This window comes from Peromyscus eremicus, chromosome 4 (genome assembly GCF_949786415.1).
Source record: "Peromyscus eremicus chromosome 4, PerEre_H2_v1, whole genome shotgun sequence".
In the NCBI taxonomy this organism is placed as follows: domain Eukaryota; kingdom Metazoa; phylum Chordata; class Mammalia; order Rodentia; family Cricetidae; genus Peromyscus; species Peromyscus eremicus.
This window is the reverse complement of record NC_081419.1, coordinates 13,660,931-13,803,496: the sequence shown is the minus strand read 5'-3', so window position 1 is coordinate 13,803,496 and position 142,566 is coordinate 13,660,931. Positions and strand designations below refer to the sequence as shown.

The window sequence follows — 142,566 nt, the reverse complement described above, 5'->3', positions numbered from 1 at the left end:
TCCATACAAGAGAGCCTAAAGTGCTAGCAGGGAACAGTGCATTTGTAGACAGAATACTTTCGAGTTGAAGGCATAAGTTTTTCTGCTTGTGAACTTCTATGTCTGTTGGTGGGGACCCAGGATCCAGGATCTGATTCAGCAGTGCCGTCAAGCTTGTGGCTTCAAGATGTTTGTTGTAGAACAATCTGACAGCCCTGACTTAATCCATGTCAGAATAGCTGGCATTGGTGTGAAGGGGAACTTGTCTGATATCCACACAGAGATTATGCCTCTCCAGTTACATGAAATAATGAGATCCACATGCCTCTCTCTGTCAGAGAGCATCTTTGGGACTCGCTCTGATTTTTCCTAACAATGCCTCTCCTTTCTAGGTACATGATATAGTTCACACATGTTGGTCACTTAAGGAACCCAGGTGCTTTGAAACAGAGTAAGGTGGCTACTGGAGCAGGGCCTCCCATTACTCAACTTCCCAGGCATGCACCCACTCACCCGTTACATCTGTGCAAGCTGCCATGGTCTCATTCTCTCAGCTCCCCTGGTAAACACCTACTTTCGTTTCCTGTTGCTGTGATAAAATATCCTGGCAAAAGCAACTTAAAGGAGAAGGGGTTTGTTTGGCTCAGAATTCCATTGCAGGGAAATTAAGGCAGCAGGTCCCTGAAGCTGTCAGTTATGCTATACCCACAGTCTGGAGCAAAGAGCAATGAATTAATGCACACGTGCACATTCACCCTACAGTCTCCACTCACACAATCCAGAATCCAGGGAATGATGCCAATCATGTTGGGTGGGTGTTCTCACCTCAATTAATGTAATCAAGACACCTGAACACCCTTTCACAAAGACAAATCCACAGGCCAAACTAACCTAGACAATCCCTTGTGGACTCTCTCTTTAGATTGTGTCAAGTTGACAACTGAAACTAATTGTCACAACACCTGAGGCCACATGCTTCTCCTTGAAATTTCCTCTGAAGGTCTTGTCATCTTCAAAGAGCCGTCCCAGAAACCCATAGATATCATGATTTCTTTTGTCTCCCTCTGGAGTGCACACGTATCTTGGTCCACTCTCTGGGAAGGCTCCTAGTCCCAGCCCTCCATTCTCCCACGGGAGCCTCTTACAGGTCCATTTCTCTGCCTGGTAGGCGCTCAGTCTGCACCCTGTGTCTCAGGAAGCATCTACATACCTCTTCGCTCTCTGACTCTGATACCTTATTCCCTCTGCATTGCACACACTGCCTTATTCCCTCGGCTTCCCTGAGCACACTCTGCAAACCCATCGGCATGGCCCATTGGTATTTGATTCCATTGCCCAAATCTTCTCCGTGTGCTCTTACCTGATTATATATTCCCAGGCCACACAAGCCCCAGGGTTTAATTCTAAATTATTTTAAGCAGGATTAGCATTAAACCATTAAGTTAAATAAGTAAATCCCTACTAAATCCTTCAGTATAGTAGGCAGGGACAAAGTGGCTCTTGCTGGGCCAGGACAAAGTGACCAAAGGGGACAGCAGCAATGGCAGCAGGACTCATCCTTTCCAGAATCCAGCCTCTTGGTCCTCGAAGATGAAGCCCCGAGGACCGAGAGTCTGAGGGCTGCCACAGGCAGACTTCTCAAGCCTGGATACCTTCGCCATCACACTGATATTCCAGAGACAGAAAAGCAAAGTGGACTTTCATCTACAGCCAAAGAAAGGAAAAGCTTCAGTCCACACAGACACAAAATGCTGAGCAAGAGGGAGAAGGAGACAGGCTAAACTGTGACTTGTGGGTGTAGCTGAGGGAGGGCCAGAGATGAAGTTGCACAAGGTAGGCCAAGCAGAGGTGGGGAATTCTACGTTGTGTGTCCTTGTGAAGGAGCTAACGATGGGAAGATGGATGGGGTGCAGAGCAGCCCTGGAGGATTTAACAAAGCCAGGCCGGGATATTCGTTCTATTCTGCCTTCAGAAAGTCTGCTTACAGAGCATTTGGCCCACCTCTTCATAAAACTTCCATCCTTGCCTGGCTGACTCCACATTTCTGTGTTTGGCACTTCTCATGGACTTTTTTTCTCTCTCTTGCCAGAGTCTGTTAGACTTTGTGATGTTTTTATTAAGGGAACAGCTGTGGCAGTACGTTTTGATAGCTAGATTATTCACATTATCAAAATGTTTTGATTTCTCTCCTCTCCTGGCGCCATTCCAGAAAACCTTAGCCTGGTGATTTTCCAAAATTATCTTGGATCCTTGCTTGTACTTCCTTTTAATCCAATTATTAACAGGTTTCTTTTGGTCAACTGCTAGTATAGGATCTGAGATGATTCCCTGCCTCCTTGCCCACCTTATTTCCCAGTATTTCTCTATGGAAACCCATGTCTCAGCAAACTTGTCATTGTTTACACACACACACACACACACACACACCACACACACACACACACACACACCACACACGTACATTCCCACTTTTGCATCTTTGCCCCTTCAGTGCCAGCCCCTGGTCACCCTCCCTCTTCCCACAACTTTGACAAAACTTTAGTGACTGTCCTGTGTGACTTCCCACACCATCAGCCCTATTCCTTCTCCAGCACTCAGCTCCCATTACCAGCAAACATTCTTTAGCTTTTTGATTGTGGTGTCCTGTCTCTGAAAAGTAGAAGAAAGTAAAAACCCTTTCAAACCTTTCAATTGCCCAGCATGTTGTACAGGATCCAATGTGGAGTGAGGACCCCGTGAGTGTCTGTGTGGGTAACCTCCACTTAATTCTTCAATAACATGTTGTATTGTTTTCCTAACTGACTGAAGGTTTTCCAACATGAAGCACACCTGATTCTCTCCATGCAATATGGTGTAATTACTTTTCAATTCTTCAATTTCTTTATAATAAACGACAACCAGGAGACTCAGGAAATGCAGCCCTGGAGAACCTGCTGCAGCTACCAAGGATGGAGCTGCCCCACTGGCATGCCTCTCCAGCCCCGGTGAGGTCAAATGCAAGGTAGCCAGGCTGGACTACAAAGACCACTAGAAGTTGCAAACATGGGCAAACATTGGCAGTTCTAACCCAAGGGCCTGCCTGGTGGACATGGGCTGCTTGGCAGGTGGCTGGTTAGATTAAAGTCAAGCACTCCTGTAAAGACAGAGGATTTCTTGACTCTTGTAGGCTAAGACTCAAACTATAGTCAATGCCTGGCATGTAGATGTGTAGTCAAGTGCTTAGCAAGAATTGGCCAGTTCAAAGAAGCTGCCTCCTCTTCCTCCTCCCCCTCCCCTCCTCTCACTCCTCCCCCTCCCCTCCTCTCCCTCCTCCCCCTCCCCTCCTCTCCCTCCTCCCCCTCCCCTCCTCTTCCTCCTCCCCCTCCCCTCCTCTCACTCCTCCTACTCACTTTTTCTTTTCTCTTCTCCCATTCTTTTCCTCTTTTTTCCTTCCTCCCTTTTCTCAACCTCTTTTCTTCCACCCCCGCACACACCCAGCTATATTCTTCACACTAACAGGGATTATTTCAATAGATCACTGCTACAGTGTGCATGTTGATTTGACCACAAAGATTCATGTATTAGAGACTTAGGCTCTGTAATGGTTCGTTTTCATTGTTAACTCAACTGACTTTAGAATCACCATGAAAACTACCCCTCTGAGACTATGTGGGTATTTCCAGAAAGATTTAACTGAAGAAGGCAGAGCCACCTTAACTGTGGGTGGCACCATCCCCTAGGTTGGGGTTCAGGACCAAACAAAAAGAAGAAAGCAAGTTGAGCACAAGTACTCACCTGTTTTCTGACTGTGGACTCAGTATGACCAGACACCTCATATTCCTGCCGTCTCCACCATGATGGACTGTATCTTCTAACTGTGAGCCAAAAATAAACCCCTCTTGTTTTTTTTTTTTTTTCACAAAATGGAAAAATAACTAATTCAATTCCAATTGTAATGGTATTGAGCTTTGATGGGACCCTTGGAGACGAAGGGTGTTCCCTAAGAACAGTGTTTAGCTCATGGGTACACTTCCATGCTCGTCTCAGGGGAGTGGGTTAGTGTTTCAGGATGGGTTGGTTATATAACAGCTGGTACAATGTGAGGCTACTCTGTGAGTTTGGCGTCTTCTACATGTACCCTAGCAGACCTTGTCTAACACAGAGCAAGGGAAGAGATGTATGTTGGGACTTGGCTGTGTCAATTCACTGATGCTCTTCTGTGGGGGAAAAAAAAAATCCCACCACAAGCTGGAAGAATCAAGAATAAAAAAGACCAGAGTGGTGGCTTGGGGTGGAGACAGTGATGCCAGGAGATGTGGGTGTGATGTTTAAAGGGGTTTTCCCCAGAGTCTTGCTTGAACTTGTACTAGAGGACCCTTTAGAGGGACGCTAGACAACAGCCAAGTGCCTCAGACAAGTATCTCACAGGGGCCTTTCCATCTGCCGTGTTCATTTCAGAGTTAAAACCCCATTGAGGAGGCCGGACAGATGACTCAGCAGTGAAAGGAACTAGCTCCCAGAGGATACAGGTTCAATTCCCAGCACCTGCATGGTGGCTCACAACCTTCTGTAACTCCAGTTCCAAGGGATATGACACCCTCTTCTGGCCTCTGCAGTCACCAAACACACCACAAGATGCACAGACATACATTTAGGCAAAATACATCTATAATCCCAGCACTCAGGATGCTGAGATAAGAGGATTGACAATTCAAGGCCAGTCTGGGTCACATAGCAAGACGCACATACATCTACACATACACAGACAAAACAAAAATGAAAACAAAACATAACAAAACAAAACAAAAGCCTACTAGTTTATGTATTGGTTTGTTAGGGCTGTGGTGACAAAATACACAAGCAAGATGGCATAAACATCATAAATTTCTCATCGCACAATTCTGGAGGCTAGAAGCTTCAGGTCAGGATGTCACCAAAATTACTTCCTTCTTACTTTCTAGCTTCCAGTGTGCTGACAGTCTCTGGTGTCCCTTGGCTCATGGCAGCATAACTTCAGCTTTCACATGGTCCCCCTCCCCCATCTGCCTATTCCTGTGTCCTAATTTCTACTATTGTCTATGGCATGTTCATAACAGATTAGTGCCCATCCTAATGGCCTCATTTTAACCTCATTATCTGCAAAGATTCTGTTTCCAAATAAATTTATATTCTGAAACATTGAGGGTTAGGACCTCAACATAGGAATTTAATGAGTAGGACACAGTTCCGCTCATACTGATGTAAGTACTATGTGTCAGGGTCTTGCTCAGCACCCTTCCCCTAACCTTGACTACCTGAAGCTAATTTGAGTCCTCGTGACACCAAGTGCAGAAATCCAGGTTTGAGACTGACAGAGTAGGGGATGTCAACACTTGTCATCCAAAATCTTTTCTGTTGCTCTATAGTGGAGGGGACTTTACCCCTTTTGCCCAGCACAGAACCCCATATGAGAGCCTCAAGTATGGATTTAAACTTAGAAAGATAAAAATGACAAGCATACAAGCTGATAAGAGAACACACAATCTTTCCGGGTACTCCTTGGTTCGGAATATACTCAACCCAACCTATGCCTTCTCTTCTGCTACGACAGCACCAACATCCCAAAAGGGCCTCTGTGGACAGAAAATGAACAAGTCAGAAAGCAAATTCTGTCCTGGCTCTGCAAGGAAGTAAGTCTGGACACCAGGTCATCTCTTCTTTGCTGTCTGTCAGGCACACTCTCAGAGTAGCCTGCGTATGCATGGGTACATGTCACCTTTCTCAGACTGTTGGTCACAGCAGCCTGCTCCATCATAGGAGCCCTTGTGATCCTCTGTAAACTGTTCTCATCTTATTACATCAGCCTCAGGGCCACCCTGCTGGTGTGCTATCTAGGGGGCTCAACCTTATTACTTTCTTCCTCTTGGGAGATTTCCACCTTAGCCCCTGAACCCAAGGACAGCCCTGGAGTATTAGGCCTCTGGGACCATATGCTCTGCAGAAATCTAGGCTCAGATTCATGTAGCCACAAGTCCTGCAGTCAACTCCACGCCTTTTTATTCCTGACACTCTGTGTGTAGCCTTAGAGCAAACAATTCCTTTGCTATGGTGCCAGGTTCTGGGTTAGTGGCTATCATAGTTATTGTGGTGGTTTGAAAGAAAAATGGCCCCCAAAGGGAGTGGCACTACTAGGAGGTGTGGCCTTATTGAAGGAAGTGTATCTCTGTGGGGGTGGGCTTTGAGGTCTCTTTTGCTCAAGCTTCCCTCAGTGTGACAGTCAGTCAACTTCCTGTTGCCTCTGAGTCAAGATATAGCACTCTCAGCTCCAGCACCACATCTGCCTGCACACTGCCATGCTCCCCTCCATGATGATAATGGACTGAACCTATGAAACTGTAAGCTGCCACCTCAGTTAAATGTTTTCATTTATAAGAGTTGCTGTCTCTTTATGGTGTCTCTTTATGGCAACAGAAAACCCTAACTAAGACAGTTATGGAAACCACAGATGGGGAATTTTGTGTGTTGTACTCAGAAAGACAGATCTTCACGTGTTCCCACCTGTGTAACTCAGGGTGGCCAGACCTCCTACTGTCTTGCCTTGAGGGATCCAACTCCAATCTTTCTTCCTCTCTCGCCCCTCTCCACGCCACCCCTCCCCACATATACACAGTCTTTCTAATTGTGTCTGATTCTAATTCTAGCCAAAGCCTACTCTTTCCTCCTCTCTAAGCTTGTTAATCACGTCTTAGTTAAGATCTCAAAGGCGAAGAAACCCAGAGCTGGAGAGAAAATGAGAAAAGGTTTAGTTCACAAGGGGAAAGTGTATCTTTTTCTCCTTTGTGATGGCGTTGTATTTAAGACTCCTCATTTATCTGGCCTCTTAGTCACTGTAGTTATTCTAACTACAGCTGTGTTTCTTTCTTGTCCTCCCTCTCCTTCTCTACTGCCCGCCCCCCATCCTGTTTCCTCTTTCTCTCCATTCTCATGTATTTTTTTCTGTCCCCACTAGGGGTTCTTTTAGCCACCTCTCTATTTTCCTCCTTACCCATCTCAAAGTGAGTTTTAAATATGTTCATTAAACTCAAGCATATAACCTTGTAGCAGAACTACAGAACCTCGTGTCCTAGCAGTACATGATAACATAGCTTGAATTGTTCACCGCCCACCAGCCCCAGACATAGATGCACACACTGATTGCACACACTGACCTCCTCTCTAGTGTACACACATCACCTGTGAGTATTCTGCAGGACTGCTTGGTGGAAGGAAGGTGATAATACATGTGGTCCATAGTTAATGGGTCAAAAAGCCTCAAGGTTTGGTAACATAGTAAAGGTTATTAATGTGTATGTTTCCCAAGGGCAAGCCTGCCATCTATTCAGAAGCCATCTCAACATATGTTACAGGTCTCCTAGAATACTATCAGAGAGTGAACACTCGTTGAATTAAAATCTAATTGAAAATTGTTTTAATATCACCCACTTTCTTAAAACAGCAACAACAACATGATAGCCACTAGCCCCTGAACACGGGGGGAGTCTGGGGTGACCTGGGGGGAAGCTGAAACTCAAAGTGTATACTCAGCTCTGAATTGTAGAGCTCTGGCTCCTCTGTGTAGCTCAGAGATGTCTAGCACTACCCAGGCCTTTGGTACCAGGAATCCACAGGCCTCAGGAAGCTCTGGGGGAGGAGCCAGAAGAAAGACCTCTAACACACCTTCCAGGACTCTGGGAGGCTCCTGGTTGTAAGTTCATGTTTAATCAACTAACTAATCATTTTTGGTTCATAGTTATTTATATTCTAAAGAGTGGATATGAACTCTGAGCAATCACCAGAAGATCTTTTGAAAGACCCAGGATCAGGGACAGAATGCCAAAATCTCCTCTTTGAATTGTACAAGGTGGAAAGTACCTGGCTTCCCAGGGGAGGCTAGTGAGTAGTCAGTGGGGGAAGGAGGATTCTGCTCCCCAGAAAGGAGCCTATACAATCAGAGGAGGTGCTGCAGCTGCCCCTGAGGCTCTCAGGATCCAGACAGAAAGCCTGAAGAGTGAGATTCGCAGGCAAGGCCACCAAGGAGAGAGCATTAGTGACCCCTGCTCCTGGTAGGCCTCTCTCCTTGGGTATATGGAAGCCAGAGGGCAGGGTACAGATCGGTCACACCCAGAGTCACAGTCAAGGGCCTTCATGTCTTTACAAAGGTGAAGTACTGTGCCTGTTGTTCAAGAAACTACCAAATCTCAGCCATAGGGACAAAGATGCCCATCTTCGGCTTAGTCTACTAATAAAATATATAGGACATGAGCAAGCTGGAAGCAGCCTTCAGAAATCTTCGGGAGAGCCCCAAAGTTCATCCTACCAAGGAAAATCTAGAGCATGGCAACTTTCAGGCTCAACATGCCCATGACCCAGCACTGGCCCCTGTCCTCTGGAAACCACACATTGTCCTCAGGAAAAGACCCGATCTCAACATCAGCGGTCCTTTCCCCAGGAAGCTTAGGGGATTATTGGCATTTATAGCAGCTTCATCCTTGAAAATACAAACACTGGGGGCCCTTTTGGGGAGGGAGGTGACAGGGTTAATCTAAGGGCTAAGGGAGGCAGAGAGAAAAAGGCCTTGAAACCACAGTGAAGCCAACCAGATTAATAGAGAAAGAGGGGGGTGGTAGACCATTAGGAAGACAAAGAGAAAATCATGCTGGAGCAATAGAAAGGGAAATCTAATATCAACTAGGGAAAAATAAATGGAGATTAGGGCAAACAAATTAGCTTTAATGGGTTCAATGCTAATACAAGAATAACAGCAGACTGTGAATGCCTTTGAGGGGAAGATGGGATAAGGAACCTGGGCAGTCAAGCAGGCAGTGGAGATTATGCAGGGAAAGGGGATGGCCGAAGGAGTCAGGGGAGGGAGAGAGGGGAGACAGAGGTGAAGGAGCACAGGGAAGGTGTAGGAGTGGCCTGCTGTCTCTGCCGGGAAGGGGCTGGTGACAGTAGGTCAGAGGGGCGGTTAACACCGGCACAAATGAAGTAAAGCGACTGAAAGAGACTGAGGACGGGGGGAAGGCTGGAAAGGCAGAAGAGAAGAGGTGGAAACAGACTCGAACAGAGCAGAGGAAAATAATCCAATGTGGAAGAGTAGGGAACGGCAAAGAGCTGGGTTTTTTTTTTTTTTTTTTTTTTCTCTTACTGGGAAAAATCCAATAGTGATGATATGAACACCAAACCTCTGCCATATGAAAACCTGGAAAGAATTTTAAAGTGGGTTTGGAAAGCACGCACACTTGGTAGGTGGTGTTGGAGGTCTGTTCACTCTTAGGGAGGGTCTGACTACACACAGAACGACCACCTTGCTGCCAAGGGTAGCTGGAGCTGCGAAGTGCAGAGTATTTGCTTAGGCATCACATGGGAAGCCTCCAGCTCGAGGGTCAGCGCTGGCCCTGTAGTAATGTGCAGACTTGGGCAAATTATGTACCATCTCTGCTGCTTACCCTGTCGTATGTAAAATGGAGGCAATGTGCTTTCTACCTCAAGGGCTATTGTGTGAACTCAATGGAAAGATGCGCTTACACTGTTCTGCTTGGCTCAGGAAGGAGTGTGTTTCTCAATGCTGCCTGCAGCGGTTACTCCTAGGCATTAACTAACCCAGGAAAGGGGCTGAATACAGAACACAACCCGCCCCCTTCTTCCTTCTCCTTTCTCCTTTTTTTTTTTTTTTTAGGAACGATACTGGTAAAATACAAGTCAAGTTTGGTTCTTTTTCAACGATAGCCTAATCCAAAGGAAAGCTCTTTACCCACCCTTAGTGTCCCTCCTTCTGTACCCATACAACCTGCTCTCCATACCTGAGTACTGGAGATAAAATAATAGTACTAAGCCTTCTCAGCGACCCCACCCTTTGGGCTGGTCCAAGCAAGGGCATCTTTCCCATCTTCTAGGGGAATCCTGCTGGGAGACACTCTTTGATTTGGCTGAGCTTCAGACACAAGAGACCCAGGGTCGCTGTTGCTTCTCTCAACTGCCTTAAAGCTTGTGGGGGAGCAGAGCGGGGCAGATCAGAGGAAGGCATCCACAAGAATGCCCAGGAGTCAATGAGTAACCACCTAGTCATGCACTTCGGGAGGAAAAGGAGCGGTGGCATCATTCTTGACCCCCAAGGCATCCAGAACCAAGCTTTTCTCATTACAAAGGATTCTGAAACGATGAGAACAGAAACAACCCAGCCAAGAGGGGCAACTGTGGCCGGGGAATTTGCTACTTGCTGAGATGTGAAAAAGTAAATTGAAACCATTAGAGAAAGAACCATCCATGAAACCATACCCCCAAAAACATGGATAGCAAAACAGACACAGGAATGGCAAACCTTTATGGATGGTTTGCTGAGTCTAGGTCCAAACAATACACTTAAGCAGAAGGAAATGAAGTTCATGCCAAGGTCATAACTTAGAGGTGAAGTACAGGTTTTCTGGTCTGTGTCCTATACAGCTTCAGAGAGTGAAAATCAGTGGATGTATGAACCCCATCCAGGAATCATTGCCACAACACATGCTGGGAAGCTGCTCCTCAGTTGGCGTGTCTATGATGGACAGCTAAATGGGCCAACCGGTAGGTAGCAGAGGACTGGAGGACTTCCTTCTTGTTCCAAGTGGTTGTTGGCAGCAGTAGTTGATCTAGATTCCAGCAACATCTGAGCAAAACTGTCAATCACATTGCTGCTCCAAGCCCTAGATCTCGCGGAACATCTTTCAAACATCTAGATCAGCGTTTTCCTTTGCCTCCTCCAGCCCAGGGACAGTGGCTGCTTCCTATGATTGTGCATCTGTTACTCAAGACACTTGGACCAGAAGTGTTTCAAATTTCAGACCTTTCTAGATTTGGGGATATTTACACACACACACACACACACACACACACACACACACACACACACACACACCCTCACAGTCTTGAGGATGAAACCTGAGTTTCATTATGTCATCATGGCATTCATTCATGTATTCCTTAGGCCTATAACCCGAAAGCCATTTTGTGTGAGATTTCCATGCCCCTGTGTTTTCATTCACACCCTTCAGAGAAGTCAGGTCGGGAACATTTAGCTTGTTGATACTAAAGAAGTTTATGATTTTTGAAAACATTTCGTATTTAGGGAATTTGGATTAGGGATGATCAACCTGGGTCTCAGAGATACTTCATTTCTTCCTTTGTGCTTTTATATCCCTTGACACCCAGGGAATTTTGTTAAAACCTTTCTGCTGAAATTCCTAGGAACAGGTTTCTGTCTTCTGACCACACTCTGAATGATGCTACCAGAAGAAATTGGAGGAAACCAGGTTCTGGGATTGGATTGTCCTTGTCATTGTCCTTGAAGGTAGTGTTCAGCTCCTAGGCAATGTGAAGCAGGAATGTTTCTTTTCTTTTTTACTGACTGGAGGACAACACAGACACAAAGTAGCACTTCCCACACAGTCACGAGTCAAAACTTTCTCCATAGCAGGTATCTGAGTTCACAGAAAGGTAACTTCTGCTACTAATCTACTGTCTCCTTGGCTTGAGCTGTGACGCGTGGGTCTCGCTTCTCCCCAACAGAACCGTAAGCCTCACAAGACCAGGAGAATGATAGTCGTCCCATCATTCTCCACCGAGCCTTTGTAACCAGAGTTAAAAACAAAAAGCTTCTTAAGGAGGCATTTTAAGACCCACACTGGGGATAGCTTCCACATTGGTGCAAAGCTGTAACAATAGCACTTATTTCTCCGCGAGCTCCTTCAGAACCTGCAGCCACATTCACCCATAAATCTGGCTCCTCAGAAAAGTAGGCATCAGAGGCTCGATGTCAGAGCCAGTAGAAAGGCCACTGCAGTCATTCCCTGGGTTCTCCAGAAGCATCGAAAACCTTGCTTTCCCCAGGCTGTGAAAAGGGGAGCTCCTTCTTCAAATACTTACATCTAACGGTCTGTGGAAAACAGAGTTCTGTTGAAGGCAAAGAATATGTAGTCTTCTCTAAACTTGGCTCCTTTAACAGAAAGGACCAGAGGGAGCAGGCAAGAGAAGACATGGAGGACTTCCTGAAGGAGGCGAACTCTTAAGATATAATGAAATCAATCAGGAGAAAATAAGGTAATGCACTCCAGGCACGGGGGATGGCATGAGTGAGGATTCTGGGCAGGACTCGGGTGCTGTGACAGAAATGGTAAGCAATTATGTGCACTAGGGCATGAATTTTAAGGCTTAGATAGGTGGGGGATGAGTCAAGAGAGGAAAGAAAGCCCATGGTGGGTCTTGTCTGCCGAATTTAGAAGCTTGGACTGACCACGAGGGAAAGGATGCTGTGCGTTTTCTTTAAACATTCTTAAAAATGGGAGGGGTACACCCAGACATGGGTTTGGATGTGCTGATTTCCAACTACGTAACAAAGAGCCACATGGGGAAGGTTGGAGGGAGATCAATGAGTCCAGCTAACCTCTCCCACCGTCTGGTTTATGTCACCATGGGGGTTTTTCCTTGGTCTCCTTGAAATGATTCCATCTCTTGTTCCCCCTGCATTATTCTTTAATTCTACATCCATCGTGTCCTCGCATTCATCTTAAGTATTTATTAAACATTTATTTGTGTATTTGTCAAATGTATCACTCTTCATAGACTCTCTATCACTGGACTAAAAGCTCCATGAGGGTAGAGATCAATTTTATGTACCCACTTCTGCCAAAGTGTTTGGTATGTCATAGTGCAGAAGACAATGTTGAATATGTGGGACTTTGAATGCTGAAGAAACCTAGACAATATTGGTGTAAATATTTAGAGATAGAAATGAGATGGTCTGGTGAGTATTCCATATGAGAGAATGAAAGATGCTAGAAGCAGTTGGCTAATTCATATGGGATATGTTTATTTAGCATGTTACATAACAACAATAAACAAAACAAATACTTTTGACCTCATGTGGCTTTTAGTCTGGTAACAGATGGACATTTTTCATTTATATAATTATGCAAAGATATTTGGATCATCCTACACAAGCTTCTCCTCATTCAAATTTCCCCTGACTGTAAAAATTCCCCTACTTATTTTCAAACGAGTTTCTCCAAAAAAAAAAAAAAAAAAATTATACTTGATGCTGTGCTTTTGATGAACACTATGTAATAAATGTAAGGAATGCTGGGAAAACATCTACACAGAGGCTCAACCTAGTCTGTAAACAAAAGCAAAGCTCCTAAAGGCTGGTGAGTCCACACTCAACTACAGGGTAAACAGGAGTCAATTAGATCAAAGGGGAAGACAGAAGTTCTTCTGAGAAAACAGCATGTGCAAAGGCCCAAAGGCATCATGCGTGTTGACATCAGCTGGGGACCAGTGATGGAGAGTACGGTGGCAAACATCATGTGATGAACCTGGAGAGGTAGTCTCTCTGTATTCACGGGGCTGTTGTCATCAGCCGAGATGGCTGGGTGTGTGTGTGTGTGTGTGTGTGTGTGTGTGTGTGTGTGGTGATTATTTACTACTTGAGAGATTTCTTATAGGAAGTCGAATGTAAAGGGGGGGCACTCTTCTGTACTTACAATGCTATGAAAAGATAGGCAGTGTGTAAAACCATAAGAATGGAGTGCCCAGTGAAGGTGTGCAGAGTGAGACCAGCGCTGGGATTTGAGAGACATGTGGAAACAGAAAATGGGGATATACCCCATTAGAGAGAACTGAAAAGCCTAGGCTGGTCACGTAAGGAGCCAGGAGATAGTCATGGAAGCCTCTACCCACACATCTCTAAGTGTTTGAGCACATGCCAAGCATGAGGCTTAAGAGAGAGCTGACCCCTGAAAGGGAAGGGAGAAAATGGGAGGAACAGGAAAGGGAAGTGGGATTACTTTTTAAGGCATTTGGGTTGAAAAGAATTGGAAGAAAGAGTTTCACAGCCAAGGAAAGAATTTTCAGGTAGGGGCTAGAGAGAGTACATAGATTAATTTCATTTTATTTGTAGATTCAGAGTGTGAACCTAGTAGACAGTAAGTGGTAAATTTTTTTTTAAGTAGCACAATAAATTAGAGAGCCAGTCTGAAGAGCGTTTGGAACATAAGAGGTCTATGGGAAATGAGTGAGGAAGGTAAACAGTAGCCTTACTTAGCCACTCTATCTCCTCTCTAGCTTCCCATAGAAGGACAAGTGCCAGGCACAGAGACACCAAAGGTCAGGCAGAGAGATGGGGGCAGAGTGGATGCACAATACTGCTTTCCAGCAGGACAGGACAGCTCATCTTCTCTAAACCAAGGATCTAACGTGTACACAACCTCCTGGGTTGAAGTGATCTGGTGGATCAACTTGGGACAGTGGTATCCGTGGTTCTAGAACACTTTCCTTAGGTACAGTTTGAGACAAAGTCCTTGGATTTTTTATTCCATAAAGGTGTAAAGCCAAGAGGGAGAAGAAGCTGGGAGGTTGTGGCCATTGCAGACCTGCAAGCCAGTGTCCTGGGGAAGGGCAACACCAGACTGAGACCATCAGAGACTCATTAGCATCAGCAAGGCTTATTCTCCATGGGAGGGAAGTAGCATGGTTTGAAGGGAACCCCAAGGCAGCCACTGCATCTCTTACAATAGCCTTGCCAAGGGTCAAACATGACCCTTGACTCTCTTTGGAGCTAAAGTAAAAAAATCCCCAGATAGTAAAATCAGTTTTTACAATGCAGTACATTGAGCACATTGTTATTTTGGGGCTGAGCTTCAAGGAATCAAGATGGAAAAAAAAAAAAAAAAAGAAAAGAAAAAGAAAAAAAAGGAAAAAGAAAAAAGTACTGTGGAATGCGATTTGAGGGTCCCACTATAGGGACTCTGAGTCAGGTGCTATGTAAACAAAGACTTGGATTCTACCCTTGAGGAATTCATAAAGAAATCTGATAGAAAAAGTTGTTGGCCAGAAGTCAGTGATGTGATGGGTAATGATGCAAAGGACTGTGGAGGGCCAGGCAAGGTGTGCTCCCTCTCGAGTGTTTGACATCAGTCCACGCAACGGGAGTTTTCAGTGACGTCTCTGGTTCACTCTTCCATCCTTACTTCTTAAAGCCTTCTAGTAGAGAAGAAATTGCCAGTGTCCTTGAACTTCCTGAAATGGTCATTTTCCCCCAAACCATGCTTTTAGACAGCAAGCTTCAACTAAAGCTTTCCAGCCCTGCCAATCCTCTAAGTCAAGCTAACTCCTCTCTGATCATGGAAGCTTGCATTTCCCTATCTGAAGACCTCCATACTCAAGAGCTTTCTTACATCCAGCCAGGCTTCCTCCTACACATCCACCTGTCCCCACCCACAGTCCTCTAGACATACAAAAGGCCTTTGCTTATGAAGCTTCAAACCTCCTCCCGGTTTACACTTTTCCCAGCCCTACCTCTGGACCAACCAGGGAGCTCCTACTTAACCACTGGCTTCCGGCCTTAAGGCCCACCTGCCCATAAAGTACAAAGCAGCATGGGAAGGAGGTTAGTACAGTGGGCATCAGCTCCTCACTGAGGGCAGGAAGGAAGCCTGCACCCACCTCTGGGCATTTGGTGGTGAATCACCTAGAGAGGTCCACTCCCCCACACCGGACACAGAAAATACAAAGGCCCTTCCACTACAGAACTCAGTTCAAAACCTCAGCCCATAGAGGCTACCTTCATAGGCAGCCAGTTGGCCCTTCCCAATCTTTCTTTCATACATGATGTATAGAGATGGTAAACGGCATTCAACTTGATCAAAGCACCAGGACTTTATGCAAGGGCCTTTTCTTACTTCCTACGCTTCCTACGTTTTTTTTTTTTCCCCCCTAGTTATTCCGTTGACTCCTCTCTGACTGCCTGTGTGCTCCTCCAAGGAAATTCTACCTTAACTCGGAGATTCCCAGTTAATCTGGTTGTGTCTCCTGAAAAGAGTTAAGCATTCATGTCTCATTCAAGGTTACACACACAGGGCTCTGTACTCAAGTCACCATTAACATTTCGTTAATATGTGTTGAATCAAAATGAAAGTCATTAAATACACATAATGATTACATTTCTTGGCAAAAGATGGAAGAGAGAATATGATCTTGTTTGTTTGTTTTGTCAGCCTGTGCCCAATGCCCAGCAGAAACCAGTGAGTGGTCCCACAGTATCAGCCTTCACATAGTCTGGAAGCTTCTTAGGAACATACTTTTAAAAATGTGTTTATGAATTCTTTGAGAATTTCCTACAACGTATCTTGATCACATTCATCTGATTCCCCCAATTCTTCCTAGATCACCCCTCACCTCCCTATCTACCCAATGCCCATCTCGGGGGTGTGTGTGTGTGTGTGTGTGTGTGTGTGTGTGTGTGTGTTGCGTGTGTGCACCAATCCATTGAGTCCCGTTTGTCTAGGCTGACTAATCCTGGGAGTAGAACCAGATGTCATACCACTAAAGAACTGGCCTTCCCTTTCCTATCAGCAATGGAATCCCAACAGATCCTGAGCAGGGTTGGGGCTTCTGTTCCTTCCATGCTGGGATTTTGTCTGGCTTGAGCGTGTGCAGGTCTGGTGCATGCTGTCAGAACTCCTGTGAGTTCATAAGTGTACCTGCTCTGTTGTGTCCAGAAAACACTGTTTCCTTGAAGCCATGCACCACCTCTGGCTCTTACAATCTTTCCACCCCCTGTTCTGCATAGATCTTTGAGCCTTGAGGGGAGGATGTGATGTATATGTTCCATTTAGGGCTGAGCGCTCCAAAGTAACATATTCTCTTCACAATGAAGAGTTATGGGTCTCTGACAAACACAAACTCTTGGTTCTACCCTAGACCAACTGATTTAAAAACTTAAGGTGTTATACTCAATAGGTTTTTATTCAACAAACCCTACAAGTGACTCTGGTGTGTGTTTCAGTTTGAGAACTACTACCCAAGTGTTAGGGCCCAGTCAGGGTGGTACCATTCAACCATGGTAATGTGATAATGAAAACCTTTATATTTATATCAAGACTTGGAGCTAAAGAAGAGCTTCTCCACCATCATCCCATCTTCCCATTGCACTTGTTATTATCACGAGCAGATACAGTGAGAAACGCTGCCAAGCTCCATGTCATGCCTACGGTTCCAAACAACCAAATCTACTCAAATGATACGACTAAAACACTTAGAGTCGAGGCAGAAATCTGACCCAAGCTCTTCCACGGTAAAATAATGCCTAGAGAAGTCAGTTCAGGGCCAGAGATGTGGCTGGCTGTTGTTTCGTAAGCAGCGGTAAGGTCCCGGGGATCTGGGTTTCTAAGGATTCTGTGTCAGCCCTTCGATAATTTAGGACCATAATTTGTACTCTGACTATTGGAGAATCACATGAGTAGATTGTATTTTTGTTTTGTTTTTAGGTAAAATGCTCAATTTGTGACACTCCTGTATGACGCCCATGTATGTGTGTGTGTGTGTGTGTGTGTGTGTGTATATATATATATATATATATATATATATATATATATATATATATATGAAATCTGATTTGCAGATAAAGAGATTCTAGCATAAAGATCTGTGCCTCATGCCTTAAAAATTCTGGAAAACCGGGACAAATTTGGTTAGCTGTCTGATGTGCCCTGGTGGTCAGTGTCTATATCCCAAAGAGTCAAAAGGCACCAGTGAGGGAGTGAGGGGCAATCTTTCCACAAGGGGCATTATGGCCAGTGAGGGGTCAGAGGAATAAGTTCAAGAGCAGGTAAGAGCCACATTGCCCATCACCTGGGCTGGACTGAAGGTCCCTGAGACATTATCCAACTCATGGAAAAGTATTCACTGGGACAGGTGGCCTAGGACAGGACAGGCAGAGGCTGTGCCTGGAAGATGGACCACCATGTCCCTCATGCTTGGTGTGAAGCCAGCGCATTTTTCCTCCTGACTTAATGCCCAGGACAGAGGCTTTTTGACTTTGTTTGTTTGTTGTAAGGGAAATTATCTGTTCTGTTGAAGACAGCTTGGGCCCCTGGGAAGAAATTGGGAGGCGGTTCCGAATGTGCTAAGTTAGTGGGTGATTATGGGCACAATGTGCCCAGCAAAGGCACTTCCCACCCTTGACCATACATATTGTTAACTGGTCACACTGACCTAGTATTAACTTTCCCTTCTTACTGGCTGACTCTCCGTGACTCCCTGTACAATACTGGCTGCTATGCAGTAAGCTTCCTGGGATCCTGAGCATTTGGGCTCAATCCTTTCTGCTCCACACCAACCTCTAGAGTTCTTATGCATCCCCACCCTAAGCTAGATCGCCAGATCCAGTCCTTGGTGTGCAAAGATGCTAGTCATGCCTAGGCAATGACACTGTCATCATAAGGTTGCAGAGACAGGGTCAGGACAGCCATCAATCAAGGGCCCACACAGAAGCAGCAATGACGGAGCCCTGGGCTTTGTTTGGATCCTGGCTGCTCTTCACATAAGCTGAGTCATTCTCGTTAAGTCACTGAAATGTTCTTTATGATCATCTTTTGGGAAATTGGACATCTCAGTTCTGAAATTAATCCAACATGGATCATAGAGTTGAAAGTATTGCAAATCTAACAGACACCCTACGCTTTTCACCTCAAAACCTTTGCATGTACTATTCCCATGGCTCAAACAGGATCTCCTTTCTCTCATCTAGCACTTCTTTGCCCTGAGCCTTAGCTTGAATTTTTCTAAGAACCCTTCTGTGCTTCTTTGGCCAGGGCCAGGTCTACTGATTCAATAATTACCTCTCTAAGCACGAGATTCCAGAGAAGATCATGAGGGATGTTAATTAGCTGGTCTAGGCTCCTGGGGCAATAAGCCCTGTGAGGCGGGTGCAAGTATGCAGATGGTTTTATTCACCTTGGGGCTTCAGAACCTGCTAAAGCACCTGTCACATACTAGGCACTCAGTAGATAAGGGTCTGACTAGATATGTGTGGTCAGAATGAAGCATAGAATCAGCCCAGAGGGTAGAGGTCAAGTCAGAGAAGCAGCTAAGGCTTGGCTTGCCATGTACTGTACTACCCCTACCCCAGCCTGACACAGGGGTACTAGACTCATGGGATGTGTTCTAGTGAGTTCTCAGCTTGCTATGTTTAGTTCTCTGAACTGTCAAAGAGAAGAAAACTTGGGGTTGCTTAGGTGAGTGACAGACCACAGACAGGGCCTAGTCCATTCTGACCTACCTCAACCAGAGACTCTCTCCTTCACTTCTTTGTGTTTGTGTTCTACAATATGATTCTGTAGCTGGACGGGGTGGTGCACGCCTTTAATCCCAGCATGCAGGAGGCAGAGGCAGGCAGATCTCTGTCAGTTCGAGGCCAGCCTGGTTGTAGAGTGAGTTCCAGGACAGTTAGGGCTGTTACACAGAGAAACCTTGTCTTGAAAAACCAAGAAAAAAAAAAGTTCTGTAGTTTAAGAGGAGCAAGACAAAGAGAAAGAAAAGGAAATTTAGGGGGAAGGAAGATATTTCCCCCAGTGTCATTCAGTGAGCTGAGTGTATCGGCTTAAGAAAAGCCTGAATCCTCTGCTCCTTTCACATCTGCAAATGGGAAAGTGGGGGGAAAGGACATTGACGATGCTTGGCAAGAGGGGGCTCCTGAAAGAGACGGAGCAGGTCTAAAAGGTCACCTGATAGTGATGTGCTCCTTTTGAACCCTCACATGACAGATGGGGTGAGCCGCTCATGCCACATGTGCCAGCCTTTCCAGGAGCTGTGTTTCTGAGCAAGATGGAGTTCACATAGAGGGAGAGCTGAAGGAACTGACCATGGAGGGCCCAGACACGGTCACACACAATACTCATACTAATTCTCACCCAACATTTACCACCTGGTTCTGACAATTGCCCCTGACAATGCTGTCTTTTTAGGCCATGGAGGGCTGAATCAGCTAGGAGGGGCCTTTGTGAATGGCAGGCCTCTGCCGGAAGTTGTCCGTCAACGCATCGTAGACCTGGCCCACCAGGGTGTAAGGCCCTGTGACATCTCTCGCCAGCTCCGTGTCAGCCATGGCTGTGTCAGCAAGATCCTTGGCAGGTAAGCACGAAATTCACCGTGTGCCATGTACCTCAGGATGTTGTGGGTTTTTTTTTTTTTTTTTTTTTTTTTTGAGTTGAGGATTGAACCCAGGGCCTTGCGCTTGCTAGGCAAGCGCTCTACCACTGAGCTAAATCTCCAACCCAGGATGTTGTGTTTTTCAAGCCACAACTTTCAGAGTATCTGTTAGAAAAACAATGGGGAGTGTTTGATGCAATTCACAACCCAGCACTACTGAATCAGCCTCTCTGCTAGGCTCGTGGCTTTTGTAAGATAGCCAGGAAGCACAAAACTCAGAAATACAGAAGACTGAGAAGCATTGATTTGTAAGGCTCAGTGTGGTGGTTCATCAGGAAACTCTAAACTCTCAGAACAAATAAGAAGGTCAGAGTCTAGGCTCCAGCACAGGTAATAGGAGGAAATGGACTCAAATTTATGTATACCAGTAGCCTCTGCCTCACTCAAGTAATTCTAATTCTTTCAGTCAGGGCTGAGAACCACAGGGCACAGGTTCAGAAGGACAAAGAACACTTCCACTGGAAATATCCTTTAAGTAGAGAATTTGGGAATTCCAAAGTTCCATGCCCTGTCCACCTTACTTGCCAACCGGCCACACACAGACTCTATGTAGGTTGAAGGGAAGCTCTGCTTCATGGAAGTAAAGGGGCTGAGGTAACGGACCACAGAGAGCCCTGGCTCTCCACTTGATACTGTTAGAGGGAAAGAGGCCTTTTCTTAGGGCCAAGGAGAGAGTATTAGGAAGATGACTGAGGAGGACACAGAGGGGAGACGAGCTCTGATCGGCGATGACGACGGCGTTTTTAAAGACCATGTTACTCATTGGCAGCAGAGACCGGAGAAGACCAAAAGAGGCCAGAGGGCATCTTGATCAAGGCTCGAATCTGTCAGCCAGGTAGTTGTGAGGTGGATAGGTTCTGGAGGAGGAGGAGGCTCATCTTCAGGGGGCCGAATCAGGCCAGGGATCCCAAGTGAGGCTGGACTTCAGAGTCTGGGAGAAACGGCTTCAACCTGAACCGTGGAACCTGGTAGAAAACCAGAGAGCAAAGGGTGAGGGCGATGGCTCAGACTTGGACGAGGCAAAGGTGACCCGGCAAGAGGGGTCAGTGACTCCAGCTGGCTTCCCTGAGTGAGTCCAGGAGAACAAAGGAGCAGAGTCAATCACGCTAAGAGAAGGTGACTAAGAGAAAGGAACCACTGCAAGCCTGTGACTCCAGTGTCCTTTCTTACAAGGGAGATCCTTGTGTGCTTTCTGGTGCTGGCCAGAGGCAGAAGACAGAGAACCCAGGACGAAGTCTTTGCAGAGGGGTCTTGCTTTGGTAGCAGCATAAATCTACCCAAACAAGACAAGTGGATTGTTGGAGAGAAATCGACTGTTAGCCTGAGCAGGAGTCGGGGGAGAGGCATGTCTCACTCCCACACCTCTCCTCGGGAGACTCAGAGGGGTTCAAAGGCCCCACCTGCTTATCGGGTAATTTGGGGGGGTTCTCTATTGGAGTAGGTACTACGAGACTGGCAGCATCCGGCCTGGAGTGATAGGGGGCTCCAAGCCCAAGGTGGCCACTCCCAAGGTGGTGGAGAAGATAGGGGACTACAAGCGGCAGAATCCTACCATGTTCGCTTGGGAGATCCGGGACCGGCTCTTGGCAGAAGGCGTTTGTGACAATGACACTGTACCCAGTGTCAGCTCCATCAACAGGTGAGAGCCAGCGGCTTCCGGCCCCCTCCTAGGTTCTGGAAGATTCTTGTAAGAAACATGAAGGGACTGGTCTGGGTAGAGTAGGGGTTTTGGAAGAGGCTTTGCTTTGAAGAATCGAGCAGGAGCTCCCAGGCCTGGCACATGTCACCTCCTCTCAGCCTTCTCCTGCTCATGTTATGGAGTCCCCCTCTGTCCCCACACTCCATTGTGCCGTATCGTGTCCCCTTCCTTAAACACACTGTCCTCTTTCATTCCATGGAAGAAACTTCTTGAGCAGATCCTTTCCTGGGCCTCACTGGCGTACTTAGTTACTTGTTCACTTTTTCAATCATTTGCTCACTGCCTCCATCATTCATTTACTCACTCATTCATTCACACATAACTCATACATTTCTTCTGTGTTAGCTCCCAGAACTAATCGATGTCCTTGTGGAGCTTAGGATCTAACGAGAACACAGACACAAACAGAGTACCCATAAAGACATGGCAAAAACGCAGCTACTTGTCCTGCTGAGGCTAGGAGCCTGATGGCATGTGGGCTAGCCTGTGGTAACCTGTTTTAGGGAAATCATGAAGGCTTTTCCCTAAGTAAGAAGCAGTGAGTAGGAATTAACTAGGTGGAAAGTGTTACCAGACGAACTCTGCAGCACACACAGAAGCCTGTGGCTAGTGAGAGCTTGCACAGGAGATGAAAGTCAGTTAAGAGACAAGAACATGAAGTATACTGAGCATAAGATGCCAGAAGAAACTGTCCTCAAGAAGCCTGTGGTCCCCTTAACAGATTCCTGCCTTTAACGCATGTGCGGAGGGCATCCAGTAGTGTGTCTTAAGCAGGAAGCTGATTTGTATTTGAAAAAGCTCACTCTGGCTGAAAAGGAGAGAAGCAATTGGATAGAGCATGTGGGGTGGGTCACTTCGATTCTGTAGAGGAACAGAGCAGATGGTGGCACACACTCAGATGTTCACAACGAGATACAGAACAAGACCAACTCTGGGGAGGCTATCGAGGTCAAATTGGCAGAACCCTGTTAAGCTGCATCTGTATCTCTGCCTTGAGAGACCCACATTTCTTTTTCTTTTTTTTTTTTTTTTCTGGAGCTGAGGATCGAACCCAGAGCCTTGTGCTTGCTAGACAAGTGCTCTACCACTGAGCTAAATCCTAGCCCCCCCCCCTTTTTTTTTTTTTTTGGTTTTTTGAGACAGGGTTTCTCTGTGTAGTTTCGGTGCCTGTCCTGGATCTCACTCTGTAGACCAGGCTGGCCTCAAACTCACAGAGATCCGCCTGTCTCTGCCTCCCAGTGCTGGGATTATCATGACACAGGACATGGAGAAACAGGTGAATGAGGTGAGGTCACAGTTTGATGGTTGACTCCTTGGGTTGGAGACACATATAAGATATCTAAGTGGCTGCTGGGCAGTGGTGGTGCACATCTTTAATCCCAGAGCTCGGGAGTCAGAGGCAGGCAGATCTCTGTGAGTTCGAGGCCAGCCTGGGCTATAGAGTGAGTTCCAGGAAAGGCTCCAAAGCTACACAGAGAAAAAAACTAACACACACACACACACACATGTATGGGTCGCCATATAGGTGACTGGATCCTGAATAGCCATAGCTCCTACTCCTATTTTATATTCTTTCTCTAACAGTCCTTCTGCTTCCTCACAGAATCATCCGAACCAAAGTGCAGCAGCCATTCAACCTTCCCATGGACAGCTGCGTGGCCACCAAGTCCCTGAGCCCAGGACACACGCTGAGTGAGTGCTCAGGGATTTGGCTGTTCCTACACCTTTGAATGTAGACCCAATCTCCACACCCCTGTAAACACAGATGCATACAGACACACAAGAACATATGAGTGTTCATATGTTTGGATACAGACTGAGTTATTACCCTGAGACACAAAGTCTACATCCACGCTCACGGGAGACTCGCAGGAACATGGGGAAATGGACACATTTCAGACAAATATCATTCTAGGAATCCCTCCCCCCAGCAGGCCCTTGGAGTGAAGGACTCTAGCTCTCCAGGGCCTCGGTCCACAGCATAGCCTGCTGCTTTGAACCCATGGTAGCAGCAGGGGCTTCAGGGAGAATCACCTCCCACTTCCGACTTTCTCTTTACTCCTTTGCAGTCCCCAGCTCAGCTGTAACACCCCCAGAGTCACCCCAGTCAGATTCCTTGGGCTCTACCTACTCGATCAACGGACTCCTGGGAATTGCTCAGCCTGGCAGCGACAACAAGAGAAAGATGGATGACAGTGAGTTCTCGGGGGACCTGGGGGTGGTATGAGACACGGGATGCCACTTTGCTCAAGTTTTGATAGGAAGGCGGGCCTTTCCCTTGGCCCAGGACTGGGTAGGGTTCTGAAACCCCCTACTCACAGGAGCATGGGTCCTTCCTCTTCCTGACCCTTTCCCTACCTTCTCAGCCTGTCTGCTCCTCTGCTTTGGCCACTTGGTCTGGTGGCTTGGTAGAGGGGTCCCCTGAGAGCTTTCTTCCTGCCTGCCTGGGGGCACTAGGTGACCAGGACAGCTGTCGGCTGAGCATCGACTCACAGAGCAGCAGCAGTGGTCCCCGAAAGCACCTTCGGACAGACGCCTTTAGCCAGCACCACCTGGAGCCGCTTGACTGCCCATTTGAGCGGCAGCACTACTCAGAGGCTTATGCCTCCCCCAGCCACACCAAAGGCGAGCAGGTAAGAAGGTGGGGGGCAAGACATAGGCAGAATAGGCAAGGACCAGAGCAAAGTATGAACTCTAGCCATCAACACAACTCCAAATTGCTCCTATGGGCTCAGGGCACTCACTGGATGCAACGTCCAGCTGCAGGCATGCCTTGTTCACAAAATGTCTTGCCCTCTTCTCTCAACCTGAATCTGGACGCTGAACCTAATTTTTGCAGGCAGGGCCATCCTTTTGCAATCTATGGCTTCCTCCAACAATAGAATCAGACCCGCAAATGGAGTTAAGGCTCACACCCTTCTTATGATGACCTCAAGAGCATACCTAGCCCCACCTTCAGTCTCTCCCCTTTCACAGCCTAGGAGTCTGTGTGACTCATGTGCTCAAGTATACCGACCTCATTCACACCTCTCTGCCCTGGTACACCATGTGCCCTCCTGGTAGAATGCCTTTCTTCTCACTGCTCTACCTGGAAAAACACCAGCTGGTTGCAATGACTCAGCTCAACTGCCCTCTCTATGAATTTGTCCCTGCCCCTCACCTATGATTCACCCCTCTGTCATCCTTCTTGTCTCACACGTGGCTTCTGTTGACTTCACAGTTCATCCTAATAATCTGACGGGCAGGGGGTAAAGGCTTCTTACGGACAGGGCAGCCTCTTGAGACACCCTCGCTCTCATCTCTAGAGCCTAACATTATTATTATTATTAATTAATACTACTTTTTTGTGGTGATGGAGATCAAACCCAGGGCTTCACCCACACTAGATGAGCCCTCTCTCTACCTTTGAGTAACATCCCAAGCCCAGGATTTTAATGGCTACTCAACAAAGGTATATCAAATAGATGAATCAATTTTGAGAAATCAAGAATGATTAAGACACAGCTATATTTTCCTCTCCAGATCTTAGAATGGGTTACAATGGGATGGCTTCTGAAAAAAGCAGACAGAGACAGGAACATTGCCACATTGAGGCCAACAAATACCACGTAAAGCTCTCAACCACTGAGAGGCATTTAATATGTCAATGGTTCCAATGTCTGTCTCCCTTCATCCCATCTAGTCAAATAGCTCAGGAAACTCTTTGGGGTATGGCCTATCTCTCCTCTTGGCTTGAGGCAAGCCTATACGCACACCTTTAAGACCTGAGGGAGACAATGATGATGCTAACAAGCAATTGAAACATTGCCAACGAATGGCTGGGTCGCTGGCCCCGGTCCAAGCCCCACAGCTGGGTAGGCAATATGCGTCAGTGATTTTTATCAGCCTTGGCTATGACAGCTGTGAATGGTGTAGACAAAGTTGGCTATCAGCAGACCCAAGGAGAAGGCCTGGGTGCACATCTGATAATCAGAGCATGTCTCCAAGAGGCAAGTGTTGAGCCTGCAGGAAGCTCATTCTATGGTGGTGAGCCTGCAAAATGCAAAGGGCATAAACTAGCTACCCTTGGAGAATAATGAAGCCCCAAAAGGAGACCCTTGGTATCCACTAGGTCCTAGAGCCGTTTCCTGGCTTCACCCACAAGTCCTCTGAAGGACCTTGCTCGGTTAGAGTGAGCCCTTGTGCCATGCTGGTGGATACCCATGGAGGCTCTTAGGATGAGAGACTCTTAGAACTACAGGAGACTTGGTGGCCACACAGCCTAGCTTTTCAATTTGTATGAGGATTACTCAGGGCCTGGAGAATGGGAGGACTTGGGGAAGCAGATGATTCCAGAGTTTAGGACTGCCAACCCTGGTTTCATTCACAGGGATTGATCTACCCTTACCTATTTTTGACATGACAGTTCCATGGATGTTCCCCCTTGCCACCCTCCTTGGTTGGGATGTTTTGTTTTGTTGTGGTTTTTTTGTTTGTTTGTTTTGGTTTTTCGAGACAGGGTTTCTCTGTATAGCTTTGTACCTTTCCTGGAACTCACTCTGTAGCCCAGGCTGGCCTCGAACTCACAGAGATCCACCTGCCTCTGCCTCCCAAGTGCTGGGATTAAAAGCATGCACCACCACTGCCCGGCTCTTGTTTTGTTTTTTTATGAAACGGGGTTTCTCTGTGTAGCCTTGACTGTCCTGAAACTGGCTTTGTAGACCAGACTACCCTCAAACTCACAGACATCTGACTGCATTTGCCTCCCGAGTGCTGGGATTAAAGGTGTGTGCTGGGGCATTCTTATGCAATGACTAAATAAAACAAGACCATTTGAAAATCATTAAGCTTGTCTAAGCCCTTAGCCTAGGGGACTAAACTGAAGCCCAACCCAGTGTCCCTCAGCTGTTCCTTCCTCTTTCATTCACTCATCAAGCTGCATTGTGAAGGGCAGAGAACCCAGCCTGAGCCTTGCTCTTGTGCTTATCCTGTCTCTGCCATCCCGAAGGAACATGCTCTTTCACCCAGGCAGATAAAGCCTTGTGTCTTTGGGAGACAAGCCGCTACTGATTCCTGGTCGTAGCATGGGATGAAGACACACACTTCTTGTCTGGAAAATCAACAAGAGTGAAAGTGACCCCATTTCCCCCAGCAGTGTCATCCCCGGTGTTGTTAGAAGTCTGGGTAGCTCTTCCTCTGTATTTTAAGCCCATCACCATGTGAATCAACAGAATGAGAGAGAATGTTGTGAAGACAGGCCAAGAATGTGGCAGTTACTGACTCTTCCTATGGCAGTAAAATACGTCTATCATCACTTCTTGCTGGACATCTGTGCTTGCTGAGTGTTCTGTGCCAAGCAATACTTTATTTAAAATCACAATTAATATTTAATCAGTCGTGTGCAGTAAATTCTAGGACCTCTATACTTAAAGGTAGGAAAAAAAAAATCAAGGCTCAGAGAGTTCAAACAGACCACAGCTCCCTGCAGACTGCAGAATCAAAACCCTAGGTCGTTTTAGCTCTGAATCATTACGCTTTCCTGCCCCCAATTCAAGTTCAAGTCCAGAACACAAAACAAAACAAAACAAAACAAAAAACCCAGTCATCGTTGGCATGTTTAAGACAGTAAATGCAACACCACCCAAACCTCTAACTATATAGCTTTCCTTTTCTCTTTGGCCTGGACTTGGAACAGAAACTTGATTTTGTATAAGTGTTTTGCTGTCAAATCAACACATTCACAAGACGTGTGAAACTTTTCTCACACTCTCTAGAAATTAGGTATTTTGTTCAGTTTCATTAGAATCTAGCTCTGAGCGACTCCACCCTGCCTCTAAGTAGGCCCCCTCGGCAGAATGGAACCAGAGTGCCATTTAGTCAGTAATTGCTGCTACATGCTGATGGTGCCCTGGTGGCCTCCAGAATTGACTGCAGCTTCCAAAAGTGCCCTGCATGCAACTGGAAAGCATTGTGACTCCTTGGAGAACTGAGCTCAATGGAAATTACTGAAAACAATTGTCTTCAGCAGAACTGTTATATAACCATGGAACGTTCCTTGATTCTAGTCTTGTACACAGTTCATATAGTGCTTTTATGAAATGTGTGACCTGTGTGTGTGGAGTGGATGTGAGCTGTCTCTCCCTGGGAAGGGCAGCAGGGAGCCAAGGGGGGTGGTGGTGGACTATACTCATGCCTTTAGCCTAACAAATTATTTTTTCAAGGAGTGCCTTAGACCATAGCTAAGCTCATACCAAGGAACACCAGTAGGAGTTGAAGCAAGCTCTTATTGAAGATGACCCCAAGGACTTGATAGAACTTTTGAAACAAAATGAATCCTATGTATCTTTCAAGGTGAAACTAAATGTTTCTACTTGCACATGTAATGTAAATCTAACATAGTCTTACTGGTTCATGTCACTGGATTTCTCAATAAGAATAAAAGCAGCAAAGCCCGAATGTGAGCTCTCTGCAAGTGTAAGAAGTGATGGTTGCCGTTAGTCTAGGGTAGCAGTTGATAGCAATTGATGAGCACCAGAGCCTGAATCCGAAGAGAAGGGGTGAGTTTCTTCAGCTCGGCACTTGCATTTCCTATCTATGTAGGAATCAATTACCAGCAGAGTGAAAGACTCTGAGCAGCCCCGCCTGCTACCTGCTCCAGCCCTAAGCAATGTCCTGTGCTATGGGCCCAAACCGTGTAAAGAAATAGGAAGGAGACCAGCACCCGGTCAGGACACGATCCTCTGATGGCCACTCCCATCACATACCTGGGCATCTATGCCACCAATAGGCCTTGAATTCTGAAGCTTGGAAGGGAGAGCCCTAAGCCAGGTCCTGGGAGGTTTCCAGGTCTTAGAGTGGGAGAACATGGCCCCATCAAACATGCCATGTGGAGCTAAGAGTGAGCAAGAAGGGAGGCACAATGAGCAAGGGAGATAGATTTTCCTGGGGAGACTGGTGCCACCTAGTCCAGAGACAGATAGTAGGTACAGTAGGAAGACAGGCTTGCTCAGGGGCCTTGCTCTCCCCTGCTGACTTCTCTTTGTTCTCCAGGGGCTGTATCCACTGCCCTTACTCAACAGTGCCCTGGATGATGGGAAGGCTACCCTGACGCCTTCCAACACACCCCTGGGACGCAACCTCTCGACTCACCAGACCTACCCGGTGGTGGCAGGTAGGATGCCCAGAGGCTCCTCAGCCATCTGGCCCCTACTGTGAGGGTCAGGATGGGCTTGGGGCAGGGGAAGGCAGAAGTGTCTGGCTGGCAGGAGGAAGGTGTTTGGGGCGCTGGCCTGGAAAGGAAAAGTGGCAAATGGGTGGTGCCTTCAGTCTTCGGCCCCGCCCCGGATCTCCTCACTCCCTCTTGCAGGGAGAGGCTCAGCACACACATACTTCAGTCTCCCCATCCGTCTACACTGGCAGAACGCACAGCAGGGAGGTACAGCCTCCAACCCTCCCCCACCCCACCCCCCATCTCATTCCATCTGAGGAGCACGGTGCAGCCGGGCTCCCCATCCTAGACTCTTCCTACAGCAGCCAGGCCTGCCTGTCCCCACACCCTTGCCCCATCTCATGGCTTGTTTTGTGCATGTTCCCACCCCGTCATCTCACACCCCTCTCTCCTTGTTGTCTCCCTCCCTTGGCAGATCCTCATTCACCCTTCGCCATAAAGCAGGAAACCCCAGAGCTCTCCAGTTCTAGCTCCACCCCTTCCTCTTTATCTAGCTCCGCCTTTTTGGATCTGCAGCAAGTCGGCTCTGGGGGCCCAGCAGGTGCCTCGGTCCCACCCTTCAATGCCTTTCCCCATGCTGCCTCCGTGTACGGGCAGTTCACGGGCCAGGCCCTCCTCTCAGGTACGACAGGGAGGTCCTGGGCTCTATAGTGTCGTGGGGTGGGAGGGAGGTCATCAAGGCCATCCCAAAGTCCTTTGGTCTGAGGCTAGTCCCATCTTTAGGCCAAATCCAGCCCACCACCACCACCACCACCCGAGTCTCTAATTTATTCAGCACATGGTTCTTTCCCTGTGGGAGAAGCCAGGAATCAAAAACAGCCATTTTTGGGGGTGCCATCAAGTGGGATACATCACTTCAAATAGGGAAATAGGGACCCATACAAAGGAGCTAGGTGCTGTAGAATGTAAACTTTTTTTAAAATAAGTTCAAAAAGAAACAAAGACAAAATGTGGAGGGGAAAAGCCTCTTGAGCCAATTTCTGGATCAACTTCCTGAAAAGGAATGTTGAGTCACCATTTGTGGCCATGTTCCCGCCAGGCAGCACCATTAAAGGGCACGGGAGCATCTCTCATTGCGTTAACCTTGGTAACTGCACAGCCTCACAGCTGGAGGTGTTGAGGACCTTGTTCTGGCTTAAAGCCTGAATGAAGTAGGTTAGGGACATCTGGAGCAAACCTCTGTATCCTGGAAAGGAAACAGTCCAAGAGGAAGAGGACCTAGCTACAGTCTCCAGATGGGAACAGGGCAAGGGTTGACCGCCCTTATGTCTAATCTCAACTGGATCTTCCAAACAGGACAGTCTCCCAACCGGTCAGGACCTGAGCAATGTCTGAAGGGATCAAAGTTTGGATTGGGTACAGACAGAGACACCTTCACTGCTTCAGACATCTGACTGACTACTAAAACAGGGGCCCTGGGAGGTCCCAGAACTAGGAAGGAAGCCAGCTAGTTTCCAGCTGAGCATTGGAAGTCTCTTGTGTGAAGAGAGTTTCTCCATTTGAGTCTGGACAGTTAATGACAGAGGGCATCCCTCCCTGTCTCCTGGTCCCTGGCCCTATCACCTGAGAGGTTAAAGCAGAGATAAGTGAGACAGGGAGACTTGGTGGGCACAGAGACAGCCCAGAGTTGGACTGTCTAGGCTATCTGGACCAGTAGTTTCCCAGTATATTCTAGACCTCTCTTGCATCTTAAAATGAAAGCCTTCGCCAAAGCCAGCTGTCCCAACCAGAGCAGAGTAGCTCCCTCTGAAGTAGGAGTGCTGCCCCCAGAGGCCCTCGGGCTTGAGAAGTCACAGCAGCGTCTTTGGTTCCCACTGGCTCAGAGGTTCTAAAGGCCCTGTGACCCCAGCCCAGGCATGCTTTCTTGTAAGCGACAGCAGCATTTTCTATCTGTCTGACAACTGATATTTTTTCCCTTCCCTGTGCTTCCATGCACCCTTGTGATGGACATGAACAATGTGATGGTGGAGAGGCAGTGGTTAAGAGTCTGAAGAAAGGAAAAAAGTGTTGACTTGGAGTTGGAAATTTCAAGAGGGTCAAGTCAGCAGAGATGGCTCATTTGCTTTGAGCAAAGTGATTAAAAGGCACAAACCTGTGAGCTGGGTGAAATTATGTCAGCCAGAGAACGTGGAATGGGAGATGGAAGAGGGAAAGAAACGGCTTGTGTCTGCCGTGGGAGCACAGAGGCTGCATGGCAGGGCACACTTGTCTGTCTCATGGGAGTGGGAGGCTGGGAAGTAGTAAGGGATATGGCTGAGGGTGAAGGGCGCATGATCCAGGACAATTCTTCCATTAACTGAGTGAGCTGCAGAGACTTGGCTGAGAGAGAAGGACAGACAGTAGCTGGAAGTATAGACAAATCATCACAGACATAGGCTATGGCTTCTTCCTTCCTTTCTTCCTTCCTTCCTTCCTTCCTTCCTTCCTTCCTTCCTTCCTTCCTTCCTTCCTTCCTTCCTTTCTTTCTTTCTTTCTTTCTTTCTTTCTTTCTTTCTTTCTTCTTTCTTTCTTCAAGACAGAGTTTCTCTGTGTAGCCCTGGCTGTTCTGGAACTTACTGTGTAGACCAGGCTGGTCTCAAACTCAGAGATTCATCTGCCTCTGCCTCCTGATTGCTGGAATTAAAGGCGTGCGCCACCTCCCCAAGACACAGGCTATTTTATAGCTTATAGTTAGAACGGCCTAGGGCAAACTCCCTCGCCCTGAAGCCCCACATTTTCTCCCATCCTATCACCTTTTAAAGTTGGAAGTGTCCCTGTCAACATATGTGGTCAGGGATGATACTTCCTGCTTCTACTGTCTGTTAATTTAGTGGCCATGCCCACTCTCCAAGACAGCTGCAGGACAAGGAGGTCATCCAGTCCGCAGGCTAAAGCAGCTGATGACAGATACCAGGAGGTCACCCAGGCATTAGGTAACCAAATACGTAGTTTAGCAGATTCTCAGCCAGGTTGACCCCCATAGCCAGGCCTAGATCTGATCACTCCTGAATAGCTGGCCACATGTTAAAATCTAGTGTAGAGGCAAAGGCCCTAAGAAGAGCGCCAAGTGTCCAGGCTTGTGGGATCTGGGGTCCAGGGATCCAAGAACAAGAAGCAAGAGAAGACTAGAGTTTAGAGAGCCACGCCCAGATCTTCTGCTTAGGAACAAGGCAGATGACGGCTAGTGTTTAAGCTGAGTTCAGGGGATCAGTGCAGACCACAGAGACTTCCCACCAGAGGCCTGGCCAAATACCCACCACCTGGCTGAGTTCTCACGGGGTCCAGAGAACACAGGAGGATGGAGGAATGTTAGACACGGAATGAACTTAGGAGCCCGAGAACTATGACCTTCCAATCAGGGAAAGAGCTAAATCTGAGAGAAAGAGGAGGAGACAGAGCAGATCACTCCTGGGATGTTCTGCAAGAAAGGAGGGTAGAAGGGAAAGTCAGGAGTTCTCATTCTGAAATTAGCCCGGCTCAATCCTGCGTGGATCTTCCCAGGACCTTCCTCTGTGTGGCCCTGCCTAAGAAACTCCGGCCACCTGCTGAAACTCTTTTACCTGCTTGGCAAACTTTTTCTTCCTGAGCGATCCTCTTAGCCAGAGGGTTCTGGGAGTGTTGTCTCCAGAATGACTGCTCTCTGAACCTCGGCTTTTTTTTCTAGTCAGCCAAGAAATTGGAAACATTAGGACTTGGGAAATAATGAGATTTACGTACAGTTCCTGCTAGTTCCCTTTAGAACACCACCCCTACCCACCCAGCCAGCCACGTGTTGGATTCCAACCCACTGGCCACGACAGTGACATCAAGGACATCCTTGTCCTTGCTGTTCTAAGGCTGGCTACGGCTCAGCTGATGGGAAAGCTGCAGTTAGGTTTTTATCATCAAGGAGCTCAGTATCCTCCTCCATTCTTTCGTACAAATTATATTTAGTCCTGCCAAAGAGATTTCTGGGTTGCCATAAATTCTCCTTGCTCTCAGAACAAGATAAGGCATTGAAAAGGGGTCACACAGAGGGCAGACATCAAAGGGGTCCAATGAAATAGTCTAAAATCACCTCTACCCTCTGGATTCCTTCCTCTAGCTAATGGCTTTCTGTTCCCGCTCTCTACCTCTAATTAGAATATTTACCAAGAATTGGGATACCAGAATTTTCCCAGACAACCCCACTTTGTAGCCAGCCAACCTATGTTGATGCCTATGCCAACATTTTTAAAAGAGGCCCCCATTGGAAGTCTACTGGAGAGCACAGGAGGTGGGATTAGTCAGCGAGGAGAAATTTTTAGTGAAGAGCCTTCAAAACAGAATGGGTAGGAGGGTGTGTCTGAGCAGAGGGTGTGTTCATCTCTAGCTGGCGGCTTCTGTTGTTTTGCTTCTTGTTTTGGGACAGGGTCTCACTATGTAGCTCTGGTGGTCCTGGAACTCACTATAGACCAGGCTGCCTTGGAACTCACAGAGATCTTGCCTCTGCTTCCAGGGTGTTGGGATTACAGGCATGCATCAACATACTTGGCCTGGTTCAAGATGCTTGACTTTGAAAGACTTTGTTGTTTTGTTTTATTTTCTCCAATACTGGGCATTAAATTCAAATCATTTAAATTATTATTGCAAAATACATTATTATTATTAATATAAAATTATTATTACATTAATAACAACTACCCTGCTACTGAGCTACACTCCCACACTCTAAAATCTTGTTCTTTAAGAAATTAAAGTAGAGAGGCTGGAGAGATGGCTCAGCACTTATGAGCACTGGCTACTCTTCCAGAGGTCCTGAGTTCAATTCCTGATACCCACATGGTGGCTCACAATCATCTATAACTGCAGCCCCATGGGATCCTGTTCCCTCTTCTGGTGTGAGGCTGCACATATAGACGAAACACCCATACACATAAAATACGTAAACAAATACTCCTTTTTTAGATAAAAGAAATTAAAGCAGAGAGTTTTGTAGCACTGTTAAGACAGACTATGAAGGCACAGTTTGGGTAGGGCGGTGTCCTAGAAAAAAATTTATTTGTCTTTCCAGGAGGGCCAGGTTTTATTAGGGGAAGTCTTCAGCGGTCTGTTTGGGCCATTGATTCAGAAATCTTTCTTGCTGAGAGAAAATTAGGTAACTGAGGAGAAATGAAGATTAAAATCCCTGAATAGAGGGACAGAGACCAATGAATTCTTTTGCAAGAACTAGTGTTCACGGGGTGAGCCCCACTGATAGAGATCATGGGTTGAATTGTGGCCTGAGGTATGCACCCAGGAACTCAGCCTAGAAGAAGAAGCTGTTCAGGTGACAGAAAATGGCCAAGAGGGCAGGAGGCAGGGCCACAGGCTGCCAGAACCAGAAAGGGCTCAGGGAACAGCAGACTAGCATTGGCAAACAGATGGCCAGAGAGCCTAAGCTAATCTTAGTTCATGGGAGACATGGACCCTGCCTCAAAAACCTCCCCACAGTGTGTAAAGAAGTCCCACCAACCAGGAAGTAAGGTGAACCCCAGTTACAAGCTCTTCTCTGAATCACGTCCTGGTGTGGCAGATAGGAAGATTTTGGTTTGGAGAAATTAAGGATTTTGTTCATAGTCTTGTCTGGATCTAGTATTCAGTCTCAGTTTCAAAATCTCTCTCTCTCTCTCTCTCTCTCTCTCTCTCTCTCTCTCTCTCTCTCTCTCTCTCTCCTCTCTCCTCTCTCCCTCCTCCCTCTGTCTCTCCCTGTCTCCCTTCCCTTCCCTCCCTGTCTTCCTTCCCCCTTTCTTGCTTCCTCCGTCTCTCTAGTAGGTAAGAAAGAAGAGAAGCAAAGGGATGCCGCCTAAGTCTGTCCCCCATCTCTTTCTAATATTGTCACCCAGCTGCCCGTCACCCTGCTCCCCTTCCCTGTGTCACCCTTTCCCAACCATTGTCCCTAGCAATGGCGTCACATTGCTGACTCCTTCATGTGAAACTCAAAGTTTATTTTGGGTAAATCTTCTGTTTATTCCTCATTCTAAATATGTCACATTTCCCTTTTCTTTCCCAGCCTTTCCAACCCTTCCTTCGTTCTGATGCCCTTATGTCAGGTGAACAGAAACCGCCTGTTTAGTCCAGTACCAATCAGAGCTAGATACTCAGTAAAGACGGGTCAATTTGAAACCGGTGTTTGGATGTCTAAAAATCCTAATGCTATTTTAAATAACGAATACTAACAACTTATTTCTGACAGGATGTTTTTCTACAAGAACTTCATTGACATGAGCATTTTTAGAATGTGTCCATTGCACTAATCAGTGTCTACCTAGAACATGAGGCAACAGGTCGAATTATACCGATAAACTTCAGAGTTGTAGGACTAGTTTGTATAAGGCCACTCACATTCATCACCACCTCCATTTTGCATATGAAGAAAGAGGCTTAGAGTCAGAATGGCTACTCTAAGGGCAAACAGAAAGCCAGAAAAGCAGGATGGGTACCCCTAGCCCTCTGATTCCTAGCTTAGTGCCAAGCTTTGCTCTTCAGTTCTCTCTCTCTCTCTCTCTCTCTCTCTCTCTCTCTCTCTCTCTCTCTCTCAAGTCCCCAAGTGCCTAGCCCTTAGAACTTTCTCAATAAGTACTTGTTGAATGAAAGAATTGTCCTCATGGGTAAGAAAGAGTTAGTCACGGTGGGGCTGACAATTCACAGGGTGTCATGGTATGTACCTTCCCGTACATCATCATTAACTAGGTACCCTTTCAAGAAGTTTAGGTATGAAGGATCTGGGAGGGCATATGGGAAGAGGGGACAATCTGTGACATAGAGAAGATAGGTCTGGTGAGTTGGTTGACAGGGGCTCACAGGCAGCCCCTCAGGAAGGTGGCAGAAAGCATTTGAGCCGAATGGCTGTCATCCAACACAATGGTTTCTCTACCAGGAGTGACTTTATCCCCTGCTTCCTCCACTCTGGGGACATATAGCAATGTCTGGAGATACTTTGGGGTGTCTCATTGGTGTACTGGAATTTGGTGGGTAGAGGCCAGGGACTCTGCTCAGTACCCTTTAATGCACAGGACAGCTGCAGAACAAAGAATTTACCAGCCGGTAATGTCAATGTCACTGAAATGGAATTCTACAAGCATCACTAAGAACTAGTTTGCCCAAATAATCCATTATTCACATTGGAACATTTTAAGAGTGGAATGGCCATTGTTAATAAATATTCTGAGTCAGTGGTCATCACATGAACAGACGTCGGAAAACCGGGATGTGCAGATTCTGTTCTGGCCCACAGAGCAGGCGTGATGAGGAGGCAAGCAGTTGAAAGATTCTGGTTAGTGGGCAGGGGTAGAAGGGGAGAACATCAGCAGGTCAGGTGAGGTCTCCCAGAAGGGAAGCTTTCATTTCCTGGTGTGAAAGAAGACAGATCCAGGGAGATGGGGTTTCACCGGAGTGCCTTGATGTCCCCAGGATGTAGGCATGACACAAATTACAGATAAGCAGGTATAGATCAGGGATGAAACCTACTGAAAATGGCTTTTTAAAGAAGTACAATCGATAAGAATGCCACTTATGATCATGTGGGAAAGTCAACAATCTCTCAGTGATGTTTCCTTTTATGTCAGGAATAGTCAACATGTTTCATGTCCCTTACTATCCTGATTAATTATATCTACCTGGAAGTCCAGGCCAACCAGTAGGAGCTTCCTGTATGTTGATTAGCAATGTCTGCCCTATATCCCCCAAGGGACAGTGATGGATCATCCATCTACCTTTATTTCACAAGACCTGGCTTTGTCATTCTTTGGAAAGTCAGATGAAAAGTGATTCATTGAGTCTAGCGGCCTCTCACATATTTATTTAGTCCATTGGTGCCAACTGCTATGCTGGGCAGGGAGCTAAAGACTAAGAAGACACCAACCCTGGCACCCAATACCTTGACATTTTTGTGGGAAAAAAAATATTTGTGAAAATAAAGCTCCTAGGGCCTGGGGCACAAAGGAGGACTGCAGTTGCAAGAGCCCCTTGCTTGGTGAGCTTCTGTCCTCTAGAGAAAACAAAAACGTGGGCTCAGAGGGGAGAGGAGGTAGGTTTGGAGAACGGCTGTGTCTCCAGCAGTGTTGGCTGAGGAGAGACTTACTGAGCCTCCGCAGGGTGGGATGGTGAGCACAGGAGCCACCAATGCACCAACTAATGACTCTTTGGTGTCTTTTACCAGGGCGAGAGATGGTGGGGCCCACGCTGCCTGGATACCCACCCCACATCCCCACTGGTGGGCAGGGCAGCTACGCCTCTTCTGCTGTCGCAGGCATGGTGGCAGGTAAGGGTGGAGGGACTGGGCGCAAGCATTGCGAAGGGAAGTGTTGGAGAAAGAAACAGGGAGACAGCAGGTGACAGAGATAGGCTGTGTCCCACTCATAGGCTTCCCAAAGGACACCGAAGGATGGGCCAAAGGGGTACCTTCATATAAACACCTAGAGAAGCTCCCCAGGGCCATCTTGGCTCCCTGACTCCTCTCAGCTTAGCATTCTTCTCCCAGACCTCCCACATAGACAGACCTCTTTGTTCACATCCAAGAGCCTCTGCTTCCTCCTCTTCCACTGCATTAAAATGGAAGAGTGTGCAACAGACACCATGAGACAAACATGAGCCTAACCCCTGGTCCCCCATGGTTTAAATCAAATCAGATGAATCTCAGTTTACCTCTTCGATAAAATCTGAATTTGAATGATGATGATGGTGATGGTGATGATGATGATGATGATAATTATGGTGAAGATAATGGATAATGAACATGATGATGATGAAATGAGTGAAATACATCTTCCTTTGCATTCCACACTCACTCAACAATGAGTAGGGCCCGGGTCCTATCGACTCTTAGGATACCGTAGAGTTTCCTTCACTAAGGGTAGAGTCCTTCACACTCCTTTGAGTGTCCTGGAATTTTACTTGACAGTCCATTTGATGTCTGTCTGCCATTCATCATCTAGTGACCCAGGATATCAGGGTCTGGACAAATGAATAAGGCAATGACAATTTCTTTGGGAAAGTCCCAGTCTTTTAGGAGCCGTGTGGGAAAGCTCCAGGGATGGATGAGTGGTTAGGATGGAACCATTTCCACTGCCCATAGAGGTATAAGGGCCTGAAGCTTTTGGGAAGGGCTCTGAACTCAGGGCCATGTGTGACCCCTCAATACCAACCCTCTACCAGCCCTGGCTCTGACCCTCAAAACTTGGCCCCATTCCACCAAGCTTGCTTCCCTCTGGTAGGGGTTAATCTTTGCCAGCCACCCACCCACTCTGGGCACCCTGTGCACAGGCAGGTGGGCTGAGTTCTCTTAGGCAGAGAAAGGGGAGGGAGCAAGGAGAGGAGGCTTTGCTCCCTGGGAACCTGCTGAGCTGGCACTTGTTGCTGCCCGGTTACCGTGGCGATGTGGTTAATGCAGCGTTGAAAATACAGAATTCTGACTCCTCTCTCCCTCCTGGCCCCGGACTCCCTCCCTCCCTCCCTCCCTCTTGTGGAGCGTGAAATGAGATTGGTCAAGATAAAAAAGGAAAAGATTCGGTTATTTTTTTAAGAGTGTGGATAATGGGGCCTCTCAATCAAAATCCTAGGCTCCGGTCTGCTCCCTGCACCTCCCCTTTCCAAGCCCTCCACTTCCCCTGCTGTCTGCTTAGAGGAGAAGGAAGCAACGTAAAGCAAGACCTCTCTCTCTCTCTCTCTCTCTCTCTCTCTCTCTCTCTCTCTCTCTCTCTCTCAATTATGAATGATTCTTGGGAGCAGGTCCAGGGGTCCAGGGCAAGGGGTTCCTGGGGCCAGAGTATGACGTGGGAGATAGCTGGAAGACAGGGGAAGGGCTGCTTCTAGGAAGACCTCTCCTAGAGTGGGTGCTGTGAAGAAATACTCTCACACAGAAGCATACATGTACAGTGTGCATGTGTGTGTGACACGTACATGTGCGTCACCACACCCGCCACATAGACTGCAAGTGAATCGCAAAAGGGAAGGGTCTCATCATACACAATGGATGGGTTTCCTGTAAGCTGTGTCCACATTAGTTTTCAGGAAATGCAATGCCATTAAAATGAATCACCTCTTCCTAAGAGCACTCTTGTGCAAATGACTCCTGAAGGAGTGTCTTTCATAGAAAAATAACACCATGTCCGTCTCTTAGCCTATGATCTCTCAGTTGACTGAATAGGGTTTCTTTCCATTAAAGTCACTTAACTCATTAAGAATCTACTGCATACACGTAAGACACACAATAAGGACTTCAAATAAGGCATGTTAGCTACATTCTTTGATAAGTTTTGCAAAGGAATAAGTGGTAATTTATTATACATTTCTGCATACCTGGCCATTTATATGCATAACTTTATTTCTCTTTTATCCTTACAATAAACCTGAGTGGCTGGTAGAACCCAGTTTTATAGCTAGAGAAACCAAGGTCTATAAGAGCCAAATGGTATGCTCAGGGATGATACTAAGTGACTGAGTTGTTCAAACACAGGTCTAGTGATTTAACATCTGTGCCTCTTTCCATTTTCCCACACTGTATCCCATCATGCCATGAATAAAGACACAAGCTATGGGCTGACCCTACAAACAGTTAATGGCTTTCAGATCAGTTAGAAAACAGACCCAGCACATTAGATAGTTGGATTCATCCTGACATCTGTCCATGCTTTCTCCTTTCCTTCCATTTTCTCTTTTCATCCAGCTACCTTCCTTTCTCTCCATCCATCTGCTTGTTCTTATCCATCTATTTTTATATACACACACATCATTCCATGCTTCTTTCTACCCATCAGCCCATCCATCCATCCATCCATCCATCCATCCATCCATCCATCCAATTTTCTTCTTTCTTCCCATGTATCCATACTTTTACCTATCCCCCTTTCCAGCCATCCTCCCAGCATCCATTCTCTCATTACTAATACTTCTATTACCCGCGTATCACTTTTTCAGTTAATAAATGCTAGTGAAGATCTACTGGGCCTGCAGAAATGCATGAAGTGTGTCCCTCTATTTGTGACAATGGACAAGAACAAGCAGAGAGCAAGTCAATGAATGAATAAACATAACATCACATGAAGATAACCATGTAAAGGCAGTAAAATGTGATGATGCCATGAAGAGCCACAGGGAGAGCAGATAACTACTTTAGATTGCATAGACAGGAAGGCCTTTCTGAAAAGATTTTCAAAGTGGTCAGCCAAGTGATAAACTGAGGCTAACCATCCCTAGCCCAAAAGAAGATCAAGTGCAAAGGCCCTGAGGCAGGAAAAGCTAATTTAGCACGACCGTGTACCAAAAGAAGGTGAGCCTGCTGGAGAGTGGCGAGCAGCCAGAGAAGGCCCCGCAGAGTGGGGAGAAATGGGTGGCAGCGGGGCCGTGGTTTAGAACGCTGTTCAGATACTTGAGGAAGTAGATTGTAGACAGAGACAAGTTAGGGCATCATTGATCTAGTTTTTGTAAGAGACAACTAGTTGCTTTAGCTAGGAAAGTAGGCCTGAAGGATAAGAGAGACACAATATGTTTTGATGATAAATAGAACAAAACCTGCCAGCAAGTTGACTACAGAGGTGAGAAACAGAGGCAGCAACCATGGGCTAGGGGCCTCATAGACTGGGGTCGAGAAGCTTCATGAATGGTGGTGGTAAGTCAACACATGGGAAAGCAGGAGAGGCAGTGGTGTGGAGGAAATCAAGGGCTCAGAGGCCCTAACAGTTGAGATGATGAACTAAATACCGAGCTTGATTTCTCAGAAGGCTTTAACGTGAAGCTGGGATTGGTTCTTCCACATAATGTGGAGTTCTGACAAAGAAGGGGCCGGAAGAGAGTAAGTAGGAAAAGTAGGCAAGCTGCAAAGCAATGTGGGTGACTGAGGCAGATTCCAAAGGAAGTGAGGGACTAAGAGGCCGGGGGAGTTGTTGCCATTAAGTGCTCATTGGAATGATCAGCTTTGACTCGAAGGCACTTTGCCTAGATCATCATTGGCCTGATTGGAATCGAATGTGAAGACGAAGGCAGAGACAGAAGCTAGTGGCATCCGATGGAAGAACAAAGGGAACTGGCCTTTCCTAGGCATGGTGACATTTCATCATACGTGTCTATATACAGCAGAAATGCCACACTCCCAAGTGTACTGTCTACCCAGGTGCAGCCTCTATTCCAGCTGCCCAGTGACCGAGGCAAAGAGGCATGCAGAGTGTATATTTAGTAAAGAAATGTCGAGTGAGAGGATGCCTGAATGGGTGATAAAATGAGAGGCAGACACATTGTGTTTCTCAGCTCTCTTCCTTGTCCTTCAGAGACTGCGATGTTCAGCATTTGGGAGGCCAGGGTAAGGGCACAGGATGCCTTGCTGGACAGCCAGAACAGAACTGGCCTCCTCTAAGGGAACGCTGAAACCAGGAAAACTGGAGTACACCAGCAGTGAACAGGCTTAGTTCCCACTGTAGGCTGTAGGAGGGAGCCCTGGCAGAGGATCATGGCAGCCAGGCTTGAGTGCAGGCTCTCACTTAGCACTGTGGTCTTGGGAAAAAGTCTTGAGGCCTTCTGCATAGAAGTTTCTTCATTCCTAAGTAAATAGTCGGATGAGATACTTTCTTAGTTTCTTCTTTCTTCCTCCTTTCCTTGCTTCCTTCTTGTACATGTATTTTCTTCCAGATCTGTGTTTGGGTCTGTCTCTAACCAAAAGAAAGTCCCTGTGTTCTTACCACGAGCCTGCTGCCTGGTGTGGAACCGCTAGACACAAAGTGGTTTCAGCAACCTTCCCCTACCTCAGGCTCTTTCTTCTCTGGCTTCCACTCATACAAATGACCTCTCCTCAATGAGAAAGCAGACCAGCTGGCCACAGCCCAGTCATTAAGATTTATTGCATGACCGATATGAGAATCCACTGAACTTTTAAAAATAATTTATTTATTTCATGTGCATTCATATTTTGCCTGTATGCAGGTCTGTGTGAAGGTGTCAGATCCCCTGGATCTGGAGTTACAGGCAGTTATAAGCTGCCGTGTGGGTGCTGGGAATTGAACCCAGGTCTTCTGGAAGAGCAGTCAGTGCTCTTAACCACTGAGCCATCTCTGCAGCCCATGAACTTTTTTTTAGCACCAGTTTCAGGAGAAAATTAAAAAAAAAGCCAATATTTCTTGATTACGCTTTTATCAAGAACATGATTCTAAGCACTTGATACTCACCACCTCATCTAATCCTCACCCAAATCCCGTGAGGTAGGGACGAGGGTTTGCCCCATTTGATAGGCAAAGACACCAAGGCTCAGAGAGAGAGAGATTAAGTGACAAATCCAAGCCCAGATGTAGAAGGTGGAGATTTGACTTCAGACCAGCCAATTCCAGGGCTGAGGAGTTTCAAACCTTTGTTCCAAAGTCTGAGATGGAGACAAGAAATCCCAGAAGGCACCTTGCTCACAATCACAGATGAGTTTCCAAAAGACTGCAGGAACATTTTTTGATTATTAAATTGGCTAGAATCTGGCTGGATTTGTAACTGAGGTAAATGCTTGAAGGAATTAACTGGAATTTGTGACCAAGAGTTCTAAGGTCAAATTCATGGTCCATCATTGGTCAACAGTGGAAGCTGAGACAGTCTACTGACGCAGGTTCCACTCTGGTTTCCCATTCTATAAATTGGTAGTGTGGGAGGACACTTCACAGGATGGTTGAGAGAGATGAAAGGGACATGGGTCGCCAAAACGTGCTTTGCAAGCTTTAAATTACTGCCCACGATAGGTGTGGTGGCCAGCTCAGCTTCGTTGCTGTTGTGTGAGGGAATTCTTCAGTGAATTCTTTGACAAGAATAATTCTTTTGGGAAAGCCAAGGATCAACTGACAGAATGAGGTGATCTGGCATACCTTGTGTAAATTCATATCCCAAGTTTGCTTAAAGCAGGGGCACAGCTTTCCTGAGAGTTGAATCCCTCTTTGACCATCAGCCCCCTCTGGAAAGTCCCTTCTGTAGAGAGTCCCCGGCAGCTGAAAAAGTAGAATTCGAATCTGGCTCCTAGAGTTGGGCTGTTTCCACACTGCATCAGATTTTCAACGTGTGTGAGTTTCTGTGGATCATAGAGAGTCTCACTTTCTTTGTCTGGAAAGTGGGGATTGTGGCATCTGCCCCCCCCCCCCCCCCCGGGAGGCTCTTGGGAGGGCTGCAGATTATCAAGGAACTGCCCAAAGTGACCCATACTGTGGGACCTCTTCAGTTCTGCTGTCCCTGTTGTGGGTTTACTTGCCCTGTCCAGTGCCATTCATTTCTGGACTCAGCCCTGCCAGCCCTACAGACCTGTATAGACAGTTCCCATGATGGTGGTGTCATGAACCTCACAGGTCTCTTGCCTGTGTGCTCCAACAGGAAGTGAATATTCTGGCAATGCCTACAGCCACACCCCCTACTCCTCCTACAGCGAGGCCTGGCGCTTCCCCAACTCCAGCCTGCTGAGTAAGTTCCTGGGGTTGTCCAGGCCCTCTGGTGGGCAAGGGGAGGGTTGTGGTGGAGAATGAAGCTAGACCAAAGATCTGAGAGGCCTCAGGCTAGATGGAATGTCTAGAGAGGTGGCAGTTGTTTGTCATAGAAGAAATCAGCAGCAGATCACAGTATCTGGTGGGTTTAGGGAAGAGAACAGAAGGCCAAGCATTCCACAGTTTCCATATTTCTCTTTCCACAGTCGTGTCTGTTAAAATTTTGTTTTGCGTAAAATTCAGGAATCAAGTTTTGAAGGGCAAGGGTAGAAAAGGACAAAGTTACACTCAAGCAAAACTCAAGAGTAGCTGGCCCGCCTTCAGTGGTTTACAGTCCTGCCAGGAGACACTATTCAGGAGTTCACTGCACACTGCCAGCTTCTCTCCTTCCTGGGAGTGGAGGCCAAGATACCATCTTGCTCATTAGTCATCTAAATAGGTTGAAAATAGTCATGAGTCACCACCAAAGCTTGGTTCCATCCAGTTCCTTGTATTTGCCTTGAGAACTGAGCAGTATTCAGGGGTGAAATCTGGAAAGTGGGTTTCATCGAGCTTTGAGACTGCTTTTTCACCCATGTCTGGCTCCAATCCCTAAACAGTCTGGGAAGATTCTGAGGGAAATAAATCCACAAAGACCTTACGGAATTCTTCGAGAGCCTTCTTGAGTGGTAGCCCTATCAGTTGTTAGAGTAAATCTGACTCAGAGAGAAACAGTGGTCTTAAGAGTATCCAGTTCATAGACAGCTTGGCAAACTGGCTGGGTCATCCGTTCCCTAAAGTCCCTTCTTTTATTGTCATATCTTACAGTCCCAGAAATGACCCACAGGGGACTTACCTGTACTCTGTTAGCCAGATGTGTTCAACTCCAAGCCAGATGTATTCAACTACAAGCTACCTCTAGTTCAGTTTAGTCAGAAAGGGCAAAGACTATGAGGCTGGTGGGGTTAAGAGGGCCTTCCTGTTGAGCTCTGTGGGAGTCCCTCAAGTCCAGAACCCCTGAGACCAGCCAGGAGTACAATTCTTTTGGGTGTTCAGAAGATGATGATCTGACCCGCCATTATTTAGGCAAGATCAGAGAGCATCCCAGCAACCCCCACTGCGCTCAGATTTTGAGGTGCCACAGATAACTGTTCTCTATTGCCTACTCCTTGAAGCAGCGTGTTGAAGGTCAAAGCAGTCATGAGGGGTAGGGGGCAAGAAGCCATCATTTTTCTGGCTAGAAACTCAAAAGGTGAGGCCAGAGAAGGAGGGAAGGCTGGAGAGGAGTTAATTTTTGATGGTCAGATGGGCGGGGGGGGGGGGGGGGGATAAATGATTAACGAGTGCTGTCTTAAAGGTCAGTAGACGTGGAGGGACGTCATGGTGCAACTTCCCCTCTGACCAGCAATGTTGTTGTTGTTTTAATGTGTCCAGGTTCCCCATATTATTACAGCTCTACAACAAGGCCAAGCGCACCACCCACCTCTGCCACGGCCTTTGACCATCTGTAGTTGTCATGGGGACAGTGAGGACAACCAGGCAACAGGAGGACTTGGCCTGAGACAGGCCCCAGAGAGTCACACAAAGGAATCTTTATTTATTACATGAAAAATAACCACAATTCCAACATTGCGGCTCACTCCCTGTGTGGTCAGTTTAATGAACCATGAAAGTCAGGATGACCTTGGAGAAGGCCAAACTGTCCTCCGAGATTCCTTTTGTGGGGGACAGGAGTTCCAGGAAAAAACAAGAAGCATCCCATTTCAAAAGAGATGGAATTAGAGGAGAAATGTACCCAGGCTGGTACCCACCAAAGGAGAGAAAAGGGGTTCATGAAGAACTTAGAGGGAGACCTGTCTGAGGGTGTACAAGGACCACCTGTGCGATCTTCATCAATACAACTCCAGCAATCATGGACTGTAAGCAAGCCCTTCTGGCCCATCAGTCATAGCCCAGGGCCAATGCTCTACCTATCATTCATCCTAGGAGTGACCATCTTTAGCCTCTACCACCTGCTGGGCAAGTCAACCAGCAACTTTCTGGGGATGTCAACCTACCTTCCCTTTCTTGTTACTGTGAGCCTACAAGCACCCCCTAGCCTCTCAACCAGCGGGTCACCCCTTTGGCAGCAGTGAACCGGTCCCCTGTTCTGGCAGCGAGGCGCTACACAGAGCACAGAGCAAGATATGATGGCTGGGACCATCACATCCTCTTCTCAACAGCCCTGCCAATTTAAGTGTGCTTTCTGCAGCTCCAGCTCACACAGCCACTGAAGAGACCCCAAGACCAGCAGGAAGATTCCCTCTCTGGCTCCTCAGCTCCTTCCCCCAACACCACTTCACTGTAAATACCGTAAATGAAGCTCTGTTTGGGTCAAGTGTCCCTCTTTGCACCCCCCAGACTTTGGCCTCTGAGTGAATTGTTTCCCTACTATGTTGGGCTTTTCTCCTTGTTACTTTTTTCTTTTTTTAAAGACAACCTGCCATTACCACATGACTCAATAAACCATTGCTCTTGGTCTCAGGTTTTGCGGCACCTTGGGGGATGGACTTCCTCTAAGCACAGAATCAAGTGACTGACAAACTCACTTTGAAGATGTAGATTAGAAGGGACATTTTAGATGACCTGGCTTAGCATTCCCTCTTTTCCTTACTAGATATCCAGCCCTGAGTCAATCAATTATTCCAAGTTTTGAGTTGATCTGCTTAAGTAGATGCCAGCATAAAGTACACCTGTGGCACAGTGCCATGCCAGTCCCTGTAGGTGGTCGCTGTTGGTGTTAACTGAAATGCAGAGTGTCAGGGGTGAGTTGGAGAAGATCCACAAGTAACTATAAGCTGAGCCCCACGTAAACAGTGGTTTTGAGCTTCATGGTGCTGAAGGAAATAAGCAAGAAGATGAACTTCTCTTTGGTGCCAGGCACAGTGTTGGGGGCATTGAGGAAGACAAGTTTAGATTAGCCTGATCCCACGTATGAGAAAACTGAGCTTGGAAAGACATGGGATGATGTGGCCAAAGTAAGAAGTTGTAGATTCAACTAGGTATTCTTATCCTAAATCCGGCACTACCACTAAATCCAACCAATATCACAGGGCCCTCTTGAGGAATGCCAGAAGGAATACAAGGAACGGGCAGGGGCTTCCAAGGGTCGATTTTCTTTTGCCCTTCACAGGTATTTGTCCCCTCATTTGGGAGGGGAGCTATCTGGCATCTATGTGAACCTCCCCTCTGCCCCCCTCCCCGTGGGGGACCCAGATGGAATGAGGGCAGGATGCCTGGGAAGACAGCAGGATAGAGTTGGGTGGAAGGGAGGATTCGTTATCCCTCCCAGGGGCTCCATGCTTGTGGGGACAGAAGTAGAAGTTGAGGTTGTTACCTCTTCATGTCTACCCCAAAGGAGGTGCCAGGAACACTCAAGGGACAGGGGTGGGTTGCGCCCCATGTGTCATGAGGGGACACTTCCCGTGACATAGGGGTCTGGAATGAGGCTCAGTTTTCAATAACAGTGGTGTCCTCTCTTTGTAAGCTTGGCAGTGGGAATCTGAAGCCTTTTTCAACCGAAGCTGCTCATGTCTCTGAACCACTGGACTCATGAGCACCCTAAGGCAACCTGCGACTGAGAATCACTTTGAATGAAATCCACGGTGTGCTGTGTGAGCCTACACAGTGATCCTTGCATTCACAAACAAACCTCCTTCAGAGACACTGTGTACCCCTGGCAGTCGCTCTCCTGTCTCAAATGACAGAGGGCTCTGACATATGTCTCATGCAAAACTTAACTTTCCTTTTCTAGCTCAGCCTGGTCACTGCAGGAAAGTCAGTTTAGAGATGTTGGGAGATTACGTGGTACAACCCAACATCAGCAAGTACTCTCCCAGACCTATTCCAATATTCTATCCAAGGTCAAACTAGAGTCCCCTTCGGGGCTCAGAAGACATACTAATTTACATGCTGGGTGAGAGAGACTAGTCAAAGTACCTCCACGCTGGGGTGGTTCTGGGAGAAGTCTGGTTGCAGCATGAGAGGACGCAAAGATGAAAGAGTGTGAAATGGTTCCTGGGGCTGAGCTGAAAGGCCATGTCCACCTTGGGGGTGGGGTGAGGGATAGATGTGTGGGTGACTGCAAGTTGAGAGGATTTGTTCACTCTTCACAGGGAGTTTGGGGTGCTGGTTTCTGTGGGCTATGAAGGAGGGCTAACTGTGTTAGCAGGGTCATTTGGGATGACGTATTTGCCTGGGAGATTACCAAAGCAGTGAGCACTTTCCTCCTCCACTGTATCTGGAACAAGCATTTCCACTGTCCCTGAAAGCAATCTCAGCTTTAAAGACAGCGTTTCTTGTCCGTCACCCACTCCCCACACCACCCCTACTCCCCCACACACCCACACTTCTCCCTGCTTCCCAGTACCCCATCAGGGTGCCAGGTCACCAGGAGCTTGCCACAAGCCCAAGACACTAAAACATAGAATGATTATGTTCCTTGCTCCCGGGAGAATGGGCCCCAGGTACACAGGCAGGGCTGCCATAGACTCTCTGGTCTATGCCCCCCAAGCTCCAAGTCAGGAAGGAGGTTGGGAAAGAGAAACTGGGATTTCCCCCACCAAGGCCAGCCCTAGGCTGTCGTCTGTAAACCCCTCCCCCACCTCCCCTAGGCTGTCATCTGTTAACCCCTTTCCCTGCTACCTTCCCGGGCGTCTCTAGAAGTCTTACCGCAAGTTATTACTAAGAAACGTATTTTCTGCCTACTGTGTGGCAGGCACATACTCCACCTCAAGCTCAAGGAATAGTGCTCAGTGCCCATAGTTCACAAATCCTAAAATAAAGACCTAGAGAGAAGCCACTCACCAAGGTTTCTCCATTCCCATCTGCCCCCATCTTTCTGATGCCTTACTTTCTCCAAATGTATCTTTCCCCAGTGTAAATCAATGTAATTATCCTTTGAGATAATTTCCTTGGGAGTGGGCACAGGAAGAAGGTACTGAAGATCTCCATGTCCACCATCAGTTGGCTTGTGCCTCACCATCAGCCTGTCAGATGGGGGCTGTGGACAACCTTTCTGTCTCCTTGAGCCTTAGAACTTTCGGTATCCACCCGCCTCCCGTACGCTAAGGTCTGTTTTGTCTTATAGAGAGCGTATTCACATCCTCTAATGTTTCTGATTCTGAACGCTGGTCCCATTTTGCACTTGAGGAAACTAAGTGCTGCTTCAACAAGGTCATTAGCTGGTCCACAGAAGACCTGACAGCATGACCGAACCCCTTATTAGAAGCCCAATATTCACTCCTTTTTATGGCCATGGGATTGTGGCATGGCCACGCTTCTGAGAGACCTCACACACCCTTCCCTTCGTGGGGAGGGACAGAGGTTACTGGGCCAGTTATAGCCACTTGGCTGTAGTTCTGGAGCGAAGGCCCAGGAGGCAGCAGAAGGCACTGTGGGATTTGTGGGGCATGGCTGCCTCCAGGCCGGTCTTTGATTCCCTTCTGCCCTTGGCCTCAGGTTCCCTCAGCTACCTACTGGCTCCCTCTTAGGCCTTTAGAATCAGAAAGCATTCCCTCTGTGGGGGAGCGGCTCACTCCTCCATAATTACCTCCTGACATCAGAGCCCAGGCATCTCTGTGATTCTGGGGAAAGGCCCCTCCCCCCCACAAGGGCTTCCTGCCGTTTCTCTCCTCTTTCTCTTTTCCCACCGCATTCCTCTCTTGTCTCTCTTCTGCGGAGCTCCGAGCGGTCATTCCTTTCCTCTCTGTAAAGGACCTTAGCATCTCCAGGGGTGTGGATTCATGCTTGAGAAGAGTTTGGAGGTCCCGTGTAGGCTCAGAAGACGCCAGGAGGCCTTCTTCTGCACCCTCTTCCTGTTCTCATTGCCTCGACTCTCTGGCACCCTCTGCAACACAGACCTTGGGATGGGTACTACTACCTGGATGGCAGGCCCCTGTCCCCGGGGCTCTGGGCTGAGTCACAGCTTGTGTGCACATGCGCCATCCATTACCCTCACTGCGGCAACTCCACTCCCCATGAAGAGTCCAAGCCCCTGGCTTTCCCTGGAGGAGGCAGGCGGCACACGTCTCCCTTTCCTCTGGGCAGCTTCTCCGGGGCAACCTCCTCCTTCTCTTGAGCCACCGGGCCATGAAGCAGCTTCGGGAGATTTGGGGTGCAGGGAGGAGGTCCAGGGTTGGAGGAGCGACAGACAGCTCCTCCACATCTGTGCCCTGTGGCAGTGGGCCAGGCTGGGGAGTGAAGCTCTGCCTGCGGCTCTCCCGGGGAAATGTGATTTCCCTTGAGTGAAGCGGACTGTGCAGCGTGGAAATTGGCTCTTTTCTGAGCGAGCAGCCGCTGTTGCTGCGAAGTCGGGGCGGGCTCAGCCCACAGGAGGCCGTGCTGGCCCCTGGAGTGAGCCGGGAGCAGCCATGTGCTGAGAACTCATTAGGGATAAATCAAACTAGTAACAGCATGAAGCCAACACCCTCCCCCTCATCACACCTCCCTTCCCACCCGCTCCCCTCTCCGAGACCCCCTGCTCCCTCCTTTTCTTCTACAATGTTCTTCTCCCATGGACCTCTCCCCAGAGTCAGGCCACCTTTCCTCAGTTAAGGCACTGTCCTCCCACCCCAGCCAGGGCACCTTCCCACAACCAGCACATCCTCCCACAACCAGGGCGTCCTCCCCAACCAAGGCTCTCCCCACCCAGCCCAGGGACCCTGACTCCCAGCCAAGAGTGCCCTTCCCACAACCCCGCCCTTTTCACATCCTCCCAGTGAGTCCTCTCCTCAGCTAAGACACCTTACCCCCAGTTTCAGGAGCCCAAGCCCAAACACACACACACACACACACACACACACACACACACACCCCTAGTGCTAAAACTCCAAGAACTGTTCTTAAAAGAGAAAGTTGTTCATACAGAAATGCAGCATTTTTGGCTTGTCTTCTAGTTACGTATTTTTTCAGTAGAGGCCAAGATACCAATCGAAAATGACAACCCAGGGGCCCCACTAGGAGCACAGACAGGAAGCTCACATTCCAGACCACCGTATCTTGCCACCACCAAGGTGACTTTGCCTCATCCCTTTCAGCCCCCACTCCAACAGTCTTCCTCCGGATCCAGAACTGAGACTCCCAGCTGTGGGCAGCATTAGTTCTCCTGACTCTTGTGGCCCTGGGGAGATGAGGGGCCCAGAAGACTTGCTGCAGGCAGGAAGACATTGTCCATAAAATGAGTGAGCTGGATCAGAAAAGAAACCTGCTTCTCACCAAGGCAGAACAGAACCAGAAAGGGAACGGGATGGGGTGGGAGGTGTGTGTGTGTGTGTGTGTGTGTGTGTGTGTGTGTGTGTGTGTGTAGGGGGAGCGGGCAGGGAATAGGTCTGGCCTTCTATCTCTGGGAGAGTAAGGAGGCTTCCTAGGGTGTTTACTGCAACAGTGAGACCATTTCCTTCCTGAATTACCCTCTGGCTGATGAGGGGACAGGGTCTGCCCTGTGTGTTGTACCTGGGTGTCATGAGACCCCGTCAGCTCTTGTTTCAAGATGAGGCCCTGGTCTTCATCTAGTCTCTTCTGGCCAAAGGATGTTGCTAGATGAGCACAGACATGGAGTGTAAGCTGTGACTGGCTCCTGGCCCCTCTGGCTGGCAATCTTTCTCAGTTCCTCAGATAACAACTGTGAACCTAGTGACTTCCTTCAGAATGATATTGTCCTTGAACCTCTGATGGGATTACTGTCAAATCTCTGAAGGGTCTCACCTGGCCTTCTTGGGTGAGAAGCCTCTTCTACATTCTTAGATAATTTTCTATCCATTAAGTAAACAGCATATTTCCTTATCTGGGTGCTTGATTTGTTTGTTTGTTTTTTACTTTTTGAGACAGGGAGGGTCTCTGACTTTGAACCTGTTGTGTGCCCCAGGATGACCTTGAATTCTTGATCCTCCCGCCTCCACCTCCTGATTACATGTGTGGTAACATATCTAGTTATCCACATTTGACATGTGGACTTTGGCTGGGTGGCTTCTGGTGCCCCACCCACCCAAACTTGGGCTCTGGCTCAATTTGTGTAACTCTAACCAGACTTCTAAAGGACCCTGGGATGGGGCAGAAGCCAGGGGACACTGACTTGACAGTCACTACAAGGAGGGACTCGAGGCTTCTGCTCTCCACTCATGTTAACTCATCAGTCCGTTCATTCAGAAGTCTTCCCCGAACCACCTGCTCTGGAGCCATTTCCTTTGACAAACACATAAGAAAAAAACAAAACAACAACAACAAGATAAACCAAATAGGAATTATCACTCACACACACACACACCCCAAAAGAAGAAAACTCTTAGTGTTTAGAGATGGGATTTTTACACCTCCGTGGAGCCAGACAGGAAAGTAATGAAAATCATGAGGGAAGATACATATAGAATACAGAGTAGCTGAAAATCTCTCGGGCTGCTCCCAGGCCTCTGGCAAGGCTGGCCCTCTCCTGTAGCTGGCCACCAGGAGCACTGCCTGCAAGACCTCCTCTGTCTGTGACCCAAAGAGGAATCAGGGGATCACCAGGCGAGGAAGACTCACCTTGTCCAGTGCCAGGCTAAGGATGTAGCTTTAGTGGAAGAATGCTCACCCATCACACAGGACTTCCTGGGCTCAATCAATAAAACAACATCGCTGTCCTTTCCTAAATGCCCACCTGGCCATTCCAACGATCTGTTTTGGTCTTGCCTTGGCTCTGGCTCACTGGAAAGGCTGGCACTTGGGCCCTGCACCTCTCAGACTTGTTTCTTTGTTCTTGTACCTGGGAAGGGAAATGGGAGGTGGGCAGTCACAGACTGCAAACAAAACACACCATAGAATGTCCCTTCCTGCATGTCTTTACTGGCACATTGTCCCCCTTCTTCTTCCCTGACCACAGGCCCACATAACTGGAGAGAATACAGAGAGATTATGGGGACCAGTGGGGAGTGGGAGATAAGCTCAGGAAAGGAGAAAAGGTGTGTGTGGTGAGGAGACTATGGAGCTGGAGACAACACCTAGCAGTGAGTTTCCAGACTCCTGGGGATGGTGACAGAGGCCGGGCCTTGAAGGCAAGCCCTACCTCCCTGAGCCTCCCCTCCCCCATGCATCTTATCAGGGCTCTACTTGGAGGGTGGAGGAAGGTTACTTAAAGCCTGGAACACAGAGATTCGGAGAGTTGCAGCCCCCAGATGCCCTGGGTGAGCGAGCAAAGGAGTTAGAGGAGGGGGAGCAGGTGCCTCTCTCAGCAGCCAGCCAGGAGGGGCTAAGTGGGGTGGGGGTGGCCAGACCCAGGCCAAGGCTTAGGACCCATCTGAGCATGTCGCCTGCTAAGGAGGAGTAGAGGCGGGGGGGGGGGGGGGGGGGAGTGGAGGGCGGGGAGGTGAATAAATAATAGGAAATAAAACTTCATGAAGCAGAAAATAAAAGGCAGATTATACAGATGTGGCAATTTGAAGGATCATTGCCTCTGTCCTCTTTTTAACTGCTGCATCTGGAGTTTTGAAGGCAGCTTATCCTCTCCCTCCCTCTGCCAGGTCCCCGCCTGGCTGGAGGCCCCCACAGGGCAAGGCATGTGTAGGGACAGGAACCTCAAACACCTTTGCTGGTGGCGTTTCCTAGGAAATGTGTGGCTGCTCAGCCTTGAGCAAGCTGGCCGGGCCAGTTCAGCGTGTGAGAGGCTAGGTGGGTGTCTTGGGGGAAGGTCGGAGCCAGGTATGGGTGTGGCCTTGTCTGAGAATGGAAAGCAGCATTTGTGAGTTCCGCACGTGCAAGTATGGGGACAGGTGGGGTCGACCGGACTGGCCAGACCTGGATGATCAGAAGCAGGATGAGAATTTGTGGTCAGCACGAGGAAGCAGCCTTTGGCAAAGAGGGAGTTTGCAGGACTGAGACAGAGAGTCTATGCAGCCTCTGTCCTCTTTTCATCTAAATTCATTTGTTAAGCCTTAATTTGACACTGTGCCAGTGCTATATAAACAGACATGGTCTCTGACTTTAAGGAATTTCCAAACTGAGACACACCACACACACACACACACACACACACACACACACACACACACACACACAGGTGCTTTGTTTATTTTGTTTTAAATATTAATGTATTCCCCACCTTGTTTCTGGGAGAATTGGGGACAGCTCACAGGAAATGCATGTAATACATTAGTTAGAGACGTATAAAAAAGCATTGAGACCATAGGAAATAGACCAGGGGTAGGGAAGTGGGCTCTGAGCGGTAGCAGAGCCGGTTTAGACCTCAGTTGTGGGGTGAAAAGGTGACCGTTGTCACATAGTTGGCTCTTATTCAGGGTCCTAGTCTCAGGAGAAGCACTATTTCCGATAGCACTTGGGGCTCTAAAGGAACCTATTTACCTCCCCCCCCCCCCCCCCCCCCCGATAAAAGAGAGCAAGGAAGGGTGAGTCCCTCAAAGACACGGCATCCAATTCAGGCCCAATTCCCCACAGGACTGCCTAGGGCAGCATCCACCTGGGAGAGCCAACATGGACGATCCCAGGCTCTGCCCAGTGGGAGCACAGAGTTTCAGAACACCTTGAGCAAAGGGGGTCTCAATACCCTCTCTCCTGTCCTTCACCACTGGGGCACAGTTCCGGTGAGTTTTGGGGCACAGCTGCAGGAGACAGACAAGGTGGTGGTGGTGGTGGTGGGGTTGTCTCAAGGGAGATCCTAGCAGATGAAATCAGGTTCCGAGCTAGATCCAACCTAAGGTGAGGGTGGTGACTGAATATAGGAAGGAAGAGGGGCTAGGACACGTGGGCAGTACATTCTGCAGACTTCAATGAGGGAGGAATCTCTCCTCTGCCCAACCCCATGTTAGGAAACACAGGGAACTGGGAGGCAAAGAGCCACTGGGTAAAACATGTTTGTGTCCCTAGGTATTGTCTTTCAAAGCCGGGGAAGAACTCTCCCTCCCTAGTATGGGGAGTCAGAAGATAAATCTTGGGCAGATGATACCCAGTCAAATTGGTGTAATAAGTGACATCTGTATAGTACTTGACACTTGCAGAAAGATGTCCTCAGTAGGCGTGTCTTAGAGACAGAACTCCAGGTCTGAAATTCAGATGAAAAATCTGGGCTAAAGGTTCCCTTTAGAGGCTCATCCCTGAAGTTCTTCTGAAAGTCCTAAGGCAGCCAGTGCAGGACCTTGTAGAAAGCTGAGTTTAAAGAAGAGAAAGAAGGACAGCAGAAGTAAATATATATAAAAAAGAAGCATACAAGGAAGATGCCTCAGGGGGGTGCTGGCTGGCCCGGGGAGGAAATGGTTTTGAGATGTTTTGACGCTAGATATCAGACTCAGAAGCAAGGCCCTAGTCTTTGCTCTTGAAAGGCCACATTCCTCTTGGAGCGGAGAGATGAGTACAGGGTAGGGGACACAGAGATGAGTGCAGGGTAGGGGACACAGAGACGAGAGCAAAAGGGAGAAGATAAAGAAAGGGAATAATTTTATTTCAGAGTAACAGTAGGAGACCCAAGGAAAGCTTCCTGGAGCGAGTGCCATGTTGGTTCTAGCTGGCTTTGTCCCATCATGCATTCCTCCTAATCTGTCCTTTCAGAGCTCAGAGATTCTCAGCATCTGGTATCAGCCCCTGTCCTTTAGATGACACTGGCCTCACTTACACCACCAGGATGAAATTGGTTTAAATGATTGACTCAGGTACGGACCCAACACTGCTAGCTCAGACAGACTCATGGGGCTGAGATAGACTCTTCCAGGAAGGAAATAAGTCTCATCTGTCAGATTAACACTGACGGGGCTATGAGGGCTCTCCTGGTACCCCAAGGGTTGTTCCCACATTCTAGGTCAGGATCTGGAGCCCCAGAGGAATAAGAGAGAAACTTCATCTGTGTTCCAAACATGGACACAGATGCTGCTAAAGCCTATTGGAGCCAAAATTTATTACCTGGAACCTCTGGGCAGAGGGAGAGCCAAGTGCAGAGGCCCAGCTCCAAACAAGACAGGACTTAAGCGGAAGCCCTGAGAAGGCCGGTAGGGTTCCTAGTGTGATGCAGGGAGGTTTCATTGCTAATAGTTAACCTGGCAGGCTTTCCTTCCAGGCATTGTCTGAAGTGTTTACATGCGTAATTTCACCCCCTCCTCTGTGAGGTAAGCGGTGTTATTAACCCTGTGTTGTGGAGAAGCAAAGAGAAATATAAGAGGCAGAGTACCTGGCCGATGGCCATACAGCTAAAAACCAAACCAAACCAAAACCAACTCATGCAGTTGGGATTCAACCTGAGGCAGTCTGACTGTAGGACCTCAGTGCAAGCCACACAGATCATGTGGTCTACAGGGTCAACGGTTGCTTGGTGTGAGTTTGGATGAAAGCTGAGAAGACAATGTATTTGATGACTGAAGATTACCAACAGTCTTCATGGGTGTTTCAGAGAGGGCTGGGGCTAGGGAAGGAAGGATAGAAGGAAGGAAGGACAGAAAGAAGGAAGAAAGGACAGAAGGAAGGAAGGAAGGAAGGAAGGAAGGAAGGAAGGAAGGAAGGGAGGAAGAGAGCCAGGTAGAAATGGGACTCAGGCAAGGAAGAAGCAGCTGGTGAGGCCCAGCGATCTTGGGAGTTCATCACAGACAGGAGGAAAACCATTGTCAGCCACAGGAAGCAGCAGAGTCCGATGAAGGCTTTTGATGGCCTTTTCGTCCTGTTGGTGACACTGGAAGGCGTCTGCCAGGTAAGACAATGGGCTAGGTAGAAAGTGGGCCTCCTGAAGGAGGAGAAAAGTCCATGCTGGCCTTGTAATCCCAGCATCCAAGCACCATCCTTTCTTCAGAGGAAAAAGGAGAGCAGGTGAATGAGTGAGCCAGTAAGATGGCAAGACACACTGGCAGCCCAAACAGCTGGAGGCAAAGGTGTTGTTAGGGAGCAATGTAGACAGGGCATTAGGAAGACTGGCCTAGGGTGGATTGGGAAGGCCAGGTTGTTCCAAGACTGCAGACCATTGTCTTTATATTTTATCCTTTTCTTTTATATATATATATTTGGTTTTTTGAGACAGGGTTTCTCTGTGTAGCTTTGCGCCTTTCCTGGAACTCACTTGGTAGCCCAGGCTGGCCTCGAACTCACAGAGATCCGCCTGCCTCTGCCTCCCGAGTGCTGGGATTAAAGGCGTGCACCACCACCGCCTGGCTTCTTTTATATTTTTAAAATTTATATGAAGTAATTTAGATGTACATAAAAGTTGCAAAAATAGGACCATGGTTTGGCCCCCATTGGCCTTACTTATTCACCTGATCTTTGTTTTGGTTCGTTTGAGACAAATGAAGCCCAGGCTAGCCTGGAACTTATTATGTGGTCCAGAAACTTACTATGTAGCTGGCCTGGAGCTCATGGTAATCCTCCTACATCAGCCTCCCAAGTGCTGGGATTACAGGGATGAGCCACCATGCCCGGTTCATCCCTCCGAAAGCAAGCCATGCACCTAGCACTCCCCTGCTTAAACAGTGCACTGCACAAAAGCCACACTTCTCGGCTGTATTCAAGCCCTTCTGATCCAGACTCAGCGCCCCTCGACAGCCCCATTTCCCTTCGCCCTTTTATTCTGACCTTCTACTTTCAACTCCCACACAGCCCCCTTGTCTCTAGTTGTACAAGCCTTAGCCTTTGAGCCCCTAAATGGAGAGGACTCAGGCCTTGGGCCACAGTGATTTTCTTTCTTTTTTTTTTTTTTTTTTAAATTTTCCATGCTGCCTGACAACAAATGAATGTCCCTTACGGAAAGCTGTCAGAGCAGAGACCCAAGGACCAGGAAGAGGTTCCACCAGCATCATCCTGGGCCATACAATAGTTCCAGGACCCCAGGGACTGAGCTACCTTACATGGAAGAAGGGCTGGAGTCCATCATGACCCCGCAGGAGCTGCATTCATCACTAGGAGCTTCTGCCTGTCCCCTTCTTCCTGGAGGAGAAGGCCCACACAGTGCATGGGTGGGAAGCAGGCCTGCACATCCCTGGATTGTGGGCTGGGGTCACTCAGTTCTTATTGTTCCTGGCAATCAGGCACAGCCTGTGGGGAGCCCTTAGCTACATCCAACAAAGCTGCAGAAAGTCTTCCTCTTTGTCTGCAGAAAAATACCAGCACCTCAAGCCTTTGCCTGGGATAGGTTTCCCCAGATAGTGGGAGCCGGGGCTTGCTTGGGCCACTGTAAGTTTGAACACATGGGAGATTCTGGTTAATGAGATGGCCCAAAGCAGACTTCCTTCTTAAGCAGGGACCTTAGCCTAGCACGGACTTGCTCAGTGACTGGGTGGTGTGTGCTTGCCCTCCAGTGGCCACATCTTAGAGTTGCAGCCCAACAATCAACATCTCCAACTCTGCAGACTGTCCAGGTTGACACGCCTAGGGTGGACTGCCAGGCATCACTGACCTGGTGGATCCAGGCAGCCACAGTCTCCCAGCTCCAAAGGAAATGGATGTTCTACATGAGCAAAGGAGTGTTGAAGCGTCACACATGATGTGGACAAACCTTTACTTTTTGTTCTGGTATTAGAAATCAGGATGAATGTTTAATGAGGTCAAAGAACTCACTCGTACCCACTTAGCTTGTAAGTACCAGTCCTGGGCCATGTCATACCTACCCATGCTAAGTGTTCTCCTCAATACAATGAGACAGTTGCACCCTTGTGTGACTGTTAACTTCTGCTAGATCTCAGAGCTGCTTTAGAAGTTTCAAACATGTATGCACATCCACTTGACAGGTCTACTGAGTCAAAGATCTCTGGTCATGAGGCAGGAATAGGAATAGATGCTTCTCCAGAAAATTAACGTTTATCTTGATACTGAGAACTGGGAAGCAATGGGCGCGACTGCTAACGCACGGGGTCAGGGACACTTTGTTTATTTCAGATCCCCTAGTACTGGCCATATAGCACCTGTAAAGTGAAAAAAACTGAGTGGATGGAAAATGTTTCTCAGCTTCATCAGGTTTTAACCGTGTGACTGGGGTACACACATGAACACACAGAACAGTCTATACACATACACAAACATAATATCACGCGCGGGCAAAGGAAGATGCAGCCGCCACACTGCAGTTAGCCCTGGCTACCTGACTCCCCCCTTTCTTACACACTTACACACATGCTTCTTTGGTAGGCTCTATTTATTGCACACCCATTGGGTGCATGGGCCAGCCCCAGGCCCCGGCCAGAGACTCCCCTGCCATGACCTTAAGGACCAGCCCCACATTGTGGAGCTCCAAGCCTTCAGAGTTGTTCCAAGCATTATTGGAAGGGAGGACACACGGCCCAGCAGGAAGGCAGGAGAGGCAACGTGTCAGTCAGAGGGTGGGCAGCAGAGGCCCCGGTTGGCCAGAAACTTCTTTGCACACATGGCTGAACAGAGACAATGGTGGCTGCTCCCTGAGCCCGGTCTCCTCCCTACAGGCACAGCCCTAAGTCCCTGAGTCTCCAGAACCTCCCCTGGAGAACAGGCATACCTGGGAAGAAGCCAAAACAAAGTAAAGGGGGTTTCCCAAGGCAAGGCAGCAAATCCCTGGGAGCTGCCCTGGGAATGAGAAAGAGGTCCTGACACCTTCAGGAATGCAGCTTTGAGGGGCATCAAGGGTGGGGGTGGGGGCTGCAGAAAGCAGTGCCCCAAGTCTGGCTTAGAACCCAGGTCTCCGATTGCCACCTCCACCACCAGGCAGACTCCCAAGGGGAACTGTCACCACCCTTTCACCCCCTCGCCCTCCACAGTGGTCCACACTTGAAGAACCACCCTCAATGTTCTCAGAAAACAAAGGCTCCTTGTTCCAAGAGTTCTCCACAGAGCCCTAGAGGCCCCCATTCCTACTGAGTGGCCTGGCGCGGCCACAAGCTCTGCTCTGTTGATTAACAATTGGGCATGCAGCCCTCTCATCTGCCCCGGAGGCATCGGCTGATTGGAGGACAAAGCAGCCTGAAGATCAGAAGCCTGGAGCCCCGCAGCCTCCCTGAGCCTTTAACCTGCCGAGGTTCCTGTTAGAAGGCTGCTCTCTAGTGGGCAGTGCTGGAGTCACCCTGCTCGGGATCACAAGATGCTGGTTAGGAATGCCCAAGATGTCCTGCCCTATCCTGCTGGCACTCTCCCCGATTAGGTCACCTAATTCAAAACAAGACCATTTCCAGTGATGTGACCAGCCTGGCTAGACTGCCTCAAGCTACCTCCCAAAAACCCAGGCCCACGTGTGCCCAGGGAATGAAATGGCCCTGTGTTTTAGGGGATGGAGCACATGGGACAAACTCTGCAAGTGGAACCAAGTCCTCACTCAGCCTTCCTCTTGAATGGTCGGTGATGCCATGGGGGACAGTGAGCAAGTATGGCAGGCTTAAGAAAGCTCTAGAGAGCCAGAGAATGGAGGACACAGGGAAAGGAGCCCCATCCTTCATCACAGAAGGGACGGTGCCTCACCCCTCACCATGGGAACGTAAGGTTTCATTTCAAGTCTACCCCAGGGCTGGGGTCAGTGTCTATGAGAGGATGATGGCGTCACAACGGATTGCGGTTTCTCTTGGGAATGATCTTGCGGTATGTTCTGCGCTCTGAGATGTTGCGTTTCACCTTGGCCGTGGTGGGGGCCTCATCCTGGTGCAGGGATGGGCTGGAGTGGGACTTCTTCAGGCTGGGCTTCAGATCCCGAGGGCCTTCAGTTTCCTTCCCAACTTGATCTTCCCACAGAGCCAGGTCTGCCAGAGGAAAGTGTAGGCGGGACACCAGAAGCTGCACGTATGTCTCGTATCGAGTTTTCTGGAACACATAACCAGACACTTTAGTGCAATCCCAACTCCTAAGGGCAGTTTTTTCAAACACTCCTCCCGGGTGTTTGAAGCTATGGTGGTAGAGGGATGCCCTAAGAGCTCTGCACAGCTCTTAAGCATCTACATGGAATGAACCCACTGGGGTCTAACCATGCTTCTGAACAATTGCCATCTGGGGAACATGATGCTGACGGCCCTCATCTGCTAATACTCTTAAGGCCCTGAATCTAGAATACCATTCCCAGTTCACAACCCCACTGGACCCTGCCCTGGGGGGTTAGCTGGTTATGAATTATTTTTATGTGCTTTATAAAGGCTGAGTTGGTCAATAGATAAAGGGTCCAGATGGGTTGTGATGGGGACAAGCTGGGTCCTTACTTTACCCAAAGACCTCTGGGAAGTGGGGCAGTCACCACCATGAAAACAACCAATATTACAAAGGGCTGGGCAGGCACTTTGAAAGCTAGAGAGGGAGTGGACTATGTAAGGGGCCAGGAAACTTATTGTTAATTGAGATAATCCATGCAGGCAATCAAAGCGTTAGGTAGGTAATAGAAGGGATAATTCAGCAATGGAAAAGCTATATATACTCCTTAGAGGATAAAGCATCCTGTAAGTGTTCTTGGGATGAAAGGCAAAGGGTCTTTAGTGCTCACAGACCCCAGTCACTTTATGTCCACCCCTGCATGCTTCTGGTTTCTGGGACAGCGGCAGCCAGGAGAGGGCGACAGAGGATCCAGCCGACAGGCGGGCTGGCCAGGGCAGCCGGAAGACACCAAGCTGCTCACCTCGTGCTCCAGATACTCCTTCCGCAAGCGATACTCCTCCAGCTCGCGGCTACGGCCGCGTCGATCGGGCAGGTTCCTCTGCAAATCCAACAGGTCATCGGAGGCAGCATCCAGGCAGTTCTCGTGGGATCGATGCTGCTCCTCCTGGGAGAGGAAGGTGAAGGAGAAGCTGACCCAACTACTGCTCGCTCCCTGCTCCCTGCCTCTCTCGAACTTCCGATCCAGTTTGAGCAGTCTCCCAGGCCTAGTGCTCCGCTAGGATCACCGCCTCCTCCTGCTGGGCGACTGCTCAGGCCCTCCCATTCCCACCCCACCCCCACCCCCGGACCTCCGCACCCACTTCTGACCTTCCTGCGCCCCCCCCCCCCCCACGCCCCCAGGTTGGCTAGGCAGTACCAGGGAGCTCTGGGCCGGGTTCATGGGCAGGATGGGCCTCACGAATCTACGCTGGGAGCCCACTGCGGCTGGAAAGGGGGGTGCTGAGTGTGTGGCGGCCGCCAGGTTGATGCGCGCAATCCAGGAGGCCATTTCCTTGGCGGTGCTGCAGGCAAAAGAAGTCACGTGTCCCCAGGGGTTCGCCAGTCCTACATCTGCCCTCCCCTCCCTCCACACTTCTGTTGCCTCCCCAAACCAGAAGCCCAGCTTTAGTGGGGGTGAGGTGTAGCAGGGTGACTGAATTTTGTCTGCCAGAGGAAAAACCAGGATGGCAGCAGTCGCTGGTGACATTCTAGAATCTTCTGTTAACATACAAGGAAGAGGGTCATGTGGAGAGGAATCAGCTTGCTCACACATTCTGTCTGCATTCCCAGCACCTGTCCCCGCACAGAACTTTAAGGTTTCCGGGTGGAGGTCGTAGGTCTCATCAGGCTTGGGACCTTTTTAATAAACACTGTCAGGGGCACGGAGACCTTGCCACCTGTCTCCCACTCTGGGGACTCACGGTGCCTGGAAGAGGTAGAGACGCCAGTCTGCAGTCCGAAGCTGGAAGACATGGGGCTTCTTGGTATAGTGGGTGGCTGGGCTTGCTAGTGAGTGGTGTACTCCCACGGGCTCATCCACGAGATGTCCCACCAAACTCTGGCCATCCAGCCAGTGGCCCTCTCCCTGCCGCCAGACACAGGGGCTCAGTGAAGAGGTTATCAGCTGCCCAGCCACCCCGCAGCCCTGGACCTCTCCTCGACCCCATTAGCTGGATTCTAAATAGCACTGTAACAATTGGCATGCATCCGGAATGATGCTGCCCTCAGCTTTACACTTCTAAAGCCTCTGTAACTAGTGTCCTAAGATACCATTCCCAGTCTACAAAGTACTTTTCTATCCCTCTTCCCTGCCTTCCTTACCCCAGCCCTGGGAAGTCAATAATTTGTGCTGTTGACTCCCTTCCTACCTTCAGGAAGTAGAGCACCATCCCTTTCAGTAAGGTGTGGAACATCTTCCAGCCTCGCTTGCCCCATGGCGCTGTCCCAAGGGAAGACACAAAGGTGGGTGGTGGTGCCTACATCCAGATGTTCTCAAGTATGCGCAGAGTCCTGGCGCACACCCCTTACACCCTCACAAGGAGGCATATGAACACAGAGAGCACACCAACACAGGAAAACATGGACAATCAAAACAGACATCTGAAGGCTCCACACACAGAAACAAAACCAGAGAACTGATGGCATACAAGTGGGTGTTCATGAAGACCAGCTCGCCCCAGACCCCAGGTGCCCATACTTAGGAACAAACAATTCTACTCAGCCCTTCCTATAAAGTATAATGGGTCTGCCCACTCAGGGAGCATAGGGGGAACCCTTGGAGCACCAACCCCCCTTTCTCTCTCTGCCTAATTTCCTCATTCTGGCCTTGTAGGGCAGAACCTGTTCTAAGGTACTTGGCCAGAGGGAGGCCTGATTTCCCGTGGTTATCCTCGGGAGTCCCCTTAGGGACAGTGTTAGCCACCACATAGTGTTTAACCTCTGGTCAGGCAGTTGCCCTGCTCAAGAGCTTTCAACTGCCCTGGGAATGAGCCCCAAATGTCAAATATGGCCGATTTTGTCCCTGCCTTTCTCTTTCTGAGTGGATTCTGCAGTGCTCTTTGCTCTGTAAAGGATGTGCTCAGACAAGGCAAAAATTCAAACCCTCTTATTTTTACAAGGTTCCTTTCAGATGCCATCATTTGCCAGAACCTCCCTTAGGCCTGTCTCTGTAGCTAGTCCTCAGAAGCAAACCTCAAACACCTCTCCCTCCCCTGCCCCATACTCAACATGCCCGCCCCCCCCTCCACCGGAGACACTGATGCGCTTGTCTAGTCTTTGCCTTACCACAGGGGGCTAGGAATAGCCAGACCTATTCTATCTCGGCATTCAGTTACCATTCAGGAAAGGAACACAGGTCCCTCGTTCTTCTCTGCCCACAACATAGGGCACGGCCCCCAAGTAGAGCTCTCCCTAGGTACACCTTTGCTCCCAGGCAGCACTCACTCTTCTTGCCATCAGCATCGTGGTGCATCTTCCGAGCCAGGATGCCCTGCTTATAGGTGGGCACTGTGGGGTCCTGAGCCATCTGGAGGAAGGGGCTGCTTATCTTGCCAGCTGAGGGAGAGGGCTGGTCCTTCTCAGGTCTGGCTGCATCCTCTTCATCTCTGGATGGCAAAGAATCAGGGTGGGAATGTTGGTGGGACAAGTACCTCTGCCTCTTGGGGACTCAGCACCATCTCTTACTGGGGAGGAATATAAGAGGAACCTCCTGGAGGAAAATCTCATCAAAAGCCAACTTATCAAACCCTGGATAGCACTGCAGCACCCACCCCTCACCAGCTCTGGCTTCTCCAGTAGTGCCCAAGTTCCTCTGCCCTCCCCCGAACTGGCCCAGCCTCCTGCTGCTGGCATCACCCACTCAGAAGGAGGACTGGGTAGGCCCTTGAACTTCTCCAGTTGTCAGGTGGACAACAGTGAATACTCAGAGGCAGGAACGAAGGGCAGGAAGCGGAGGGAAAGAGGAGCTCTCACTTACACAGCCCACTCGAGCTTCTCACTTCGGATCGACCAGTAGAGGGCCTGGAACAGAAGTACAGAGACAGGTGGAGGACCTATAGCACCTGTATTCATTGTGTTGGCAGACATCTATGGGCACACGTACTAACTCTTCCCTCTATCCCATCATAATTGTCTTTCTCCTGAACAGGCAAGCATTCACGATCCATTTATCCATCCATCCACCCATCCATCCCTGTGCTGGGTACTGGAGACATAAAGATATTAAAGTAGCCAAGGCTCTTCCCTGCACAAGCTTAGTACATTCTAAACTAGTCCTTTGAGAGAGAACATGACTCACTCACATACTGTTCTGACAGAGAAGGAACTTGGCTAAACAACACTCACACAATGCATAATTGGTAAATGAATGAATGAATGCTGAGTTAGAACTTTGGAGTAACGTATCTTGCTTGCTTTTATAGCCCTTGATGTTCCTGGCCAGGTAACTTGGAACACAGGAAATGTTCGAGAAATGATCACTAAGCAGATGAAAGAGCCAGTGGTACAGCTGTTTGTGAAACGTGTGAGCCAGGCAGAGTGCATGGCTCCTGACAGCTTTCATCATCTTGATAATGACAGTGTGAGACGGTCACTTCTCTCCAAAGCAATTTGAGTTGACGCAGGGGCATTCTCAAGACTAGGACTAAAACTAGGAACACCCAGTTCCCAAACTGCTGTGGGATGTTCTGTATGGCAAATGTGTTGTTCTGATTGGTTAGTAAATAAAACACTGATTGGCCAGTAGTCAGGCAGGAGGAAGTATAGGCGGGACAAGGAGGAGAATAAAGCTGGGAAGTGGAAGGCTGAGTCAGAGACACTGCTAGCCGCCACGATGACAAACAGCATGTGAAGGTGCCGGTAAGCCACGAGCCACGTGGCAAGATATAGATTTATAGAAATGGATTAATTTAAGATATAAGAACAGTTAGCAAGAAGCCTGCCATGGCCATACAGTTTGTAACCAATATAAGTCTCTGTGTTTACTTGGTTGGGTCTGAGCGGCTGTGGGACTGGCGGGTGAGAGAGATTTGTCCTGACTGTGGGCCAGGCAGGAAAACTCTAGCTACACCAAACCTGAGAGCAGGATTTCCCTTACACAGAACTTTGTGTCTCATACATTCATTCAATCCATCAGCACTTGTCAGACTTGAAAGGGGTAACAATCCTCTGAGAATGTAACAAAACAATTTCAGATGCATAGAGTGTGGTTCTGTAGGTCCAGGGATGTCCATATGCAGAGCCAACAAATCCCAGGATACCACTGATACTACCAGACAGGGACACATAGGCAAACCTTGTCCTCATAAGGACCTTTCAACCAAACCATGTCTGAGCTCTCATTTCCCCTTGGAGCTAGAGTTTCAGGCTGCAGACAGAGAAGACAGAGAGGGTCCTGGCCTTGTAAGGAGCCTTACCTTTAGCAGCTCCTTGGGGAAGTTCCTGCCATCCTGTAGTCCATTCAGGTTGGTTATGAATTCCTGGCAGCTCATGCTCTTTCCAATATTCTGTGGCCATGGAGAAGTGAGACAGTTTGAACACCCCACTCTGAGAGAACATACCCCTAGGTGGTCACTGGGGAACTCCAGGGCCCTGCCCTGACATATTCCCAGCCTCTGGTCCATTCTTCCCCTCATCACCATGCCATAGTCCTCCACCCAGACCCCACGTCAGTTCTCTAGGTGTTTCCCACTCCTTACCTGTCCATGCAGGTCTGTGTTAAGAAGCATAATCGCACAGGTCAGGGTGTGTATAGAATCTGTCCCCAAGAGAGGCAAAGCTCATTGGAATCTAGACTTCTGTGGTTTCTGCCCACACTGAGGGTGACTCCCCCCATTTCTCTCGAGCCTCAACACACTCCCAGCAGCTGCTGCCCAATGAACCCCGAGTAAACATGGGCTATTTCTATAACACCCCCAAAATCCTTCTGCCCCCCCCCCTTGGGCCCACTCTCCATACCTACTGAGGGGAAGGCCCCAGGATTGCAGTAATGGAAGCGTTTGGAAAACTGGTAGAGAATTCGTTCCCGCTCCTGAGTCTCTCCACTGAGCACCAGGGCCTGGAGGAACCCCCTGCCCAAGAAAGCCAGGATTAAACAGAGCCACACACCCCAGGAGCTTGGAACTACTGCCCTGCAGCTGTCCCTAACCACCCCCACACCCAACTCCTGCCCCCTCAGAGGGCCAGAAGGCCTTACCGGAGGGCTCGGTCCAGGCTCTGGCCTTCGAACTGGAAGAAGGACAAGTATGCCTCAGCCACAGCCCTGCTGAAGTCATTGCTGTAGAGGGCAATGGAGATAAAGATGGTTCTGGGGGTCAGGCTGAACTGCAGAGGGGACCCAGGGTGGCAAGAGCCAAATAAGAGAAAAGTACAGCCAGGCTAGGTGCCAAGTCCCAAGAATGGCTAGCCTGCTCCTGATACTTGGGTCAACGCTACCATGATAGGCCATGTGGAGTCTGGGGCGGGCAAGGGGAGGAGTCAGGAGTTTTAGGTGAGACTGAGAAGAAGCAGAGCTGGCCAAGAATGGGGGGTGGGGAGATGAGATGGGATGGGGAGGAGCCAGGATGGAGATGAAGGGATGAGAGGTAATGATAAGGCTGGAGGGAAATAAAGCAGATATTGGTCAGGGAAAGGCCAGAGTGAGATGGCCAGTGGAAGAAGCCTATGGGTAGCTCCCTCCTGTACTGCCTTACCCTTGTGTCTCAAAAGCTCCTTACTTCTTGCGTAGGTGGGCAGCCACTTCAGACTTCCGGAAACCATTCAGGTGATAGAGGCGCAAGGCTAGGTCCCAGGCCCCCTTGTCATTTCTGATGTTATTAGCCATCTTGTCTCTAGATGATGGCCTCCAGCCTTCCTCTGGAGATTGAGCTTGGGGTGTGGAGCTCTCAGGAAGCCTAGAAAAATCCAGTGGTGCCCTCAGGAAAATCCATTGTGTGGACATGCATGTCAAGTGTCCTCCAAGGCCATAGGAAGAACCAGAGTTCAGGGTTAGAACTACGACTCTTGGGCCTTGGAATGGTGGGGTCTGGAGAAGCTGAACCCAGGTCCTCCACATGGAGAGACAGGGCCAAAGTTGTGTCGGGTTGGGCTGGGACCAGGAGATCTCAGAGCAGAGGTACTGAAACAAGACCCGTGGGATTGGAGCCAAGCTGGTGGGACATTTCCCCAGGTAAGCCACAAAGATGTCTCAAGCTTATCTCATCTTGAGTGGCAGGTGGAGCCCTGTGAGGACCTCAGTGGTGTGTTGTCCACCCTAGATGAGGTGCTGTCCTGGCTAGTTTTATGTCAATTTAACACAAGCTATCGTCATTTGAAAGGAGGGAACCTCAATTGAGAAAATGCCTCCGTAAGATCTGGCTGCAAGACATTTTCTTAATTAGTGATTCATGGGGGAGGGCCCAGGCCATGATGGGTGGTGCCATCCCTGGACTGGTGGTCTTGGGTTCTATAAGAAAGCAGGCTGAGCAGAACCATGGAAGCAAGGCAGTAAACAGTACCCCTTCGTGGCTTCTGCATCAGCTCCTGCCTCCAGGACCCTGCCCTGTTTGAGTTCCTGTCCTGACTTCCTTCAGTGATGAACAGCAATGCTTAAGTGTAAGCCGAATAAACCCTTTCCTCCCCAAGTTTCCTTGGTCATGGCGTTTTGTCGCAGCACTAGAAACCCTAACCTAAGACAGGATTATCTCTTTATCTGCAGCCATCCTCACGCCTCTATGCCCCAGCCTCAGCCCCATACCCAACTCTTAGTTCTAGAGCCACAGAGGATGTAAGGTGTGAGGGTCAGGTTGAGAACAAGGAGTCAGTCTGGCTTTAGGAATGGCAAAAACTGGAGGAGGTCAGAGGAGGTTTCTGATGTGCCCTTTCCCTGCCTCACAGCTCTTTCCATAAGACTGGCTGGTGACCTATATGATAGGTATACACAGACAGACCCAGGCAAACCACACCACGGAGAACACCTAAACTAAGATTCCCAATCCCAGCCCTACCTGGCTCCTGTTCCCCTGAAACCTTACAACCAGATGCCAGGTATTGCAGGTATTCACATATTCATCATCTAAGTTTCCACCTAGGGAGCTGAACGGGTAGGCCCACTTGAAGACAATCACTGAGAAATGGCTGATTATTGGAATTCATCCAACAGCCTCCTTCACACCAACGAGTGGGTCAGCGGGTGGGAGCTTCGCTGGTAACTCCCTGCTTCCTAAGCCTCCTAAACATCCCAGACCTCAGTAATAAACACAACATCAGTACACACAGAGCATAAATACAACAGAGAGTCATTGGAAACTGAAATTCCAAACACCGGGATCTCATGAGGTCCACGACAGAAGCCCTAGAAGTCGGTAGGGACCACAAGGGAACCACTGACGATAGGGGAGGGCAAGGCCGCTGAGCGCTGAAGATGAGGCAATAAAAACAGCTTGGCACTGGTCACATCTAAAGAGGATCATCTAGATAAACCCGTCAAGAAAGCCCTAAAATACGATATAACAAATGACCTCGTCAATAGTATTGCTGTTAAAACTATGTCTAGGTGGGAAGGCATGTTGGGGGGAAAAGCACTATATAATGAAGAATTGCATACTTTAAATCAGTGAATCATATGCTATATGAGTTATGGCTCCATAAAGCTATAGTTTAAAAATGTCGTCATGCTCTCACTATGACAAGTCAAGTATAAATGCGTGAGGGCCAGGGAAATCAAAATTCCTACATACTGTTAAATACAATATTAATTTTATTTATACCATATCTGGTAGGTAGCATTTACCCAGGTAAAGTCCCAGTTATACCAGCTTTTGCCTTCATTTTCTCTGAAAGGTTGCCATTCCAGGTAAATTGACTAGCTTTGGCCTGGGGCTGGATTTGCTCTCATCTTTGGTACAATGAGCTTCCCTTTCCAGATTCCAAGTCTTCTGTGGTTACCCAGCCTCCGAGAGGCTCCGGGGCAACAAGGCTTCCAGATTTATGAAAAGGATGGTTTTCTGATTGTGATGCCCACTGACATTCTAGTGCTACCACCCACGGGTCCTGAAATGGGAGCAGGGTTCACCCTGAGGTTGCCACACCATTAGGCTCATGGTCTGAACCCCGACTGGCTTCTGTTAGTCTGACCCCTATTTAGCCATCCAGAAGAAAAACCCTGTCCCCATGTAGACTCCAAAGGGCTGAAAGCCTTGAGGTAGTATGCTGGGGCGGGCAGTCACCTCAGTGGGCTTCTTTGTGGACCTGTTCCTACCTATGGCTATGGTTCTGAGGTTACATAAGTCCTGTCATAGGCTCCAAGACATAGTATCCCAGTCCCAGTCACGTCTCCCCTTGCTGAGATCCCATTTAGCATCTGGGCCCAGATGCGTTAGTGAATGTTTTCTATTAATGTTAAGTTCAGAAACAATCTGTAATCCCTACTCACTAGCTCGTACCCTACAATCCTCCAAGCCTTCACAGGGCTCCAGTCAGGTCCCCCAGACTTCTTCCCTTCTTCCTCTCCTGGTGCCTGGCTGGGGACACTAAACGATTCTGCTTTTGCATGTTTGAGTCTTGACTCTCTGTAACTCTCTGCTCTGTGTGCTTTTAAGTATTCCAGTCTTCCGAAAGTGAACTCATGTAATCCTATATAATCCAGGTAATGTGGTCATGGAGACTGAAGTAAGCATTACCACCTTCAATTCAATGTGCTTCTCTCAGGCTCCACCAAACCAGGGTATTCTTATCACAAGACAATTGCCCAGAGCCAGCTGGCCTGAGACTCACCCTTCTGCAGAAGTCAAGCGAACACGGTGCCAGGTAGCTGAAGCCTCCTCAGTCCTGGCTGGATCTTCACACTCTGCCTCCTGCCTTAGGTTTGGGGCTTCCCCGGTCTCTTCTTTCTTCAGAGAACTTAACTCTGATTCATCCTTCTCCAGGAGCAAAGGGTGTGAGGCATCTTGTGGCCACTTGGGGCTGTGGGGCTCCACTTGTGGACTGCCCTCCTGGGAAGACACCTGGCTGGACCTGGGGCCAGAGCCTCTGTCCTGGGATTCTGGGCAGCTAGGCTCCAGGGAAGAGGCTTGGTTCCTCCAGGGGGCCGAGGTGCAGGGCATGGGCTCCTGGAAATAGCCAGCATCTCTCTCACCTGAGGAATGGCAGGAATGAGCACGCTCAGGTCTGGAGACAGGAAAACAGCTGGCTGCTGTCCCCAGACCTCCTTCCCTTGGGAACCTCCCTGGAACTGGGCGGGATGTCCCATTCTGCTGCAGACAGTGATCTCTCCCTCTCTATCTGGTGGCAGCTCCCAGGACTCCAGTCCCCAGACAGCTCAGCTTTTGCTGAGCCAGTAAGACCCAGACATGAGAAATGCTGTGCCCTGTATATAGCCCTTCATTCTATAAGTATTGGAAAGCTCATTTTATCTATGAAGGCACAGAAGAATTAATCCTAAGCATGTCTGTCTCCAACACAGTATAATGAATCCAACAAGGACTTTTGTCTCCGCTCTGAATCCCAAAGCCTCCCACCACACAGTTTCCCAGATCCCCACACTGGCTCTCACCTCCATTCTGGGAGATAAGAGGCTCCTGGGGCCAGGAAGGATCTTCTGTCTGCAGGTCCTCAAATGTGGGTGGAGTCAGGTCGGAGAGGCTCTGGGGGGTCTGGGAGAGCTGAGGGCAGGAGGAATGAAGAGAGAAGGATGGAAAGAGCTAAAATGAACGATGTCAAGACTACACGGGAGACCCTCCCTGCTAGAAGCCCTTCCTCCCAGAACCCAGGGACAACAGTCTCAGTACTGGTGTACAGAAGAGGAACTGTGGATGGGAGAGGCACCACACCATAGGAGCCCTGGAAACCAGTGGGTCAGAGTGCTTCACAGATGGAGAAGGGAAGGCACAGAGTGGAAGAGACTTGCCCAAGGCTGCACAGGATGTGTGGTGGCAGGACTCAGGTCAAATCCGAAGTTATCTGATTCCTGGATCAACTCATGGTCCACAGAGGGTGCCTTAGGTGAGCCAGGGCTAAGAGCATCTTCCAGGAAAGTCTGAAAGAAGTGACCCTTGGTTTGCCCACAAAATTGTTCCAGGCCCTTCCCCACTCCCTGGAAGACCTTTCTTTCTCACAGGTTGCTCAGATGGCCCCACGTGTGGCTGCTTCTACCCCCAGATGGGGTGTTATGGGAAGGATGATGTCCACCCACTCCTGGGCGGAGTTCCCAGGCTTCTCTCTAAGGACTGAGAGCCTTGGAGGGAGGTCCTGGGACAAGGCATCTCCAGAGGACTGCAGTCCTCTGACGGTCATTGTTCTTTTGAGAGTGGGGAGATTAGAAGGTTCCAGCCTTCTCTGCCATCTTGAGTTCCCCTTATCTCTAAAGCAGAGAATTTCTGGGAAAACTGTCCCCTGACAGCCTTGGATAACTTATGACAAATCCTGGTTGATATCAAGGCTCCTATGCCATTGTCGTAGGGTCTGCTCTACTGACCCTGCACAACAGGAAAATGAAGGATCCCGGGCTAAAAGTAACAAGATGTTGAAATCTCTCAAAAGAGAGGCCAAGTCTCCTAAAATATACAGCTCTCTGTTAGGGACAAAGGTCATCTTACGCTGCTCAGTGACAGCTGGAGATGCCTGGGAGCTAGGAGGGAGGACCTTAGGATGGCTTGGAATGCCGTGAAGGGAGGGGCTGCCTGTTCTCCAAGCCAGTCATCTAGACTTCGCTCCTTGAAGCTGGTGACATGGAGACACCTGGACTTAATTGCATCTGTGTTCCAAATGACACTATTGTACTGATAACATTTCTCATTATTCTAAAGTCTACATGAGTCGATCTTTGTGTGTGTGTGTGTGTGTGTGTGTGTGTGTGTGTGTGTGTGAGAGAGAGAGAGAGAGAGAGAGAGAGAGAGAGAGAGAGAGTATTTGTGTATGTATCTATGTGTGTGTCTGTGTGTCTATGTGTGTGTCCAGAGGCATTTATTTCTATGTGCCTCTGTGTGTGTCTGTCTATTTCCCTCTCTCTCTCTCTCTCTCTCTCTCTCTCTCTCTCTCTCTCTCTCTCTCTCTCTGTGTGTGTGTGTGTGTGTGTGTGTGTGTGTGAGAGAGAGAGAGAGAGAGAGAGAGAGAGAGAGAGAGAGAGAGTATTTGTGTATGTATCTATGTGTGTGTCTGTGTGTCTATGTGTGTGTCCAGAGGCATTTATTATTTCTATGTGCCTCTGTGTGTGTCTGTCTATTTCCTCTCTCTCTCTCTCTCTCTCTCTCTCTCTCTCTCTCTCTCTCTCTCTCTCTCTCTGTGTGTGTGTGTGTGTGTGTGTGTGTGTGAGAGAGAGAGAGAGAGAGTGTGTGTATGTGTCTATGTATCTATCTGTGTGTGTGTGCGTGTGTGTGTCCAGAGGCATTTATTTCTATGTGCCTCTGTGTGTGTCTGTCTATGTCCATGTCTCTGTCTATGTCCATGTCTCTGTCTCTCTCTCTCTCTCTGTGGTGCTTTCAAGTGAGCATGTCCGACATGTAGAAGACAGAGGTTGATGTTAGTGTCCTCCTCTGTTGCTCTCCGCCTTATTTTTTTCAGATGAAGTATCTCTTACTAAACCTGGAGCTTGCCATTTGGCTAGACCAGCTGGCCACTGAGATCCTGGAATCCTGTCTCCACACTCTTCCCTTCAGTGTTGGGTTATAGGTGCACTTTGACACACCCAGCTTTTACACGTGCTCTCAGGTCCCCGAGCTGGCACAGGAAACACGTTAGCACTGAGTCATCTCGCAGGCTGCAAACACACTGGTCAGTTTGGTGTTCTCTCACCTTAGATTTCCTCCGAACTCTACCTTCTGCACAGTGTCCTGGGCCTGTGCCCCCTGAGGAAGGCCCTCCCTGCCATGTCCCCAGCACAGCCCTCAGCTGGCTTCCTCAGCCGACTTACCTCACCTTCCTGATCAGGAGGTACTGTGGGAGCCCCTTCAGTGGACTCTAAGTCCAAGCAGGGGTGAAGCTTATAGGAGGGCACAGGGAATGGAAGGGTGGCACACCGACTGTGATCAGCAGTGTTGCTCCCCAAATCCAGCTCATTTCCTGGTCTCCAGAGCCCTGTGCCTTCTGGGAGTGGAGAATCTAGGGCTTGAGGGCTATGAGGCTTCATATCTGGGTGGGAATCTGGGTAACCCCAGGAAAAGCATTCTCCTTCAGTACTGGTGTCTGAGCCAGGGCTCTCCAGGAAGAGTGGATTATCAAAGAAGATGCTGTCCTCCTCAGCACCCCACTCTGGGGAGGAGCCTGGCATTTGTCCCCTAGGCCAGGTCTGGTTTTCCTCCTCAGGCTCACTGCTGTCGTCTCCAGAGTCTTCGTCCTCCTTGGGCAGGCTGGGGCTCAGGCCCACATCACCAAGGAAGTCCTTAGAGGGTGGGGGGATGCAGCACCTAAGTTCTGCCTTGAGTCCCTCTGTTTTCTCCAGCTCCTCCTCCAGGTCCAGGACACACATCTGGGCCTGCAGGATGCCAGCCCAGAACACCACCTGTGTGGATGAGCTCTGGTTCTGCCGCGGACTCCCCAAAGAGCAGCTGTCCCCCGCTGACCGCGGTGATGCTGGAGTCTGCTTGGCCTCCCCCTGGAAAGAGTAGCTTCCCAGGGGAGCGGGCTCCACACCACAGCCACCATGATGAGCATCAGGCCTGGTGGATTCAGGGGGGTCAAAGGGCCAGGAGCGTTCTTGGCAAGGCTCAGAAGGGCCTGGATGACCGTGTGTTTCATTTGGGCGTGTCCCTGGGCAGGGCTGTAGGTTGTCTTCTAGGCGAATGTTGAGAAATTCCATGGGCCTCAGGTGGTCCGAGGGTCTATTGTCACCCATCATCCACAGAGCAAAAGTTGGGCCCTTGGTAGTGTCCGTCTTCACAATCCCATTTCATGAATTAGAAGTGCTCGAGCAAAGGTGGGAATTGGAAATCCACATCTAGCCTGTAAATGCCCAAGGAGAGAGCAGATTAGAGAAGGACCAAAATCCACTGAAGTCCTGTGTCCAAAGCGCTGGACATGTCCAGAACCCATGCCCAGGGCATCTGCTAAGGGACACTGCCATCTCAGTCTTGCCATGGGGAAGGGCATACCAGACATGCCCTGTGACCTCACAACATCAAACTGGCATCAGAATGGCGCTTGTTCCACAGACACCCATCTGTTGGCTGAAGGGTTCCTGTGTGGCTCAGCACAAAAAGAATGCATGGGTCAGATCAGGTCTTCCTCTTGGGAGTTTGGATTAGAGAAGGCAGAGACAGAGGTAGGTGCAGCAGAAACAGCTAGAACACCCCAGGGCACCACGAGAGCAGCAGAAAGCTGAAAAGACTTGTTAGCCAGAGTGTGCATGAGTCAGACATAGGCTATAGAGGCAAGGAGAGAGGAGCGAGCTCACAGGAGCAGCAGGCACCAGGCCAGCAAAGCCACAGCTTTCCTACTGTCTCAGAGTATGTCCTCCTGTTTGTGGGACCTGCACATTCACAAGGCCAGCTCACAGGCGGCTTCCGTATGTGCTATGCACAGTCGTGCAACTTAAGGCAGAAGAACTAAAGGGCCCTCACTCACTCAGCCTCATGAAGGAGAAGCTCCAGCCCCTCTGACACCAACAAGGAGTACAGCACCTGCTTCCTAAAGAGGAGAGTCTCCACTTTCAGAGAGGGTGAGACCTGAAAGGAATGGCCATGTGTGCCTGAGGCTTCAAATGTGAAGCGAGCTTTCTGGTACATCACTCCCTCTAGTAGTTGAGGTGGGCCCTCGGCAGATAGGAACATATAGAATGTCGCTGAGAAACAGTCTCCACCATCTCCACCATCTGTGTGAGATGCACGGCTACCAGAGTGGCCCCGATTCCTCTTAGTGACTGACTCGTTTTAATCTACTGGACACTGAAACTCATGATTTGGGACCTGCTTCCCTCTTGTGTTGTCCCCAGGAAGTGCAGAGGTAAGCACACAGATGTATGACATGTATTTCCAGTGTTAAGCACAACCCTGGCTTCATCAAATATTTCTTTAATTTCCTTCTGTCCCACTTTCTTCAGACATAATTCTATCTTGAAAGTCTGGAGGTGTACTTGAAGACTGCATTGACGTATGCGGGGGGGGGGGGGACAGAGTATAAATGAACTTGGGAGGCTTGTTCCCAATCTCCAGCTATAACTGACTCCCACATAGCCAAGAATGACAGCCCCTTCTATGTGTCCAGTTAGCTATGCCTATGTTCACTACCACCCATATAACCTGGCACCTGGAAGGTGACTACACACCTGCTGCCTCCCTGTCACACAAACAAGGAAGCCACAAACCTGGCTTATAACCCACAGCTGGAAAGGGAGGCCCAGCTCTGATTTCAGAGCCCCGCCCTTCACTCCATGGTTTCCTCAGCCCCTCCCTGCTGAAGGAACTTCTCCCCATGTCACGGGGGTTGAGGGGGCATTGTTGCCCAGCTGGCCTCCACTTGTGCCACCTCCTTGGACCCTTTCCCAGGCTCTAGACCTCAAACTGTGTTCCTACCTCAGGAAGGTGGTAGAGAGGGTGGGGGTGGTCTTAACTGGTGTGCAGCCACCCGATAATATATAAGAAACCCATGGGGACAGTTCAGTTCTTCCACGTCAAGCAGAAGAAAGTGTGGGGATGAATGAATGAGCATAGGACCTGGAGCTACCCTTCCTTGCTACTGAGACTTGAGTGGACGGACCTAGAAAGTCAGCCCTGTGACTGAGGGTCATTTATGGAGAGCCCCACCTCAGAGGGAAGCTGCTATCACTGACAACCTAGGCTTGGCCTACTCTTGACACCCAACAGATGGGAATCCTCAGACCCTACACACCAAGATTGAGTGGTATCTACCTACTATTTAAGATTACCTAAAAGACATGGCTTTGTGTGAGAATACCAGAGAGAAATGAGGTGGGGCTAATATGTAGGCCAGTCTCTATCTTCAAAGTCTTTCTAAAAGACCCTAAAAAATAGTATCTCTATGCTGTGGGTTGATCCTTCTGTACACTGTGAAGGTTTGTCACTGTGATTGGTTTAATAAACAAGCTGTTCAGCCAATAGCCAGGCAGGATAAGGTTAGGTGGAAAAACCAAACTAAGGAGGGGAAGAAGAAGGGTGGAATCAGAAGGCTGCCAGCCAGACACAGAGGAAGCAAGATGAGAATGCCATACTAAGAAAAGGCACCAAGCCATGTGGCTAAACATAGATGAGAATCATGGATTAATTTCAGTGTAAGAGCTAGTTAGTAATAAGCCTGAGCTACCGGCTGAGCATTTGTAATTACTATAAGCCTCTGAGTGGTTATTTGAAAGTGGTTGCAGGACAGAGTGGGACAAAGAAAGGCCTCCATTTACATCCCTGTCTGGGTTTTCCCTCTTCCCTCTGTTCTGACACCACATTCTGTTTCTCACTTTATATTCACTTTATATTTATATAATATTTATATATTACAATATATGAACTTGGAGTTGCCTGATGATAATAAAGTTTTGAAATTTTAGTACCCTGGGAAGGGCCCCTGACCAGGCTTTAGGTCCCTCTATTATTTCCTGATAAGTCAGACTCTCCCAACGATAGATTTCCAGAAAAAGCAGAACCATTTCCTACGTTTAAGCTCGTCCCTGAATCAAATGGATGGAATTTGGTCTTGCCTGTCAGTCTTCTCCAGGTATTGTAGGTTGGCCTCCATTCATCACCCTTGCTTCCAGTTCCCATCACATATCTCCAACCCTGGACTGTCAGCTGAGGACTTACAGCCTTTGCTATCTATGTCAAAAGGGCAAGATGGGCTACCTTGTTTCCTATGCACCTGCTCATTTCTGCCCTGAATGTTCTCTGTAAGAGGCCTCAGAGAGTCCTACTATTCCCTATTAGGGAATGGGTAAATACACCTCAGAACCTGCTGTAGTTTGGATCTCAAAGATTCATTCATTATAGTCTTGTCTTCAGCTTGGCACTAGTGGGCAGCACCAGAAACTTTACAAGACTTCCCCTAGAGGGAGGGGTCACTGGAGGCATGCCCATGAAAGGGACCAGGCCATGAGTTGAATGGCTTTGCTCTGCCATGTGTTTCCACCATGATGTCTTGCCACAAAACCAAACCAGTGGGGCCAGTCAGCTACGGGCTAGAACCTTCACCACTGTGAGCTGAAACACAATCCTTTCTTTATAGGTAATTTTTTTTTTCAAATATTTGTTAGAGTGACAGGAAGCTAATATAAGACATGCTCTTATATTAGCAACTTCCCTGAATTGCAGCCATCACCCCTGGGCCCGCCTGGTAGAAAATGACCAAGCCAAAGGTGAACATGGACTATCCATGTTAAGGCCTCCTCAAGTAACCAGGCCATTGGGCACAATAAATAACCACTGATCCACACTGAAGCTAGAAGAGAGGCATGGAAAGAAGCACTCTGGTTCCAGGTGCTGGAGTATGAGACAACGCAGCCCTACCACCTCTCTTCCCAGACCCCAAGGCAGAGCTTCACACCCTACCCTCCCAGCTAAGTCCTGCTCCCTGTATACATGCCTGGCTCTCCTCCTGTGTGTAGTCCCTTCTCTTGTCCTCGTTCCCTGACCCCCACACATCACATCTTAATGTGTTTCAGCCTCAGGTCCCATCTGAGCACACAGCCAGGATGACTCACTTACTCTCACTACAGAATTCATTTGACAGGCCGTGTCCATGCGTGATCTTGGGGATGGGAACAGGAGCACCAAAGCCTAGAGGGAATCCCATGTATCTCTTTGTAAATAGGTACTTATACATACATGCATGCGTGTACATGCAGCAGCAATAACGGAATATGTTCATGGCTGCCATGGACATCATTGAATATTGGGTTTCATTTGGGTTTGCCTTCCCAGAAGAAATCCAGTGTTCCTCCCTGGAATTTTTCAAAGATGAGGGGAGGGGGGAGGATGAGAGAAACTACAGTTTTCTAGAGACCATAGAGGAGAGAACAGATCCCTGAGTTCTGGTGTCTGAAAGACCTAGGGAGAGAAGGGTTTAGGAGGCCAAGGGAAGTTGAGGTAAAGGGGAAGAGAGGTGAGTTAAGGAAACCCAAAGGCTGCTGGTTGGTATGTGGTCTGACCGGGCCAAGATTCTTTTAAAACAACTGAAGTCAACCTGACTGCATTCCACATTGCTCTATTTCAACCCTCAGTGCTTACCCAGAGGGCTCTTGTTGCCTGGAAGTAAGCTTGGGAAACACAGGTGGTTCCCTTGGGCTTCCTGTTCACTGTGGAGTCTCATTGCTGGGGTGGTGGATCACGTTCCCCAGTCCCACCCTGGAATCCTATCATTATCCCTTAGTTCAAGTGGGTCAAAAAGTTCAAGACTGGTCTTTACTTGAGATGTTCAGGTCTCTTTATATGATCCCTGGGGTTCTAGAGCCTGAAGCCAAGCTTCAGTTCCTGGAGGCCAGGCCATATGGGTGGTGTACACCTTCATGGTGGGGTTGCTAAATTTACCAGATAAACACATAAGGGATCTGGGCATATATGATAGAGTATTTATCTATCATGTGCAAGGCCCTGGGTTGATATCCAATAATGTTTTTAAAAGAATGAAAAACAAAACCAAACAAAAAACCAGCACTCCCAATATCTGTGACATGCTTGAAACACCCTAGTAATTTATCAGAAATTCAAATTTAACTGATAAAACGCAAATTCTGTGTTTTATCTGGCAACCCAACACCATGGGAGAAGGTACAGTTAATGTGATCCAGTCCCTGCAAATGGGCTACTTATCCAGCTCTACAGCCATGAGCTCATCTCTCCCCAGGCTCCCCAGGAATGGGGCAAACCTAAATACCCACTTCTCTTTGCAAGGAAGCTAAGGTTCGGAGGGGTCCACAGAGTTTTCTAGCTGGCAAACAAGTGAGAGCTGGGGGCTGAAGCCAGGTGTAAGGCTCCCCTGAGCAGCACTTGCTCCCCACCCACAAGCCAGTGTGCGTCTCCCCTTCTTCAGTTCTTCAGGATTCCTCCCTGAATGGATGTGTTGGATGACCTGAAGGGTGTAGTCCTTCCAATGCCCATCGTAGCTGCCCTAGCAGTTATCTGGGTGAAAACTGAGACTAGTCTCCCCTCCACCCTCCATGAAGAAATAAGAAAGCAGAGCACATGTATGTCACAGGTATTTTTTTCCCCACCTCCTGAGTTCAGTGAAATCTCCTCCCTCACACCTTTCTTACATGGATTAGCTTATTTTGTATTTCTGTGTGAGGACGACTTGGGGGCATCAGTTCTCTCCTCCCACCATGTGGATTCCAGGGATCCCACTCTGGTCCTTGGGCTTAGTGGCAAGCTCCTTTACTGACTAAACTCTTATCCCGACCAGTAAAATCAAAATCTCTCATCTGAGGTATTAAACAAAGCTGCAAGGAAAAGATTCAGCAATAAAAGACTATGCCTCATGAACTGGGTTCTGTTGCCTCTAAATAAGTAAAGTGGTTCTTCATTTTTTGGGGTCTTGTGATGATTAAGGACACATTCTGGGAGACGCAGAACGGCCCTGCCAGGCCAGGAAAAGACAATGTTGCAGAAGATACAGGGGGAGGAGTGAGCAGGCAGTGAGGTAGGAAAGAGAGCAGCACTGTTTCATTGTACATCTCCTACCTCAGTCTGGAGCTCTGCATTTCAGGTAATGTTCACTAGAAGGATATTTTTCAAGGAGAATATCACAGGGCTAACCTGTACTTATATCTGGTGGGAGGTAAGTGGCACCCAGGGGACCAGGAGGTCAGTCCCTCTTACCCTACCTTAGAGCTTCAAGGAAGGTTTTTCTGTTTTCTCTTAGTTTTTTTTTTCACCATAGGGTCTCCTTAGGAACCACCTCTGGCTGGCCTCGAACTCATGCCCTGCCCTCATGAATGCTAGAATTACAAGTGTGCTCTGCCATGCCTGGCTTATATGGTATTGGGGGTCAAACCCAGGGCTTTGTGCACATCAGGCAAAGACTACCAACTGAGCAACACCCGCAGCCCAGAAATTGTTTTGGTCTTCAGAGAGCAGGAGGAAGCAGAGAAGACACCTGGATTGTGCCTTTTTACAATGGATTTGCCTTTTGCTCTTGGCTTACAGATCTAGCTTTCAAGAATGGGAGACTGAGCGGGGTAGTGGTGGTGCACACCTTTCATCCCAGCACTCGGGAAGCAGAGGCAGGTGGATCTCTGTGAGTTTGAGGCCAGGCTGGTCTACAGAGCTAGTTCTAGGACAGCCAGGGCTATACACACACAAAAAAAACCCTGTCTTGAAACAACAACCAAAAACCAAAAACCAACAACAACAGAGAGAGAGAGAGAGAGAGAGACAGAGAGAGAGAGAGAGAGAGAGAAGCCGCTGCTGAGCAGGAAGGTAACAACCAGCATTGAGGTGACAGTGAAGAACGCTGATGAAGAGACTTCACAGACTATCTTCACATCCTAACTCTACGACTGACTAGCCCTGTGGCAGAGGGAAACCTCTCTTGGTCCCTTATCTGAAGAATAAGGAAATCGGACTGCAAAGCCACCCAACAGGTTTGCTATGCAATGGGAACAGGTCTGAGTGCGGATGCTGGGCCTGGTCCTTGGAAGGTGATCTTTGCAGCCCAACTCTGTTGCTCTGCCATTCACCCAGAGAAGCAAAGTAAATAACACACACACACACACACACACACACACACACACACACACACACACACCTTGTCAGGCTCATCCAGATCCACATACTGTCAGCTCTTGGCCTGCTGGAGGAGATAGCACTCAGCCCTCTGTCTGGAATATGACACCTCCACACACACACACACACACACACACACACACACACACACACACCTCCTTGTCAGGCTCATCCAGATCCGCATACTGTCAGCTCTTGGCCTGCTGGAGGAGACAGCCCTCAGCCCTCTGTCTGCTTCTTTCCTTTGACCCCATAGCAGCCCTGACCCTTCCAGAGACGCGGGAGGTGAACTGTCTTGTCCAAGTGTCCCTGGGGGGAGGACATCCACAACATCCAATGAAAAGACACCCCAGCAAAATGGAGTTTCCTGGAATGGAGTGATAGGACTTGGTGCCTCTACTGAACTCGGGCCCAGAGCACTATGAGAACTGACTAGGGGAGGTCCCACATCTTGCTCCCAAGGGAGCCTTCATGCAAATGTGGCGGGTAAGGGGCCCCCATAACCAATGGTGAAACCAGCTAAGATTCACAAAGAGAGCAAAGGGTGGCGGAGGGAGGGGGGAGGGGGTTGGGGTGGGGAGCTAACCTAAAACAAAGCTCAGGAACAGCTGTGGCCTCAGAAGGTAAAGGACCCCTAGGAGGTCAGGTCAGGCCTCCCCTGGTCCCCTTCCTTGGTCCTCTCACCCCAGCATCTGGGGTGTGATCTCTACACTAGTGGTTACTATTCATAGGTGGAGGAGGTGCTATGATGTTCCGTAGTCCCAGTGGGCTGCGGACATGCCTGTTTGGAGTCTGTTCTTTTTCTTTTTTTTTTTTCTTTCTTTCTTTCTTTTTCTTTTCTTTTTTTTTTTTTTTTTTTTTTGGTTTTTCGAGACTGTTCTTTCAAGCTGGGCTAAGGTCTAATAGTCCTGGCCCTGATGGGACAACCTTCTCAGCCTTTTAGTAGAAGAATGACTCTAACTATGGAATTCTAGGCCCTGGAATACGGAAGCAGGAGCTGAGGACCAGTTCCAAGAGACACTTGTGGGTCTTACAGTGCCTCAGAGAGGGACACTTTTGGGAGTGACGTGGTTCCTCTTACACATCAGGAAAATAGTCCTAAATCAGGGCTGAACAAGTTGGGGAGGGGGCGGCTCCTTCTTCTAACTCCAACCTCTTAGGGTGGGGCCAGAGTACAGGGTGGAGCAGGGAGCACTTTAAGGGCTGAAGCCCAGACTCCATTTGTGCAAGCGACCACACCCAGAGCTGCTCCAGCCCCCTCCGGGGACTCCAGCCTTCCGGGGTCTACTATCAAGGCCAGCTGGGACCTCAACCACAGTAGTCATTAGGACTCAAGATAGGCTACCTTGACCCTTCACCCTTCACCTAACAGCTCTCTAGAGGCCCTGGGGAAAGGAGGGAGAAACAGACATCAGAGAGGGGCCAGATAGAGCTAGATAGGGGATAGATAGCGCGGAGGGGAGATAGGGAAGGCAAGGGTCCAGTGAGGTCAGGCTCATACCAGGTACACAGTAGCTATTGATCAAGCAAGCCCAGAAACTTGTCTCCATCCGGCGTACCTGTCCCTAGCTGCAACCATGAGGGTCCTCATAAAACTCTATTTTCTGGTCCTCTGACCCAGATTCCCCCAGCCCCGCTCCCGGTAAGGCCACCTAGCTCACCTTCAGGGGCTCTCCTGGACTCTCCCGCCCCAGGAACACTTTCTGCCGCACAGTGGTCCGCCTGCGAAAGTGGCGGCTTATGCTTCCGACTTCCGTTCCCCTCACCACCGTGACACATACCCCTCCCGCTGCTCTCGCTCTCCAGGGCTCCCTAGCCCTCAGAGCGGCTCAGTACCTCATACTTCCTGCCCACAAGACAAGGGCCTCCACTTCCGGCTTCAGCATCTCCCAGGGCCTCATACCCTGTCTGTGCCGCCTGCTCCGTGGAAGCCGTTACCCTGGAGCGCCATCCCAGAGTGAACCTGCCACAAACTGGCCTTCTCCTCATAACACCAGGCCCTGGGAGAAAGGGGAAGATACTGAGGCTTGGGCTGTGAACAGGCCCCTCCTCCTTCCTCCGTGTGGTTTTTGCCTCAGGTTCTGTCTCGGCCTCAGCTTGGTCCCCTGGAGGGTTAGCAATGGGAGGCAGAAGGGCCTCAAGTCAATCATTTTGTTTTTCATATATGACATTTCAATTTTTATATGGTTATGTTCTGTGCTGCCAGCGATAATGACACCTGAGACATTACCTTATGCTACCAAAGGCCACCCCCTCCCCAGAGCTCCTTAACCTGTTCTCACTCTGACCTCATAAGCATGACCGCTCCAGTCACTGCGCAGAGGCAGCTGGCTTCAGCCTGCACAAACGGGAAGTGGCAAAGCTAGGATTCAAACTGAGCCTCTTGAGCGCAAGAACTAATCATTACCTAGTCACAACAATTGAGTTCCAGGCACAAGTCCCTGGGTCAGGCTACAGTGTCTAGGAGTACGATACCGAGGCCAGTGGGAAGCCATATCCAACACACACAATCCATACTTCCGGTCTCAGCTCCACCGTTTGTCTGCTGAGGATCCAAAGACCCTTCCCTAGCCACAGCTCTAGCTCTTACAAACACACCTGCCTTCCTCTTTACTGGCCTGCCCACAACAGGGGTGCTGTCATGGCCTCGGTCACGGGCCTAGTGCGGGTGGCCTACATTGAGAGGGCCTGACTCTGGCTGAGTCCTCCTCCAGCTGTCCTTCTCTTATGGATGAGGGGAATCCACAGAGATGCTCCTACCTGGACCCACATCCCCCTCCTGGGTGTGGAAAGTCTTAGAATCCTTGGCTCTGGGCCCCCGTGGCTTTCCCCCCAGGCACATTGCAGCTCTGTACAGCCCAAGACTAGGTTTAGGGAGGCTAGAGTGCTGATAGCAGAGGGTGGGGTAGAGGGTAGGGCTTAGAGTCCTGCTCAAGTCACCCATCCCCCACCCCACCCACCCTGTGCTCGAGATGCAGGGTCAGGGTGAGGAAGAGAATGAGAGGTGGGGGCCACACAGGGGCCAAGATGGGAATAGGTTCTGCTCCAGGAGCCACCTTGAGAGGGGACAAGGACTCTGCTTCAGACCTGGATCTTCGGGCTGCTACTAAGGTAGGACATAAAGTAGGAAGTCAAGACAGAATTAATACGGCAGTTTGTCAGTTTCCCGTAACTTTTATATATTTGATACATTAGATGAAATCAGAAAGTGGTTCTGGCGGGCCCAAACCAACCACTTCCTGAGACTGGCAAGTGTTGCGCACAGCTTAATCTCACAAACACCTCCAATGCAACATCTCCTGGTCCATCCTCTCATCCAAGCTGCAATGCCTCCTGCATTCAGGATTTTACCACTCCCCACACAGCTGGGTAAACCTGAAACCTAAATATATCACCTAGAAGCAGACCTCTCCCCAGGCTCTAGCCTCGTCTCTGGTATGGAGCACTCCAGCAGTACCTTCTGCGTTCCTGACCCCACACAGGAAGCTGCTGACCAGCCAGGAATAAAACATGCTGCCTGTTCACAGGGAGCCTTCAATCTAGAGACAGAAAATCAGCGAGCACACTAGCTAACCAGCATCTGTCTGTTCGCTGAATGCCTAGAGTGATGGCAGGAAGGGGTGGAGAGAAACCAGGGAGGGTGGCAGGGGAGGGTGCAGAGGGCAGGGGAGGCCCAGGCGGAGGAGGTATATTATTTACACCTACACGGAGAGGGCCCAACACAGAAGAACAGTGAAGGCTGAAGGTCCAATTCCTTATCTGCGATGGGAAAAGTCTAATGTCCAGGTAACAGTCAGTCCGCCCGGCACTGGGAGAAGTCCCCACCAGGGACGAGGAGGGGCCGAGGAGGGGCCGGGCCCGCTGGAGTTCACTGCGTCCACAACCGTAGACCAAGGTGCATTGGAAGTTGGTAGTCAAGGGCCAAAGGAATATTTATGCATTTGTTTTTAGAATCATTTGCCTAATAAACGAAGAACAACTGTCCGGGGCTACCTGAGAGCAAACCCCGAGTCAGGCGACTTCGGTGGTGGGGGTGGTGTCCAGGTAAGGGAGGGCACCGTCTTTGGGAGAGAGGGAAGGGCCTGTGACTGGGGACTTAGGAATCAGGGACAGCTGAGAAGTCTGGCTGCTTAAGCAGATAAGAGGTTTGAAGGTGGGAGGGAAGTCAAGAGCCACTTCCGGACTTCTGGTTTGAGTGACTGGACAGGGCTAACAGCGGCACTCGCTGAAGTGGAAAAGCACCGGGAGATGAAGCTTTTGGGAGGAGATCAAGAGCTCGACTTTTTAAACGTTGGGTTTAGATATCTCTGAAATTCAGGCAGGAACTGAACACCATGCCTGGAGTTTAGGGGCTGGTGTGGCCCCAGAGAGGTATCTGAGCCAGGGGTGGTGGGACCCACTAGGATGGGAGGTGAGAGGTCTGTAAGAGAGGCGACTGAGGGACTATCAAGAAGGTGAGAGAAACAGAAGACAGTGTTATCACCTGAGAGAGAGAAGGTTGCTTCTGAAGGAGGAAGTGGTCGGCTGTGCTGAAGGCTACTGGGAAATCAAAGAAGGTAAAAAGGAACATGAGCCTTCATTGAACATGGCCACCTAGAGTTCAGGACGAGTGACACTGGGAGGTGATGGTTGAGGCAGGTGGTCATGGTGTGTTAAGAGACAAGGAGGTGAGCAGGGTCGTCTTGTTGACTTGGGGCGGGGGGGGGGGGGCGGAGGGGGGGTTAGGGGGGGCTCTGCCTCCCTAGTGGTCCACAGCACACTCTGCTCCCTGAAGCTACTTGATGCTGCTCAGGCAGTCTGTCTGCTTCCTCAATCCCAGTTTCTGCTCATTTAGGGATCAACAGCCTCCCCATGACCATGAACTGCATTTACTTGACAGTGGAGTACCTGACTTAAGATTGTCCCTCCTGGGCTGGAGAGATGGCTCAGAGGTTAAGAGCACTGACTGCTCTTCCAAAGGTCCTGAGTTCAGTTCCTAGCAACCACATGGTGGCTCGCAACCATCTGTAATGAGATCTGGTGCCCTCTTCTGGCCTGCAGTCATACATGCTGCATACGTAATAAATAAATAAAATCTTAAAAAAAAAAGATTGTCCCCCTGTTTAACAGACTGCTCTTTCCTAGTTACTTCAAAACAAAAGAGAATTCTGCCTCTCCTTCACCTTCCTGGCAGGGGGCCATGAAAGACTTCCTTGACTGCTGGAGTCCTCAGCCTGCATGCACCTCCTATAATTTTCATCTCCTGATACTATAAGAAGCAAAACTTTGTTTTGGTGGAGGATCCCTTGATGAAGGCCAAGAGGGCCTCCAGCTACAGGGACATTATGGCCCCTGGTCCTGGAGTCCCAAGTAGTGACCTTTACCTTTGCCATCCTTCTCCTTCCACTCATGGAGTCTCTCCCCAGTCCACCATCCCCTCCTGAGAACCCAAACACATCCTGACCTGACCACACACTCCGCAGCACACAGCCCACACGGCCCAAGATAGGCAGCATGGCCAGAGTCCCTCCTGCTCCCGAGAGGTGAGCTGCTTCCTGTTTGCCCACAGAGGAAGCCCTTCAGCACAGGTGGTGGCAGTGTGGCATGGGAGGGGGAGGGGACATCTCCTGGGAGAAGAGCCCCTCCTAAGGCCCCAAGGGAGGAGAGGGAAGTGTGGGGGAGGGAGACAGGACCCTGTTATCATTACCTCAGCCCTTGTGAGGCTGGCTGTGCACGGACATCTGCAGACATTCATTCGCCAGGCTTTCCTGATTCCCTGGCACTTCCCTTGGGAGCTTATGGGTGAAGGCTCACTTCCAGTGCTCCAGGAAGACGAGGAGACTAGGGGTCAGAGGAATCACTGGGGCTCAAACAGTAAACAGCAAATACCCTTCCTCTACCTTGCTACCATCCATGTGCTGTGGACAGAAGCATTGCAACACTGTGGTAGAGGGCAGGCCTTCTCTCCAAGCCAGCGGGGCTCCTGTGTCGAACCCTGAAGCTTTTTCTCCCATCAGAACATCTCAAAACTCTAGGGCTAGCAGAGCTGAAACACTGAACCTCTGGACAAGTAGCAGGCAGTGTGATGGGAGGGTTGGGGGCGAGGGGGCTGATACATCCCGTAGGTCTTTAAATCTGCCCCTGGAAAAGCTCTTTCCTTTGGAGAAGCCTGCAGTAAGGCAGCTGTGTGATCTGTTTCCAGGCAGAGCCCCATTCCCTGTCAGCAATCTGAGCTCTGCAAGCATGGGCCCTCAGAAAGTACAGAAAGGAGGACACCAGCCTCCCCAGATCCCCTCTTGCAAGTTAGGTGTTTATATCACACTGGCTGGGAGATGGGTTCCCAGGGACCAGAGCAAAGAGCTGGAGGTGGGTGGGTCAGGTCTTCAGTGGCCAACAACAGCAGGGCCAAAGGCACTACCTCCTGGATGCTTGTGTCTTAGAATTGGGGAGTGGGACATCTCTCAGAGTCAGGACAAAGGATGGAGTAAGAATCCACAGGTAATGCCACCGCCAACCTCCCACCACAGCCACAGCTACGGGTGCTACTCTCAGCTTCCTGAAGAAATCAGGAAGTGATTATGAAAGTGGACTCGGCAGCACAGGCCGCACTCAGCTACTTGAGAGGCTGAGCAGGAAGACGGCAAGTTTAAGACATGCTGGGGCTACAAAGCAAGTTCAAGGCCAGCTTGAACAATTTAGTGAGACGCTATCTCAAAAAAAAAAAAAAAAAAAAAAAAAAGTAAGCCGGACTAGGTATATATCTCTGCAGCAGAGCACTTACCTAGCCTGGGTATGTGTCTCAGCAGAAGAGCGCTTATCTAGCATGCTCGTTTCAATCCCCTGAAAGAAGAAAAAAAGGAAGTACAAGTCTCTATTGTTGTGGTATATTATTTTAACTATGTAAAGATGTGTTGTATTATGGTGTGGAATATTTTAACTGTAAAGGTGTGTTAGTTTTGTTTATGCTACATTTGTTTAATATGTAAAGATATGTTGCATTTGTTTCACCTTTTCTAAGGCATCTGGTTGGTCTAATAAAAAGCTAAATGGCCAATAGCTAGGCAAGAGAAAGGATAGGTGGGGCTGATGGGCAGAGAGAATAAATAGGAGAAATCTAGGCTTGAGAGAGAAGTGAAGGAGGAGGAGAGAGGACAGAACAAGAGAGACACCAGGGGCCAGCCACCCAGCCACCCAGCCACCCAGCCACCCAGCCACCCAGCCACCCAGCCATTCAGCCACCCAGCCACCCAGCCATCCAGCCACCCAACCACCCAGATACCCAGCCAGCCACGGAGTAAGAAGGAAAGAAAGACATACAGAATAAAGAAAGGTAAAAAGTAGAAAAGGAGAAATAGGCTAGTTTAAGTTAAAAGAGCTAGCCAAAAATGAGCCTAACTAGGCCGAGCATTCATAACTAATAAGTCTCTGTGTCATTCATGATTTGGGAGCTGGTTGGTGGCCCGAAAGAAAAAGAAAAAGCCTGCTACAATCTATCTCTGTGTTGGCTGCTCGGGTCAGGTGACCTGAGGAAGCAGTCCTGGTCAAATTGAAGACCCCCTGTGTCTGTGGACTGGTGCTCCTGGGCAGAGCCAAGCCAGGGTGCCCCAGATTTCCTCTGCTCCTCATGGAAGCTCACTCTTTCTTTTTCACAAGGCTCTCCTCTCTGTCTGCCTTCACTTCATGGCTGGGAGAGTTCTGGGTGAGAACTTTTCATGTAGCCATTTATCTGTCCCTCTCATGTGGTCGGTGAGTGGTCTCCATAGTGAATTACCCTCCCTCACCAAAAGGCATCCACTAAAAATCTGCTGGAGCACACTAACTCACCAGTACCTACAATAGCAAAATATGCACATCCTCCACCTCAGCCGGAGGAACCCAGGCAACCATCACTGAGCTTGTTTTTAAAAGATATTTAAGCAGAAAGATGCTCAAAGTATATTATTAATTTAAGAAAACTGTTCATGGACTAGGGAGCTAGCTCAATTGGTAAGATGCTTGCTTGCTGTACAAGTGTGAAGACATGGGTTCAATCCCCAGCACCTGCATAAAAAGCTGCACTGTATGACACCTGCTTATAGTCCCAGCACTAGGGAGGCAGACTCCGGGGACCCTAGGGCCTCACTGGCGGCCAGCCTAGCCTAACCAGAGAGCCTCGGGTCCCCACGATAGACTCAGTCTCCCCAAACTGGGTGCGTGGTAAAGACATTTAAAGATTCAGCAAATATGGACGAAGCCTTCTTAGACAGAACTGATTTTACACAAGAGAATGCAGCAACCTCTGAGAAATAAGGCATCTACAAATGCCTTCTTTGGAAGTGTCTACTCCAGGAAGGGAACACGTGCAAGGGAAGGTAAACCTCAGCCAATCCCTGGGACTGTTTTATGGCCCTGAAGACGGCAAGATCATTCGGACCTACACAAACAGTATCACAAACTTCCTCCCTCAAATCTATCTTTCTTCCCAACAGAATCTTACGTGTTCTTCCTAGAGAAGCCTTTTCCTGCCCTCCACTTTTCTCTACTAAGTTAGGTATCTAGGCCTTTAATGAAATCATTTAAAAATCCAGCCTCTCCTGTTAACCTGTCTTTTGTCTGTTTCATTTTCGGTTCCCAGTCACTAAGAAGGTAGAGGAAACAGATTTATCCTCTCCTGCACAGGGTTGGGAGGAAGCTTTGGCTCCAAGATTACCCCTCTGCAAATACACAAATCCAAGGCTGTGTCTGTCTAAGTGGGTGTATACATTAAAACAATATTTTTAATACTTTAACATATTTTTAATAGTTAAGCATTTATGTGACTATGCATTAAGAAAATTACAACTGCTGTAGCGATCCTGTAGTCTCACAGATGGTATTATCAAGGTAAGATGCTAAAATACCCACTTCATACACTCAAAGAAAACTATTAAATAAAAATACTATAGAAGAAAAACTCCCCTGCCAAAAATCATGACAAGGGCACATAACTGAGCGGACACTACAGCTAGGTTTCAGCATTTCTTGCACTTTCACTTTTATAGGAAAGGTAGACTGTCTTCTTCACAGTGCCCACTCATTCTGACCAGCTGTCTGTCAATCATTGACTGGAAAACCAGGTGTGTGTAGTTATCAGCAAATCATGGAATCATAAAAAAAGAACATGTATGCTTTGACAGGGTGAAGAAGGAAGACAACCCAAGGCACTTCCTGGGTGACCAAAAAGGTCACACACTCCCCTGGAGTGCCATGCTTAACATTGCCCACAGCAGCAAAGCCCCGAGATGACCAGAGCTCTCTGTACCAGTGAAGACAGACACAAGCTGCTCCAACCATGTCACCCTCAGGGTTGACAACTCCCTGCAGGAATGGAGCTTGGGCCTTCCAGCTGGGGGACTGAGCCAGTACACTGGGCTTCTTACACCATTTGCCCTTTTCAGTGTCTGTTCTGTACCCTCCAAGGCAGGCAGGAAGGGATAATTCCTTAGGCCTTGTCTATACCACCTCCCACCCCCGACTCAGGCTCAGATTCCAGAATGGCAGAGTCCATTAAAACGTGCCATGTCTCCTCAGCTGGCCGGGCCTGTCCATCCACTTCTTACACAGCTGCCCCTGGGCTCTTGTTCTGGCCAGGTCTCTCTGGCCCTTTACTCTGCTCTTCCGGGCTGATCTCACTCCCACATGCTCCCCTCCCAGGCACTTGCTGAAGACTCTTCAAGCCCTATCCAGCCGAGTCCCACCCACAGATGAACTCTCCACAGGACTTCAGACTTAGCAGCCTGCTCATGTGCCAAGAGCACCCTCCTCACCCTTGCCTTGGAGCCAGCCACTCCCAAGTCCTGTCTAGCAAACAGCCGCAGAGTTGCTGGTTTTCCTTGTGAGCAGCCTTGCCACCAGCCTGGGCCCTGTCTTTCCTCTTATGCCTGGAGGGCTCAGTGGTACAGTGACCTCTCCTGTCTGATTTGAGAGCGGCAGGGGCTCCTGACCTCTCAGGTAGCAGGTCCTTAGCCCATCCTAAATTCCCACCAATATGACATCATCCTTCCCTGGGAATCTTCACTGACTGGACACCCTCCATTCACAATAACCACCCCTATCAACAAAACAAAACAAAACACCCTATGGAATGGGCCTTCCACTGTCCTCTTGATCAGCTCTGATTCTTCCCCATTCTCATACAATGTTCTCCACCCTCAGGTCTTTCACCACAATACCCCAGTCACCCCTTCTAGACTAATCCAAAAATAACTGACTGTTAGAATATTTCCCAAACTCCAGCTATCTGGCCAACATAAAGAGCAAGCAAAGTGTATATCACTGGCAATCTAATTACAAAAAAAAAAAAAAATGTCTTTAGCAGGTAAGAAAAAAATGATGAGGCCAGCAATATGGCTCAGCGGGTGAAGGTGCCAACCACCAAGCCTGAGGACTTTTGACACCTCCCACACATTTGCAAATAAAAGATACATTTTTTTTTTAAAAAAAATGATAATGTACAGCAGAATGTAATTTATGATTCATGCATATATAAGTCAACAGCATACTTTTCTAAAATGTGTCCAGCTCGAAGGATAAACCCATCATAAACACAGCAGGGGGGTCGCTTCTCACAGGTTGGGGTAGGGGAGGTAACAGGTGGGAGAGCTGACCCTGGCATCACAGAGTGGGAAAGCTGGCCCTGCCCCTCACTGGCTGCAGCACATGGGAGAAGAGGCCCTACACCTCCCCTGGGCAGCACACTAGAGCTGACCCTGTTGGTGGGGATGCAGGTGAGCCGGCCCTGAGGGCATGAGAGCAGGAGACACGCCCTATGTGCCCCCTCGTATGCCCCCTATGGCAATCGAGAGAGCAGGCCCTGTGCCTCACCTGGGCAAAACAGTAGAGCTGGCCCGGTGGTGTGAACGTGGGTGACCTGGATTTGATAATCTGAGAGCAGGAGAACTGGCCCCACTCCTTGCTGCAGGCTGCATTTCGTGAGCTACCTGGGGCAGGACTGGAGAGCTCGGCCGAGTGAGGGTAAGCTGGCGGGCTGACCAACCCAGCTACCACCCAGGCCCAGAGCAGTGCTGTGAGTTGGCCCACCCCAACCTCCACTTCATCTATGAACTGCTAGAACATGTGAAGGGGCTGGACCTGCAGATCCAAAACTGCAGGATCTCCACAACACTGGACAACAACAGGATATCCAAGAGGAGTCCTAGTGAGAGCCCAGTATCACTAGTGCAGCAGAAGCCAGAGGCCTTGAACCAATGACTCATAGCAATGAACACTTACAAGTAAAAATGTATGGACTAAAGAGTTCACTGTGTGACTCACTGGGCCACACTACAGCTTCTACACTGAGATTTTCTTTCTTTCTTTCTTTCTTTCTTTCTTTCTTTCTTTCTTTCTTTCTTTCTTTCTTTCTTCCTTTCTTCCTTTCTTTTGTTGTTGTTTTGGTTTCTGGTTTTTCTTTTAAATTTTGTTTTGTTTTTGGGAAAGTTGCAAGAGCAGAGGGCAGATGCCAGGGGATGGGGAGATGAGTGGGACTGGAATGCATAATGTGAAATCCACAAATAATTTAAAAAAAAGTTAAAAAAAGAATCCTTATAATTCAATAACAAAAAGACCAATATCCAATTTAAAGCACAGGCCATGCACTACAGTTTCTATTTGGAAGTGTCATGCAGTAAAGCCCCAGGCTTCAGCACATAGTGCTATTTAGTGGCACCTTTAAAAAGCAGGAACTAGTGAGAGGTCTTAGGTCATTGGAGGCATCTCAAACAGAATATTCAGACCCAGTATGTCCTTTCTCTCTCTGCTTCTCAGGTAGGAGGTAAGCTGTTGTGGAATATTATTTGAAGGTGTGTTACTTTTGTTTATGTTGCATTTGTTTAACTCTGTGAAGCTGTGTTACTGTGCCTGTCTAAAACACCCGATGGTCTAATAAAGAACTGAATGGCCAAGAGCAAGGTAGAAGAAAGGATAGGCGAGGCTGGCAGGCAGGGAGAATCAATAGGAGGAGAAATCTGGAAGAAGTAGTGAGAGAAGGAGGAGGAGGAGGCAAGAGGCCAGTCACCCAGCTACACAGCAAGTCACAGAGTAAGAAATAATGAAAGGTATACAGAAATAGAGAAAAAGGTAAAAGCCCAAAGGTAAAAGGTAGATGGGATAATAAATGTTAAGAAAAGCTAGCAAGAAACAAGCCAAGCTGAGGCTGAGTATTTATAATTAAGAATAAGCCTCTATGTATATTTATTTATTAAAAATAACAGTAAGCAGCTTCATTCTACTTCATATTCCCATCATCATATTCTGTCTCATCACAGGGCCCAAACAACAGGCTAACTGCCCATTAGACTAAAACCTACAACACTGTGTGCCCCAATAAACCTTTCTCCTTTACAAGTTGATGATCTCTGGTATTTTGCTATAGAAATACGAAGCAAACACACTGAGGATATGAAGCATATGGAGAAAGACAAACAGCTTAAAGCATGGAAAACCGATAAGATGATTCATCAGAAAATAATACTTATTAAAACTACAAGGTGAGGACATTTTGAGACTAACAAGACCAACAAGTTGGTGCTACCCTGAGTTGGTGGAAGTGTTGGGAAATCAGCACTTTCATAAGTAAAAGTCATGCTGTGTCACTGGAGCATCAATAGTCTGCTGTGCACATAACTTTAAAGGCATATTTGTGAGTTTCTCCCACTCTGAAACAGGTCTTAAAAGACAGATGAGTTGCAGGTAGACCTAACACATTATGGTCTATTCTAGCAAACAAGGGAAAATAACTGTAAACCAGCTTGATAAACATGGGATACCCATCCAACGAGACATTCAACGTTTGTTTAGAAATGGTGAAGTCCACTTATATATCTTGAAGATTGATCATTGAGAACGGCTGCTAGCTTTACAGAAAGGTACATGCCTGAATATCATTTCTTACTATCTGTAAAAGGAAAACAAGAAAAGAAAAGGGAGATGTGTGTGTGTGTGTGTGTGTGTGTGTGTGTGTGTGTGTGTGCGCGCTCATGAGTATGTGCTGCAGGTGCTTGTTTACAAATAGAATATGTGTCCTAAAGAACTATCCTTTGAGAATGTAGCCATGTTTATGGTTCAAAGAAAATTTAGCCTACAACCTCCATATTGTACTTAACCATATTTCTTTCCTTTGCTAGAAGAGTCTGTCTCCTGAGCATGCAGCCCTTGTTAATCATTTAAACTCAGAGCACAAGTTTGACTCACCCAGAGCTTCCTGAATCTCTCTCTCTTCTCCCTTTAAGACTGAGGCAGATCAACATGTGACTAGCCACAGGTTTCTTCAATCATTCCTTCCTATGGATAAAAGGAGCATAGAGTCTCTGTGAGGGGGTAAGCGATATAGCTCAGTTGGTAGAATGCTTGCCTACTGAGCCCCAGCGCCGTATAAAACTGGTCAAGGTGGCACATGCTTGTAATCCTAGCACTTAAAAAGTGGAGGCAGGAGAATCAAGAGTTCAAGGCCAGTTTGAGGCTAGCCTGGGCTACATGGGACCCTGTCTTAGAGAAAGAGAGAGAGAGAGAGAGAGAGAGAGAGAGAGAGAGAGAGATTTTAATATGAGCAAATGTACTCACAGCCCTGGTATTTTGTCTCTTTTTTTTAGCTTTTAGAGACAGGATCTCCTCATGGAGCTCAGGCTTGCCTCTGCCTCCTGGGAGTATTCCCATAATAATAATAATAAATAATTACAGAGCATGCATCACCATGTTGCCTCCACACCTCCCCTTGTCTTTTATTGCCACTTCCTGTAGTCGTGTTCTGAGGAGGCTCTCTCCTTCTCAGGGCACTGCAGGCGACTCTCGCCTTCTCATCCTCCCTATCACTCAATTATTTTGTGTGAAAATCAAAGAAGCCCATTGGCACGTCCTGGTTACTGTGACCTGAAGGTATTCCCTACCGTTCACGAGTGGAGAATTCTCAGTCAGACATAAGTTTGAGAGGTGGAAGCCTCGTTAGTGATTGGGGTCACGAGGACTCTTGCTCTCGTGAATAAACGAGGAAATTAAGGGGCATCATAAAGTAACTTTGTTATAAGACCACTCTGACCAGCTTCCTCCGTCTGGCTCTGGGATGCTCTCTTCCTGTTAGGACGCAATAAGAAGGCCCTGTCAGATACCAGCAACACGATCTTGGATTTCTCAGGCTCCAGAACCATGTTCTAAATAAAACGTCGATTTTAACCAAAAATAAATAACCTAACCTCAGCTATTTTGTTTCAGACTAGAGAAGAGGAAGTGCTGGGAATAGGGCTGGAATCCAAAGGAAGTAGGGATAAAGTGACAGCTGAGGGGCCCCAGCGTCCACAGTATGGGAACGGAACTTTGGACATGAGGCTGGGCCTCACACTGGGTAGGACTGAGCAGTACCTGACTAGCTGATCCTGTGTCCATGTCCACTCCACCTTTCTACAGCCTGGGACCAGTGCTTATTAGGAATGAGCCACAGATGCCACTACTTTGTGAAGGAATCTTTTCTAAGTGCCCACTCCACACTTCTATAAAGGCTGGAGCGACAGACAGAACTCGTTGATAGAACCTTAGCTGTGTGGGCCTGAGGCTGGGTCTCTGACTTTACCACAGGGCAGGTAAAAGCAGAGGTTTGAAAACTCTGCTCCAGATGGCAAAGCCAGACCTCTTTCTTGCCATGCAACCTCAGACAACTTCCTCTCTCTGGGCCCTGGCTTTCTCATGGGATAACTGTATACTCCAAAGCTCTGCTGTGAGGATTAACTATGCTATTACTACACATAGGAGGCTAAGGGGGCCTGGTATATAGCACATGCTCAGTAATGCAGTTACTCTGTTGTCCAGCTACTTTTTTTTTTTTTCCCGTCAAATACTGCTAATTGGATCATCTAATTCATTTCAGGATAAAAAAAGAGATTGTTAGGAATTTCCCAGAAGGCAACAGTTTTTCCTGCCATCCTCAAATCCCAGGATTCCCACTTTAATTCTCTTTGTGTGGGCCGGCAACGTGTTGATGGGTTCTGAGTACGAGCAGATACCTCTCTTGCCAGATGGAATAGCCCTCAGCTCCTGCTGACTCTAATTGTCAACTTGATTAGATCAAAAACCACCAACGAAGCACACTTCTGAGTATGTCTGTGGGGGTGATTCCAGAAACGTTTAACTGAAGGAAGACCCCACCATTCCTGAGGGCTGGCTCACATTCCTCCCTCCCTCCCTACTTCCCGACTGCAGACAATGTTACCTGCTGCCTCAGGCTCCTGTCGCCATGCCTTTCTCATGGTGACCGTGACATACTGTACCTCCAAACTAGGAGCCCAAATAGCCCTTTCCTTACCTGGTTTCTGTCAGGTATTTTGTGACAGCGGGAGAAAAAAGTACAGCCATCGCCCTGCTTGGTGTGGACTGCCAGGCCTGACCTGGAGTTACATCCAGAGTTTATAAACCTCCTAGAGGGGGCTGCCTGCTTTTGCTCGGATCCCTGGCTGCCTCTGCTCACCTGCCAGAGCTACCCTGGCCTCCTTCCTACTCTTCCCACATGTTTGATGAACTCACACCTTGCTCAGATCTCTAAGCCTTTCCACTCACTCTTCCCTGGGTAGGGATCTTCTTCCCCTGGGTCGTCACATGGCTATGTCCTCTCTTCATTCAAGTCCTGGCCCAAGTCACACCTCTTCTATCTAGCCTGGACTGATCACTCTGCTGAACATGGAGCTCCTGTAACCTTGGAGTCACAGGAGGACCAAGAGTTCAAGGCCAGCCTGTGGGACATAGCACATAGCAAGATTCTCATAAATAAATAAATAGTTTATTATCCATTTCTTTCTGCCAGAAAATAAGATCCATAAAGAAAAGAACTATCGTGTTCATTGATGAGTTTTTAAACCTGGAAGATATAGTCTGTTGAGTAAATATTTGTTAAATGAATGAACAAATAAGACAATAGGACATGTCTCCTGGGAAGGTGCAGCTCTATCCTGTATTTAAACATCCCAACAAGAAATGCTCCTGGGACTTCAGGGAAGGCTCCTCCCCTAACCCCCTCAGGCATTGCTCACTGAGGCCTTATAAGCAGTTTGTAACTCTGCATTACTGTTCTGTGCAGCCCTGAAGACGGTACACCTTCCCACCTCACGAAGGATGTCTGCTGCTGTCCTTTCTAGTCAAGGGCTAGCTTCTCTCATCCTTTTCCTGTCACACCTTGTTTACTCACTGTCTTGTTTACTTTTGGGTTATAGCATTCATCATGCTGAGATAACATAATCCATCTGCTTGCCTTCCTTTCCCCAGCAAACTGTATCTAAAGGAGATCAGTGTGTTCACGGCCTCTGTGCCTATCAGCAGTGGCTGCTCTGCTAGTATCTGTTGAATAAATGAATGGAGGAATGAATGGCTCTTCCCATCACCCTCCACAAACAGAAAACACTATGTCAGGAAGAAAATCAAACACCGCACTTCATGCAGTCTAAACTTGACCTTGAGGTGTTTCTCATGTAGAAGAACTATAGATATACAATTAGATGCTAATTACATCCAATCAGCTCTGGGCTTTGGGAAGGGGCTGGGCTAATGAGGTTTACAGGCGCATGAGACTGGAGAGGTCCAGCCCTTGACTTTGCTGTTGGCCTCATGACCTAGACATACAGGTCATGGACAAAGGGTGGATGCATTTACCAGGGCAACAAAAGCCATCCTGTATCCTAGAAAAAACCCAACCTAATTCACATCCCTGGTCCCATCATCATTTTACTGAAAGGACAAGTGAGGCTGGAACTAGGACCAGAAAGGAAGCACGGAGGAAGTTTACTTGTCAGCTCAGTGGACGTTTACCTTCCCAAGAATGTCTGCTGTTTTCTGGACAGACACACCAAGAGGAGTTCAGAAGACAGGCCTGTGCCAACCGTGTGGAAAGAGCTGCCCCATATTCCGGGATGCCAGTGCATTGCTGGGGTCAGTCCTTAAGCTCCCACCAAACATGTAACATCAGGGAGGAACACCCCGGATGTCACAGGCACCAGGGAACATTAGGGAGATTTGAAGCAAAGCCCTGTTCCCTGCTTTGCTAGAGACCTGGAGCTTAGACCCATCACCTTAGTTAACCAGGGGATCCCATACTAGGACTGATATTCAGTGGGGCACAGCCAGACCTTCTCTTCAGCGAGGCCTTATTCTTGGGATCCTTGTTAGCTCTCGAGCCTTCTGCAGCTTCTCCCCAGCTCAGACCCCCTTGTCCTTGACGTCCTGGCCCCAGAGCAGGTCTCCTCAGGTGCTCACCTGCTGGTCTTGGCCGGTGCACCGAGAAGACACAGTGGAGACCGGGAAGCCACCGTCAGGGAGGCGACAGATTGAATTCTTGCCACTGCAGCCGAACCCATCGCACGTGCCTCTCCCCACGTCCCGCCGGGCTCAGCCGCGGCTCCCGCAGCCCGGGCGCCCCCTTGGCTCCGCGCCCTGGGGCCGCGAGGGCTGCGGGGCGGCGCAGCGTGGAACCGGGTTTCCGGGAGGGCGGCGATCGGCTGGCCGGGCCGGGGCGGGCTGGAGTGAAGCCGTCCGACTGGTCTGACCGCGGTGCAGGGCTGGGCGGCGGGGTTGGGCCGGGCGCAACCAGCGCGCAGAGAGCCGCGCTCCTTGGCCCCATTTGGTTAATTTTGTGAAGCGCATACACCGGAAACTGGTCAGATCCACATAACCTGCATACCGGCAGCGGGACCGCCACAAATCCATTATTTCTTACTTATTTAGTAGACACAGGCAAAGAACGCATTATTGGAGCTCAGAACTTCGTCTGCCCCTAGCTGTTGACCCGCTGTGAACTTTCACTAACTGGTCTGCATTGGCAGCATGCTGGCAAACAGTTGTGACTTGAGATGCAAAGACATTTTCCCAAACTTACCCTCAAACATAGACTGGCCCTTGGCAAGAAGCTCTCTGTATTTTCAATACTCTTCTCTCTGGCGCCATCCAGCTTATTTTCCCCGTCACTATGTAAGGCATGGAGTGGAATTTTGAAAGAAGTGATGCCATGTTTTTTTTTGTGTGTGTGTGTATCCAGTGACATTTTAGCTGCCTCAGAAACGTACAACTCCGAAAAAAGCCAATTGCCTAAAACACCGCTGACAAACTGCGCTATAAGCAAGAGCCATAGCTGATATGTGTGGAGTGCTGGGTTCCAGGTCATAAATTTTGTGTCTTAACGCATCTAATCCTCACAACTTTCAAGGTAGGAAGTGGGGTAAATAATGCCACTGAGGACACACACACACACACACACACACACACACACACACACACACAAACACAGAGAGACAGAGACAGAGAGAGACAGAGAGACAGAGACAGAGAGACAGAGACACACTAGAGACCTAAAGGCCATGCTCCTGAGAGCTGCTTTGCTTTTTTTGAGACAGGCCTGATGCTAAGTTATAAATTCGGACTGACTCTGAACTATGTCCTGTGTATCTCCTATGAGCATGCCAGACACTGGGTGGGCACTATGGGATGGGAGGAACCAGGCACATCAAAACCTGCAGCCTGCCTGGCAGATATGCACCAGTTGATATAAGCATGCCGAGAGTGTGTGTTGGGTGGTGGTGAGGGGCACATGACTCCCGTAAGAGTGGAAAATTCTAACAGAGGAAGGGACCAACTACGTGCAAGGCTCCACATATGCTCACAAGCTCCTTTCAAATCTCTGGGACTCCTGAGCGAATGCACAGGGGCTGGAATGCAAATATCAAAGAAAACAATCATGAACCTGGGAATGTAGTTTAAGTCCTGATAGTTCAGACAGCTAAGTAAAAACCACTTCGAGCTTCCCATTGATATTTCAGGATAGTTACACCCCAAGAGTAAGGGATATGCCCTAGAATTAGGGACAGAATGGAAAGAAATCTTCCAAGTAACTTATAAAACCAATCGGCACAAGGCCGAGATGTGCTTCCAATAATTTAATTTCCTTGGCGCCCTTCAGAGGATAGTAACAGAATTCAGAGCAGCTACAAGTCATCCACAATGTTCCCCACACAACAACCAAAGAAATAGCAGCATATGAACTGTAGTCAAGAAGAAATAGCCAATATGCCAGAGTCCAGCTCCGGATGAAGGCAGGGTCTGAAGATGGGTGGATGCAGGAGTGGCAATGGAGGAATCAGACACAGGACGCTTCTGAGTTCCATTTTAGGAGAGATGGTCAGAGAGGGAGGAAGAACATTTCGGTATGGCTTGTCCTATTCTGACAGCCTGCATCTCTCATAGGCTTTATTTATACACAAAACCACTTCCTCATAGACTTTACTCATTGATTATACAGACTTTTCATGGTACATACTTTTTCTAAAGTCTTCCTCGATCACATAAGCATATCAAAGTACAAAAACAAAATGGGCAAACAGCAAATTTCATGTGAACTAAAATCTAACATTATGATAAAATCAATTCTTTTAACTCGGTATCTTTTTTCTTAAAATTGGTATTGTACAGCATTGTGGTTACAGAAATACTAAACAGGATGTCTCTATTTAAGTTTGACTAAGTTAGTAGATCAGAAGTTATTTCCTACTACCTGTTATATCAAGCTTCTCCTGTATTATTCTATTAATCTACTATAATGAATATCTGATCTTTCTATGGAAATCTAACTCCTTGGCCCCTTGTTTAAGTTCTTTCTTTTATATTTGACATAAGACCACCATTCTTTCCCTTGACTTCTGAAATACTGTGTTCTGCTCTTTACTCTTTCCACAATCAGAGAAGTCCTGATCTGACAAGTCTGCTCAGGAAGCCAGGCAGTTCATGGAGCCAAGATGTTTCTCTTTGTGTCTCTATCATAAAGTCTTGTTTCAATGTGGTCTCTATCTTTTTTTTTTTTTTTTTTTTTTTGGTTTTTCAAGACAGGGTTTCTCTGTGTAGCTTTGCGCCTTTCCTGGAACTTGCTTTGTAGCCCAGGCTGGCCTCGAACTCACAGAGATCTGCCTGCCTCTGCCTCCCGAGTGCTGGGATTAAAGGCGTGCGCCACCACCGCCTGGCTGGTCTCTACCTTTATTACAATCCTGCAAAGAGTCAAAGATTCCTAAAACTGCTTACTTTGCCTTCAGGAGGCCACCAGGGCTTGTCATTAATTTTATAATCAAAATCTTTTCCTGTCCATACTAGTTCCGTGTTTCTGAGGCAAAACATGAAAGCCTAATGATTCAGTTATAGTTTGTCAGCTTCTAAAATCTCCCTAAGTTTTTCTTCTTTAATGATTTATTCTAGACCCCATGTCTCATGCTTGCTAATACCACTTAAGTAATTGGTTCTATAGAAGACTCAATTTCTTGCAGAGCTAATTCTCCTTGGGAACCACCATAAATTTTATTCTTATTAACATCAGCTTCATATGAATTGTTACATTATCCCAGTTCTAGCCTTCAGCAAGGGGCCCTTGACAGCAAGGAATTCAAACATTAAACACGTCAAAAACATAGGCAAGAGTTGGGCAGCAAATTCCACCAAGGGCAGTGAAGGGTCAGTCTAAGTCGTCCAAGCACTGTGAGCTTTGTCAAGCAAAGCCTTCAAGATGCTTGGCATCGCTACCAGTAGTCAGCTGAGACAAAACCACAACTATTGGATGTAAGGATTAAGGAAGTAAAAATCAAAACTATGATTAATATCACAAGGAACATTGTGGGGGGAAGGATATAATGGGTAACGAGATTAGGAACTAACTAAAATAGCTGTTAGTAAGTACTGCATGGAATATACGTAAATGTGCTTCTGTGACGATGATCCCTAATCTCAGTCATTGTCACCCAGAAGGACGGTTGGACAGGCTTCCAATGGCTGTAACTAAGAAGAAGACCTTCTACCATTGGGGTTTCTCTTCTACAACATGCTCCACTGTGTTCTAGGGACACATGATCCTCAGCACACACTCTGAATTCGTCATCTTTCACGCTATGACAGAGTTCCTGAGATAGACCATTTATAAGGAGGAATTAAAAATTTTTTTTTTGACTCATGGTTGCTAAGATCCATGGTCACTTGGACCTGTCATGTTTGGTCCTGTGACAAGGAAGTACATCATGATACATCATGATGTGGAGTGACTGGCAGAGGAGGCTGTTCATACCATGGTGGCCAGGAAACAAAAGAGAGACAGGAAGGGGGTAATGTCTCCCACAAGGGCATACCCCCACTGACCTAACTTCTTTCTTCATATTGTCCCACCTCCTAAAGGGTTCACCTCTTCTCAATGACACTAAAGGCTGGGACCAAGCCTCTGGCATATGTGCCTTTAAGGACATTTAAGACCTAAGCAAGAGCATACATAGCTGTAGACACTGGGGTTCAGGGAGCCTCTTCAGCAATATTGATCTGCTGTTGCTATAATGAACAGTCTTCTGTGAAATTGTGACAGGATACCTGGTTAGCTTTTAAAAAGAATATAGACTGAAACCATTTCATAGCTGCTAACCTAACAGAGATAAATAGAAAAACCTAACATGCACCCAGAGGGGAAAATATTATAGATTTCATACAGAACTGAGGTTACTTCTCATTAGAAGCCATGATGCCAGAAGACAAAGAAATGGCATCTTTAAATTAAGGTGCTGAGAAAAAAAAATCTGGGCTGGAGACTGTTCAGTGATTCAGAGCATATGTTGCTCTTGCAGAGGATCCCAGCTTTGTTTTCAACACCAAGGCTGGGTGGATCACAACTCCCTGTAACTCTGGCTCCATGGGAGCTGATACCCATTTTAGCCTCCTTAAACACCTGCACACATGTGGCACATACACACAGACACACATATGTACACATATGGATAAACAAAAATAAATATTAAATAATAATTTGTCACCTTGTTGTTTTGTATCCATCAAATCTTAAACAAGCAGCAAAAAGCTGGGCGGTGGTGGCGTACACCTTTAATCCCAGCACTCGGGAGGCAGAGGCAGGCGGATCTTTGTGAGTTTGAGGCCGGCCTGGTCTACAGAGCGAGTTCCAGGAAAGACGCAAAGCTACACAAAGAAACCCTGTCTCAAAAAAAAAAAAAAAAAAAAAAAAACCACCACCGACAACAAAAAAGCAAGAAGACAAAATCTGAAAAAAATAAATAACTATTCAAATAAATTATATTATAATTTATTAAATTATTTTATATATTTATAATTTATTATATTAAACAACTAATACAATATACCTTAGTATTGTTAATTATTAAATATTATAATGAATAAATTATTCAAAATGAGGGGACAATATGAATGTAAATTAGAAGAACACTAGAAAAATTAATCTATGACTCTTGTTTCTATTACATTATCTAAAAGTTTATTCACTAAAAATAGTAACATTATGATGAGGTTTATTAACTTATATGGGAGCAGAATATATACAATCACCAAGCACAGAAGGGGAATGTAAATGGAACAATATTGTCACAGGATTCTTACATTATGTATACAATTTAAATTCAGAACAAAACCAGTAGACTAGATCAAAGTAATCACTATTAGACAAACAGAAAATGAACCAACAATGACATTAGAACCTCAGTTAAAATACAAAGCTATGTAAAGGGCTAAAAAGCAAGACCTACTTGAGTTGTAGTCACAGGAGACAAACTCTCAACAAATATGCACGCTTGTGGAAATTAAAAGAATGGGGGAATACGTTAGGAGGCTCAATATTAGATAAAGCGAAATTGAGTGCAGAGATAATACTGTGGAGAAAAGGGTCAGGAGTGTCGAGTTCCTAAGAAGATATAAGACTCCTAATGTACGTGAACCCATAAGGAACTTACCAGATACACCGAGTCAAAACTCACGGTATTGAGAGAAACGAAAGAAAAGACACAGTCATTTCTATGGAATCCCAAGCCCCTGTCTTCTGACTAGTGAACTAGATGACAGAATACCAGTGAGGATGCAGAGGACCGAAACTACGCTGTCACCCAACTTGACCAAACTGACTTTGTGGAATTATACACCGATATCACCGCACAAGGTGGATCTTGTTGGATGTTGTTGTTTCTATTACATTATCTACAAGTTTATTCACTGTCTCTGTTATGGGTTGTTCATTCCCCTTTTGTGCTTGGTGATTTTTATACATTCTCCTTCCATATAAGTTAATGTATCATATATCTAAAAATAGTTTCATATCATGATGATATGTAACTATTTTTAGAGAGTAAACTTTTTTTTTTTTTTTTTTTTTTTGGTTTTTTGAGACAGGGTTCTTCTGTGTAGCTTTGGAGCCTGTCCTGGAACTCACTCTGTAGCCCAGGCTGACCTCAAACTCACAGAGATTCACCTGCCTCTGCCTCCCGAGTGCTGGGATTAAAGGCGTGCGCCACCACCGCCCGGCAGAGAGTAAACTTTTAGATAGAACTTTTAGACAGAAACAAGATGCAGGACTACCAGAGACTCTAAATTCCCATGAAGAAAGTCATATGGCCATGTTTTCTAATCACAAGGTCCTTAAGTCAACAATGTACAGAGGTATCTTATCTAGAAGACCACATAAGACATTTAGAAATTGAGCAATACACTTCCAAGCAAAGAATGGGTCAAAGAATAAACCATAAGAAATATGAGGAAATATTTCAAACTGAAATGACAGAAAAACAGACCAAAATGACAGTGTTGGGATGTCCAAATATAGATCCACAAATCTGCCGGGCGGCAGTGACGCACGCCTTCAATCCCAGCACTCAGGAGGCAGAGCCAGGGGAATCTCTGTCAGTTCGAGGCCAGCCTGATCTACAGAGTGAGATCCAGGACAGGCACCAAAACTACACTGAGAAACCCTGTCTTGAAAAACCAAAAAAAAAAAAAAAAAAAAAAAAAAAGGAAGAGATCCACTAACCTTCTAACCAAAGTAACAAGGTAATTTGTAGGGGAGAGAAAGTCTTTTCAATAGGTGGTACAAACAAGACTTATGTTTAATATCTAAGTTTTATAACTCAATATAAAAAGAACAATCCAGTTTTAAAAGTAGGCAAAAGGCTGGAGCTAATGTCAAGGCCTGCAATCCCAGCTGCTTAAAAGGTTGAGTAACTTGGTGTGACTCTGTCTGAAAATAGAAAAGGCTAAGGATGTATGTAGCCCAGTGGTACAGTGTTTACACAAAGCCCTGAGTTTAATGTCCAGTACCAAAAAAAAAAAAAAAGGCAAAGGGCCTCTTTGAATAGAGTATCTGTGAATAAGATGGACACATGGCCAATAAACACAGAAAGATGCACAACTTCATTAGCTATCAGGGAAATGGAGAGATGATGTGTCTATATACTGGCTATAATTTTAAACTGACAGATAATAAGCAGAGCCAAGCATGTAGCTCAGTGCTAGAGTACTTTAGAAAAATTTCAAAAAACGAATAATGGAATAACCATTAGCAATGCTATAGGAAAGTCAAGTGTTCATTCACGCTGGTGGGATTGTAAAATGCAGCAGCCATATTGGAAGACAGTTTGGCCATGCCTAAGAATACTAAACACAGAATGTTCATGTGATTCCATAATTCTAATCAGATGTACACCAAGAGCAATGAAGGTATTTGCCATTAGAAAATCTATGCTTGGCTGTTTGGGGCAATATAACACATAATAGCTAAAACGGAGCCACAAATATGCTGTAATTTGTGGTAGTAACAAAATACAGTATATCTATGTAAAGAATTACTATCCAGACATAAAAAATAGAATGCTGATTATTACATTCTGTAATATGAATGAACCTTGAAAACATGCTAAATGATGTACTCAACTGTGAAAGACTATGTATTACATAATGAAATTTATATCAAATGTTCAAAGTGCAGAGCTGGAGTGTGAATGGGAAGATGTCTGGGCCTGGAAGGGAAGATGGGAGACTGCTTCCAATGAGCACAAAATTCCTTTCTGAGTGATAACTTCTTTTTAATTTTTATTCATTTTATATTTATGTGTGTTTGTCTGCATGTAGGTTTGTGCATCACACATTCATGCCTGGTGTTCTCAGAGGTCAGGAGTGAGAAATGAATTCCCCGGGACTGGAGTTATTACAGACAGGTGTGAGCCACCATGTGGTTGTTGGGAATTGAACCCAGATCCTCTGGAATGAACAGCCAGTGCTCTTAATCAGTGTGCCATCTCTCCAGCCCCTACAGTGATAAAGTTAAAAAAAAAAATTAAATTTTAAAATCATTATTACTCAGCTCCAGAGGTTACTAAAAACTATTGAATTATACAGCAAGTGGATAAACCAAATATTAATGCATTAATACATCTGTGATTTAGGAAAAGAACTGTGCATGACTCTTTCCCCATATACCTTACATGAAAATTATTCCTGAAATGGCTCACAGGCATAAATGTGAAATCTAAAGCTCTAACATTTAAATAAAATAACAGAACAAAATATTTGAAACTTTTTGGAAGGCAATATTTGTTAGAAGAAAAATAATTGTAAGTGGGACATCATAGTTTTTTAAAACTCTGCTCATCAAAATGCCCTCTATAGGCCGGGCGGTGGTGATGCACGCCTTTAATTCCAGCACTCGGGAGGCAGAGCCAGGTGGATCTCTGGGAGTTCGAGGCCAGACTGGTCTACAGAGCGGGATCTAGGACAGGCACCAAAACTACACAGAGAAACCCTGTCTGAAAAAAAAACCAATATATGTGTGTGTGTGTGTGTGTAACAGTGGAGTCTGCCTACATCCCAACACTGGAAACTGGAGAGAAGGGCATAGAAGGAAAGCAAATTCAGGCCAGTCTGAGTGACAAAGGGGGAGGGGTTAACAGAAAGGACAGAATTTTATTTGTTTGTTTGTTTGTTTGGAGACAGGGTTTCTCCATGTAGTTTTGGTGCCTGTCCTGAATCTCGCTCTGTAGACCAGGTTGGCCTCAAACTCACAGAGATCTGCCTGGCTCTGCCTCCCGAGTGCTGGGATTAAAGGTGAGCGCCACCGCCACCCGGCAGGACAGAATATTTATATGCAAATTAGCACATCTAGAGTGTACAAGTCTTACAAATCAATAAGGAAAAATCTACCTGGGGGGACGAGGAGATGGGTGGGGGGTAAAGTGTGTTTGTGCTAGCATGAAGACCTGAGTTTAGACTCCAACACCATTTAAAAGCTGGTGGTGCTTGCCAGTAATCCCAAGGCTGGAAGGACAGAGATAGGCTGATCCCCGAGGCTAGAAAGCCATCCAGGCTAGTTGACATGTCAAGCTTCCGGTTCAATGAGAGACCCTTTCTCATAAATTAAAGAAAAGAGCAGTAGACAAAGATGTTCAAAGTCAGTCTCTGGCCTCTACACGCACACAGGTGAGCACAGCCACCCACAGACACCATGCATGCACCACCCAGAAAAACTTTAATAATAATAATGATAGTAATAATAATAATAATAATAATAATAATAATAATAAACACTCAGTTTAAAATAACAGCAAACAACAACAAAACCACAAAAGAACATTGGTGGTAGTACACACGTGCGATCCCAGAGACTGGGATGCTGACAAGAGGGTCTCAAGATGGAGTCCAGTAGTGGGGACACACTCTTTGTCTCAAACAAACAAAAACAAACAAACAAACAAACAAAAAGTCGAATTAAAAAATGATGACAAGATTGAAATAATCACCACGATAAAAGATGAGTGGCTAAGAGGAACCCAGTGAAATACTTAATATACTAGTTCAAGTCAGCAGTGAGACACCACTTCATGTTAAATTGAACTGTTTAGCATAAAGCTGCTTCTGCATTTCCTAAATCTGGTCTAAAGATTTCTCTATGCGGGCCAAACCACAGCCAAACTTGACTGCAAATGGACTCACTGTTGTAAGGGTGTCAACCAATCAAAGGGGAAGGAGGCTGTCCAATTGTTCAAACCTGTGTTCAAACGACACAGATGCCGGAGAGAACTACTCGGTGGTCTGTGTGCACCACTTCCCGTTTTCTGTATGCCGTTTCCTTCTAGCCGGCTATAAATATAACCCACTGATGCGGATGAGGCTTTCGAATCTTCTTTTTTTTTAGGATGCTGAGATGGATTACAGCTGCAAGCCACACCCTGCTAGAACTGTAATTTTCAAACCCTGTTTTCCTGGAACACACAGTCCTCTGTTAGGCCAAAGATGCCCCGAGGTCCATTTGATCCTTTGAGCGGGAGGGGGAGAAATGCCGTCTTCCTCTCAGAAGACAGCAACAGCAGCATTAGGGGTTGAGAGCTAGATAACCATGAGGAACGGTCCCTAGGAGGAACACAGACCACAGAATAAGGCAATCCTGAGGACTCTATCTTGAACGGGTGGTGAGGGGTTGGGGTTGTGCACTTTATCAGTACCTTAAATTGACTTGGCTTGATTGGTGAATAAAAATAAACCTAGAAGTGGGGTGGGGAAGCAGATTTTCCTTGGGGAGCCTGAAAAACCAGACTTCGACCAGAACTTATTGGAGGCATCTACCCAGGATTCTTTTTTGAAAGGCTGCCCTCTGGTGGAAATTTGCTGAACTTCTTTTCTTGCTCCCTTGTGCTGGAGACCCAAAGCCCATGATTCCTCTAATGAACTTCGTTAAGCTATGAACCCCAATTCTATTTCACTATCTTTCCATACTTTTCTGAGATAACTGGGTTTGAAATGAAACATTTTGACATTTGCTTCTGTGGTTTAGAGCTTTTATACACAAAACTACATTATTTGGTCTTCCCAAGATTTGCAAAAATCGACACCAATTTAACATTGTTTAATTAAATGCCAAAAAAAAAAAAAAAAAAAGTGAAGCTACAAGCTGTCGGGTACCTCCGCAAGCCTCGTGGCTGGGGAGGAGGAAGGGGGCCGATGACCCACACCAGGTGAAGAATGAAACTTTTTGCAGGCCCTGGGTCAAAACCTCCAGGGTCTGACCTCATGGTTTATTCTTCTTATACATTTAAACACAGTAAAGTATTTGAAAAAGGTTTCCACGTGACAGTTTTCACAACAAAGCTTTAGGCATAGCTACACTGAAACTCCCTAGCAAGGTAACAAAGCACCTGTGACTTCTACGATAAGGATGAGTTCTGTTGGCTGATAAACAGAGCTCAGGGCAGGGCCTGGGGGGGGGGAATCTGTAATAAGCATAAGGATAGAGTCTATTGGTGGAGGATGCAAAGTAGGTGGAGCCTCTTTCATAGGATTGAGTTCTATTTACTGAGTGGCAAAGCCCAGGGTTAGAGCCTGAACCATTCTCAGGATGTTGGGGTGGAGTCAGGAGAGGATTGGCTCCTAACACAAGAGCAAAGGATCACCAGGTTGTTTGACCACAGCACTCCAGGAATCACGCACCATCATTTCCTTCTGTTGAAGAAAACAGGCCCGCATGATTGACGGTCCTGGTTTCTCTAATGTGTACTCTAAACCGTGCTCCCTACGCCAAGCATCTTAGCCAACCTTCTGATTGAGAAAACAGGAAACCATCACATCTCACTTTCTTGAATGCAATCTCAGTTTTCAATCCATGTGGGCTTCAACTCACAATCCTCCTGCCTCAGCCACTCAAAGGGTGATATTACAGGTGTATACCCCATGCTTTTGAAGAATCAGCAGTGTTCCATTCCTACCTACCCCCTCAGTGCTGGGGGTGGAACCCATGACCTCACACATACCAGTCAAGCACTCTGCCGTTGACTCGTTGACGTTCAGTCTCCATGACAGCACAGTGGAAATGTATGGCTGATTTAGTCAGGAGTCCTTTCCTTCAAGGAGAGGGCATCTCCAGCTTTGTGTCAACAGTTACCTCCAGGCAGGAACAACTGGAGGAAGCTGACCTCAGGGCTCCTGGAGGGTGTCGGCTGTGGCATACTGATGTTTTTGCTCCACCTCAAGCTACCCCTGGACCATGTGAATCAGAATTTCCACGCAGAGCCAGAAGCCAGGAATTGTACCCTTTGATAAGAAACTGTTCAGATCAGCCTCATAGCACAGAGGGAGTCCAGTCCCCTCCTTCTGAATGAGGAAATAGAGGTCCAGGAGCCAGGGCTGCTTGACCAAGGCCACCACCGCAGTAAGTAGGGACACTGACTAGACTGTGAAAGCTAGAAAGCCTCAAAGTTGCTTTGGGATTGTTGTCTATTTAACAAGCCCGGCCTTGAACTCATGATCCTCTGCCAGAATGCAGAGGTTACAAGGGTGCACCACTCTACCTGACCTGGTTTTCGATTTCTGAGCCAGGTTTTCTGTGGTTCTATGATGTTATAGTTGGTCAGGCCTAGAGGTGGAAAAAAAAAAAGACCATTTTCCTCAGAGGCACTTACTCCTCTCCTCTCCTCTCCTCCCCTCTCTGTTCTTTTCTGCCCCCTCCCCGACTCTCATCCAGCCTCACTTTTTACTGTCTCCTAAGTGAAAAGAGACCTCCTTTGCATATGCCACCCAAGCCTGGCGTCCCTGAGCATGTCCCATTCTTTGTGTCGTAGAAGTGAACCAAAGATGGGTTTTGTGTGCTGGTACCTCCATGGCTGGTTTCTTCAGAGCAAGCCAAGAGCGGTAAACCCCAGTCAATACAAACTCAAAGGTTTGCACATCCTGTTGTTTTAAATATAGGCCAGATAATCAGGTGTTTGTCCAATAAAAGCCCATCTGCTACCAAGATACAGATCCCACGAAACCCAATATCTTTATGGCAAGGATTAAACTCTATGCAAAATGTTGTTTCCCTCTGAATCAGAGATTCCCTGCTGGGTCTCTGAGAGATGTTCTCTAGGCATGGAACCCCCTCTTTAACTCCCATCTACCCTGGGGGTTCTTTTGCTCTCTTCCCCTTCTGTGTGGGATCTCACCTCCATCAGGTTTGGGCCGATCCTGGTGGTGAGGGACCACCTTGAAATCTGAAAGAGCCTAGCTCATTAAAGCTCATGAGTGCTACTGCCACCTGGTGGTCATATTTTCCTTGCTCAGCCTCCCCACTTTTCCAGGGTTTACGAGCTCCTTCAAAACTTGGCTGGTCTGAACCCAGTCTATGCAGATTTGTTAGATGACCTAATCCATGAATTCCTGTTGATGTGTGGAGTGGCTAATTTCAAATAGCTACTATTCATGAGATACTCACATATATATGTATGAGACAGAAATCCTTGGATGTGCTGGGCTGACGTTTCTGCAGATGGTGTTGGCCTAAAGCTTTCCCTTCAGAATTTAAGGAACACCTGAGGTCTAACTAAGGCAGTAAGAGGGGGAGGTTTTGGTATGGTCATAAGCTAGAGGGCTGGGGAGAAAGGAGAAGGTTGAATTTATAATGACACTAACCATGTTGGTAAGTGTGCTAGAGCTTAAATATGGCATGGCCGCAGTTTGGGAAAGCAGTGCTTCTCCTCTCCTCTCCTCTCCTCTCCTCTCCTCTCCTCTCCTCTCCTCTCCTCTCCTCTCCTCTCCTCTCCTCTCCTCTCCCCTTCTCCCCTTCCCCTCCTCTCTTCCCCTCCCCTCCCCCTCCTCTCTCTTTCTTCCTTCCTTCCTTCCTTCCCTCCCTCCCTTCTTCCTTCCTTCCTTCCCCCCTTTATTTTTTTCAAGACACTGTTTCTCTGCGTAGCTCTGACTGTCCTGGAACTTGCTCTGTAGACCAGGCTGGCCTTGAACTCAGAGATCTGCCTGCCTCTGCCCTTGAGTGCTGATATTAAAGGCCTGCACCACCACACCAGTCAAAAGCAGTGCCTTTCAAACTTTAGCCTGTGTGGTTTACTTGAGGGTCTGGTTAAGGTGCGCTCCTAAGCTAGGAAGTCTGGTGTGAAACCCAGGAGCCTACATTTTATCACCAAGAGATGCTGTTGCTAACCGTGTGTCATACTTGAAGCAAGGAAGCTTTGAAGTAGAGTCCTTGAGCACTGACTCCTCCAGGACTGGTAATAGCAACTGTATTACTACTCATCAGAGAAGGGTATTGCAAAGGCTTTTATTTGCACAGAGAGATGGGAAAACTGAACTCCTGAGAGTTTTAACTAGCTCACCCTGAGCACGCATGGTAAACAGGAGATTAAAACATGACCACAGGTTCACAAGACTCAGTGGAGAGTGTTTGGTTCCCTCTTTGTTGATCATTAACTTGTTAGCTGCTATTTGACCTGGGAGTATTTGAGCTTTAGTGACTTTTGAGCCAATGTCTATTAAGATCCATCTATTATGTCGGGTGAAGCTGGCTGTGGTTCACTCGTCATCTTTGCCATTGTGGAGTACGGAGTTGGGTGCCAATCTGATACTTGCATCTTTATTCATCCATGATGGGCATTTGGGTTGTTTTCATTTGGTCACTCGGGGGTTCATGGTGGACAACAACAGTCTATAGCTTATTATTGTCAAGGGTGTTTGGTACCCCGTTACCCAGGAAGTGAGAATCAATGAGGAAGAAGGCTTTCAGAGAGGAGACAACTGTTCTGTAGCCATAGAATTAAAAAGATTCCCTGGCCTCCCCATTTTCCCAGCACCCTATGCCTTAAGCCTGGGCACATGGTCACAACCAACAAAGTAGACATTTTCAGTGTTTTATTGTAAAATACAGCTAAAGTCACAAAGAGGAGTAAGAAACTTTCCACCCAGTGCGTATAACACATATTCACTGAGTGCCCGCCAAGAGCCAAAGCAGTGCTCAGCTCTGTAGGGACCCAACACACACACACACACACACACACACACACACACACACACACACACGATGCTCCCTGATCTTCGGAGCTCACAGTCTGGCAGAGGAAACAGGCATAGCTACTTCCACACCAATTTCAAGGTTGGAAGTGCTAAAATGGTTAAGAAATAACCGGTGGATTCATTCACCACAGCAGGAAGGGCCTGAGAGATACTTCTGCAGGCAGCTGTGGAAAGATTGGAGTGGAGATGGTGTTTGGATTGGACAGAGGGATTCGGATTATTGGACATTTCAGAAAAAAAAATTAAAAAAGGATTATGGGGATAATATAGTCTACTAAATTTTAAATTTTCACTTTAGGGCATCATACAAAGAAGGAAAAGAGGAAAGCATACTATTTCGCCACGCATACCATCATTTCACAAATGTAAGAACATCTAATCCCTTGCCCCTCTCAGAAAGGACATCACCTCCACAAGAAGAACTGTCCCCCACATGGAATAAGGCTGGCCTAATAAAATAATTATGAGATCCTTATTTTCTGATTTCTAAATCCTTAAAACCTTCCCCGTGAGACGGAAGCATAGTTCGGTGGTAGGATGCATGCTTAGTATACGTGAGGCCCTGGTGGGTTTCATTCCAAGCACCCAAAACAAAATGAATGAAAACCTTCTCCACAGACAAGTACAGGTTTATAAAACAAGGTAAGGGAACCACTTGAGGAGTGTTGTCAAGTGACTCGATTGGTCTGGGCTGTGGATATGTAGGACAATGGAAGAAAAGGAGAGTGTGCGGAGCGGAGGCACCTAGGCCAAGCAAGTGGTCTAGAATTCACTCAGAGGGCAGAGGCAACGAGAAAGGGTTTTGAGCAAGGGCCTGCCATGATCCAGTTTGAAAGATCATTCTGGAAGCATCATGGGGATTGGGTCAGCCAACAGGCTGAAGGCAGAAATCTGTCATCAGGGTTTTTCTCCCTTCTTCTACTGTACACCCTGGAAAGGTTGATCTTCAGACTCTAACGATGACCAGAGTGAGGAGGCAGTTGGTGGAGTCATTGATGGCCTGGGAGTGGGGAAGGATAGCTCTGGGCAGTACTATTGGTCCTCCTGGAAGTAGAACTTTGTGACTGTGAGGGACTCTTCGGGTCTGTTGGTGAGGCTGACGGGCCGGTCAGCCTCTAGTGCTGTGCAGAGGAACCAGCCTGGACAGGCGGCTGACTCAAAGCTGGTGGTGGGACCTTTCTCTGAGCGGATGAAAGTGAAGCGTTTGTCTTCTTCCTTGGTCTTGCTCAGATCGGTGATGTTAATGTTCTGGAAGTCAAGAAATAATCCTGTGATTTCTGGGGGCCCAGAAAGTCCTGGTTGTCTATCTCTATACCTCTCATCAGGCTGTCACCCTCTGATGACAGACAAATGGTCCTTAGAGACCTGGAAAAGAACACAGGCTCCAGATTTCTTAAGATCGCACACATAGAAGAAGTTGTCTTGTCATCTCTTGTATTGAAAATCACGCCACTGTGGCCATGGTAAAGCAAGTCTAGCAAATACATGGCCCCATCAACAGGGACTAAGGCCAGAGAGGCAGTGATCCCTTAGGCTCTGATTCTTTCAACGCAAGAGGGCTGTAAAGAAGGGGTAGAGGGTCTCAAAGCCCATAGAATGTGTTATATGAGATACCCTGGCCATCCTTATTATATTTAGAGTAGTCACTCCTCTCCACCCACTCCCATAAGGTGGTCTTGTCCACTGGTAAGGGTTAGTGACAAACTCAAGGTTGTGGCTACTTGCAGTTAGGTTAAAAGTTTGTCCAGCTAGCCCTCAAGATAATGTTTGAACAGCTCATTACTATTGGGTAGGTCAAGAAGTGACACAGTTCTGTGTGGATAACAGCTAGTAGCATAGATAATGATTGGAGGCACATGGTCTTGAGTGCGGATCTTGCTAGAAGAAGGTAGGTCCAAGTGGGTTAGGAGGCCCAGCACAAAGCCCATGGGTGGTTCAGATGCTGTGATAGTATCATAGAGGTGGTCCTCCATGAAAAATGTCTCCTCCTAGAGTTTATATCCTTGTGTGATGCCTTTCTACAATGAGTCCATATCAACCATGTCACAGGCTTTTGCCAATAGACTCGTGTAAGTCCAAGTTTAAGTAGCACTTTCATATTGAAGCCCATCTTTCTGGAATCCTCTCTCATTCAGGTTGGCTTCCACACTACAAGGAAGCTCAGGGTATCTACTGAATGCTAAGTAACAGAAAGGATGGTTTAGGGGATGAGAAAGCACCTTGGACACCCAATAGCAACCGAGAACATTGTGGAAATTACTTCAGGAATGACCCCCATTACTCTCTGAGGAACCAAGCACCTCCCTCATCTGTGCACACACACAGGGTCATGAGCACCGCCTGTGGTCGTCATAAGCCATTGAGTTTTATAATGGTTTGACAGCTAACCCAGATTCTTACCTCTAGCTGGAGCTTGATTTCATCTCCAGACTTGACACAAGACAGGCATATCTTCCCCCCGTGGATCCCCAAGAATACATTGTGAAGGTCAGTAGTCACCATGTCTATCTTTTCTGGAGAAGAGCAGAGGGTGGAGTTAGAAAGAGAGAAGAGGAGGCAGGGGTGAGGAAGAGCCTGTGGGTATTTCCTGTCTCCTCTTAACTACAATTTTAAGGTCAGAAGGTCAGGAAGGCTCTATCTTTCTAGTCTGCATCCATACAAGAGATCCAACCAAACACTACCTAGTTATCCCTAAGGACCAGCCTCCTAGATTCTGTCCATACTGTCCCAACCTTCCTTTACTTTCTTCAGGAAACCTGTCCTCCTGATCAACAGACATGCTGTTAATAGACATGGACACATAGCTCACAAGGCCGGTGAGTAGGCTCCAGGAAGCCTGTGGACTTGCAGTCCACCTTTCCCACCTGCTACTGGGTAGCAGTAGAAAACCCAGCCTCTCTCTACTTGAGCATGTTCCTGGAAGAATTACTAGGTTACTAGAAAGACAGGAAAAACCAGTCTTAGAACTGCTGAGTAAGATAGGAAAGCAGAGAACGGGCTTGGGGAATACTGAGGAGATAAGGGTAATGCCTCTCTATATCTCAAACAGAGATACGGGAACTTTAAACTCCAGTGCTAAAGGGAAATCAAATTCTGTCAGCTCACTGCTCTCATTTTTCTAAAATTAAAACGGAAGAATCTGTGAGTGATGCTCCTCCAAGTTCAACTAGTTTTGTCCCAAGTATTGATGGGTGCGTGCCGAAGGTGGTATCCAAAATAAAGCATATTCTTCAGCCATGTACACGGTGTGTTAACCTAGGGCGAGGCTAGGGTTTGAATAACAGGAACATGGATGGTCTACCAGCACAGGACTAAGGAAGTGCAGCTGTGACTCCTGGCCTCTGTTCCCCCAGCTGTGTCCCCAGGGCATTGGGACTCAGGCTCTACATTTTTTCACTCTTGAGGCCACTCCCATGTATACCCTCTGGTGGTCATGTCTCTCATTTCAAACTCAACAGAAATGAGGATGTCCCACCCACAGCCTGAGGAGCAGGGCAGAGTCACTCCACGCCCACATTACATTAGCTTCCCTGTTATCCACTCACCTTCCAATCTGGTATTTGGTCCTTGTAAGTAGCCGGCAATGAGTTGGTTGTTCCTCAGATAGAAGGTCTTCTGGTTAATATCCCAGATTCTGAAAAGCAAAACGGCCTAGCTGTAAAAGGCAGTACAGCACTGTGTCATCTAATTTACATCTCGATCTGCTGGAAGTATGGTCCTTAGCGAGTTCATAGTACAGATGAGAAGATTCAAGCCAATACCACGTAAGAGATGGGTCCATCTCTCACAGCTGGTGAACAGAAAACCTCTTCTTGCTCCTCACCCCAGAATCCCAGCACAGACATCCGCTGCTTCAGCAGAATTTTCTATAGAGTATCACCAGGTGATAGGATCTTAGGCAATGCAAACACATCCTATATTCACCCTACTCAATAGGGGAGCTGCCAGCTACATGACTTTCTTGTATTTTCATGCATTTATGTGTAAATTTAGATGGGCACTTGAAACTGGTGGCTACATCCTAGTATTACGAGTTCAGGGGTTAGACTACATTGCAGCCAAGCTACTCTGAGTCTCAGGCCTGGAAGTCTGTAACTAGAACTTTTACTTGTCTTGCCAATAACCTGCTCTGACTCTAGCAGGGACAGCTGTTCCGGGGAACAAGTTAGCTTCCTCTCTAGTTCACCCAGTGGCCTGTTGGTCACTCCTTGTCTTCTTGGTGAAGGGCTCCCCAGCTGTGAGACAGGCAGCTGTGAGATGTGTGATATGAGTGCCCTGGTGATATGACCTTGACTCTGTACATTATTTCTTTACCTGTCAGGGGAGCTGACAGGACTCCTTGGGGAGCTTGGAGCAGCCCAGGAGCTGAGGGCGGATGACAAACCAAGTCCCCTGCATGGGGAGGATATTTGAGCCTTTGCTCCTACAGTGAGCTTCAGTAGCCTTGCTAAAAGGGTTCTGGGGCCCTCTGAGGGGCTGCTAAGAGGATGGAGGGGGAAACCTCACAAAGCAGACCGTTCCTGGATTTGTGGGACAGACTTGCCTTGGGATGGATGCACATACTCCCAGCCAGACTCAGCCTCCAGCTGTGGTTCCAGAGCAGACAGGGCAAAGGGGAAGTGACTCAACACAGATTTCATTCTCAGGAAGGATCAAGGACAGATTGTATGCACCAACAATCTCTTTATTTTTTTTTAAATTAAAATAAAAGCCTGCCATTTTTACTATAAGGTTGATGATATCTCCCAAGGCTCTTGATCCAATTTTAAAACTCAAGTCACTTTTTCGGACACTGTACAGTTCTCAGAGCACATGTCTCCGAACATGGTTACAGCATCACTCATGTATTTAATTTTCACAACCCTGCAAGGCACACAAGGGATTATTATTAAACCAGTATCATATCACAGATAAGGAAACTGGGAACTCCGAAGAGAGAGAATTTCTGAGCCTTGTGTCCTGCTGCAGCATTCCTCTTTGCTAGATCCCAAAGCTAGCATCATTCCTGGGGGCCTTTTGTTCTGTCACTGAACACCTCAGTGTCTGGGAGAGTAAGCACAGTTGACTGCCCTGTTGTCAAAACATAAACCTTAAAGACTGTTCGTGTAGCAAGCTATTCTTGAATCAAGGATATATATCCTTTTCCATCCGATCCCTCAGATCCAGTGTCCTGGACAGATGGCATATGTCTCTAGGCAACCCCGTGTCTTCGGAAGACTTACCTGAAGGCTTGCATCTTGCAGGGTCTTCTCCCAGAAGGGCGGCAGGCTGCCTCTGAATGGAACAGAAGGAAGAGAAGGAGAGAGATTAGGTGACTGTACCGTCTCCTGCAGATTTCCATCCTGAGGCCGCAGCAAGGCAGCGAAGACTAGAGACTGCCATTTCAGGCTCAGGGTGGGTGCTTATAAAGAAAGTAGTCATTCACCGGCCCGCGCTGCTGTCGTTCCGTCCCACTGTCAGAAGCGGAAAAACCCTCATATTTCCAAAAAGAGAAACCCTTGCTGTTGTCACTTTCAACCCTGCTGGGTGTCGCAATAGTGTGTTGTAACTGATCTCCTCCCCCTTTTACCCTTGCAATTTCCCCAAAATTGAGCTCTCTATTTCCCCTACATGATGTTCCTGGGAAGGAGAACGAGATGAAAACCAGATTCTCTCATTTGCATGACAGGTATTCTGAGCCTGCTGGCTGATTTTTCCCTCCCACAAAACAGATAAGAGCAGAAATGTCACCTTTTCATCAGAAGGCAAGTGATAGGGCCTGGTGGACAAAGGACAGCCTCACGTCATTGTTACTGTGTTCTTTGGAGAAGGGACAGTTGGCCAGACTCTGGATAAACATTATGTCCGGAACCAGATGGTAAATATTTGGTGTTTTGTGGACCATCCAGGCTCAACACAATACTCAGCTCAGCTGCCATGGTGCAGAGGCACCTACAAGCAATTTGTAAGCCAGAAAACACAACTCTGCTCTAACTGTATTTACAGAACATGGGACAGGTCATGTGTAGCACAGAAGTTTGCTGACCCCTGCTCTAGAGAAATGAGTCTCTCCTGAGGGGTGCTTTAGAATCAGCCATCTTCCCCAATCCCACATCTGGAAACTTGGAGCCTTTTAGAGGTGATTTCATTCCCAAGTCGTGGTCTTGGAAAAGTAGATGAAGCATATGGACAGCAACAGGTCCAGACTCCTTCTCTGCCACTTGTCACTGCTGTCCATGTGACCCTGAAAAAGTCACTTCACTTATTTATGTCTCTGCCTCTTCATTCTCAGAATGAGGAGGATTGCATCTTCCTTGAAGGTAGAAAGAAAGAAGGAAGTTAAGTCTTGGTCCCAAGTAGACATTGATAAACATTAACTTTTCTAGACAGCTGGGGAAAGGTGAGGACCTTCCTATTTTACGTTATGAAAGGTGAAGAGAGTCCCTGTGTGTTCCCTGAGGGAGACTGCTATCGCAGGAATGTAGCCACAGCATTTTCAGAACTGGACTGGAGCACAGTGTTCGCCTTATCTCAGCCTCCCACAAAGAGACTCAGAAAGATTAGTAGAGGGAAGGGTCGTAGAGCTTGTTAATGACAAGATACCAAAAACCCAGTTCTCGAGACCAGGTCATCCTACCTCACCCATGGATCTTGATGCATTTGACCTTCTTTTCTTTTCTTTTCTTTTCTTTTCTTTTCTTTTCTTTTCTTTTCTTTTTAGATTTTTGAGACAGGATTTCTCTGGGTAGCCCTGGCTATCCTAGACCAGGGTGGCCTCGAACTCAGAGATCCACCTGCCTCTGTCTCCAGAGTGCTGGGATTAAAGGTGTGTACTATCACTGCTTGGTAGCATTTGACCTTATTTTCAACCTAAGAAAGCAGAGTGTGTCCAAAGGGAGAGCTAAATCCTTTCACGGAGAGGCTACAGAACATATGTCAAGTCTTTGAAGAGCTCTTCTTTTCCAACAAATGGAACATTTCTACTACTATAACCCTGGATGATAGTTTTGAGAGTCAAAACGGCAAGTACACATCCTTCTTGAGTTCTTGTAGAGAGATGCTATCTACCCATGAGGGCCAAGGGGATGTTCTGTTTGCTCATTTCTTTGTTCATTTTGAAAATCTTCTGTGAAGCTGGCTGAAGGAGGGGGATGGGTATGAACTTGTCTAATTATTTACAACTTCCAGAAATTGCTGAATTAATTAAGCCTTGAAGGTTTATTAGTCACCAGGTGCATAACATTGTCATCACACCTGCAGAAAAGGGGAAGTAGCTGATACCCAACTAACATACACCCCTCATGCTTGTTTTATGGTACTTCTGAAGCTGCCCCAGACTCTTTCATTATTTATTTGTACAAATGCTACGTCTTGAATATTAATAAAATTTACATTAAAACTCAGAAGCAGGCAGTAGGTTGATGGTTGCCAGAGGCAGGAGATGGATGGCAGGGAATGCATAAGGGGTAAAATATGCTGATAGTGCCAGGCGGTGGTGGTGCATGCCTTTAATCCCAGCACTTGGGAGGCAGAGGCAGGCGGATCTCTGTGAGTTCGAGGCTAGCCTGGTCTACAGAGCAAGATCCAGGACAGGCACCAAAACTACACAGAGAAACCCTGTCTCGAAAAACCAAAAAAAAAAAAAAAAAAAAAAAGAAAAAGAAAAAAGAAAAAGAAATCTGCTGATTGAGGGCCTTGAGGGCCTCAGTTACAAAGCAGGATTCCTAAGAGTAGAGATGGCTTTGTTCGACAGTCATCGGCCTCTCCAGAGAGGATAGTCTGCCTGGCCTTGGGCAAACAATTTCAGGAAGGAGTGACTGCTGTAGTGACACGTAGACCACTACACCTGGAACTGTTTCCTCGTTCCCAAGCTCCTCACCCCACCTCTGTACACAGTGGCAGCTCCTTTTCCTCCTGGTAGACCCCCTCAAGTTCCTGAGGGAGAGAGGCTGCCCCTGTGCTAATAAACACAGCAGCATCGGCGGAAGGTCAGGCGCCTCTGTGAGTTCTGGATATCTGGGGATCACAAGATAATAACAGTGGAACTTTCTACACGTGGAAACTCGCCGAGAGTGGCTGCTAAGTAGCCTCACTCCCTCTTCCCTTTAAAAGGAAAGTAAAAGAGAAGGAAAATAAGAGGGACAGGAGAGAGGGAGGGAAGAAAAAGGGAGGAGAAAGGAGAAAGAAAATGGTAACCAGGACAGGAGGTAAATACGTTAATTAGCCAGATCGTGGTGACAATTTTGTAATATAGATCAAGATATTGAGCTTGTGCCTTAAATGTATTCAACTTTTTATTGACTATGCATGCGTAGGAAAACAAAAATAACACAAGAGACACAAGACAATTTAACAAAAAAATAACAGTTCCCCAAATGCTGTGTGCTTGAAGTGAGGCACAAACATTTGAACACCACTGTCCTGTAAATATGACCATATTTCCAAATGCTGTGATTTCTATGTATAGTATACAAGAATGTCATGAAGCTATAAATGTTTTGTCAGTTTCTTGCTATGCAATTTTCTATAATATGTTCTTTTTTCATTTCATTTTGAGGCTTTTATAGATCTTTTTTTTTGAAAACCCAAGCTTTTGGCAGCTACTAATATAGCAACCAATGAAAAACTGGGGACTTCTTAATGAAAAAAATGTCCAAAAGAGCCAGTTTTTAGCAAACTGGTGAAGCTTTGTTAAAATGTCAAATCAGTATTATCTCAAACATCCTTGAAAATTGAGGAAGAGAAGTGATTTGCCAAGGTGAATGGAGAAGCCCCTTATTAGTCTTTGCCCTCAGACAGTAGTCCAAGCAAAATCCCACCCACATCACAGCTGCTGGGTAAATGTTTCTCTGACCTTGGCCCAAATTCGAACAGAAATAGATTATTTCTAGAAGTCTGAAACATTAGACTCCCAGACTTCCGGGATCTGTGCCTTCTTCCCTGGACCACTCCACGTCCACCAAAGGCCTGCAGCACATCCTTTGCAAGTGTGCAGGGAAGGAGTCTGTGGGTAGACCCCGAGTCTCAATCCTCTCACATCCTTCTAAGCTGTGCTACCTCGGACAAAGTGCGCAGACTCTCTAGATCTCAGTTTCATTATCCATTAACTGATTTTAATAACGGAAGCCGCATCATGGATCGCTATGAGAATTAAATAAGACTCTCACATGATGTACTTTACCCTGGCCCTGGCTTGTGGGGATTACTCAAACAACAGTGATTGCACACATTTCTCTACCTCAGGTAAAATGGGAGAGATGAGTCACAGCACCTACCATCCGTACAACTCTGTCCCACATGTACAAGCATGTGCAGGCATGTGCAGGCCCTCTGCTCCCTGTTCCTGAGCCACGCTCCGTTCCTTCCGTACTGAAGTTCCCGGATTTCCCGTGGTGATCCTAAGCGCATCTCCCCACTATATGGGGAAGAAGAGGAAGGAAAAGGTCCCTTTTCTTTCCTCACCTCCTGGCCTCAATCCCACTCAATTTTTTCTTCGGTGTTCACGGCAGTTCTGCTCACCGTCTGTCTCTGCCTAGCCTGGTTCTCAGTTTGGGGGCTCAGCCCAAACTCTACTTCCTGAACAAGCTTAAGGATGGCAACACAAACAGAACCTAGTGACTTTCCTCTGACCTCAGACTCTAGCCTTCAATGTGCTGAGCCTTGTGCTTCTAGACACGGGTGACAAGAGCTTCAAAGGACTCTATTGAGGCAGGGAGATCGAAAATCCAAGCTACTGACATGTGGAGAGTGGCAATAGGCAGTAACAGGCCACTTTAAGGACACAGTGGATATAAACAAAAGTGTTCTCACACATGGGCCAGGGGCCTTAAGAAGCCTTTGCATCAGGTTGTAAGGACAGACCACCTCTCCACTTGTCTTATGTTGAATCCTGTAATGTTTTAAACAGCACTGACCACATGGGAAGTCTCTGATAACTCTTGGCAATTTCCCAATTTCAATTGATGGTATCTTTGAGTTTTAGAACTTCCACCTGATTCCCTTTTTCTTTTTGTAGAGTTTGTAGTTCTCTATCAAAAATTTTAATCTTGTCTTCCAAATATTTGGAAACATTATACCTGGGTCTGTGTATTTGAGTGTGTGTGTGTGTGTGTGTGTGTAGGGCAGAGGTTGATGTTGGGTGTCCTCCTCTATCACTCTTCACTTTAGTTTTTTTGAGGCATGGTCTCTCACTGAACAGATTCAGGTATACAAATGAGCTCCAGAGACCTTCCTGCCTTCACCTACCCAGTGCTGCTATTACAAGCTCACAAGGTGATGCCCAGTTTTAACATGGATAGTGGGGATCTGAACTCAGTTCCTCATGCCGTGCAGCAAGCATTTTTACCAACTGAGCCATCTTCTCATCCCTGCGTGGGCCTTTTAAAGGCTGCTCCTGATAACTCCATTATTTGAATCCCTCCTAGGTCTCCTCCTAGTGCCTGCTTTTCTTTAATGCACAAACCACCTTGCATATTTATAATGGTTTGTTTAAGTGCCCCCAGAATGGTGCTGATGAGATATGGTAGACCCCGTACAGGCAAGAGATGCTTAGGTCACTGGAGGCATACTCTTGAGGGGAATTTCTCTGCTGTTTTCTTGTTTTTTAGTTCCTGGCTGAGGAGGTGAGTACTCTTCAGTATTGATATCTGGTACACCCACAAAAAACCAAAGCAATGAGTCCACCCACTCTTGGACTAGAGGCTCCAAAACTGTGAACCAACTAAATCCCTTCTCTCAATAAGTTAATTATAGGAAGTATTTTATTATATGAACACAAAGCTGATAGCATGTCTGGTTTCTTTATACTTATGCAGTGATACTGTATATTTTTAAAGTTTAGAGTTTTTTTTTTAAGGCTGTGTATGCTGTTATCATCATCCAGAGATGAGTCATTTTGTTCCTGCTGGGGAATTGGGCCAGAGCACTGAAGTTCCAGGTAACATTTATCTAAATAAGACCTGAGCTCATTTATGAGTGGGCTTGGGTACTTGAGAGGGCCTTTCCATTTTTGGCTCACTTCTAACTCTCCAGGAGTCTAACCCATACTGCACGGAGTTTATCAGGACCCCTTTTCCTAAGCAGAACACAATGTATAAATTTTAATCAGTTTGTTCTGAGCTCTTCCAAACCAAGGCTCATGAATCCTCAAAACCTCAGCTTAGGGATAGGTTCCCCAGAGATTTAACCCAGGGCCTCTCACATGCTAAAGGCATGCTACACTACTGAGCTATACTCCCAGGGAATCTGCAGACTTTGAAGCTTGTAGATGCCCCATGGGAAAAGAGACTCAAAGCTAGCTTCTACCTCCCCAGACCCTAGTGGTTCCTTATAATCTTGGCCATTCTGTCATAGATTCAAAAAGATCTTGTAAAAATACATATCATGTGCCTTTTCCTTCTTTTCTCCTTGCTGTGATTAAACACCTGAGTAAAGCAACTTTAGTGGGGAGGGGCTTGTTTTGACTCACAGTCTGAATGTACGTCATGGTGGAGAAGGCATGGTAGAAGGCATGGGAGGCAGTAGTCACATCCATCCGTAGTTAGGAAGCAGGGGACAGTGACTGCTAGTATTCAGCTCATTGTTTTCCTTGTATTCAGTCCTGGGTCCAGCATAGGCTGGTGATGGCCACAGATGGTGTTGTGGTTTGAAAGAAAATGGTCCCCAAAGGGAGTGGTACTATTAGGGGGTGTGGCCTTGTTGGAGGAAGTGTGCCATTTTGGGGGTGGGCTTTGAGGTCTTTTTTGCTCAAGCTTCCCTCAGTGTGACTGTCAGTCAACTTCCTGTTGCCTGCAAGATGTAGCACTCTCAGCTCCAGCACCACATCTGCATGCCGCCATGCTCCCCGTCATGATGATAATGGACTGAACCTCTGAAACTGTAAGTGAGCAGCCTCAATTAAATGTTTTCTTTATAAGAGTTGCCATGGTGTCTCTTCCCTGCAATAGAAACCTAACTTACACAGATGATAAATCTTCTTGCCTCAACTAATTCAATCTACAAACTCTCATACAGACATACCCAGAGGTTTGTCTTCCAAGTGATTCTGTATCTTACCAAATTGACAATATAAGCACTCACACTCACCATATTTAGGGGTAGAGTCAGAAGAAGTAATGGAAAAGCTGGATGGGGCCCAGAACAAGAAAGGCTGTAATGCTACCCCAAGGATCGTGGATCTATCTTAAAGAAAATCACATTGGAGAGCATTGTCAGGCTTGTTTTATTCAGATAGTCTAGGGGTCAGAAGATAGATTACACTTGAAGTGGGGAGACTAAGGCAGAAGGACGCTGTGTTGAACCACTCTGTCTCTCCTTAGAAATTTTAATTATAGCATTTCCCAATTGCCGTGGCTTAAATCCTCCCACCAAGGACGATTTAAAGCCACCAACACTGTCAGTGAATGGGAAGCTGGCACCGGGGTGTTCCCAGCTCATGTGCACCACAGAGGCCAGAGCATTTGGGCTGCCTTTCCTTCTTTCCAGGGAGAAACCATCTCCATTTGTTCCAATACCAAACTCCTTCTCTAAGCCCCAAATGGTTCACACACTGGTCTCACACCACCTGCATCCTGACTGATAAATCCACATTACCAAAGCTTTAATGAATCCCGATGTGAGCATTAGCTCTGCCTGTTGGAGCTGCTCTTGTCTCACTCAGGCACTATTTGGGAGACACATACATTTGGCTTTGGGTGAACAAGTGTCCACCCTGAGTTGAAACAGCATCCTCTCATAGCCTCTAGTCAACACTTGAATGGCTGAGCATTAGCATATATACCACACAGTAGTGGCAGTATTATCCTAACTTTGCTACTTTTTACTAAAATAATGGCCCAAAGTTGTTCTTTCCAAGTTATGTATAAATATACTATTATTGAGAAGAAGTAGGAACAAACAGATAAACAAACACAACACCTCACGATATAGACTGATGTTTTCTCTGTCTATCCGCTCCTACCTACCCCTGTCAGATATCCAAGCGCATCTTAATAATACTCTAAAGTTTGTTAGAAGCTCCCTTGGGCAGCAGGTCAGGCTTGGAGACAGCTGTTCTGGCCATCTCTACCCAAGCTTCAGCACACTAGCTTTCTAAGTCAGGGTGATCACATTTTTCTCTCTGGCTAGTAAAGGTCATTCAGGAGATGGGGCATAAACCAATCATGGTAGAGAAGTGCTTTTCAAAAGGCTTACTCTCTTCCCAGATCCAAATAGGAAGCCTCCCCTGAATCCCTTTTGAGGTCAAGTCTTCCCAGATAGCTTTTACTTTCAGGGTGTGTGGATGTAATATGGATTGGCTCTAAAAGTTGTCATTTGTATAATTATCAAGTTTTCAGAGGTACATGTTTACTCTTCTTTTCTTTGAAGATTAACTTCACAGGGCAAGAGATGATGGATATGGACAGGAATTGGGAGAGAGGGCACAACTGTGCTGTCATCTGCTAGGCCCCATTCCCTGTTACTGCATTTGCTACTTTTATGTCGCAGTGGTAAAGCACCATAACCCAAAGCAACTTATGGAAAAAAAAAAGTGTTTATTTGAGCTATGGTTCCAGAGGGGATAGCAGTCCATTATGTAAGGGAAGCATGGAGGCTGGAGCAGGCAGTTAAGACTCACATCTTCAACCCCAGACACAAAGCAGAAATGAACTGGAAGCAGAGTGAGGCTTTAAACTCGCCTGCCCACAGCAATGTTCTTCCTCCAGCAAGGCTGCACATCCTAAACTTCCCCAAACAGCACCACCGGCCAGAGATCCGATGTTCAAATGCCCAAGCCTATTATAGGGAGCATCTCTCATTCAAACTGTCACAAATATACTCTGCCACTGAGTGATCCCTACCTTGTACTACACTCTTCATGCCAATCCATGCCAGGTAGACACCATAGCACCACTTTCATGATGGGAATGTGCCCAGATACCTTGTAGAGCAAAACTCAAGGTTCAGAAAGACTGCATCTGCTCTAGACACAGTCTGAGGCAAGATCTGAACTCGGTCTTTTCAACCTTTCCCATACTATGGTCTTGCTAAGGAGGCCACAGATGTTTCCCTTTTTCGATTCACTGCAAGGTTAACACAAGCAAGAACTCTACTTATTCTTAAGATGTTATTTTTGGCTCTAACTCATACCCTAGGGAGTAACTAGTTAGTCCATAATTGCTTGAAGATATGGGAAAACAATTGGGACATGAGGAAAAAGTGATTCCAAACCTTTGTATAGGCTGTAACGAAAGCCATTTTTACCTGTCTGTGGACTAGGATGACACATTGCCTTGGTTTGCCAGAGACTGTTTTAGCTTTATTACTGAATATTCTGTATGTCAGGGAACTCCTCAGTCCTTTGCTCACTCTACATTCCAAGCCCTTAAGATGAACTTGTATCTTTGGTGGGTGGTGCCACAAACTGCAAACACAATTGACTTAATGACTGTCCCTAGCCAATTTAGCTTTTCTTATTGGCAGAGCCGTGATCCATTTAGATAGATGATAGGTAGTTTAGATGACAGCTAGACAGACAAATTCATAGATGATGAACAAGACAGACTAATAGATAACTCAAAAGTACACAAAATCCAAAAATGAGTTTCTCACCCAGGAAGAGACCAGAGTAAATAAAAGAACAATCACATCCACCACTGACTCATTTCAAGTTAAGTCATTCATCTTAAGACGATGTTGACATTTAGCATTTTAAAATTATTTTCAAATGTAGGTGTTAAACAAGACTGATCCTTTCCATCATCACCATTGTTTCCTCCTCCTCTTTATCTCTTTTTTCTTTAGAAGATCATCTGGGCTGGGGGGCAGGAGGAGGGAAGAGAGGGGGATCTGTGGTTGGTATGTACAATGAAAAAAATAAACAAACAAACAAAAAGAACGTCATTTGTGAGGTAAGTAGTGAGACTCCATCGACAGAAAGGAAGGAAAGGCCCAGAGAGGCCCATGGCACATCCTTGTTCCTGTCCTCACTCTCCCATTCCCCCATGAAACCACACATTTAACTTCCCAGTTCTTAGAGCCATGCTCTCTGCTCAGTCACAGTTGGAACCTCCCATCTCCTTGGCTTTTGATGGCGTTTCTAATTCCTTCTCTCAGGGACTCTGGTGTCCGTTTTGGGCTTGCTTCCACTGATTCCTGAATTCAACCCAATTCATGCTCACCAGCATGGAGCACGTATGTGTTTACCAGTTCTAAATATTTTGGAATAAACTATTTTAAAAATAAGATTCTGTTTGGTTCTGAAAATGACTCCAGCGTTCTGCTTCACAACATTTGAAAACTATGTAAGAGTGAAGTCCAACATTGTCATACTTTCCACAAGAAAAAAGGCATCCACTGGGGCAAAGGAGAGGCTGTGCTTTTTTCCACAAAGCACTTCCCTTCTGTGATCTCACCCAGCCACTGTCCCTACAGCACAGTGCAGTGGTTTAGAGACACACTCCTCTACAGTCAACACTAGCTTCTCCCCTCCATACTGGCTGTATGGCCTTGGGCAAATTACTTAATCTTCCTCCATCTATTTCCTCTTCTGAAAATGTGGATGCTAAGGTCCTTCCTCAAAGGGCATTGTGAGTATTAAATGCATAAGCCACTTGAGAGCTTTGCAAAGTTCTTGGCCTGTAGCAAGCACTATGAAAGTGTCCGTGTACCTCCAAGGGCTTGCCAGCTTTTTCTTAACATCAAGAGTAGAGAGACACCCCCTCCCCTGATAAATGGGGTGTCAGCAAGAGCTAAACTCAAATTAAAAACTGAATCTTCAGACCAACAATCCTAAGATTTATTCCCACCAAATATGTTCTGAGTAGAGATGGCAATCTATATTTTGTTTTTGTTGTTACATTTACCAGGAGCACCACAGATAATCTCTGGCTTTTCCTTAAGAAATATTCACCACTAGTGCATGGCTGAGCCTATATTCCCTATGACAAACATCTCTTGGAGTTGTCTAGCGTCAATCTTTTAGTTCTCTGCAGTCTCCACCCTTCCACATCACTCTTCAGCCTTGTGGACAAAGGCTGCTTTCTATCAATAGTTCTCATTAAGCACACACTTCTTTCCTCCATCTTAAGAAGACATGTCATCCATTTCCTGTTTCTATAAACCGTGGAGAGTGGTCAACACCTCTAGTGACTTTTCTCATAACGGACACACCCCCTCTGCCTCAGCATACCTAGGCAGTTTCCTGGGATGCTGTGGCCTTCCATCAGCCAGGTCTTCCAGATAAACTAGGGCTCCACACACACGTGGCATCCAGCATTGGGTCAACACTAGTGGTAGGCAGTTCCTCCCTTATTTTTCAAACAGACAAATACAACTGCAAAGAGCTTACCTGAAGCCATGAGAGCTTAATAGGACCCAAGGTCTTCCACTGTCTTCCAGCGTCTCACTCCAGAAAGAGGTGCTGCCTATAAGGAGCACCCAGGCAGCACCTATGTCACAGACCCTCCCAGGATGGAACCACCCCTCCTTCCCAGCTACCTAAGCAGAATAAGAGGGGGAGCTGGCCCCTCCCATACACCCACACTGGGCCAGTCAGCCTCAGGAGGTGGGTCGCTGATGATTGATGCCAAGCCAGGCCCAGCTTCCAGAGGGGTGACTCAGGCTAGCAGAAGCCAAACTGGTTCTTATCTGCGTAAAACTGGAGGTCACGTGTGGGAAATGAGTTGGATTTATGAGGTGGGCCCTTTGTCTCACCCCCGAACCCAACTGTTAGCAGACCATGTGTGCATACATTTATTCAAAACACATCTTGACTTAGTCTTGCCTGTGGGGTGGTCTCACAAGCACTGGCAGCTAGCCAAACAAGGCCACCTGTGTTCTAACAGAGGAAAGTGGGGGTGCAATGAGTAAAGAAGCTAATTTTTTATGGGGAGTAAGGGCTACAGGAGAAATCGAGAGCATGAGGTGCCTTTGAGAGACCCAGGCAGATATCTTAGAAAAAGGGATCAGGAAGGCCTCTCTGGCATTTGACCTGGGGAATGGAAAACAAAAATATAATCACAGGAAACAACAAGGAAGAGGACTTGGGCCGGGATCTATGTGAATTGAGCACTGTGCAGACCACCAGGTGTGGTCACAGCATCCCTTAGGGTGTTCACCCCGTTTTCCGTCTATGCCTGAATTTCACAGCTGGACCACTGTCAAGACTCTCTCCAGAAGGCCAGATGTGTTCTCTCAACTTTCTCTGGAAGTTCCCAAGTCTCTGAGCCCTGTTCCTCCTGTGTGATTCAGAACCAACCTGTTCTGGCTTCGTGCCTCTGTGCCCTCCCACCAGGAAGCAGACAACTTGTGTGTACTTAACAGCCATCCAGCTGACAGGTGGGGAACAGCAGCAAGAGATCCGTGGGGCTGGTCTCCAGGATGGTAGTGACGCTTTGAGAGAGTCTGCCCATGTCGTTCTTACTTAGACAGAAGTAAAATAGGCCTGACACTCCCCACCCTGCCTTAGAGTTGACTGGCTAGAAAGATGACTGATATGCAGCCCATAAAACGTTTTATAAATTCTGCGCTCTTAAACGAGGCCTTGCTCTAGGCAATGCCTTAATACCAAGGTGAAGGAGAGGGCAGGCGAGCATAATGCAGCTTGCCATTCTTCCATCTGCAAGTCTGTCTCTTTGATGGGGCAGGACAGCTCACTCACTCTTGACTGAGTGATCTGGTCAGAGCCCTTTACTTTCTCCCTGGCTGTGTACTGATCTGGACTCATGCCCAGGGCCTCTCTATTGGGCCTGACATGAGCCTAGGAGGGACTGGGGCCCTGAGGTGAGAAAGGATCCCCGCCTGGGCACTCCTAACCGCAGGGACTTCCCATGGGGCACTTACTTCCTGCTCTCATTAGCTTGGGCTCACCGAGCTAGAAAGTCTAGGTCTCTTAGCCTTGACTAGGAACCAGAAAGGAGCTTTTTGTAGAGAAATGTGCGTTTTTGAATAATCAGGAACTAACTTCGCAAATCTGGAAACTCTACAAATGGCAGCTTTGCGAACCTGGGAAGCTGGGCTGGGAGGGAAGTCTGCTGGAGGTGTCTGTCTGGTGAGCACATCTGTTATGACAAGAGAGGGTCATGCGGGGAGACAGGCTCTGGCCTCAGAGGTTCGAATCTCAACCTCACAAACTGTGTCTTGGTGACTTGGGTAACATCTGTAAGAGGAAGGGCAGACTCTTGTCACCTCACTGTGGGGAAGACTGAGGTGACGCACGTAAGGCGCTTAGAGCATGGTGAGCATTAGCTACCACTGGCCCTTTGTGTCTGCGGAAACAGGATCTGCACTTGGAGAGTCGACCACCTATGGGTCAGAAATATTTTTTAGTTGTCTCTGGGGGCTAGAGACATGACTCAGTCAGTAAAGTGCTTGCTGTATAAGCATGTGAGCCCGAGTTTGGATCCCCAGAACACACATAAAACTGGATACAGTAGTGCACATCTATAATCCCAGCACACATTTATTTTTATACATTGGAGGCAGGGACAGGAGAATCATCCAAAAACTTGCTTACCCGCTGGCCAAGCATACACAGGGGCAAACGTAAGATACATTGTCTCAAAAAATGGGATGGAAGACAAGGACCATCACCATGATTGTCCTCTGATCTCCACACATGTGCCACCATGTACATGCCTGAATTCACACAAATGAACACACACACCACACATGCACCCCACCCCCCATACACACATGCACGCACACACACTCACACTTCCATACTGACTTTTTTTCGTCATTATTCCCTAAGTAATACGAAATAACTATGTACATAACATTTAAGTTACATTCAGTGTTGTATATCTAGAGAGAATTTAAAGTATACAGGAAGATGTCCATACATCTTAAGGAACTTTGTCAATTTATATGAGGCTTGGTAGCCACAGTTTCTGATATCCACAAAGATTTCTAGGACCAGTTTTCTGATGGTACAGGAGGAGGATTAGACAGTCTTAGCTAAAATGATCACAGGTTTGAACTGGAGAGTGAGTCTACATTAGCAGAAAGCTCTAAGGCCTGGTATACACTGAGGCTGGTAAACAGAACAATCTAGGCTTCCAGCCATTACAGTTTGATCAGCACTCAAGGCTGGAGAGTCCTAAATATCTGGGGAGGGACCACATATGGGTACCTCAGTCTCCCATTGGTCACCCTACCAGGCCCATGACACAAAGCTCCGAAGCTCCGAAAAGACCAGTGTTCTGGTATAGGATGCTGAGAACACCCAAGAAGCCTGAAGCCCAGTGTCCCAGCACTAAGAAAGGCTGGCAAGAGGGGGGATCACTGGTGCTTATGATCTTGGGGATACCTAGATATCTGGGTACCCTTGGCCGTGGGGAGAACCCTTCTAAAGATATTAGTGCCTGTATTATCAGGGTCCTGTTCAGACAGTAGTCCTCTCCTGTGCCAATGAGCTCACGAATCTTTTCTATTTCCTACTTTATCAGATTCAAGATACCTAATTTTTTAAAATTTTTTTTTAATTTTTATTTTGCAATACAATTCAGTTCTACATATCAGCCACGGATTCCCTTGTTCTCCCCTCTCCTGCCCCCCTCACTTTCCCCCCAGCCCACCCCCCATTCCCCCCTCCTCCAGGACAAAGCCTCCCCCGCGGACTGAGACAAGATACCTAATTTTATGTTGACTTCCTGCACTCATCTAGAGTTAGCTTTGTGCAGACTGAGAGATAAGAAGTGAGTTTCATTTTTCTTTGAATAGTTGTTTGACCAGCACTATTTGTTGAAGATGCCATCTTTTCTCCAATGTGTATTTCTGACCTCTTTGTCAAAAATCAGGTGGCTTGTAGAATGTAAATATATGAGTCCTCAATCCTATTCCAATGATCAATGTGTGTATGTTCATGCCAATACCATGCTGTTATTTTTGTTACTATAGCTCTGTAGTATAACTTGAAATGTGGGATGATGATTTCAAAAAACCTTTATAAGCTTTTTTATTGTTGAGGATTATTTTTAATTACCTTGAGTCCTTTGTATTTACATATGAAATTTAACATTATTCTTTCAATTTTGTGAAGAACTATATTGTAGTTTTGATGGGATTTGCATTGAATCTGCAGCTTGCTCTGGATAGAATAGTCATTTAAAAAATTTCAAGCATTTTTTCCACCTAACAGTGTTAATGACATTTTCTCTCTTTCACTTTTCAAACCTCACATTTAGACTTTTTCCTTTTAAGATAAGACAATCTTTGTTATTCTCCCACATGTTTACTGATGTTGTTCTCATGTCCTTGCTTACATCCTAGGTCGTAACGTGAAACCAGAATCCAGAAGATGTAGAAGGGTACTCAGATGTATAAGGACTACTCCCTCTCCCTCCTACCAACTATCTCTCCTCCCTTGTCTGTCTAACACACAGGCTCATCTATCTTGGGAACAGCATTCATAAGTGCCCACATATTGAAATGTACATGTTTACATCAACCGAGGTTATTGTGGTTTGGAGATGAACTGTCTCCTCCAAGGTTCATGGCTGGATAAGATGGATGATTTCTTTTCTTCTCCAGTAGTGTGCATAGCACCTTTTAGCACTATGAAAGCTAGCCAATTGGGACAAATGGTTGAGGTCAGTATCAGCTTGATTTTACCATGTTCTACAGCTCAAGTGTGTGATGTCTTCAGCAACAGGATCCATCAAATTCTAGAGGGTAACCAAGAACTTTGGCAATAGCCTGTCAAGTTTGGGGTCTGTGGGACCTCACTGGTCAACAACTTCTAAAGAGGTTACCAATTCTTGGCACCGAGATTTTTATTTGTTAGCCCCTGTTTCTTAGTAGGGGCATTGTTGCCCTGCTATAGGGTAACTCTATTTTAACTCTCTATATCTATCTTTCTGTCTCTGTCTATAAATTATAAATATACATGATTTTTTTTATTTTTATTTTATGTGCACTGGTGTTCTGTCTGCATGTACGTCTATGTGAGAGTGTCGAATCTCCTAGAGCTGGAGTTACAGACAGTTGTGAGCTGTATGTGTGCTGGGAATTGAACCCAGGTCCTTTGGAAGAGCAGCCAGTGCCCTTAACCACTGAGACATCTCTCCAGCCCCTATATAGGATATTTTAAGGAAGCTTCTACAGTAGTAGATTTCTGTACAATTTTCTTAAAATGTCTCTAGTGTTATTTATCCTTCCCTGCACTCCCTCCTCTACCCTACCCTCACCCACCCCAATCTAACCCTTCCTGTTCTGTTATTCCCTTTTTACTCTTTATACAAGTACAGTCTATCTCCCCTCCCATAAAGGCTCTCCCCATAGCTCCCTAGCAATTCCCTGACCTCTGAGTGTTCCAAATGAAACACACATATCTGAAGATTCAAAGCTAGCATCCACACATGAGAGAAACATGTGACATTTGTCTTTCTTGTCTGGGTTGTTATCTCACTCTGAATAATTATTTCCATCTCCATCTATTTACCTAAAATTTTTATAATTCCAATTTTCTTAATAGCTAAGTAATACTCCACTGTGTAAATATACTACATTTTCACTATTCATCCATTGGTTGATGGCCATCTAGGCTGTTTCTATTTCATAGATATTATAAAAAGAGCAGCAATGAACATGGATGAGCAGGTATCTCCAGAGTAGGATATGGAGTCCTTTGGGTATATGTGTAAGAGTGGTGTAGCTGGATCATGTGGTATATCTATTTTTAGCCTTTTGAAGAACATCCACACTAATTTCCATAGTAGTCACGTCAGTTTCCACTTCCACCAGCAGTGAATAAGTGTTCCCCTTTCCCACATCCTTACCAGCATTTGTTGTCATTTATTTCTTTCATCTTTTTTTTTTTCTTCCGAGACAGGGTTTCTCTGTGTAGCCTTGGCTGTCCTGGAACTCATTCTGTAGCGCAGGCTGGCCTCGAACTCACAGAGAACAACCTGCCTCTGCCTCCCAAGTGCTGGGATTAAAGCCGTGCGCCACTGCTGCCTTGCTATTTCTTTGATCCTAGCTATTCTGATTAGAGTGAGATGAAATCTTAGTGTAGCTTTGATTCCCATTTCCCTTGTAGCTATGGATGTTGAACATCAAAAACAAGCTGCATAGAGACTTTTAGTTTCATGAAGTCCCATTTATTAATTATTGATATTGAGCCTATGGGGGCCATTCTTGTTCAAATCACATATCCCATTTCCAGTATATCTACATACTGTCTTTGGGGCTTATGGCCATGTTATGTTATATGGCAAAGGGAGAATTCAAGTTTCTATTCAGACAACTTTAAAACAGGGATGTTGTCTTAGATTCCCTAGGTGGGCCTAATTTAGTAATGGTGATCCACAGTGGGGAAGAAGCAGAAGGGTCCAGAGAGAACCTGGGAGGATGGTTAAAGAACTACAGTTGATATTAAAGACGATGGGAGGCCCCACAAACTAAGAAAGGCAGGTTTCCTCTGGAAGGTAGGAAGGTAGACAGTCTCTTACACAGCCTTCAAGAGCCTGTTGATAAAACTTAGCCAGCTTGTGTCCAATTTCTGACTTTCAGAACTATAAGACAGTTTAGTATTTTTAAAACTCTTAATTACATTGTGTGTGTGTGTGTGTGTGTGTGTGTGTGTGTGTGTGTGTGTAGGTCAGAAGACAACTTGCAGGAGTTAGTTGTCTCCTTCTGGTTTGGGGATCCCAGGGATTGAATTCAGGCTTTGGGGGCAAGAGTCTTTACCCACTGAGCCATGCCAGCTCATTTTATATTATTTTAAGCCACCAAGTCTGTGGCAATTTGTTATAGAGCGGTAAGAAGGAACTAATATGCTTCCCTTTGGGGATCATGTCCCTTTAGAAATATCCTTCAGGTATTTCTTTGGGAGGAAAGCTCATGTGTTGTCTATCTGGAAATATATTTATTGTGTTTCTTGAAAGATCATTTCACTGATACTGTTCTGCTAATAACAGTTAATTTTTCTTGAAGCATTTTGAAGATGGCCTTCAGCTATCTCCTGGCTTCCGTTACTATGGGGAAGTCGTTTGTCGGCATATCTTTATATCAAGCAATCTCTTCAACTTTGGTGGTTTGCAGATTCAATCTATGAGTAAATTTGTTCTCGAGGACCCTTCTCTGTATAAGTTTTGTGCAATTCTAGGATCTTTGAATTGATTCTTCATTCCGTGAATTTTTAAATTCTTCTTATGCAGCAGGCTTTCTTTTAATTTTTGATACTCCTGCTTAAACCATTCTGTTTAGGCTTCAATTTCAAAAATTGTATTATTTATTAAAAAGTTTGTTCAATTTTTTTTCAAATGTATCAGTTTTTTTTTTTTTTTTTTTTTTTGAGACAGGGTTTCTCTGTGTAGCCTTTTCTGTCCGGGATCTCACTCTGTAGACCAGACTGGCCTCGAACTCACAGAGCTCCACCTGCCTCTGCCTCCCAAGTGCTGGGATTAAAGTTGTGTGCCACCACTGACTGCTTGGCTCAGGTTATTACTCATTTTTCTTGATCATGTTTAGTTTTTTACTTTAAATATTTCAAACACAGTTACTGTAATTCTGACTCTGATAAATATGGAGTTTGTGAGAGATTACTTCATGCTTGAATTTGAAGGTCTGAGTCAGGCGGGCTAGAAGAGGCAAAATTATGGTGACATGGAAGGAGATGAAGAGCCCCTTACTGCAGAGTCTGGTTGAAGCTTCTCAACAGCTGAATTCCAGGTGAGGCGGCTCAGTGGTTAAGGGCACTTACAACTCTTCCAGAGGAAGAGTTCCCATTACCCACTTTGGGGTGTTCACAACTACTTGTAATTCCAGCTCCTAGGCATCTGACGTACTGCTCCCCGCCCCCCCAACCAGGTACCTGCATTCACATGTGTACAACCCCACCCCCACAATACATTCATAATTAAAAATAAAAATAAATCCTAAAAAAAGATTCCAGCATGATTAACAACTACTTAAGGTCTTTCTCCTGTCTCAGCTGAAAACCTGCCATTTTCTGGGATTCTCAGCAGAAATTCCATTTGCAGGGAATGGACATGTGGTAACCCTGTAACCCTGGTGATACCTGGCTTGCTTTAGGGAATTAAAATCTCATCCAAGGCATCTATAGCCTCATTTTTCTGAGAGAGGAGGGAGGGAGGGAGGGAGAGAGAGAGAGAGAGAGAGAGAGAGAGAGAGAGAGAGAGAGAGAGAGAGCTTCTTAGCAACCCTTTGAGATGTGAGTTGAAATCTCCCAAATGGTTTATGTTCACTGCTGAGACACCAGGTCTGAAGCTCTCACCCACACCATGTGCCTTACTGCTTCCCAGAGTACCTATCTCTGAACCTTCATGCTTAAAATTGTGTAAAAAAATGTCTCCCAGTAAACCATGACTCTTCTTGTGAGGCCACATCTGTGATTGGGGATATGCTTTTAATTCTTTTCTTGAGTGCCTTTCTTCCTGTTTCTTTTTCTTTTCTTTTCTTTTTTAAAATTTTATGTGCATTGGTGTTTCGCCATGGGTGTTGGGTAAGCTGGAACTGGAGTTACAGACAGTTGTGAGCTGCCATGTGGGTGCTGGGAATTGAACCCGGGTCCTCTGGAAGAGCAGTCAAGTGCTCTTAATTGCTGAGCCATCTCTCCAGCCTCCTTTCTTCCTGTTTTTAATAGATCTCAACTCTGCTTCATATTGGTTCATTATGAACACACCAAAAAAACAAAAAGCAAAAAGAAAGAGCAAAAGAAATGTCACATTACATTATTATTAACTGTATTTTTTGGCGGGGAGGGTATGAGATAGGGTTTCTCCATGTAGCCCTGCTGTCCTGCATCTCGCTCTGTAGACCAGGCTGGCCTCAAACTCACAGAGATCCGCCTGCCTTGCCTCCTGAGTGCTGGGATTAAAGGTGTGTGCCACCACCACCTGCAAATTATTATTAACATTAACATTCTAATATAATAATGGAGGTCTTTGTTAAGACAAGTAAATAAATAAATGTATTAGAAATTTTTTGGTTAACACAGTTAATACAGCAAAGATTGTTTTTTTTTTTTTTACAACCTTGTTTCTTTAGCATATAAATTGAAGGACAAAATAAAAGAAAGATTAAAGCCATAGATTAAAATTTAGGAGACAGAATAATTCTGTGTGCTGATTGGGCTCATGTGTTAAAAGGGCCAATTGAATAAAGAACCACCAGACCATTGGGATAAGTTAATGCTGATCAAGTAGCTACTGCTATTAAAGATATTTTACTAATTTAGAAGTTAAATATAGTATTTTAGTTATGTTTTTAAGGAACTGTATTTTAGAGTTTTTTTTCAAAGTATTTATGGATGGAATAATATAATGCCTAGCATCAGCTTCAAAATAACACAATAGTAAAGTTGCAGAACCAAAACTAGATGAAGCTAGAACATCTTTGTGTTGACAACTTTCTTGAAAGTGGGTTTGGGGCACACGGAAGTTCATGATATTGGTGGCTGGGAGGATGGCTTGGGAGGTCAAGTGCTTGTCACAGAAGTGTGAAGACCTGAGTTTGGATTACCAGCATCCATGTAAATCTCTATTGCTCACTATTGTAATCCCAGTGTATGCATGAATACGTGCAGGTAAAACACTCACACACATAAAATGAATGAATATAAAAACATTTTCAAAATGTGCACAAATCATTTAAGGATACAGTTCAATTATCTCAAGAAACTTATAAACATTTCTCATTTTTATTTTTATCTTATTTTTATTTTTTGACACAAGATCTCTCTATGTAGGCTTAGCTGTCCCAGAACTCTCTATTGTAGACCAGGCTGGCCTTGAATTCACAGAGATCTACCTGTCTCTACCTCCCAAGTGCTGGGATTAAAGACATGTGCTACCACACCTGACTTAACTGTTCTCATTTTTAAGAAAAATCTCTTAATTTTCTTCTTAATTTGTGTGTGTGTGTGTGTGTGCTGCTGAGGCCAAAAAGGAGCATGAGGAGTGTCATGCTCTGTCATTCTCTGCCTTAATCCTTAGAGACAGGGTCTCTCACCAGGAGCTAGGTTCTCATCCAGCAAGTCCCAGAGACCTTCCTGTCTCCGCCCCTGCAACACTCCAGTTCCAGGTGCATGCAGTCACGCCAGCTTTTTACCTGGGTTCTGACGATTTGAACTGGAGTCTTCACGCTTGCACAACAAGCACACTTGCCCGCTGGGCCATCTCCCCTGACGCTGGGGTCCAGAGGGTTTGCAGTTCTTTCCTCAGGCACAGACCAAGGTGTGGCTACATGACTGTGAGAAACCACCGACACAAGATAGCGCCCAGGAGGAATGTCCTCCAGGGCCAAATAAGATCACAAGGGCAGGGATGTGTGGAAGGAGAAATTCAGATTATGGGGTCAAAGATATTGTTTGCTCGAGTCGCTCTAGTAGTTAGCTAAACAATATATATAATCAGCAGTGGAAAAATAGAAATTGTTTGCCCCTGAAGTGAACCTAGTGTCCCGTGTCTCTGTCTGTCATTAACTCTCCTTTCCAGGTCCATGTGTTCGTTGCTCACGGCTGTGCTGGCCACAGCACCCAGCCACTAAATAAACTTTTTAGTAATGGAACTTTTCTCACACATAGAAGCATAGAGGGGAATAATATGAACTATGTGTAGTGTGTGTGTGTGTGTGTGTGTGTGTGTGTGTGTGTGTGTGTGAATGTGTGTGAATATAAAACATATGTTTATGTGCACATGTATTGAGGTAGAGGTCAATATCAAATATCTTCACCTTATTTTTAAAATTTTGTTCTTATTATTTTTCAAAATTATGTGTAGATATGTGTGCCTGCATGTGGGTATGTGTATGTGAGTTGAGGTGTCCTGGAGGCCAGAGGCATCAAATCCACTGGAGATGAAGTTACAGATGGTTGTGAGCTGCCCAACATGGATGCTGGGAACCGAACTTAGGAACTCTGGAAGAACACCAGATGCTCTTAAGCCTTGAGCCATCTCTCAGTAGAACAATGACTAAGACAGAGACACATTCCAAAGTGCAGCAAAGATTCTTAACCCGAGAGGTTTGGTAGAGATATTTCAGGAACCCAGGACCTTGAATGTCCGGCTCATTTTGAAGATAAGAACCCATACTTCAAAAATGTGTGCAATCTCAAAAGTGCTTAAAAGTCAGTACTCTATAGGAGCTTCATGAAAATAATTGATAAGTATTTTTGTATCTTTCTTCATTGTTCCTTGCTGTTCTTATTTCCAATCTACTCCCCTATATGTGGATTTGAAGAAAGAACCACGGCATGTATTTTACATATCATTTGAAATCACAAATTGGAAAGAAAAAAGCCCCTGAAATTTTAGCAAGTGAACAAAAGAAAGTGTGCAAAGAGTAGCATTAAGACAAAAATAGAAATATGGAAAATGCTGACCTTCTACCATAAACAGGAGAGCAACAGTTGAAACACTCATTTCTAATAAATTAGCAAAAATTAGGAAGAGTGTTCTTCCCAGTGTTGAGATTGCAGTCAAGTCTAGGCCAGCAGTAGGCTATCATTGTTGTGACTTCCTCAAATGGTGATTGATGACATTTAAAAGCAGCACTTTTAAAAACACTGCTCCATTTTGCCTGAACTGTATGTCTCATTTTAATAATGAAAGACTGGCTAAAATAACAATGCCTCTTAAACATTCCAAAGGGAAGGAGAATGGATATGTTAATCCTACTTTCAGGAGTGCTTCCTCGGAAAATAATCCAAAAAGTAAGACATACGTGATCGGTTCACCGCAGATGAAAATAGTAAAACATCAGAGGAAAACTCAGTATACAAAATAAGGACGGCTAAATAACAAGCTCTATGTGTGGAAGAGTATGCAGTCACTTGAAATGTTAAGTTATGAAAACTGAGGGGTAAGTATGAAACAACTTGTTACGTCACTCAACAGAGGTTTTTAAAAAGGGAAGATTTCTGAGGTGCACAGTTCTTGGAGGCTATGAAAACAGCATGCAAATTTTTCCTTATTTAAAAATTTTCTGAGTACATGGCCATGCCTCATGAAAGGATGACCGTGTTGTATGGGTGACACACTGTGAGGTCTTGTCTATGTTCGTACAGTTTATGTTTCCAAGGAAACAACCCTCACCAACAAAGCTACCCTGACGTGAAGTTAATGAGCAACATAATTACAGAGCATGATGACAAGTTAGCCCAAATGCCTGCATCTCAAACGTCTGTGAGCAAATACGTGTGGCTCCAAGACTCAGATGAAGTGTGAAGGTTTTCTTTCCACAACTCTGCCATCATCGTCTGTGTCAACAGTAGCTCCTGATGTCACAAGACCTTGACTCATTGTCATCGGCTACTCATGCTTCCCAAATGCTTCGACCATATCGCACCTTTGTCTATGTCCTTCTACCAGGAGTATCTGATTGGTCAGACACTTACACACCTTAGCTCAGCTCTAAGGCCACCTTCTCTGAGAAGTCTTCCTTACTTATTGACCTCAGAGCCTCCTGCCATGGTTCCCATGCCCTTTCTGCTTTTACATTTTACTGTATCTTCCTATTAACCTATCTGCTTGAGCTTGAGGGTTTCTATAAACAAGAACCATGATAAAAATGAATCAAGTATAGATTTCAGAGTTAGGTAAACTTAGTTTCAAATTTTAGCTGTTCCGCTTATTGTGCAACCCCAAACAAGCTACTGTTTCTTCACCAGTACAGTGGAAGTCAGAAAGAGCATCTTTCTAAAGGCCACTGGCCAGTGTTAAGAACCCAGCAAGAGTTGTGCAGGCATCCAGTGTGAGAGCCATTGGAGAAGAATAAGACCAAAGTCTTCTAGCTATCAGTTCAGTCTCACACCAAAGAACATATAGAAGACCCAGAGTACCTCAATCCTGTAAACCAGTTAGACACCAACTCTTAAGTCTGAATACTAGCCACTCCTCTTCCTGTCTCCTTGGAGACCCTAGACATTAGAGAAATCACTTGGCACACCACCTGCTCCAGCAGTGAGGAAACCCTGGAATAGATGCAGTGGGGCTGAGGGAGTCAGATCCCCGATCGGCCCAGTCTACCACTCCCTTCTCTGGCCTGACAATGAGTCATTGCTGACATCATCTGAAACGCGGCTGGTCTTGAAGCTGGTGACCTAACAACATGAGGAAATTTTCCTTCTGAGAAGCATTTCCTCCAGTTAAAGAAAATTCGTCTCCTTTCCCACTACCATTGCTTTAACTTCTTCTCTGAGCCCTCCAAGTGGTCCCTTATCTCTAATACCTACTGTGATGATGCTTCTCCTGTCTTCTGTGTGGTGAAGCTCTGGGTCGTGTGTCAGGATGCTCTTCACTTCCTCCCTTAATGTGCAATAGATGCAACCGAACACCACATAGTGATGAAAACCACTCAGTCTAGAATCAGACAGGAGCAGGTGAGTCCAGAGCCTGTCTATTTCTGGCTGCGATTTTATGAGCAAATTTCTTAACCTGTCTACTTACCCAGGCCACTGACCCAGCAGAGTCTGATAAAACAAGCCACTTCTTAGACGTTGTGAGAGTCAAACAGGACAGACAGTTTGGTAAAGAACCAAGAGCCTTTGTAAGTGCTTATCCAAATTAATCACTGCCTACCTCTTTTCCTCTTAAAGTGTTGCTGTTTATTACTTGCTGTTCTCACAAGTTCCAGCTGTTGGACATGTGGTGTCCAGAATGCAGAAAAGAGTCTCAACCCAGCTGCTGGCCTCCCCAAACAAGTCCTTCCTTCTCACTGCTCTATTTCTGCACACAGATTCCCCCCTTCTTGTGCTCATTTCCCATTGCTGCTGTTAACACATTACCATAAAAGTCATGTTTAAACAAGCCACTTTTGTGCAGTTCTGTAGGGTAGAAGTCTAACACAGATGATAGTGAGGTAAAATCAGATGTCATCAAAAAGTGTGCTCCTCCTAGACTTTCAGAAAAAATCCATTACTTTGCCTTCTCCAGTGAATGGGATGCTCAGAAAGCAGAAACTCAAGGTGTAGTTTCTTTCTGGGATTCTACTGTCCTCCTGTCCCTTGCTCGACTTTCTTCCCCCACAAGGCAAGTCCAAACAACTAGAATTAATTTTTCCCAAGATGAGACAGTCATAGACATGAGAACCCATTTCCTCCCAAGTAAGCCGTACAAATCCTCCTTCCCTCTAGCTTTCTATCTTAACGTTGACCACAAGGAAATACTCTGACACACCTTGTCTAACTCTAGGGCACAAGATCTCCTCCCCATTCTGGAAGAGGTCCTGCCTCGTCTTGGGAGGAAGGAATTCTGTGCAGAGGCCAAGAAGAATCTTGCAACAGTTGGTTTTCCTGCTTAGTGTAATATCACTAGATCACACACCTCATCCAACCACCTTTTCTGTACGGCTCTTCATACTTCCTGCAACATAAGTGAAAAAGTGAGTTGTTCACCTTACCATCATTGATAGAAGTGTAAACTGGTGCAACCGCTATGGAAATTAGTGTAGACATTTCTCAAAAAGCTAAACAGTAGACCTTCATATGACACAGCTATACCACACCTGAGTGTATACCCAGAGGACTCCACACCCTATTATAGAGATGCTTGTTCATCCATGTTCATTGCTGTT

General features: G+C 47.0%; 3 protein-coding genes and 1 long non-coding RNA gene across 7 annotated transcripts in view; 1 reads left to right on the top strand and 3 right to left on the bottom strand.

Moving 5' to 3' along the window:
* Pax8 (paired box 8) overlaps positions 1-45,429 on the top strand; it is a 54,262-nt gene extending 8,833 nt beyond the window's left edge. Inside the window, exons 2-11 of the mRNA XM_059258800.1 lie at positions 19,752-19,917; positions 21,437-21,634; positions 23,298-23,386; positions 23,764-23,889; positions 24,152-24,327; positions 28,724-28,844; positions 29,317-29,523; positions 37,039-37,140; positions 43,203-43,289; positions 44,723-45,429. Coding sequence (XP_059114783.1) covers positions 19,752-19,917; positions 21,437-21,634; positions 23,298-23,386; positions 23,764-23,889; positions 24,152-24,327; positions 28,724-28,844; positions 29,317-29,523; positions 37,039-37,140; positions 43,203-43,289; positions 44,723-44,799 — 1,349 coding nt within the window. The 3' untranslated portion in view covers positions 44,800-45,429. The remainder of the gene's footprint in view (positions 1-19,751; positions 19,918-21,436; positions 21,635-23,297; positions 23,387-23,763; positions 23,890-24,151; positions 24,328-28,723; positions 28,845-29,316; positions 29,524-37,038; positions 37,141-43,202; positions 43,290-44,722) is intronic.
* Positions 45,430-58,391: 12,962 nt separating this feature from the next.
* Positions 58,392-73,672, bottom strand: Psd4 (pleckstrin and Sec7 domain containing 4). Of its 2 annotated transcripts, XR_009378722.1 has the most exons (17): positions 72,735-73,672; positions 70,734-70,862; positions 70,380-70,488; positions 69,602-69,962; positions 66,565-66,741; positions 66,045-66,125; positions 65,807-65,919; positions 65,548-65,606; positions 65,266-65,355; positions 63,828-63,871; positions 63,296-63,456; positions 62,221-62,291; positions 61,774-61,937; positions 61,230-61,374; positions 60,834-60,977; positions 59,706-60,034; positions 58,392-58,745 (listed from the first exon to the last, which is right to left on the bottom strand). XR_009378722.1 is itself a non-coding variant. In XM_059260245.1 (16 exons), exons 1-16 carry the CDS (start codon positions 73,656-73,658, stop codon positions 59,777-59,779), a joined length of 3,030 nt encoding a protein of 1,009 aa, XP_059116228.1. In that variant the 5' UTR covers positions 73,659-73,672; the 3' UTR covers positions 59,658-59,776. The 2 variants fall into 2 exon arrangements, 1 of the variants encoding a protein (XP_059116228.1); XM_059260245.1 differs by lacking the exon at positions 58,392-58,745 and having other exon boundaries at positions 59,658-60,034.
* Positions 73,673-73,676: 4 nt separating this feature from the next.
* Positions 73,677-93,956, bottom strand: LOC131909011 (uncharacterized). Of its 2 annotated transcripts, XR_009378724.1 has the most exons (4): positions 93,670-93,956; positions 87,242-87,300; positions 82,318-82,481; positions 73,677-73,762 (listed from the first exon to the last, which is right to left on the bottom strand). It is a non-coding gene; the product is annotated as an uncharacterized LOC131909011 (long non-coding RNA). The 2 variants fall into 2 exon arrangements; XR_009378723.1 differs by lacking the exon at positions 82,318-82,481.
* An 18,723-nt stretch (positions 93,957-112,679) lies between these two features.
* Il1rn (interleukin 1 receptor antagonist) lies at positions 112,680-128,508 on the bottom strand. 2 transcript variants are annotated; one of them, XM_059259082.1, is made up of 5 exons: positions 128,378-128,508; positions 117,294-117,345; positions 115,617-115,705; positions 114,472-114,584; positions 112,680-113,319 (listed from the first exon to the last, which is right to left on the bottom strand). In XM_059259082.1, exons 1-5 carry the CDS (start codon positions 128,385-128,387, stop codon positions 113,104-113,106), a joined length of 480 nt encoding a protein of 159 aa, XP_059115065.1. In that variant the 5' UTR covers positions 128,388-128,508; the 3' UTR covers positions 112,680-113,103. The 2 variants fall into 2 exon arrangements, with proteins under 2 accessions (XP_059115065.1, XP_059115064.1); XM_059259081.1 differs by lacking the exon at positions 128,378-128,508 and having other exon boundaries at positions 117,294-117,412.
* Between the last annotated feature and the right edge of the window lie 14,058 nt (positions 128,509-142,566).

Bases quoted from the DNA above. Each gene is read 5' to 3' on its own strand.
- Psd4 (XM_059260245.1), bottom strand. From the start codon at position 73,658: ATGATGGGTGACAATAGACCCTCGGACCACCTGAGGCCCATGGAATTT. The intron at 69,963-70,379 runs GTGAGAGCCAGT...GCCATTCCTCAG, and splicing joins TCTTATCTCCCAGAATGGAG to GTGAGAGAGATGCTGGCTAT. The intron at 63,872-65,265 runs GTAAGGCTCCTT...CTTCTGTTCCAG, and splicing joins TCCCCAAGGAGCTGCTAAAG to GCCCTCTACTGGTCGATCCG.
- Il1rn (XM_059259081.1), bottom strand. From the start codon at position 117,412: ATGGAAATCTGCAGGAGACGGTACAGTCACCTAATCTCTCTCCTTCTC. The intron at 115,706-117,293 runs GTAAGTCTTCCG...TTTGCTTTTCAG, and splicing joins TGCAAGATGCAAGCCTTCAG to AATCTGGGATATTAACCAGA. The intron at 114,585-115,616 runs GTGAGTGGATAA...GCTCTTCTCCAG, and splicing joins ACCAAATACCAGATTGGAAG to AAAAGATAGACATGGTGACT.